Source organism: Melitaea cinxia, chromosome 24 (assembly GCF_905220565.1).
Source record: "Melitaea cinxia chromosome 24, ilMelCinx1.1, whole genome shotgun sequence".
NCBI lineage: Eukaryota > Metazoa > Arthropoda > Insecta > Lepidoptera > Nymphalidae > Melitaea > Melitaea cinxia.
In genome coordinates this window covers 9,971,615-10,115,793 of record NC_059417.1, presented here as the reverse complement: position 1 = coordinate 10,115,793, position 144,179 = coordinate 9,971,615, and the positions used below count along the sequence as shown (strand labels likewise).

The 144,179-nt window shown below is 35.5% G+C and overlaps 3 protein-coding genes across 3 annotated transcripts; 2 read left to right on the top strand and 1 right to left on the bottom strand.

The window, feature by feature from the left end:
• Positions 1–76,191: 76,191 nt before the first annotated feature.
• On the bottom strand, positions 76,192–101,575 carry LOC123665400 (phospholipase A1-like). Its single transcript, XM_045599713.1, has 5 exons — positions 101,240–101,575; positions 90,561–90,685; positions 88,113–88,265; positions 86,457–86,610; positions 76,192–76,861 (listed from the first exon to the last, which is right to left on the bottom strand). The coding sequence occupies exons 2-5, from the start codon at positions 90,679–90,681 to the stop codon at positions 76,192–76,194; spliced, it is 1,098 nt and encodes a 365-aa protein (XP_045455669.1). The 5' UTR covers positions 90,682–90,685; positions 101,240–101,575.
• Positions 101,576–116,819: 15,244 nt separating this feature from the next.
• Positions 116,820–117,774, top strand: LOC123665344 (carbonyl reductase [NADPH] 1-like). Its single transcript, XM_045599657.1, has one exon. The coding sequence runs from the start codon at positions 116,868–116,870 to the stop codon at positions 117,723–117,725; it is 858 nt and encodes a 285-aa protein (XP_045455613.1). The 5' UTR covers positions 116,820–116,867; the 3' UTR covers positions 117,726–117,774.
• Positions 117,775–118,193: 419 nt separating this feature from the next.
• On the top strand, positions 118,194–142,822 carry LOC123665345 (snake venom 5'-nucleotidase). Its single transcript, XM_045599658.1, has 15 exons — positions 118,194–118,932; positions 128,496–128,616; positions 131,547–131,654; positions 132,603–132,689; positions 133,758–133,924; positions 135,862–135,960; positions 136,586–136,708; positions 137,510–137,675; positions 138,232–138,410; positions 138,547–138,702; positions 138,995–139,174; positions 139,968–140,092; positions 140,725–140,832; positions 141,653–141,749; positions 142,649–142,822. The coding sequence occupies exons 1-15, from the start codon at positions 118,780–118,782 to the stop codon at positions 142,727–142,729; spliced, it is 1,950 nt and encodes a 649-aa protein (XP_045455614.1). The 5' UTR covers positions 118,194–118,779; the 3' UTR covers positions 142,730–142,822.
• Positions 142,823–144,179: the final 1,357 nt, after the last annotated feature.

The window sequence follows — 144,179 nt, the reverse complement described above, 5'->3', positions numbered from 1 at the left end:
CCAATGTTTATCATGTAGTCACATTAAAATTTCATCGGGATCTGATTACAACTTTTGAAGTAATCTTTGATAATGTGTATTTACTTGACTATTTTTTCGTCTACCTACGTTGTATTACTTGTCGATGTAATTGAAGTCGGTTGTTTTTCGTTCCCACCATGCCTCGAAGAGCACGTTGAGTTGTCTATCCCGGTTGTTATCATTAACACCTTAGCGATCTTTACTCTTAATAATATATCAAACAAGCAGACTTTCCTCCTATATGAAGAAAGAAGCCTTTACACAGCAGTGTTATATTACAGACTAACGCCGAGTTGCACGAAAAAAATTAAAATTTAAGTAGTGATTATCGCAAGAATTGTATGAAATTCTTGTGATTAAATTAGTTTAATCTCTACTTAATTTTTTTTGTTTCGTGCAACTCGGCGTAAGTCAACCAAAATAAATAAAATAATTGAGTGTGCTTTAGACCACACGACTGAAGTAAAACTTCTTTAGCAGTAGGCCTGCACTGTGTCTTAGATATACAAAACTTAACTGGCTATGAGAGAAAGAGAGAAAAAAAATTTGTGCTCGCACCTCTCTCTCCGCTCCCGTTCGCCTCGCCAGATCACACTTTTCGTAACGCTCACTCCCCAAGTCAAACGTGCGTGAAGAAGTTTTACTTTAAACAAAACGCTTAAATTGTTAATAAGACTTCATTATTTATTTATTATTCGATTCAAGCAAAACCATACTATTTGACTAATTTTGTATACCCCCATATAAATTGCAGAACATCTCGTTTTTCCAGATATATGACGAACACGCAGAAACTCTACGGCTTCGCAATTACATACACATATACGTTATGGTATATAACGTCCTTGGTAGATATATAACGTCCTAGCAATGAAGCCCGGTGTATAGGTAAAGAAAACTCTGTAATATATGGAAGGAAATACGATAATAACAGTAATGCCAGTTTGAATTAATTTGTAAGTTTTTTAATGTATTTATTTAAGATTAATTTTACTGTAAAATAGTGTGTTTGTTGATGATATCCTTATGTCAATATTAAATCAAATCAAAAGTTTACTTCACTTTTAATCATCTAATATTTACCTATATCGTCTGATATCTACAACCATAATTGTGGTTACTTATAAACGAAAAAAAAAGGCTTAAATTACATCGACAAGTACTACAATGTATGTACACAGAATAAAAAACTTTTTTGACATAACTAGCACCTTTCAGTCCGAATTCATTTTGGCCATTTTTCAACTTCGTAGAGCGTCATCTCTGACGCACGTTATCTGTGTGACGTATCGGTCAGTATTTCGTATGGCAGATCTTATAGTGTAAGATCCCGGGTACTCAAGACATTTTTTATTTTTTCAAAGACAAAATATAAACAATGAAGTAGTATCAGTGTAACAATAAACGTATTATACTCGCTGTTATATCTACGTAAACATGGTATTAACTAAGTATTTTACATTATTTATTACGTTCATCGAATATTGTATAAAAATACGAAATTCATACTGCCAGAAGGTGTCGGCAGTATTTATTGCTAAATTTTACTTAGATTTGTGTAAAATCCGTAGAAAATATTTAAGCAACTCTTTACATTACATAGAAATATATAATTAAAATAAGGAAGGGATCTTGGACTATAACGTGCTATGAAATCGAAATAAGCCGATTGTCTCTTTCCAAAGGTCGATGTGCATTATTTATGTCCGGGTATTGTAAATATCAGTCGAATTCAACGAAAACAAAAATTAAATTGACTCTTCCATAGGCATTTAAGGACTTAAATCGTCATTTCAAAGAATGTATTATACATACTAGTATGAAAGAAAAACTACCACTAGCTTTGATTATATATTTGTTTGAAAAGACCTAAAATTTTATCAAAAAACACTAGTTCTATTTCATCATTTTTCTAGAAAAATCTTATATGGGTCTCACTGTAATTAAACACTGAATTTGGACATTCGTAAAATAGCATCGTCTATAGATACTGTGTGCAGCGCTCGCTTACAAATGAAACGGCTTAAAAGGATTTCTAACAAAGCACAATATTACGAACGCTTTGCCTTATCGAGATTTTTACTATTTTTAAAAGAATATGGGAATTTCTTTGACGAAACATTTTCAAAATGAGCAACTGTTTGAAGCAAAACAATATTACGGATATAATGTCTTGCTTTTGATACGATGGACTTTAGAAAATAACGGAACCGTATACATTGGTTGGAATATTATTATTTTGTCCTAAGTCCTAAGTGTTTCTCAACGCTCGCAACATATGTATGCAAATTTTCTCCAGTCTATCATGAGAATTTTTTTAGTGTTCTGATTTTTACACCAGCAAGTTGGCAAATAAACCTATAGGCCTCTTCATAATAAATAGTTACCTCAGCCTATGGATGCTTGCAACATCAGAAGACAAATGCGCTACTGACCCCTATCTCCACTGACAACACAGTAACTTTTCAATAGATCTGGCTAACATATCACACTCGACACATAACTCGAGAACAGCAATATTTGGTTGTGACTTCCTTTAAGTTTGAGATGCTTGACCAGTCGGGTAATCGGGCTTATCGTGATTTCAAGTAAGATATTTTCTGTAGGCAAAACACACGAGCTCACGCCATTTTTGGCGCGAACTTGTGGAAGTCTACGTCCAGCAGTGGACTGCGATAGGCTGAAGTGAGTGATTTTCTGTTGCCTTCCGATGTTTCATATTTTATAACCGAATAATCCAGTAACAGTAGCTAGTGGAAAATGTTGTAAATTTTTTTTTGCCTAAACGCCCACACATATTTTGCAGAAAACCTTGTTTTTTTCATAGATATTTCACTATATATAGCCAAGTGACATCACAGCAGAACGTCAAAACTATAAAAATGTCATCGACAGATCACGATTCAACATTCGACTATTGTTGTTTTGATTGATTTTAAAACATTGCCTTCATTTTTCATATGAACACAACTTTGATGGAAGTTTCCTTTTCCTTTCCACCACATTGGCTTTTTTATGGAAAAAACCTCTTATTTATATTACTGCTATTATCTATACAGCTACAGAACTGTTAAAATATTCAATTGATTTAGCCTGTAACATCCCACTGCTGGACATAGGCCTCTTTCTCTATGTAGGAGAAGGGTTGGAGCTTAATCCATCACACTGCTCCACTGTGGGCTGGTGGCTAAAATATTAAAATATTATTTAAACCGCCAGCTCTTGTAGATTCTAAGAATAGTTGGTTGAAAATACTTGAAACCAACATCTTGTTTAATACATAAACAGATAATAAATAAATTTGGTCCGCAAACAATTATAATCTAGTAATAAATCTATTGTTAAATCTATAGTTTTTATTTTTTAAAATACCTATGTACTATAACTTTTATGCACAATAAAGTATATTTCTTCTTCTTCTTTTGTTTTCTGGTGTATACGCGAATTTCAATCATTACAATGATACAACTTTTTTGACGTTTGGAATACTCAAACAACTTTATGGATGTGGTCAACAACTTTAATTTAGTTACTAGCAATACAACGTAGGTTGTCTCGAAAAAATAATTATATATATAAACATTATCAACACCAAAAATACACTTCAAATCTCTTTCAAATTTAAATAGGACCAGGCGACGAACAACAGCTATTGGATACTCAAAAATCATCAAAATCCGTACACCCAGTAAAAAAACAATGTGGCGTCATGAGAAACCAGATAGGAACGAAGTTCGTTATTATAAAATATTAATTTCAAGTTCAATTGGAGGTATAAAGAAAATAATTATTCGGGTATACATTTTTTACTATGATTTTTATCGATAAAAAAAAAACTACTTTAAAATTAATCTAACACCTTTATTTTATTTATAAAAATATATAATAATTATTACCGAATGACATTTTATAATAATAATAGCAAACTGCAATAATAATAACAGTCATCATGTAGACTATACATTAGACACTGTATAACCATCAAGCATAGACTATACATAAAAATCTTACGGTTTTTATAACGTTACGGGAGTTTTTTGCCGGCTAAGATATCTCTCCGCAACGCCCCATAAGGAACTTCGTTTCAAAAAATACACTCTAAATGACAACCTGTTCCTTTTTGTTTGGAGAAGGTTTAAAATACACTCAACCTTTTCTGCAAAATTAAAAAAAAACACATTGCAACAATAACACTGCTCCTGCAATACCTTTAAATCACCTCCCTCGCAAAACTACCTTAATTTGAAATATTTAAGCAAAGGTTCACCCTCAATGGTGAATGTTAATTTACATGTCGGATGCCGTATCTCTCTGGACGACGATATTCGTTGAACGAGATTGTATTAGTCATGAGTTTGTTCAACTGTAACTTCGTTTTGCTTTGGTATTTTTTTTTTTCGTTTTGTTTTACTTGGTCCGTCGAATTCATTTGTGATATATTCTGTTATTTTTTTGTTCATTTCAGATTCTGATGTCTTATCAAGGCCGTATAGTTCTAAATGAATAAATTTAAGCTTAGTTCAAAAGTCTAGTCAATCGATATTATTTATCATTATACAAAACTTAACTGGCAAGAATCTCTTGAATTATGAGACGAACATACACACCGATTGTTAATTTAAAATAAATATAAAATTAATCAATATAAAATATACTGTGTAAAATTACAATTCAAAACTGCTTTTGAAGTAAATTTTTTAATAAATAAAATTTTGATTTATTAATTTAAGTTCAAGTTAAAGTTGTTTTGTTAAGTTGACGCCGCGTTGGCGCAACGGTTACAGTCATGGATTGTACCTGTTGCGCTGGCGGTTGAGGGTTCGATTCCCGCACATGACAAACATTTGTATTGGCCATACAGGTGTTTGCCGTGGTCTGGGTGTTTTAGCAGTCCTTGTGGGTCTCCCCACCGTGCCTCGGAGAGCACGTTAAGCCGTCGGTCCCGGTTGTTATCATGTACACCTGATAGCGATCGTTACTCATAGTAGGGAATATATCCGCCAACCCGCATTGGAGCAGCGTGGTGGATTTAGCTCTGATCCTTCTCCTACATGGGGAAAGAGGCCTATGCCCAGTAGTGGGATATTACAGGCTGAAGCGTAATTTAAGTTCAAAAAAATTACAATCGCTTTCAATTGTTCTAATTCACTTCTATATATTTTATACAAAAGGGACAGCGCTACAAGCGCCAAGTCATTTTATCTAAACCCCTGGCCACGAAGTGATTCCATTAGGTTACTTCGCTCTATTCTCGTGATTGATGGTCCGGTACTGAACTAATTTATTCGTGTCGCAAAATAAGATCATTGAAAGCCGTCTTAATATACTTCTTAAAGACTTATAATAGATTTGTGATATAATATAAGCCGTGACAGTTACTGAAGAAAAAATTATCTGATGTTTTAATATTGTAATTATCAGTGGTAGAACACACACACACACACACACACAAACTTCAGCCTAATACACTCCACTGCTGGACATAGGTCTTCACAAGTTCTTGTTTACACAAGTTATTGTTATTTCGCGCCATTTTTGGCAATAATAATAATAGAAGAAGAGAATGGAAAGCTTATTTTAAATTACTAGAATACCAATACTGTCAAAAGTAGACATTCAAGTTTGAATTTGGTAATAACATCTACACAATTATATCTACTCGTTTTGCAATGAAGCCTTTAATTATTTACGTAATTGTTTTTGACTAGGTATCTGGATTCCCAACACAGGGGTTAATCTTATTGATGGCTGAGGTTAGGTGTTTTTTTTTTTTTTTATAAATCAGAACAACTACATAAACACTTATCATAATGCAACAATTTTTTGTCGTGATTTATCAGGTCAGCAATCATGGTCACAGGAGAACAGTCCTTCAATGTAAATTATTTGAAAAGTCAGACATAAAAAACCTAATAAACCGCGATACAATCCGAAAAAATTGTTTCATTATAATGAGTGTAATTTGCGTCAACATTAGAAAATGATATAGATAAACAGTAGTAAAAACTATTCAAAAATATTCGAATAAAGCCAAGATGATTTATCGGGTATATGAATCTTAACCAAAGTAAAAAAAAAATCTTTGCTGAATTTCGAAATAGGTTTAAAGAATTTATTCTCAAAACGAAAATTCACTAACAACATAATAAATGTATAATACAAATATTCGCCTTATAAGTAGGTACTTAGTTAACGGAATATAGTATAAATACATCGTTTTATATTTGTGTGTGCTGTGTGGCTACGGCACTAAAGAATTTAGCCACCCCCTCTCTTCCCGTGGGTGTCGTAAGAGGCGACTAAGGGATAACAAGGTTCCACAATCACCTTGGAACTTAAGAAGCCGACCGATGGCGGGATAGCCATCCAACTGCTGGCTTTGAAATACACAGGCCGAAGACGGGCAGCAGCGTCTTCGGTGCGACAAAGCCAGTAGCCTGCGGTCACCAATCCGCCTGCCCAGCGTGGTGACTATTTATTTATTTATTTATTTATTCATAAGTCAACACCAACAAGTAGTACAACAACAAATACAAAATTAATAAAGTTAACATCAGTATCTAGATAATTGCCTACTTTTTTACAGGTGTTCCGAAATTACTAAGAATATCGTCAAAATCGAAACAAGTCAAATTAAAAATTGTCCATTTAGTATACAGTAATAAATATTCGAAATTAAATTCAATATAAATATACAAAATAAAATCAACATTAATGTCAGAGAGCAATATTAAAACAAAAAGTTAAAAACATTCAAAGTTTGTTCACATTTAGTGTGAGTGCATAAATATAAATCGCCCATGACTATTAAAAACGTCGGATGTGAAAAACAGCAACTTTACAGGAGAGCGATTCAAAGTGTAAATTGCGTGTATCTTTTTACTCATTTTAAGCAGGGTCATGAAATTTTAGAGTAATGCTGTACAGGCTATTTATATTTTGGATAATATTATTACTAGCCGGTATTTAATGTGTAAATATGAGAAAAGTCACTTGTTACATTTTTAACGGGTTAAGACTAATAATGATTTGTCAGAAGTACCACAACCGACATTGTTGCTTGTACGAAATTGATGATTGCTTGTCGGAAGTTCCATTTACGTCATTGTTCATTGTTAGTATTTATAACAAATGTATGTCGTATGTAAATATTACTAAAAAACAAACACCAAAAATTTAAAAAAGTGAATATATTTATTTAGAAATAACAAAGAAAAGTTTGTTGAATAAAGGAAATCGTCAAAATAAATACAAAATATTTCTTTTGACTTAAATAACTCAACCACCCTCTCACCCTAGCCCTCTTCCCGGGGGTGTCGTAAGAGGCGACTAAGGGATAACACAGTTCCACTACTACCTTGGAACTAACAAAGCTGACCGATGGCGGGATAACCATCCAACTGCTGGCTTTGAAATACACAGGCCGAAGACGGGCAGCAGCGTCTTCGGTGCGAAAAAGCCAGCCCTGCGGTCACCAACTCCCTGCCCAGCGTGGTGACTATGGGCAAAACACACGAGTTCACATTTTTGGCGTGAACTTATGGATGCCTATGTCCAGCAATGGACTGTGATCGGCTGAGATGATGAAATAACTCAACAAATACTTACAGCTTTTGTTTTTTTTAAAAGTAATATTCAGATTAACTAAATCAAATCAATCTTCTTATTAACAATCAACAATTGGTGGCATAACTAAAATCCACTAAACAAAACACAAAATCTTCTATAATAATTATTTAGATTTAATAAGACACTTGGGTAGTAATCAAAGATTTGGTTAAATCTAAGACTTATATTAATATGTTTTAGATTAATCAATGAAAATCAGTCGTCTTCATCCAAGAAGATTCCTTCCGATACATTATAGAATTCTAATAAAAATTGTGATATCTTTTGGGGATTAGTCACTTAAATGCGTCCTAAAAATTATATTTATATTAAATTCTGTCAAAACTGTGTCATAACTGTTACATATTTCATATGTGTCCAGTGTAATTAATATAATTCAAAGCAAGGATTTAAAATCCAATATTTCTGGAGTTGTTATCACTTTAACTTCATTAGGTTCACCTTCAGCTTTGGCCCAGCGAACGAGACAGCACCATTCCTCTGGTATATAATATAGCATCTTGCGTTCACTACGCGCTCGATGATTGAATGCACACTATCCCCTTCATTTTGAGTATGACCCTTCTCCATGAAACAGTGAGTAATCGTGACTCCAAATTCTTTTACTGCAAGCAAGTATAGAGAAAAAACCTTCCTTCCGTTCCTGTTCTGACCGGGGCTATAGTCGGACCAAAATTTCTGCCTAGACTATATGCGTTTTCTTATATATATATTGATAAAGTCAACCTGAAACTTCATTTGCACAACGTTTTGCAATAGCTTCGTGGCACATAAAACATGTAGCTATTTTGTTAGACAAATTATAGAACGTAAAGTTTAAGGTAGACAATTTCATTTTGTAGTAAAACACGCTTACATATATATGTAGTGTTATCAAAACTTTTTCAAAATCAAAAGTAGCTGCTAATACTTCTTCATTCGACTTAGCTTCATCTTTATCTACTGATTACTTTTCATTTGTAGGTTATTCTTTACTTTCGTATATGTGTGACAAGTATCATAGAGATCTTTTTTTAGGCTTATGATAGCCAATATTAAAATTTGCGTTAAGTATATTCCTATTTATTTGCTTTGTCACTATATTTTTTTAGAATCAAATCATTCCGTGTATATGCTATACATTCGAGAAGCACTTTCCACACCTTCTAAATATATAGTTTCTTTGAATTTTTGCTGACACAATATGATACAATCAATGAAAACGATTTGACATCATCACACACACTTCTCGTCATCTCTTTATCTATAATTCAATTCTTGTGCTAATATTTGCCACGTTGATCTACTAAAACTGAAATTCGTTCCTCAAATTTTTTCCATTATGTAGTGAGATGATGCGTTTAACTGCAGATACTGTAGTTAAGAACATTACATACTATACCTTTTTATGGTCTGGATGGAAATAATAAAATTTTATGACCATACTTAGTAGTTATTGAGGTGAGGCACAGCAAGAAATATCCTGCTCAAAATATGGAGCAGCCCGACTGGGGAAGTTCCTCGACCTTACAGAAGATCAAAGCTAAATAACGCTGCTTTCAAGCAGTTTTGTGTTCCTGTTAGTGAGTAGGTTGCAGACGTCTTTAAGCTACGGTAATCGCTTACTTAGAGGTTGCTACTCTGATTAGAGGTTGCTACTCTGATTGAGCAGAATAGGGGGTCCAAAGTTTTCCAAAGACCATTGGGGAGAAGCCTTCTTGCGAAGCTTAAAACAGCAGATGGCAGAACCGTCTGCTCTCGCCCTCAGGTCCGAGAAGAGGTTGAGAATTTTTATGGACAGCTGTACTCGTCGAGCGCACGCAAGCCTGCGACTTGGGACACCGAAGATCCACGGGCACCATTGTTGCGCCATTATTCGGAGTGTATCCCGGACTTCGAAGAGGATGAGATTGGTGCAGCGCTCGGGCAGCTTAAAAACGGAAGGGCCCCGGGGGATGACGGAGTTACCACTGAACTCCTTAAAGCCGCAGGGCGACCTGTCCTGAAAGCCTTGGCAAGACTATTTAACGCCGTCATCCACCGAGGTACCACGCCGGAGGCGTGGTCCAGGAGTGTGGTGGTGCTGTTCTTTAAGAGAGGCGATAAGTCTCTGTTAAAGAATTACAGACCGATCTCACTTCTGAGCCACGTCTATAAGCTGTTTTCGAGGATTGTTACGAATCGTCTCGCCAGAAGACTCGACGAATTCCAACCACCAGAGCAGGCTGGGTTTCGAAATGGCTACAGCACCGTGGACCACATCCATACTGTTCGGCAGATTATCCAAAAGACGGAAGAATATAATCAACCGCTGTGTATGGCATTTGTGGACTACGAGAAAGCCTTCGACTCCGTCGAGACCTGGGCTGTCCTGGACTCTCTGCAGAGATGTCATATCGACTGGCGATATATCGAGGTACTAAAATCTATGTACGACGCGGCGACGATGACCGTTCATGTCAATGACCAAAGAACAAGACCTATTTCCCTCCGGCGCGGGGTAAGACAGGGGGATGTAATATCACCGAAACTGTTTACCACTGCGCTAGAGGATGTTTTTAAGACCTTGGATTGGGGGGAACGGGGCATCAACGTCAACGGTGAATTCATCTCTCACCTTCGTTTCGCCGACGATATTGTCATCTTTGCGGAGACGCTGGATGAGTTAGGCCAAATGCTGGCCGGCCTAAACGAGTCCTCCCGACGTGTCGGTCTCTGTATGAACTTGGATAAGACGAAAGTTATGTTTAACAACCAAGTCATACCGATACCGGTATCGGTCGATGGTACCCTTCTCGAAGTTGTTCAGGATTATATTTACCTAGGCCATACTATCCAACTAGGCCGCAACAACTTCGAGAAGGAGGCCGATAGGAGGATTCGGTTGGGCTGGGCGGCGTTTGGCAGACTCCGTCGAGTCTTCACTTCGAAGATTCCGCAATGCTTGAAGACAAAAGTTTTCGAGCAATGCGTCCTGCCTGTGTTAACATACGGAGCCGAGACGTGGACACTGACCAAGGGACTGGTCCACAAGTTTAAAGTCGCTCAACGTGCAATGGAACGGGCTATGCTTGGGGTCTCTCTCAAAGACAGGATTAGAAATGAGACTATCCGCGAGAGAACGAAAGTAACCGACATAGCCCACAGAATTAGCAAGTTGAAGTGGCAGTGGGCTGGTCATCTGTGTCGCAGGACCGATGGCCGTTGGAGTAGACGGGTCCTAGAGTGGAGACCGCGTCTTGGCAAACGCAGTGTGGGACGTCCTCCGGCCCGTTGGACCGACGATCTACGTAAGATTGCCGGTGTAGGCTGGATGAGGATTGCGGAAGACCGGGATGTGTGGCGCGAACTTGGGGAGGCCTATGTCCAGCAGTGGACTGCGATAGGCTGAAGTGAATCGCTTACCACCAAGTGAGCCTTACGCTTGTTGGGTGATCTAGTTATATATAAAAAAAATTGAGTTCACTCATCTTGAAAAGTTCTCGGTATTAGAAACTCAATAGGAAATAATAAAAAAAACAGTTAACATTAACTATTTTATATGTTTGGGTGTTATATTTGGTGCTAAAGACATTTTAAGTCATCTGCATAACCTCAAAGAACTTTAAATGTAATATATGCGACATTTAATTAATTAAAAAAAAACATTGAAAACGTCGGATATGGTACTACTGACATTGAATCCATTTGATAAACCGATAAACAACGTCAGATGTGGTACTAATGACATTTAACTCATATTGAAAACCGATTAACAACGTCGGATATGGTACTAACGACATTTAACTCGTTTCAAAAACCGGTTAACAAAGTTGGATGAGGTACATCCTACAATTTTAAATTACTTACTGTAAATGTCTCGTGTAATTTCTATTATCTATTATTAAATTTGCAAAAGTATTAAACTATGAACTTTATTGTTAGAAATCGTATAATTAATATAATAAGTAAAAATTAATACCTGTTTCTCACTAGATTTTGCTTTGCTCAAAATGTTTTCATCGGCATTTTTACTTCTATTACTATGTTTTTGTTTACCACGTCCAGTAGCTAGTTTGATTAAACGTGCTTATCTACTAGACATTGTGAACGGTGTTATAAAGTAAAGGATTAACAATAAAATGTCCTAAAAAAACAAGTGTCATAGCAACATCAGTTAGTCCCGCTAACATAGTCTGAAGTGGGAGATCGTGCGCACTCACCCGCTCCTGCGCACCGCTAACAACGTTGGTAGTTATCATCTGACATTGTTAGCGAGCTAGCCAGGTAATATCCAACATTTTTAAATTAAGTAATTCAAAAACTATGCATAAAATAAAAAAATTCTCTTCAGCTGATGATAGACTTGGTCATTTGGGAACGTTTTATGAAATAAACAAAAAAATGCAATTTTGCAGTTCCGACTATGTTAATAGTCACTAGCGAAATTACGTCCTTACAAAATAAATTAATTCAAATTAAGCTAGTAAGCTATAAAATTGTCAAGTTATACTATTGAAAATATTCAGATTTTAATTATATGGATTATGATGATTAGATCTTAACAAGTCTGAGTACAAAAAAAAAAAAAAAGTAGTTTTATACAAATATTATTACATGTCAAAATGCTAAATGTAATGGTTATTAATAAAATACATTGTAGTTTTTTTCTTAAAGTAACTTAAATTATCACCAAAAATGTCTAGGCCAAAACCGTCTGCTGAGCTATCTTTACAGTTTTTTTTCTTACCATTTGAAGCATTCACATGTCTGTAGATGCTATTATAATTACTGATAATTCTATTTATTGGCGAGTGACGACCGTAACGTGAATGTGAAAGTCTCTCAACAAACGGTGTATAAGTTGCTTTTCTAACGGATCTCACTGGAGCCCGAAACATAAGTCTAGACAATAAATAAGGAGAGTCCATTAAACCATTAGCGAGCTTAAAGAGAAAAGTGTTGTCTAATATACGTCTGCGGTTATCAAGAGAAAGAAGCCTAAAATAAGATAACCTTTTGTCATAGCTTGGTAGTTCTTTGGCTAGGTTGAGACTATAAGGTAAGTGCCATAGAAACCTTTTTTGTACACTTTCTATTCTTTTTTTATAAATTTCGTAGTGAGGGTTCCAGACTATACTACCGTATTCCGGGATGCTGCGCACTAGTGATGTAAATAGCACAATTTTAGTCTGAGCATTTTTGAAGTGCTTACAGTTACGCAAAACAAATCCTAGAGTCTTAAACGCCTTATTTACCATGTTATCTACGTGAAGATGGAATCTCAACTTGGCGTCCAGTGTGACACCAAGGTCACGGATATATTCAACCTCTGCAAGCGTATACCCGTCTATTGAGTACGTTCTATTAACTGTAGTCTTTTTCCTACTGAACCTAATTACAAAGCACTTTGTAGTGTTAAGACTCATGCAATTTGTCTGACACCATAATGCCAGGCTGTTAAGGTCATTTTGAAGACAGATGCCATCCGAATCAGTGCAAACAGTTCTATAAAGCTTCAGATCGTCGGCGTATAACGGGCACTTGGAATTTTTGAAGCATTTGCTGATGTCGTTAATGAAAATATTAAAGAATAGAGGACCCAAGTGAGATCCTTGGGGTACCCCAGAATAGGAAAGAAAAGGACTAGAATAGTATCCGTTAACAACAACGACATATTTTCTGGAACGAAGATACGAATTGCACCACGTTAGTAAAATGCCAGTCACACCAACCATCCCAAGCTTCTGTAATAGTATAGTGTGATTAACTTTGTCGAAGGCCTTACTGAAATCAGTGTAGATAGCGTCAACTGAGCCGCCACCATCAACTTCCTCAGTAAGGTCTTCAACAAATGATGTGAGGTTGGTCGTAGTAGATCTAGCTTTGAAAAGAAGATCGGGTACAAAAGAAGTTCAAATACCTTCGCGAACACTGAAATTATTGATATAGGTCTGTAGTTATTAATAAGACTTCGATCACCGCTTTTATAAAGTGGAATCACTAGAGCTTCTTTCCACGCTGTGGGATAGACACCTGTGCTCAAGGAACGGTTGATAATGACTGTGAGCGGCTTTGCCAAACCTACCTTACACCTTGACACAAACAAAGCGGGAATACCATCTGTGCTGGCTCCTTTTGAGACATCAAGTCTTTTTAAAACCCGAAGTACTTGGCCGGTGGAAAAAGATAGTGAGCTCAAACAACTACATGGCTGTGATTCAGGAGGATTATAAGAACCCAAAGAAAAGAATGGTGTAGTGGAATAAGCTGTTGAAAAGTGATCAGCGAAGAGGTTAGATATATCCGCACCCCGGGCAACCGCTGAATGATTAAGCTGCATTTCAGCTGGATAAAAATTACATTTTTTTTGCTTCCTTAGGTAGGACCAGAACAACTTCGGATTCGATCGCAGCGATAGCTCTAAACGATCCATGTATTTAGCGTGGGATTCTTTTAATAATTTGGCACATCGCTTTCTCAATAGCTCAAACACCAAAACATCACGGGGGTTGTTATATTTGCGTATTTTTATTCTGTATTTATATTTCTCTTTTATACAATTTATTAGGCCTTGACTAAACCAAAATGGATATTTGTGGTTTCTGGGCTTAAATAATGGCACATGTTTTCGGATGAGAATCCGTAACTGATTATAAAATACCTCAACCATAGTATCAACAGAGTCATCTGCCCCTAATAAATAATCCCAACGATTTTTTTTTTAATTCTTGTTGAATTTTCTCGTAATCTGCTTTGCTAAAGCAGTACCTAGGAGCATTGTTATCGGGAAGCAAATCAGGTGCGGGTTCGACATTCAAGGAAAACGTTAAAGGTGGATGTAAAACGTCTACAGAAATAAGCGGATCCAAGCATTCACACAGATTGTTTACAGATTTGTTTGAAAGTACCAAGTCAAGAATTTTATTTTTGTCATTATTTACAAAATTGTGCTGAGTCAAGTCATTGAGGGATAAAAAGTCAGACAGCATGGTATGTAGTGTGCTGGTAGAAATAGTTGAATGGTTATCAGTGTTCATAGACCATGACATGCCACCCAAATTAAAATCACCCACTACTAACGAAGTGCTAACAAAGGACTGCAACACTCTGTTAGTATTGTCGATAAATTGCTTAAGTATATGTTTTTGAGCAGGGGGTGGGATGTATACACCACATATATAAATATTCTCCTTAACCCTACCTTTATTATCAATTTCCAATCCAATCCATATGTCCTCACAATTAGATTCGAAACTTTGCAGACGATAAGATCTTAAATGTTTAGAAACGGCAATTAGAACCCCACCACCATCCTTCCTATTATGAAATCCGCTAGTCATGCGGTCGCGTCTGCAGACAACGTACCTGCTGCTATCGAATAACTCTGAGTCAAAAATACTATTATTTAACCAAGTTTCCGTCAATATTATAATATCAAATGAATTACAAACTACACTATTAAATAACTCAACAGTTTTAGTTCTAAGACCCCTGACATTCTGGTAATAAATAGATAAACCATTTAAAAAGCCTTTTTTGTATATAAAAATAAGTCAACTTTAGCGTATATTTATGATAAATTTTTAATAGTGTCATGATCACGTATCTGAATGTACTTCGAGTTTTCAGATTTTCTCATATAAATTTTACCGTCACGCACCCACACAAATTTATAATTTACTTCCTTACTCTTGCGACGAGCGGCGGCGAACAACATTTTTGTATCAGGCGCTAGGTGCTCCGACACGTATATAGGCTCCTTTTTCGAACTTGCGATACCCAGATGACTGCTGTTCAATTTGTCAGCGTTGTTCCTGTTGAACCTGCTTGTTGCGGCTAGGAATTCATCACGAAGGCGTGGACTGTTGAATTTCACCAAAATTGATCTAGGTCAAGGACTGGTCTTATTCATCTTCGCAATCCTGGCGCAGAAATGTATTTTTTCTTCGTCGATCGGATGCTTAATGACTTTAGCAAGTTGTTGTACAGTGCTCATTATATTTTCATTTTTGTGTTCTGGCACGCAGTGTATCTCGATATTGCATGCCCGAGATTGTTGCTCCAACTGCATAACGCGGGTATTAAGTTGATCATTCTTAGAAAGAAGTGATTCTTTCTCTGCTCGCACTGCTTCTAACAAACTCGCCTGTTCAGAGCATTCCTTTTTTAAACAGGATATGGATGACTCAAGTGATGATACCAGGCTGTGAATTTCTTGCAGCCTCGAATTAAATTCCGTGGCCAGGATCTGACGAAGCTTCTCGCCCACAATGTCACGAATTACATCAGCAGATAGGCAAGCACATGATTTTTTATTCCGCTGAGTTACATAATCCTGTTGGACGGTAGGTGTTGAGGCACGCACAGGGGTATTTTGAATTGCTGCCTCTTTTCGGCTCATTACAACGGCATAGATCGCATATCCACATACTTTTTGTATCCGGGGTCATTTCACTGTACTCCAACATCGAGTGTCTGGAGCAGACAACATGATACTTGCTTTTGCATCGTACGCAATTCAAAGATGCAGTGTTTTTTATGTCACTTAAACATCCAGCACATTTAGAAGTATTCATTTTTTAGAAATATAGCGGTTGCGTTAGAATAAAAATGAAGCGAACGAAGTATCAACAGTAACACACGCAGGGGTCAGTGGCACAGTTGAACGGTCTTAGATAGTCAGCTGTACGGGTAGTTGTCGTAGGTCAAGGTGTACAATTATTTGAAAAATTTTCTTTGTTATTTCTCACTAGGCGCACTTCAAAACACCGTATAAGTTTGTTCAGTTAATCAGAACACAGAATACTAAAAAAGTTAATAATTCAAACTCCTAATCACTGATTTTAAACTAAGATAAACAATTAAAAATCGGGAGTGTCGTGAAACGATGTTAACTCTTTGAATGTGGGTAGATATGGGCAAAACACATGAGTTCACGTTATTTTTGGCGTAAACTTGTGGAGGCCTATGTCCAGCAGTGGACTGTATAGGCTGTAATGATATTATTTTGTTCTTAATCACTATAAAAGTAGGTATTCTTTAAAATATATTTTGATAGTTGAGACTTAGAATTTCGAAATATGAATGTGGATTCGTATCAAAATTTATATTGTGATCAGCGGTGAAGAAAGAAGTCGTTAAAAGACTGCATTTACAGACATGCATACGTATTCAAAGGCAGAATAACGTATTGTACGTTGCTTTGCAAGGAAGGAAACAGTATCCAATATAAAATAAAATAATATATATACACAACTTGGGAGGCAAGTGAGCGTACGGCCTACTTGATGGTTACCTAGCCCAAAGACGCTGACCCTACCCCTGACCTTCTTCAGGAGCTCTGGCCACCTTACTCACACAGGAAATCTCTGAGTCTAGTCTCTGAGTAACGCTAGCTATTAGGTGTATATGATGATAATCGGGACCGATAGATTAACAGGTTCTCCGAAGTACGGTGGGGAGACCCACAAGGACAGATATCTAAATTGGAAAAAAATATTTGAACAAATATAAATTTCCATCCTGAGCGAAAATCGAACCCGCAAACCGCTGTTGTTTAATGTACGTGCATGTCACATATACTATTACACGAGAGTGGTTGTGAAGCAACACTATTTGAGAAATTTTATTTATCATCTGTAAGATTGAGGAACTTCCCCAGACGGATTGCTCTTGATCTTAAGCAGCATATAGCCTGATGCTCCCAGCCTCAATAAAATTATTTTACATAAAAAATATATATGAATGAATCATCATCATCATCATCATTTCAGCCTATTGCAGTCTACTGCTGGACATAGGCCTCTACAAAATGCGCCAAAAAAATGGCGTGAACTCATGTGTTTTGGCCATAGCCACCACGCTGGGCAGGCGGGTTGGTGACCGCAGGGCTGGCCCTGTCGTACCGAAAACGTTACTGCCCATCTTCGGTCTGAGTATTTCAAAGCCAGCAGTTGGATGGTTATCCCGCCATCGGTCGGCTTTTTAAGTTGCAAGGTGGTAGTGGAACTGTGTTATCCCTCTCACGACACCCACGGGAAGAGAGGGGGTGGCTATATTCTTTAATCCCGTACCACACGCCAACATATGAATGAATAACATGAATTAATCAAAGCTTTTAATGATTTCATTGTTAAATGATTTAATTTAATTAATATTCTATCGTTATTTTTCATAAACCAACAAGAATAAGGTATGACTATGAGTAATGGCGTTTCTTCCTTCAAATGGGCCAATAAAAAATAATTTAGCCCAACAATGCCGTATTTTAAGTCATTTCTGCACCATCTAATGGGACGTAATGGATGGACCTCATTATTTAAAATTTACTCGTAATAAACAGGGCTGCCATGTTTTGATATTTTATAATATTAAACAAGCAATCGACTTCGGTTTTGCTTAAGAGAAATTGTCCAAATATCCTTAAAAAAAATAACCCAAAAATAAAGCCATTTGGGTGTGTTTATTTGATAGTCAATGAACTATATGAGTTCGATGTCCCACAGATTTTATTGACAAAGTAATATCCATTTTATTGACTCTATGAAAGAATCATTGTTTGCAAAAGCGACAAAACCTTACTGTGTAGCGGACACAGGAAAATAGAATTAGATGGTTGTACTTATGCCTACAATCGGGACGGGCTGCTTAACGTTTAGTCACGAGGCACGGTGAGCAAAGCCTCAAGAATAACCGGTTCTTATCATAGACACCAGAACTTTACTAAGAGTATGGAAAAATTAGCCAACCCGTAGTGGCGTAGCGCCGTAAACGTTTCTTCTCCCACGCGTGTGTGTGATATGTGTAGATCAGAACAAATGAGATGTTATATTATATTTTAGCAGCAAAATAGAAAACATTTCTTCGCCAAATTCTTCTGCTCATTCTGGTTCCGAAAGTAGTGACTTAAGAGCGGATGTCCTGAAAATGCTTTCTGAATGGAAAGAGGATCAAGAACGAAACCTACGTGAATGGAAGTCCACTCTAAATGACATCCTAAACAAATTATTTTCTGAAATATCTAATCTAAAAATAGAATTCCAGGAAATAAAGAAGTCAAACTCGGAGATAGAAAAGGGAATAGAATTTATTAATAAAATCCAGGAGGAGACCAATTGCAGAGTAAAGGAAATTGAAAGTAACCAAAAGAATAATAAAAATGCTATAAAAAACTTAGAATCGCACATCCAGGATATACAGTTTCGTACAAGAGACGCAAGTCTGGAGATTCGCAATATCCCGATTTCTGAAAACGAGGGGTTTGACAATTTGCTCTCCACTCTTTCTGTCATCGGCAAAGTTGTGGATATTGATATAAATAGGAGTGATGTCCGCGACTTGTATCGGCTGCCGGGTAGACCAGGAGTATCAAGACCTGTTGTTGTTGAATTTACGCGTGTTCACGCTAGAAATGATTTGTTGACTAAACTGCGAAACTTCAACAAAGAAAGGCCAGTTCCTGAGAAGCTCAATACTCAAACTATCGGTTTGCAAGGAATAAAGACTCCACTTTATATCGACGAACATTTAGGCCCATTTCAAAGAAAACTTATGTTTGAAACTCGCCAATTTGCTAAGAAACATAGCTACTCTTGTTGGCCCTCCAATGGAAGAATATTGTTGCGTAAGGATTCGACTGGTAAACCGATTTTAATCCAATCAGAAAAATGTTTGTCTGAGCTGGCAAAGAAATCATGACTCTTTTGCCTTTTCATCAACCTATATTGCCAATTAATTGTATATTATTATTTATATCTATTTGTTTGGGCCATTTTCGCTGTTTCCTTCCGGTTGGCGGAAATGCTTATGACGTACGAGGAAGCACGATCCTTGTTGTTGTCTATGCTCGTGCGCGCATCGGCCGTGCCCTTTAATCGACCGATATTGTGCGACGTGGGTGGACGTAATCTGTTTTTATAATAACCGCTAAGGTGTGACCATAAGTTCGCGTGTGACCTTAGTACGGCCGCTGAATTATTTTTACCGCTGCAGCAGAGCTTAGCACTGGTGCACCCGATCCTTGTGAATTCCCAGGCGCCTGGAACGCGCGGAGAAGAAGACACACAGGTGAGTGCTTTCTCTTTTGCGTTAGGGCATTGATGCCGACGGTGGGATCGGGGAAAGTGGCCTTTATTTGAACTGCGTACCGAGGGCGCGTGAACCACCCTTATCTTCCTTAAAACTGCTAACGAGGGCGGTGAATGCGATTGGCGCGTACACTGCCCCCGCGTGGTCCTTTCTTCGAGCCTAGATTATCATTCTTTTTTTTGCAATTATATTTTTTCTCACCGCTTACAGACCTTAATAAGGCTGTAATTTACGCTTTATATTATTCCCGCTATTTTAATAATTAGTATATATTATATATATTTATTTTCGCTTTTACTTACACTGTAATAGTATATTATTTTGTAAATTTACATACTTATACTCACTACAATAATTCGTTTAGTGTACCATTTATTTGTTACTCATTATATTAACTGCATAAATATAAAATTGACCTTAAAACGTCTCGCTGTAACTATTGCACGCATTTCTCGATTTGTTGACTCGCATCATTAGTACTCGAACGAATTTTTATTATTCTACCTTAAACTTTACGCATAATTAATTGTTATTCAAAATGCAAAGTCGAGCGCAAAAGATAGATACCGGTGTTCCTATAACAATTAAATTAATAGAATCTCGTATGCAAGCATATTTTAGTAGGTTACAATCTATTTATGACGCTTCTAATAATATAAGTACTTCTCAGCTGCAAGATACATTTTTACGTTCTGCATATAATATCGATCAGTTAAGGACAGACTATCTTAAGTCAATAGAAGAATTAAATTTGCTTAAAATGCAGAATGATCCTGAATTTTCTCCAGATCATAATATGTTTCTCGCGTTCGAGGAAATTTATTGTATCATAAAGTCTATAGTTCAGCAGCTAAAAAGCCATACTACACCGCTATCTACAGAGAAATCTAGATTAAATTTACCTCCTATTAATTTAAAAACGTTTGATGGAGAATTAAAAAATTGGCCATCATTTTTTGAATGTTTTAATAACGCAGTACATAATAACACAAATTTAAATAAATCCGATAAGGTATTTTATCTGTCGGGTATTCTTTCAAAGTCCGCGTTAACCGCTATTTCTGGTATACCGCCTACCGCAGATAATTACGATTTAATATATTCTACGCTGGTTGACAAATACCAGGACATCCGCACGCTTGCAAGTACATATTTACAACAAATTATAAATTTAAAGCCGTTGACCACAGCCTCCGCTGATGGTTTAAATGTTTTCTTAGATAAATTTGCAGCATCCGTATGTGCATTCGACAGATTAAATATTTCAAACAAAAAAGATTTTATTTTCCTATTTTTAGCATTACAAAAGTTAGATAAAGAAACTATTCGTAACTTTGAACTTTATGTTAGAAGTGAAAAATTACCCACTTATGAATCTTTAGTTAAGTTTATAAAGGAACAAGTAAAAATTATAGAACGTTCTTCGTCGAATACTTTTAATACTCCACCCACTAGTAAAAACTCATATAGTAAAAGTTCTTCGCACTTCGCACCTAAACCGGTTAATAATGTTAAGCACACTAAATCCTTTATTACTTCCGAATCAAATAATAATTGTTGTCCATTATGCTTAAAAATAGGTCACGAACAATTTTATCGCTGCCCTAAATTTCTTAAATTAACACCTAAAGAACGCTATAATATTGTTAAAGAAAACAATAGTTGTTGCAACTGCTTAAGTTTTAATCATAAAACATTTTTATGTAAATCAAATAAATCTTGTAGTATCTGTGAATCTAAAACGCATCACACTCTTTTACATTTTCATAAAAATCTAACATCGAGTCCCGCCTCAGGAATCGAACCCCGACTCACCGCGGAACAAAACCCCGCTACGCACGCACCGCACACCGCTGAGTCATCGGGCGCAACAAATTACTCGCCTGCCATATCTAGCTCGTACGACGCGTCTCATACAATGCAACCGCTATCAATGTGTTCGAATACGTTGTTGACTTTACGCGACGCGCACACCGTGTTACTTGCTACGGCGCGCATTGTCTTGCGCACCAGTGACGGTTACGAATATATCGCTCGCGCTCTGATTGATAACGGATCTATGAATGACTTTGTTACTATTAATTTTTGTAAGAAATTATCATTAAAAATTAATTCACTTCCTGAAAAAGTTACTGTAAACGGGTTTGGTGGTTCTTCTAAGGAGGTTAAGGGACAAACAAATATTAAATTTTACTCGCGTTTTGATCGCAATATTTCTTTTAATTTACAACCACTTGTTGTGGAAAATATTACGGACCGCATTCCGACGTTACCTATTGATAGGTCGATGTTAGCATATCTTTCCCGCACGCCGCTTGCTGATGATACATTCTCTGATCCCGGTGAGGTCGAGATGTTGATTGGCGCTAAGTTATTTACCCGCTTACTGCTGCCTGGCCGCGTCCATGGACCTCCAGGTACCCCTACGGGGATTCAAACTCCGCTTGGATTTATTTTAATGGGCGATGCTCCTGTTAAGTGTCGCTCCCACCGCACCGCCGCTCCGCCCTCTCATACGTTGTGTGCATTTACCGGCCAGCCGTTAGATGTACTGATGAGAAGTTTTTGGGAAACTGAAGAAGTTTCCACTCCTCGCTCCGCCTTGCTTAGTCATGAGGAGAAAGTATGTGAAGATCTATACAAGTCTTCAACTACCCGCGAAGCAACAGGTACTTATGTTGTTTCTCTGCCATTTAAAACTAACCCCTCAGCTTTAGGTGACTCAATGCAGAGTTCTAAAAGTAGATTTTTTGCTTTGGAGAAGCGTTTTTTGCGCGATCCAAATTACCGCTCCGCTTACAATAATATTATTACTGATTATTGTGATAAGGATTACATTTCTCCGATATCCGCAGACAGTAAGCTTCCTTCATTAACTTACGTCATTCCGCATCACGGTGTAATACGTGAAGATAAAATTACTACAAAAATCCGCATGGTCTTGGACGCTAGTGCACGTACTGATACAGGGGTGTCACTAAATGATATTTTATTTTCCGGACCAAATTTGCAAGCAGACTTGTTTATAATTTTGCTTAATTTCCGCTTACTTCCAATCGCACTGTGCGCTGATGTCGAGCAAATGTATTTGCGTATAAAGGTACATCCACAGTTTTATAAATTTCAACAAATACTTTATCCCTTCAACACTTCTGATCCTATTCAGTTGTTTGAATTTAAACGTGTTTGCTTCGGACTGACTTCCAGTCCATTCCTAGCACTCCGCACGCTGCGACAACTCGCAGACGACGAGAAAAATAATTTTCCACTCGCCTCTGAAGTGATTAATGGTGGTTTTTTCTTCATGGATGACATTTGTTGTTCCATAAATGATGTGCACTCGGCGCAGAAGGTAGCCTCGCAACTTATTGATATGTTCGCTGCTGGAGGTTTCAAACTCCATAAGTGGTTAAGTAACTCGCCCGAAGTGCTCTCTTCTCTTCCGCAAAACCATTTGCATCCACAATCACTCAATTTTGCTTCAACCGCAACACAAAAGGTTTTAGGTGTAACATGGGAGCCTCATGAAGATAATTTTAATTTTTTCATTCGCCCCGCTGAGGTACCATGTACTAAGCGAAATATGCTGTCTGTTATAGCCCGTTTATGGGATATAATGGGTTTCGCTGCTCCTTTAATTATGTTCGCTAAGCTCCTAATTAAAGAGCTTTGGTTAATAAAGCTGGATTGGGACGACGAGCCTCCATCGCATATCCAAACCCAATGGACAAGGTTCCAAAGTGAACTTCCACTTTTGTCAAACTTATCCCTCCCGCGTCACATTGGTGTGACTCATGGTTGCAACGCTGCACTCTTAGGGTTCTCAGATGCTTCTGAGATGGGTTATGGAGCTGCACTTTATGTTCGCGTACAATCTGAAGACGGAGTTTCTGTACGCCTATTGTGCGCAAAGTCAAAGGTTGCACCTGTTCAAACGATAAGTCTGGCTAGGTTAGAACTTATGGGAGTACATTTAATGTCTAAATTGATTCACGTCGTTTTTAAAGCCTATGACAATCGCTTTATATTTAATAATTTTTTTGCCTTTTGTGACTCAACTATTGTTCTTAACTGGATTAATTCCAGTCCGCACCGCTTAAAAACCTTTGTAGCTAACCGCGTTACTAAAATTCAAGAATGTTTAGATGTTCAAAACATTTATCACATTTCGGGAAAGGAAAATCCCAGTGATTGTTTGTCGCGTGGTTTAAATCCAGCACAACTTATTTCGCATACTCTATGGTTTAACGCACCGCCTTGGGTCCACCAAGACATTTCTCAGTGGCCTATTAAGCCCTTTATATGTGTTGAATCCGCCCAGGAGTTACCTGAATATAAGGCAGTCGTTCTATCAAATGTTTTACCGCCTTCCAATAAAGAAAACTCTACATTAACTACGTTGACTGAACGGATTTCTAGTTGGTCAAAATTACTTCGTGTGTTTACTTATGTATTGCGATTTTCGAAACGCTTAAAAACGCGAGGTAGTATTACCGCGGAAGATTTAAATAAATCGGAAAACTTTATAGTTCGCTCCGTTCAGACTGCTCATTTTTCGGATTTATTGAAACTATTACAAGCTGGCAAGCAACCACCTCTCTCGATGCGTAAACTGAGACCATTTTTGTTCGGGGGTGTTATACGAGTCGGTGGTCGATTAGAGAATAGCGATTTAACCTTTGATCACAAACATCCTATTCTTTTGCCTTCTAAACATAAAATAACCGATCTTATCATCGATTATGTTCACCGCACCGCTTGTCATGCTGGACCACAACATGTGATTTCTTTGCTTCGGCAAAGGTATTGGGTATTATCCGCTCGTCGCACTGTACGTGCGAGAATTCACTCTTGCATCGCATGTTTCAGAGCACGCCCTAAGCCTGCTCAGCCGCCGGTTATGGTTGACTTACCCACCTGCCGCTTAAAAATATCCAAACCTTTTGCGCACACCGGTGTTGATTACGGTGGACCGCTTATGATCACTTTGACTAGGAGACGTGGTATAAAAAGCCAAAAGGCTTATTTATGCGCTTTCGTGTGCCTGACTACTCGTGCAGTGCATATCGAGGTTGCTACCGATTTAAGTACCGACGCTTTTTTGAATGCTTTCAAACGGTTTATTTCTCGTCGCGGTCCTGTCGAAAGGATTTATTCGGATCATGGTACAAATTTCGTTGGTGCAAAATCATATTTAACAGAAATTCAGCAATTTTTAAGGTCTAACGCTTTCAGTGAAGATTTTAAAACAGAATTAGCTAAAAATCGCATTTCTTGGGAAATGATTCCACCTAACGCTCCCCAATTCGGTGGTGGATGGGAAGCGACCATTAAATCTTTTAAAACGCATCTTTTTCGAGTGATTGGTTCGCAGATCCTTACTTACGAAGAGCTCTTAACCGTACTCTGCCAGATCGAAGCAATTCTTAATTCAAGGCCGTTAGGAATACTCAGTGAAGATCCTGCGGAACCTTTACCTCTTACCCCTGCACATTTTTTAAACACGACGCCTTTGGCTTATCTTCCATCACCTAACGTGGAAAAGGATAAACCAAATTTACTATCGCGCTTTATGCTGCTTGACGGACTGGTCCGTTCCTATTGGCGAAGGTGGAGTGATGAATATTTACACACGCTCCAGATTCGGCAAAAATGGAATACGGATGTACCGAAGGTGTATAAGGGAATGATAGTGCTGATTATGCGAGATAATAGCCCTCCACTGCATTGGCCATTAGGCATTATAAGTGAGACGATTGAAGGTAAAGACGGTCACGTTAGGATAGCTTTAGTTAAAACTAAAACTGGTACATTGAAGCGTCCTATTGTTCGCCTCTGTCCTTTACCCAATATTTACTAACTTCATTTTCTTTCCTCGCATTAGCTTAAAAAAAAAATTAACCGCCATTTATTTTACTTTTACTGCATTAAAAAATATAAATATTCAATTCAATGTTAATTATAATTAATTGTTTATTATTTATTTATATCCGCACTTTATTCTTGTAACCGCATTTTTAGTATAGCCGCATAATTTTACTTTATTGTTACTGCATTTATAGTATAACCGCGTATGTATATTTTTTTTTCTGTAACTGCATCTTAAATTTTTAATAGCTCCACCTCGCGACCCTCTCTTTTGTTAGTTAGCCTATTTAGGCTGATTATTCCTGCGTGTTGAAAGGCATTGCCTTTCAAGGCGGGGGATGCTGTTTGGGCCATTTTCGCTGTTTCCTTCCGGTTGGCGGAAATGCTTATGACGTACGAGGAAGCACGATCCTTGTTGTTGTCTATGCTCGTGCGCGCATCGGCCGTGCCCTTTAATCGACCGATATTGTGCGACGTGGGTGGACGTAATCTGTTTTTATAATAACCGCTAAGGTGTGACCATAAGTTCGCGTGTGACCTTAGTACGGCCGCTGAATTATTTTTACCGCTGCAGCAGAGCTTAGCACTGGTGCACCCGATCCTTGTGAATTCCCAGACGCCTGGAACGCGCGGAGAAGAAGACACACAGGTGAGTGCTTTCTCTTTTGCGTTAGGGCATTGATGCCGACGGTGGGATCAGGGAAAGTGGCCTTTATTTGAACTGCGTACCGAGGGCGCGTGAACCACCCTTATCTTCCTTAAAACTGCTAACGAGGGCGGTGAATGCGATTGGCGCTTACACTATTGTTTTGCTTTTGTCTTGCTAGTGATAAAATTACTTTGATCAGTTTTTTCATGTTAACTTTTTGTTTAGTTTATAATGTGTTTACGTTTGAATTTGTATTCGCTCTTACACTTATTTTAACTTGTATACTCACATTCACTGAAATTATACACCACTTGTACTCAATTTATACAAAGTGTACTCATGGAAATAATGAAACTACTAACAATTATCTCAGTCTGTTTTCGTGCCCTGTGTATGTGCTTTGTGTCGGTTGCGTTTGTGTAGCTTTGATTTTGAAATTGGGAAATTCTCGGTGTGCTGCATCGCATGCCTTATTGTGTTACTACAGTTTCGGACTCAGTAAATAAAATTCGATAAAACTAATGCAATTATAAATGATATTGATAAACTTGAAGTTGCACAATCTTCTCTTTGTAAAATTGAGGACTGTCAAAGAATTATGAACTACCCGAATAAGTGTCTAAAAATTATTCATCAAAACATTCGTAGTATAAATCGTAATTTTTCCGATTTTCAAACCTTATTGTTTAGATCCATGACTGATTGGGACTTAATAATACTAACGGAATGTTGGCTGCATAATAATCGTAACTTACCATCTCTTGAGGGATACAATAGTGCTCTAACTGAGAAAAACTTCACACAGAACGAAGGAGTTGTGGTATTTTTCAAAAAACATTTGAAATTAGTTGTATCTGAGCCTGACCTTTGTGATGCCAACTGTTTAATGATTAACCTTGAGGATAATATAACAATAATTGCAGTATACAGACCACCTGGTTACAAAGATGTTCCACGGTTTTTGGTATCTCTTGACAAACTTCTTTCTGAGATTAGTAGTACTCATAAAGTTCTGATAGGTGACATCAATATTGATATATTAGATAACAATAAGGATGTTAATTCTTCAACGTATTTGAATATGCTGGCTTCTCACAGTTTATTGCCGGCCCACACATTTCCAACTCATGGCAGGACTTGTCTTGACCATGTAATATTAAAATGCTCATATCGCGCCTTTTGTTATGTTGCTGAAACCTCAGTTACGGATCACGACACTTTAATCCTAAAACTTGAATTTAGCACAATGACTGACAAATGCTTTTCACTGAAAAAGATTGATTACCCGTCTTTGGATGATGCTATGAAGAACTTGAATCTAAACATTCTATATGGAATGACTGATCCTAATGAGGCAACAGCATTTCTTCTGACTGTGTTTGACACTGTAATTAAAGCAAATACAAAAACTATCACCATCCCAAATCGTAAGAGGATCAAGAGGCCTTGGATGACTCCAGGTCTACTTAGATGTGTAAAGCATCGTGACAAACTACATCAAAAATCAAGAAAAAATCCTAGTAATGAAATATTAATGATAACTTACAAGAGGTATAGAAATTTTTGCAATTCACTTTTAAAAAATATTAAAAATACTTATGAGAGCAACCGCCTACTTAAAGCTGCTAAAACTAATACAAAAGTTCTCTGGGACACTATCAAACAACTAACCTACTCTAATAATACAACTAGTTCTGCACATGAATTGGTCTCTCCAGTGGACCCGTTACTCTCAGTCAATAACATTAATAAATTTTTCGTTTCTATCGGGAAGGATATTGCCGAAAAAGCCTATTCCAATAGCTCTTATAAAAAAGCACCAATCAATTCTACACTGTCCTCATTCGTCTTGCTACCTACTGATGTATTTGAAGTTCAATCTCTTATCTTACAACTGAAGAAGAGCGGTGCTGCGGGCAGAGATGGCATTTCTGGAGCCTCCAGTTACAAAATGGTAAAATTATTACATTTGCAGATGATACTGCGCTTGTGTTTCATGGTGATAAATGGAAAAATACTCTCGATATTGCGCAAAAAGGATTCGACGTTGTTAACGCCTGGCTCAGAATGAATGCCCTAACTATCAATGTCAATAAAACTAAATGTATACCATTCTTCATAAAAACTCCTGCCCCTAGTATTAGCCCTGGCTTAACTGCTCATGTATGCTCTGACAATGAATCTTGTAGCTGTCAAAGGATCTCTGTTGCCAACAGCACTAAGTATCTAGGTGTAGTTGTTGATAGTTCGCTAAATTTTAACTACCATTTAGACCTGCTACAATCGCGAACTCGGAAACTTATCTTCACCTTTAAGAATCTCCGTAATATTGCTGAAAAATCGACCATTAAAATGGTGTATCAGTCCCTCTGCCAATCCGTTTTAAGCTATTGTATTACAGTCTGGGGAGGTGCTTGTAAAACTAATCTTATAAAACTGGAGAGGGCTCAGCGTGCGTTATTGAAAGTTAGTTATTCTAAGCCATTTTTTTACCCTACCAAAGATATTTATCTTTTATCTGACGTACTCAGTGTTCTCCAACTATATATACTAAACACAGTGCTCAAACAACATTCTATGACTCGCTATGATCCTTTTTTAAATAACAACAAACGATGCAAATATAAAGTCTGCACCTCAGATACCCGTTGGTCCACCGCTTTCTCAAGGAGGTTTTTTGGTTTTATGGGCTGTCATCTATATAACAAGATAAACAGGTTGATCAACATATATCCGCTTACTAAATATGAATGTAAAAAAGCTATAGTAAAATGGCTTAAAGATCTAGACTACAATGGGACTGAGAAGTTGTTACTGGTCCTCAGCTAATACTAAGCACTCTAACACGCGTATACACATATTATGTTCATTACCACACATACATGTACATATACTAAGACCTACATACACTAACACATTTACTACATACACTGACACATTCATGCATTAAAAATACATACACTAACCCATACATACACCATGACACTAAAGTGTGAGTATATTTAATAATTTTATTGATCAAATTCGGTCCGGATGTGGAGGGACTGGCAATCTGTAATACAGGTCTCCCAGTACAGTCGCCAGTCTCTCACACAGATTGTGTTTCGTTATGTTGAAATTTGTATTTTGTTTTGTGTGAGAGAAAGTAAAATAAGTATTTATTATTATATTTATTATTATTATTCCAAATGTTTATTGTTTATTGATGTGATAGTTCGATCAATTCTACTCTTGTTTATATATTTTTGATGGATTGTTATGTCAATTGTATTATTCTGTCAAAATTTGTTATTAATATTATTATATTGAAGGAAGCGATGATCATCCTAAAAATTTATATAAAAGTCTAATATTTATTTAGAAATTATAATAAATGATGTAAAAATATTATTTAATATTTCGCTTGCATGATTAGAGACTTCATTAGAGGAAAATGTAAATAAATTATGAATAACATAAATTAAGTGTTTAATTTAACAAATAATTTTTTAACTTTGTCTAAATCCTGTGGTATATTCCTATTTTTACTACTAAGAGTCAATGCAAAAAGGCGTTATTTTTCCACTTAAAACTTGGAGAAAATTCTATCATTGATTACTCAAAACCATTCAAACGAAAATCAACTATTGTAAACGTTACATATAAACATACACAATACACATACACACATAGGTACTCGTAACAAACCATTTTACAAAGACAAAAACTTAGAAGACCTCCGCAACGTGTTAACAATCTCTTTACAACTATTATACATAAAAACCACCACGTCAATTTACCGTCCCAACAAATCCTTGACTATGGTAACCATGATCATCCAATTAACTCAGACCGTCCTAATTTCCAAAGTCATTAACGCATTATTTTGCTGTATCAATGCTTTCTGCAAATCATTTTTAGAAATTAGTGACTAAAGTTAATGTGCCAACAATTAACTTAAATGTGATTTATGAGAAAATCTTGGAATACATAAAATATTTTTTCATCGTGGATGGTCCCGGATAAAAAAAAATATTTTTCAAAGCATCGAGTAACCGAAGTTTTTAAATGAATAATTTTATTGATGCACGTAGGCTATGAAATGGAATTGACATAAATCTTCATAATGGTAAACCATCAAAAGGATAGGAAGCTGGGAAAGTTTTAAACAAGTAACACAGTAAAAATCATTCAAGAAGTAATGAATTTATTTTATTAAATCTTGTAACATATAATAAGGAAAAATAATTGTGTTTGCTCGCAAACGAAAATCGACTTCAATTACATCGAAAAGTAACACAACGTAAGTAGACGAAAATATAGTCAAGTAAATACGTGTTATCAAAGATTACTCAAAATTAGTCATCAGATCTCAATTGAATTCCAATTTGACTACAAAAGAAGCATCAGCTTTTGATTAAAATAAGAATCATCAAAATCAGTACACCCAGTATAATATAACATAGGTTGACGAAAACAGTCATTGTTAGATATAAATCGTAAGTACTTATCAGATATCAATTAGATTTAAATGGAACCACATGAAACGCACCACCTTTCGATTTAAAAAAAATCATTGAAATCGGTCCATCCAGTCAAAAGTTCTGAGGTAACTAACATACATAAAGACATGCAATTGAATTGAGAACCTCCTCCTTTTCTGTAAGTCGGTTAAGAAACTCTCACATAATAAGAAATCTACTTTCCTTATGACAGTAATCGGCTTAAGATCATAAAGAATAGCTTAATTACGTCTTGTATGCTTGTCATTGACCTGTAATGTAACTTAATTACATAACAAGGGATATGAGATTTCTTTTAACATAAAACATGTTTTAAATGTATCCTCATTTCCTGTAGTACGTAGTTATTACGTCGACCTTGTAATTTATATGAGAAAATAAAGTCTACGACGTTTTTATAAGTTTTTTGAAATCGATTGAATGAATGTTTATTTAATTATAAAGTTTAAGTGCAAATATATATTTTTGTTTTTTTTAAACACTATTATTTTTATGGTTTAAAAAACAAAATGACAAATGACAAAGTGTTTGCGGGTTAATCGCAGAAACTAGATTTTGCACTAGCGGTCGCAGGTTCAATCCCCACACATGGACAAACATATTTATATAGGCATACATATATATATATATATATATATATATATATAAAGGTTGCACATGGAATTTATTCCAATAGTAAAAGAATAATTACAGGGACGAGAATAGAATACTCTCATCATTTTAAAGTCTTTGTTGTCTGTTGAACTGTCTGTTCATTCGTCTGTCAGTACTCGTTTGTCTCAAGGCCTTTTGAACCGTAATCAGTAGACACTAGTAATATTTCACGCTATAAGTATAAATGTATATGTATGTATTGTTATTGATTGTCATCTTCCGAGCGCCATCTCTGAAATCTATAAATAAATGTCTAGTTCTTCCACGGCGCTCTTTCCTTTTTCGATCCCAGTTTCTTGAGCCTCGTCAATCTATAATCTATAATATATATAAAAGCGAAAGGTCACTCACTCATCACGAAATCTCCGAAACTATAACACCTACAAACTTGAAATTTGGCAGGTGGCTCCTTATAAGACGTAGACATTCGCTAAGAACGGATGTTACGAAATTCGACCCCTAAAGGGGTAAAACGGGTGTTGGAAGTTTGTATGAAAGTCCTATGTTTTTTAATTAAGAGACTTGAAATTTAAAATGTATGCTCTATACATGGTGGGGAGGTGTCCAAATAATGTACCTTTAGAAATCAACTCCCTTTTGGGGTTAATACGGGGGATGGTAGGTTGACTCACTCATCACGAAATCTCCGAAACTATAACAGCTACAAACTTGAATTTTGGCAGGCAGGTTCCTTATAAAGTGTCGACATTTATTAAAAAGAGATTTTATGAAACTCGACCTCTAAGGGGGTTAAACGGGAGTTGGAAGTTTGTATGAAAGTCCTATGTTTTTGAATTAAGAGACTTGAAATTTAAAATATATGCTCTATAGATGGTGAGGAGGTGTCCAAATAATGTATCTTAAGAAATCAACTCCCTTTTGGGGTTAAAACGGGGGATGGTAGGTTGACTCACTCATCACGAAATATCTGAAACTATAACAGCTTCAAAACTTGAAATTTGGCAAGTAGGTTCCATATAGGGCGTGGACATCTACAAAGAACTGATTTTACGAAACTCGACCCTCAAAGGGGTAAATCGGGGGTTGGAAGTTTGTATGAAAGTCCTATGTTTTTGAATTAAGAGACTTGAAATTTAAAATATATGCTCTATAGATGGTGAAGAGGTGTCCAAATAATGTATCTTTAGAAATCAACTCCCTTTTGGGGTTAAAACGGGGATGGTAGGTTGACTCATTCATTGCGAAATCTCCGAAACTAGACCAGCTACAAATTCGAAATTTGGCAGGTAGGTTGCTTATAGAACGTAAACATCCGCTAAGAACGGATTTTACGAAATTCGATCCTTAAGGGGATAAAATGGGGGTTGGAAGTTTGTATGAAAGTCCTATATTTTTGAAGTGAGAGACTTGAAATTTAAAATATATGCTCTATATATGGTGAGGAGGTGTCCAAATAATGTATCTTTAGAAATCAATTCCCTTTTGGGGTAAAACGGGGGATGGTAGGTTGACTCATTCATTACGAAATCTCCGAAACTATAACAGCTACAAACTTGAAATTTGGCAGGTAGGTTGCTTATAGGACATAAACATCCGCTAAGAACGGATTTTACGAAACTTGATCCCTAAGGGGATAAAATGGGGGTTGGAAGTTTGTATGAAAGTCCTATATTTTTGAAGTGAGAGACTTGAAATTTAAAATGTATGCTCTATATATGGTGAGGAGGTGTCCAAATAATGTATCTTTAGAAATCAATTCCCTATTGGGGTAAAAACGGGGGATGGTAGGTTCCTCACTCATCACGAAATCTCCGAAACTATAACAGCTACAAACCTGAAATTTGGCAGGTAAATTCCTTATAGGGCGTAGACATCCGCTAAGAACAGATTTTATGAAACTTGACCCCTAAGGGAATACAAGTTTATATGTTTATATTTTTTAAGTAAGAGACTTGAAATTTAAAATGTATACTCTATAGATGGTGGGGAGGTGTCCAAATAATGCATCGTAATCTATAATATATATTAAAGCGAAAGGTTACTGACTCACTTATCACGAGAACCCAAAAACTGTTGGAGGGTCCATCCATCCAAGATGGATAAAGATGAAATTTGGCAGAGAGGTAGATTATAGTTAGTATAGACGTCCGCTAAGAACGGATTTTGCGATATTCCACCGCTAAGGGGGTTTAATTGGGGTTGATAGTTTGTATGAAACATATACAGCAGCTATAAGTTTGTCGATAGGTTATTTATACTGCAGCCTGAAAATAAAACTAAGAATGTGGTGTATAGAGAGATTTTATAAAAACAACTATTAAATTATACTAAATTTAAAAAGTTATTAAAAAGTTACTCAGTGTAATAAGCATTTCAAGTGACTGAAATAAAAAAAGTGCGTTAAACATCTTAATAGTAATGCATAATTATCTTCATAACCACGCGGATTTAGTCGCGGGCAACAGTTAGTGTATTATAAAACAATGCCCCCAAAAGTGTATGTGATTGATTTCCTCAAAATCTACCGAACGGATTTTCATGCGGTTCAAGAGGAAGGTTTACGGAACGGCTAAGACGATTTTGATGAGAGTTTCACTGGAAGTTTGTCGGGAAAACTTTGTGACACACTGATTTCAACGCGGGTGAAGCCGCGCGCAGCTAGTATAATATATACTTAAGGTATATGTTTACCAGACCTAACATCTTATTTACTAATAGACATTGATTCAGCCCTAATGATATGATTCATCATATTACATAAAAACAATAACAGGTTGAGTATTTCCTGAAACCTAATCCATCGCTATCATACGAAGGAAAATACACATGAATGTAATAGGGAGGAATTTAATTAATATATTTCCTATAGTTGTCGTCAAGTACCCAAATACAAATGTTGTTTTTTTTTTTTTTTTAAAGATACAATGACTTTATTTATACAAAATATTATACATATTTACAATTCACAACACTTAAGAACTAAATATTTACAGATGGTTTTGGTATAAATCATGTCCGCGTGGAATTGTGCCAAGAATGCTGGCAGCATTCCCCCGTTGAATCGCTATGCCGATTCTCTGGGCAAAAAATGCACCAGCCCTCTTGTCACCAGTGGAGGCAATAAGGCGAGTTGTTATCTCATTTTAAAATTTTTTAGCACTGCTACTCCAAGGCCCAAGTGTTTCGACTGCAAACGGCACAAAGATGTAATTTAGAATTAGTGACGAATATTTGTGCCGTTTAGTCGTTTCAGCTTTTTCCGCAGCGGCTTTTAAGGCTGTTTCCCTGACATGAGATGGAGCAAGTGTGTCAACGCAGGTTGCGTCCCACAAAAGCGCCCGTCCCCTTTCCCAGGGAACCAACGTCAATCCATCAGGTCTCTTGCCATCACTGCGACTAATTCCAGTTGGCTCGATAAGAGCAGGAACGTCGATGGTGGCAAGAGCTCTTTTTATGGTATCGTTTAGGGAACCGTGGCGGGAAAACCTATCTGAACTCTTGTTACAGGAAAGGCCGTGTAGTCCGAAAGAATCGACCTCTTTTCCGCATGGACATCTGTGTTCAAAGCACAGTGGTGCTCCCAACCGGAGACCGAGAGCAATTCTAAAACTTTCATTGTCTAAAAGTGTTCCAAGATTTTTTGACGGCATTGCGTGTAACCAGTGACCTGACTTTATTTGACACAGCTAGAAGCCTGGCACGGTTTTTCAAACTTATATGAGTATTGTGAACTATTGGTATATCCCAAAGTTTTTGTTTTGTAACGTCCTCCGGGATATCGCCATTAGGACACATCAACTTCCAGTTTTCTATTGCGTCTGTAGCATCTGTAATTTGGACTGAATTAGATTTTAAGATGTCAGAACATAAACCCTTGATACTATGCACAGAAGCAAGAAACGCAGGAAGAGCGACACTCGAAATTTTTCTTACGCCGATGCCACCATCTCTAATTGGTAAAGTAGCTTGGGTCCATGAATTTTCATCAAAAGATAAATTTACAATTTTTTCTAATGAATTTTTTAAAGTGGCATCAAGTTTTTCGGTCATTGCAGGAAATTTCCAAATTGGGCTTGCGCGTAAAATATACATTAATTTTGGGACAAATAGACAATATTTTAATATAGTGTAGGCAATATGAGAATTTAGAGTGCCCAATTTGTCAATGTTTTCAACAAATATTTTAATTTTATTATCCAAAATTGGCTGTATGCCTTCATCAAAAAGTGGTGCACCTAGAAGACAAAGTGTACTTCTTTGAAGTATTTTTAAATTAGGAGCAATTTTATTAAATAATTCCGTTGCCAAATTAATTTTGGAAAGTGATAGAAGATCTGTGAAAAAAATTTCACATTTTGAAAAATTTAATTTGAGACCAATTTTATCAAACTCGTTTTTAATTTTGATTAAGTCTTCAACGACATCGTCCACTTTACCTCCTATGGTTCCATCATCTAGGTACCATATGTTCAATTTTGATTTTAAATTTGAGATACATTTGTGGATACCTAGACTAAAAAGAGCCGCTGAACGCCGACATTAGAAAAAATTGTATTCTCGCCAAAAAGTAGCTTAGATGGTGAACTGTAACATTGCCAAACATAAGGATAAATTTCAGGAAGATGTAATGAAACTTCGTTAAGCAAGGTTGCTCTGTCTAAAGAATTAAAAGCATTCTTTACATCAACTTTCAGCAGAACTTCAGCCTCATTACTTTTTAAAAAAGTACGAGCCGCGTGAACTGCTGCTTCACAGCCTCCTTTGCTTCCAAAGCCCAATTGTATTGGTTGAAATTTTGTATTAAGGCTGGAGACTATGTGTCTACATGCCAATTTAGACGCCAGACGGCGAAATGTGGTCCCAATAGCAATCGGACGTATACTACCGTCTTTTTTGTTAAAGGCACATAGTCTTGCACCGTAAATATGAGACAAAAAAGATGAAGATACCTTGCCAGATAACATGAAATTACAAAGATTGGTTATGTCATTCAAGAGAGCCCTGCCAGCGTCACCGGCTGAGACACTGACAAGATCTTTAAGATGTTGTGGTGTGATGCCGTCTATGCCGCTAGCAGAGCCACTTGTGAACGACATAATTGCAGCATAGGTGTCTTCATCTTTAACCTGTAAAACGTTATTGAAAATAGGTGGACTTGGGAGCAAGGACGCCGGATTCGGTAAGGGATGCTTTTAGCGTAAGGCTTCTAGCGTTTTATTATCAAAAGGTGCGAGGGTATCACTAGAGAAAAAAATGCGAGCTGCATTCTTAAGATCCCCATCCATTGCTTTATTTTCAATAATTTTACTAGAATCAGAATATAAACGTCGTGGGTTTTTAGGAATGATAATCGGAATGTCTAACAAGCTATTCTGTTTTAATTTAGTTGATAAAAAACCATTTTTGGTTTTATCAACATGTAAAAACCAAACCAATAATAGTACCAAAAATAAATAAATAATAATAAATAGTTAATATAACTTCCCAATAAGTTATTTGGAAGTCAACGAAAGTTTTTACTAATTGAATAATATTATCTATAAGTGTTCGCTAGCTCGCTTCAGCCTGTAATATCCCAATGTAGGGAATAGGCCTCTTTTCCCATATAGGAGAAGGATTAGAGCTTAACCCACAACGCTGCTCCAAAGCGGGTGGGCGGATACATTCCCTACTCTGATTAACGATCGCTATTAGGTTTACATGATAACAACAAAGACCGAGAGCTTAACGTGCTCCCCGAAGCATGGTCGGGAAACCAACAAGAACTAACAAATAGATCGGAAATAAACATTTGTATAGCCACAAATATCCACTCCGAGGGAAAATCGAACCCGCGACATGACACACGCAACATTTCACCAGAGCGATCGTCATTTTTTCATAAGTCATTCGTCATAAGTGTTCAGCTACTACAGAATCGTTCAAGACAGTAAAATTACCTGTGAATTTTGTTTCCTGGTTATTTTGGTTTAATGTACCTACTCGTATCACACTACCTCGAAAAACATAAAAAAAAAGTTTCAGCGGAAAAAGCTGAAACAACTAATTGGCACAAATATTCGTCACTAATTCCAAATTACATCTTTGTGCCGTTTGCAATCGAAGCACTTGGACCTTGGAGTAGCAGTGCTAAAAAAAATGTAAATGAAATAACACCTCGCCTTATTGCCTCCACTGGTGACAAGAGGGCTGGTGCATTTTTTGCCCAGAGAATCGGCATAGCGATTCAACGGGGAAATGCTACCAGCATTCTTGGCACAATTCCACGCGGACATGATTTATACCAAAACTATCTGTAAATATTTAGTTCTTAAGTTGTGAATTGTAAATATGTATAATATTTTTTTAAAAAACATAAAATATATTAAATTTCAAGTAAAAGTCTTCAACGCTCTAAACACAGGTCAACCAACAGGTCACTGTAACAACAGTTAGATTAAAATTTGATATTTGAATGAAAAATGAAATAAGTTTTTGCAACAAACATTTACCTATAATGTTGAAATGATATTAATTAGATACATTAATATAATTAGACATCTTTTCATCGCCTAGGAGCATGTTGGGGTTTCATTAGCCGAACACTTATTACTGTTTTCAATTCCGTAGCCACTAATTATTTCAGCTGTTATGCCATTTTAATTTTGTATCAATCGAATAACACAATATCAAAACAATTGCATCAAATGAGTTATGTAGTTATTGTGTATATATTAATTATTAAATAGCAAATTATAAGTGGGAGTTCTATGATTAATTTCCTTTCGTATATAAAGCATTATGTTGGGTTAGTATCCTTGGTTAGGATGTAAAGTTGTGAAGAAGACTAAGTTTCCAACATTTTTATTATAGCCCATACGTACAATAAAAATTCTTTAATGATCCTAAAAACCATCATCACCATCATCATCACAGCAGCCTTTCGCAGTCCACTACTGGACATAGGCCTCCACAAGTGCACGCCAAAAATGGCGTGAACTCACGTGCTTTGACCATAGTCGCCACGCTGGGCAGGCGGGTTGGTGACCGCAGGGCTGGCTTTGTCACACCGAAGACGCTGCTGCCCGTCTTCGGCCTGTGTATTTCAAAGCCAGCAGTTGGATGGTTATCACGGCATCGGTCGGCTTTTTAAGTTCCAAGGTACTACTACCTGGAATTGTGCTATCCCTTAGTCGCCTCTTACGACACCCACGGGAAGAGAGGGGTTGGCTATATTCTTTGATGCCGTAACTTAAAAACCAATAGATACCGAATTCGGCTAATTCAGGTAAAAGAAAAAGTTACAAAATTTTAACAATATTTTTAAGCTTAGCTAAAACAACGACATTATAATATATCATAAAATATCTGCAAGTGAATTTATTTACAAGGGTAACCTTTTAAATTCATCCCTTAAAGTTCACACACCCCAAGACTTACTTGCAGTTTTATTATGAACCCCTTTTCGCTCCATTACATGACCGAATCATTAGAGATGCAAAGATGTACACAGTATTCTCTGAACACACACTGAAATGATGCGGTGAAAATACTCATTTAGAGATAGCAAGTACAGAGATGTGGAGATTTGAGAGCTTGTGATGAGGTTTTTGATCCTTGACGGTAAATATTTCATAAGTCTCTACTCTCTACATAGTCACAGAAAATTATCAAACGCAATTGCGTTATAAGCTTCCTAGATGTGTGAATTTTCTCATAAACATTTTTAGTTTGTATCTCCTCCATCTACAAGCTAAAGTAGCAAAATTGTAACCACCATTTTTATTTGTTTTAAGATAATTTGATATATTTTTTAATCATTTTTGAATATCATATCAAAAATTGACCGCTCCAGCGGGATTCGAACCCGCGTCTTCGACATACCGTGTCGACGCTCTAGCCAATTAAGCTATGGAACGATATACCCGCTAGAGCGAAACTTTTGATATGATGATTTTTACTTTCGGTTTAAGCGAACCGTGGCGTGGCGAATATTTTTTAATGTTAAATTAAATTGTAATAATAATTTGTGAGCGTGTAGCCACTAATTATTTCAGCTGTTATGCCATTTTAATTTTGTATCAATCGAATAACACAATATCAAAACAATTGCATCAAATGAGTTATGTAGTTATTGTGTATATATTAATTATTAAATAGCAAATTATAAGTGGGAGTTCTATGATTAATTTCCTTTCGTATATAAAGCATTATGTTGGGTTAGTATCCTTGGTTAGGATGTAAAGTTGTGAAGAAGACTAAGTTTCCAACATTTTTATTATAGCCCATACGTACAATAAAAATTCTTTAATGATCCTAAAAACCATCATCACCATCATCATCACAGCAGCCTTTCGCAGTCCACTACTGGACATAGGCCTCCACAAGTGCACGCCAAAAATGGCGTGAACTCACGTGCTTTGACCATAGTCGCCACGCTGGGCAGGCGGGTTGGTGACCGCAGGGCTGGCTTTGTCACACCGAAGACGCTGCTGCCCGTCTTCGGCCTGTGTATTTCAAAGCCAGCAGTTGGATGGTTATCACGGCATCGGTCGGCTTTTTAAGTTCCAAGGTACTACTACCTGGAATTGTGCTATCCCTTAGTCGCCTCTTACGACACCCACGGGAAGAGAGGGGTTGGCTATATTCTTTGATGCCGTAACTTAAAAACCAATAGATACCGAATTCGGCTAATTCAGGTAAAAGAAAAAGTTACAAAATGAAAGAATTTAATAGTCGCCGTTCTAGCTTTTTCTGTATTTCTAGACCTCAAAAACCAGATTTTCATCCTACAGACCTTTGAGTGTGAGATTTATGATTATATATATAACAATGTAACACAACAAATTCCCGGTTGTGGTTTTAGTAAAATTTGAAAAGATTTAAAAGCATCAAGCAAAGAAATATTTACCAAAATTAAAACAAATTACACCCAATTCGGACTCGCAATAAAAAATTCGTGATTACTATGAAAGCAGCTAAAAGATCACTTACATTACTCTCATTGTATAAAATTCATTCTTTTTATTGTCTCGTCTCACAAAGGATCTTTTGCAAAATGCTGCCTGAAAATGCTTACCTTCCATGAATTTTAAGGTTCTGATTTAAGAAGCACTCCCAACGAATGCCCTTCGAAACTAATAAACTAATTTAGCTGAGAAGAGTTTTAGACCAATTTGGAGGACGCAACTTCCTTTGCTTTGATTTTGGAACGTTTTTTTCCCTTGGTATTATTTTTTTTTTTGGTATAAAGTTTTCGTGTTTATTGACCTCATCAAAGGTATTTTGATTAACATCAAATAAGGATTTAACTTTTTTACATTGAATTATTAATTTTTGTTGATTTTGTGTGATATTGGTTTGTGTACTAATGAAACTTAACACAAAAATAAGCGTAATAATTTTTACTGATCTACTGCAGATGATTGAATAAAATTAAGTCCTTGAACCTCTAGATAAGCTTGAACATAACACAGCAGAGTTTATATTTAAATAACTAAATACAAACACTCGTAAAATTTAATAGGTACACACATACGCAAATCCGTCAACCAACGCACTATATACGTTCAAGTAAGACGTTCATATATGTAGCTCATTATTGGGGTTTTGAAGTTCACCCTCACACACGAAACACGTAACTCATTATTGAAGTTAAGAAGTTATAACACAACAACACACTGCAAACATTTCCTACAAGAAATTCCTCAGTAAATATTATCAACATTTATTCTCAATTTTATCTCTTTAAAGAATACAAAGCGTGGCTCTGTGTAGCAAAATTTTAAATTGCATTTTAAATCCAGACGAAAGTACATAAATAAATTAGTTTTATATAATGTTCAAGTGCGCGAAAGTTAGATGGGTCTTTTTAAAAAGCGGTTATAACATACATTAGCCGCACGATATTCTTATGCATCGCAATTAAGGTTTTAAATTGCAATTCTTGCGTATTTTTATACACAGCTAGCTGACTCGGCAAACGTGGTCTTGCCGCTAAACGCTATTTAAAAATGGGGGTTGGTGGTAGAAGGGTGAAAATTTAGGATTGTATGTATTTTTCAACGCCAAATCATAATAAAATAAAAAATAAATAATTTATCTAAAAATTAAAAAAAAAATTAGGGGTGGACTACCCTTAACATTTGGGCGGATGAAAAATAGATGTTGTTCAATTCTCAGACCTAACCGATATGCACACAAAATTTCATGTTTCGGAGGAGTTTAACTAAATACAAACACCGCGACACGAGAATTTTATATATTAGATTTATTCATTATAAAATTATTGTATAAAGTTGGAAGCGTTTGGAAATTGAGAGTCGAAGACTGAACTTAGTGGAGTGCATTTTTTATTTATTTATTTATTTGTTGCGCCAACAAGAAATACACTAATAAAATGTTAAGAGTCAGTTATTCGGCCAAGTGTATCCTCAATTACAGGCGCAAACCGCATGCACTTGAGCGAACAATTCATTATTATACTAAGTAGTAATAAATTAATAAAACAAAAATTTCATAAGAGATAATTGCCAAACGAGACACAATTTTCAAAAAAAAAAAAAACAATTACTAACAACAATTATAATAATGCATCATCTGGTCTCAAATTAATAATAAATAATATTTTTTCTTCATTTGGACATACCTATGTTAAGTGTTGTGATCAAAAGTAGGTTGATGTATTTTAAGAGACTTTAGACATTTTATAAGACTTAATTTAGAATATAAAGAGTGTAAATCGTATTAAAACTTTTATACCAGAATTTTTTAACAATATTTTTAAGCTTAGCTAAAACAACGACATTATAATATATCATAAAATATCTGCAAGTGAATTTATTTACAAGGGTAACCTTTTAAATTCATCCCTTAAAGTTCACACACCCCAAGACTTACTTGCAGTTTTATTATGAACCCCTTTTCGCTCCATTACATGACCGAATCATTAGAGATGCAAAGATGTACACAGTATTCTCTGAACACACACTGAAATGATGCGGTGAAAATACTCATTTAGAGATAGCAAGTACAGAGATGTGGAGATTTGAGAGCTTGTGATGAGGTTTTTGATCCTTGACGGTAAATATTTCATAAGTCTCTACTCTCTACATAGTCACAGAAAATTATCAAACGCAATTGCGTTATAAGCTTCCTAGATGTGTGAATTTTCTCATAAACATTTTTAGTTTGTATCTCCTCCATCTACAAGCTAAAGTAGCAAAATTGTAACCACCATTTTTATTTGTTTTAAGATAATTTGATATATTTTTTAATCATTTTTGAATATCATATCAAAAATTGACCGCTCCAGCGGGATTCGAACCCGCGTCTTCGACATACCGTGTCGACGCTCTAGCCAATTAAGCTATGGAACGATATACCCGCTAGAGCGAAACTTTTGATATGATGATTTTTACTTTCGGTTTAAGCGAACCGTGGCGTGGCGAATATTTTTTAATGTTAAATTAAATTGTAATAATAATTTGTGAGCGTGTAATGAAGTGAGATTCCTGGATCAAAAGCATTTAGAAGTCGTTTGCCGTCTTCCCTTTTAAATTCATTAACATCTAAATATATTATTATTTATCTTGTACCTGGTTTCAGTAAATATTTCAGTACTTAACGTTAAGAGGCAACCGAGGGATCAATGGCTCAAAATCATCAGGGTCCCGGAGAAGGAAAACTTCATTTGGAACCCGGAATGGGGTCTCCGTCAAGCATTCGTGGCATAGCTCTAAAATGCGAAAGACTCCTGCAGCCGAACTGGCTCCACGCGTATTGACTCGTCGTTCCTGTGGGCCTAGCCAGTGAGGTCGAGAGGGTGGCGCAGAGCTAAGGCAACTCTGCGTTTTCCTGAAGAGTGTCCTAGGCGACACAGTCTTTTTCTGACACTGTCTAAATCGTCTGCAATAGCCGGACTGCCAATTATTAACATAACAAGCTGTTTTACTGTTCTAAAAACATCACGTCGAAACGCTTTGTCCAACTTTTGTTTGATATTTAATTTATTATTTTGATTCTCGAATATTTAAGATTATAAAGAAAATAACAAGGAATGTATGTAAATATTTTAAATTTAAGCAGTTTGTATAATCAGTGTCTAAGATACTGATGCTCATTTGATCGTTTACATCGTTACAACAAGCACTTTTGGTGTTTTCATATATTGCAAATTAAATTATTTATTATATTTAAAAGTGGAGTTAGTATCGGTTCTGGAAGTTAATTTCTGCAGAGAAGCAACTCTTCAGTTACTCTTTAAAAAATATTTTATTGTGTATCATCACTTCAGCCTATCGCAGACCACTGCTGGACATAGGCCTACAAGAACGGGCCAAAAATGGCGCGAACTCATGTATGTTGTCCATAGTCACCACGTTTGGCAGGCGGGTTGGTGACCGATTTTGTATATTATATAGAAATTAATTAGTAAGCGCTACAATATCAACAATACTGTGTAAAATGAGGCTTTAAAATTTTGTGTTTGTCGTGTTCTGGATATTTGTTTTTGTGTTTCTCCAGACAACACATGATCTTGTAATGGGTGACTGAGATTGAAGAGTTTCTCTTAACACAATTTGTATAAACTCATACAATATGAATATTACAAACACAAAACCGCAACATATACTTAGTATCCGTAAATGAGGAATGTCTCAGCAGATTTTTGTATGACATACAAAATTTTTACGGTCATTTGTAACTCGCAGCCCACAATAGACATGAGTTTAGATGGTCATTTATCACTATTAGGGTATAAGTAATTTGTTGGCTTTCAGTAGACTGGTAACGCTTTAATGAAATAAAATGATTTTTGTCAGTCACAGTGACTATTGGCATAAATTTTCCATCATTTACTTTGCATTTTTTTTGTATTATAATGTGTATATGTGTGTTGTGTGTGTGTTTGTGTGTGTGAGTGAGTGGCCTATCTTTATATCGCATTTGCTTGTATCACATATATTATTGCATAACACGTGGTTCAATAAGTCCCGAGACTAAGTACTAAAAAAAGGTCTTTTTTATAAAATTAATTTTTATTCATCAACATAGTCTCCTCCAAGAGCGATACAGTCTCTCCAACGCTTTTCTAACTTTTCTATCCCATGTGTGTAGAACGATTTGTCTTTGGCTTCAAAATAAGCCTCCGTTGCTGCGATAACTTCACTATTTGAGTCAAATTTCTTACCCTGAAGCATTTTTTTGAGGTCTGCAAACAGCCAGTAATCGCTGGGGGCCAAGTCTGGCGAATAAGGGGGATGAGGAAGCAATTCGAAGCCCAATTCGTTAATTTTGGCCATCGTTCTCACGGACTTGTGACAAGGCGCGTTGTCCTGGTGAAACACCACTTTCTTTTTGTTCATGTGAGGCCGTTTATCCGCAATTTCGTACTTCAATCGCTCCAATAAGCACATGTAATAGTCACTATTTATATTTTGCCCCTTTTCAAGGTAGTCGATGAAAAGTATTCCATGCGCATTCCAAAATATAGACGCCATAACCTTACCGGCCGATTTCTGAGTCTTTGGACGCTTCGGGCGGCTTTCACCAGCCGCTCTCCACTCCGCTGCCTGCCGATTGGATTCCGGAGTGAAATTGTATATCCAGGTTTCATCCATTGTTACATACCGACGTAAAAAATCCTTTTTATTATGATTCATCAGCGCCAAACATCGCTCTGAATCATTGATACGTTGTTCCTTTTGATTAGTTGTAAGCAAACGCGGCACCCACTTAGAAAAAAGCTTTTTCATGGCCAAATTTTTATGTAAAATAGTGAAAACACTACCAGCTGAAATCTTCACTATCTCGGCTATCTCTCGCACTTTTACCTTCCGATCTTCCAATACGATTTTGAGGACTTGGTTAATATTTTGTTGAGTCACTGCTTCATTTGGACGACCTGAGCGTTCCCCATCATTGGTGTCCATGCGACCGCGTTTGAAGTCGGCATACCACCGACAAATGGTTGCTTTAGAGGGAGCTGATCCTGCATAACATTTTATAAGCCATTGCTGTGCTTCAACGGTATTTTTTCCCAATAAAAACAATGTTTTATCAACACGCGCAACTCGTTTTTTTCCATTGTATCGAAATTACAACCGTAGCGTCACTTAAATGTTTCAAAATCAATAATTTTATTGTTCCATTTTTAAAAATTTGACACATATTCTTGTATTGATAGCCAGTACTTTTTAAAAATCAAAAGAGTTTTTAATATATGCGCCATTTCCAGGTTAGTCTCGGGACTTATTGAACGATCTAGTATATATTTGTTTATGAATTCCATCTCAAAGTAGTATTGTAGACGAACCCTTTAGCCTGTCACTGCTGGGCATAGGCCTACCCATATATTCTCTACTATGAGTAAGCTTAAAGTGCACTCCAAGGGACGGTGGGGAGACCCACAAGGATAGACATCCAAACCAGAAAAGAAAATTTGTATAAATACAAATATCCATTCCGAGCGGGAATCGAACCCGCAAACTGTTGGTGTTTAAGGTGACTACTCGCATCACTATAACAGAGCGGTTGTTGTTGATCCCATTGGAACGAAGTTCCTTACGGCAGGCTTGACATTTGTCTGGGCGACCGAACTGAAAAAAAAAATGTGAATTAACGGTGGTAACGGTTTTTACTCCTTTCTGCTTATTTCGTCAGATTCTTCAAATTTATACAGTTATAAATTTTACATTTTCCTTTAGTACATAATGATAGCAAAAAATATATAATTCCCTGAAATAACTTGATTTTTATTGCCTCGATAAATCTATAATCCTATTTGTGGAGCTCTCTGCTTCTTTCTAAGATTGCAGAGTTATTCCCGGTAACTTCATAGCATTAGATGCAAGAATTACGTTCTAGTAATTTCGTCTCATCATTTATATTGTTTGATACGGCTATAAATTTCATATTTTCCTCTAACAATGACTGTGAAAAAATAAAATTTCCAGAAGTAACTAGGTTTTTTTGGCTAGAGAAATCTGTGTAATCCTAATTAAATTTGATGTAATCCTATTTGTTGGATTATGGACTCTGTTTCTTTCTAAGGAACATCAGCTATTTCCGTTAATTTCATAATATTAGATACAAGAAGTCACTGAAATAATGACGTCGAAACTATTTTTCATGCAACTAGAATAGAACAAAGAATGGTACGGCTACTGCACAATTACATTATAATTATTAATATACCGTTCCGTATGCTATGTTTTTGCACTTTGGATTAATACAATTATACCCACTGGGAATCAAAAATATCTGTACACCAAAAAACTGTACTGTTTGGACTAATTCACCAAAAACGTATACATCTTCATCATTACATAATATATAACAAAATCGATTCCCGCTGTCCGTATGCTTAGATCTTTAAAACTACGAAACGGATTTTGATGCGGTTTTCTTTTGGTAAATAGAGTGATTCCAGAGAAAAGTTATATGTATAATAGATGCATGATATAGTAGAGGAACACTGATGTTTTTTGCAACCGTGCAAAGGGTAGGTCGCTAGTATAAAATAAAACAATAATATTTACAACTAAACTAGCTATTAGGTATTTCTCATCAAAAATGTAAAACGTATTTTTTTCAGCATCTCTGAAATAATTATTAAAAATTTTACGATAGCGTTAAATGTTTTGACATTAACGGGATTAAGCGCGAGATTATGAAGTTAACTAGTAACGGCTTTTACGGAGATTTTTCTTTAATTTTCTTCTTCAGTTCAACTGAAAGGTGAAACAGAGGTGAAGTTTCTCCGACCTTTGACACTCGATAAAAATGTTACTTTTTTTCAAGCCTTGCAGTGAAAGTTATCTCAATAGCATCCATAGAAAAATATATATCAAAAATGTACACGAAGACACTTGTCTACATTTGAACTGAGGTAGGGCACAGTAGGAAATTTCCTGCTCAAAATATGGAGCAGCCCGACAGGGGAAGTACCTCGGACCTTACAGAAGATCACAGCTGAATAACACTGTTTTCAAGCAGTGTTGTGTTCCTGTTGGTAAGTAAGGTGACCAGTGCTCCTGGGGGGAATTGGAGATAGGGTTGGCAACGCACTTGCGATGCTTCTGGTATAGCAAACGTCTAAAAGCTACGGTAATCGTTCACCTGATGGTGAGCCATGCGCTTGTTTGCCGATCTAGTTATATAAAAAAAAAATCTTAAACAAAAATCTGACTTTAATATACGTCGACAAGTAATAAAATGAACATTCTCATCATAATCTTAACTTAACATTATAAAGTCTTCGTATCAGATATCGCTGAAATTTAAGTAGAACCACACAACAAGCACCAGCTTCCGTAGTTAATCATCTAAATCGGTAGTCCATATGCTGAAATATTATCTAATTCATATGCCGTATGCCGCCAGCCCGCATTGGAGCAGCGTGGTGGATTAAGCTCTGATCCTTTCCCTACACGAGGAAAGAGGCCTATGCCCAGTAGTGGGATATTACAGGCTGAAGGGGGGGTAAAGTTATTCGCGTCCGTAGGTACTACCTAACCACTTGCCCCTACACGTGCCCCCTGGGTGGTGCTAAATGAATAACAAATCGAGGGTGCCTGCGCAAGCAACCGTGGGCAGTGCTGGCGCGGGCACTCCCGTAACACACACACGCACATAGCATACTCACCTAGAACACCACATTCATACTACACAGATACACTCCCTCAGGCCCCCACACGCGCAAGAGCGTACATACTAAACATGCACCTACACACTTTCTACACACAATAGACACCCACAACAAGGTTCAAACATAACACTTCTGCAGGGATGGTGTGGTCAAGTTCCTGCGGACCTTCCCTCGCAACAGTAAGCGAAGGTTGGCCTTAATTGACCACCTGCGTGTTTGTGCCGTGCGCGGGGACCCGTAAGGGGGGATGAAGGAATCCTGGTGGCTGAGCCGAAAGAGCGTCGGCTGTTGTACGTCTCCTAGGCAACACTCCACTTTGGTCTGGAATTCTCCTGACACGGGAGGCTGGGGACTAGCCACCTCCGGTCAATCGGCTGCGACGTCCCGTCAGAGGGCCGTCAGGCGAGAGCTCTGTCCCGTTGGGGGTGGACGACGGGTGGGACGGTGGAGATCATCTCGCCCAGCTCGGCCTGCTTCCTAGCGGGGTGGGGTTCTATATCCTGAGGTGATTTCTGGCGCTAACAGCGTCCCCACTTGAGGGCTCGAAGGAGGGTGGAAGCACTCTCAGGATGAACTTTATACCACGCTTCATGGCAAATAAAAACAAAAATAAAAAACTCAACACCAAGGCCGCACCGGGGGCGAACAACCCTGCTGGAGCGCCTACCACCAACCAACCGGCTGCACCTCAGGCTCATAACCTGAGTGTTGCGCCAACAATCGAACCGGCTGCACCTCGGGCTCACAACCTGAGTGCTGCGCCAACCCAGCTACTGGCTGCACCTCAGGTGCAGCACCTGAGTGAGGCAAGTACAAGCACTATTGACCTCACTTCTCTGAAGGCAGCAATGCCGACAGCCACCCAACCCTGGCAGGACGAGTCTTGCTGGAACCTAGTGACTGTTGAGAGAAGAGAGGTCAAAAAACGTGACCAGGTGTCGGCTCGCAAGGGGAAGCGGGCTGTAGTCCGTGCGGAGGCGCGGCGAACGCGACGCCCGACTGATGACGGGAGTAGGCCGCTTGAAGCTGCCGAAGGGAACGAAAGGACCCACGCTGCCCCTGTCAGTGTTGCGCAGGTCCCTGGCGAAGCCGGGCCAGCTGCACCTGTGGGGGCACCCTCGGAGGTTGTGGCAACTGCTGCTGCCTGCGCCTCCAGAACCAAACGAGCCAGACGCCGAAACAAGAACGCGACGAAGGTGAGCCACGGGGAGCATCCAAGTCGGTCGAAACCCGCGAAGCGGGACCGACCGGATGACTCCTTCACCCCCCAGGGTAGTGGCAAGCGTCGCAAGCCTACCCATACCATCGGCTCCATCAAATACGCTGACGCGTTAAAGTCTAGCGACTACTGCGTCGCGATTATGATGGAACCCTACCACGACCTCTCCAAAGAGCAGGCTGAGGCAATTGAGAGGCAGTTGCAGGGGGTGATGGACGAGGAAATATTCTCGCCCACCACTTCCGCAACACCCGTCGCTGCACCGCAGTTTAGGGGGAAAGCCTTCCTTAGTGAGGGCACCCTTAAGATGTGGTGCAGGGACGATTTTGCCCTACAATGGCTTCGCCGCTCTATAGGGAGGATCTCGTCACCACGCGCGGGAACCAGACTGGTTGTAAGAAAGCAGTCTGAGATCCCGCGGCGCGTCAAAGTAGGGCTGTTGATCCCGCAGGTGGAACCGGAGGATACTCTGGATAAGATCCGCCTGCGGATCATGTGCCAGAACCCGCAGTTCCGCGTCTCCAACTGGGCGCTTTACAATGCGGTGCCAACGGAGGAGAAGGCGACGATGTATCTCCTCCTTGGCATCCCGGAGGATGACGCGGAAAAGCCGAGAGAAGGCGAGCGTAGAATTTACTACAAGTTTGGTAATATCTATGCTCGCTTCCACGATGACCGCACTACTGCACTGCCGAATCTCGGCGCGGACGAGAAGGTCCCTAGTGACTTAGACAGTGCGAATAACAATATGGTGGAGGGACAGCCGCGCTCCAGTAAGGAGCCTGTCGTCGACACCGGCTCGTCTGAGGTGGGTCCCCAATTTGATCTGGGTGATCTCTCCAAGGATGAGTCAGGTGATCTTGACGACGCCATCCTATCCAGCGATGATGGCGCTGCCAGCTCCACCTAGAAACCAACTAAAAATCACCCAAATTAACCTCCAGCATAGCCAGACTGCGACGGCTAACTTACGCAGATTGCTGGAGGGAAAAACGAAGACCGTGGCCCTGATCCAGGAGCCGTGGATCAGGAACGGGAGAATCTGCGGTCTAAACAACATTGGAGGTAAGTTACTTCTAAATAACAACGTATACCACCCACGCACTTGTATCTATGCACACAGGGACGTGAACATCACCTTAATAACCGAGTCCTGCAGCAGAGATCTTACAACCGTTAGGCTCCAAAAGGAACCCTCTTCAAGCCTGCCTGATGTGGTGATGGCATCCGCCTACTTGCCGGGCGATGCTGACATCCCCACTCCGGAGCTGGCCGCGCTTGCTGAGTACTGCGAGCGCCAGGGTCTGGAGCTCATCATATCCGCTGACTCCAATGCGCACCATGCGCTATGGGGCAGCAAGGACAACAACCAGCGAGGTGAGGATTTTGTTTCTTTTTTACTCGCAACTAAGCTTAATGTTATTAATAGAGGATCGGAACCAACTTTTGTAACTTCGAGATCCCAAACCATCATTGATCTAACTCTGGCGACAGAGCATGTGTCCGAATATATTTCAGATTGGCATGTGTCTGACGACGTGTCGTGCTCTGATCACCGGTGGATCAAATACAACCTAGAAGTCACGCTGACGTCACCTACACCCCGCCGTAACCCTCGGAAGATGGACCGCGGCAGGTATGAGCTTCTGACAGCGGAGAAACTCAAAGGTGTCGAACTACCCGATAACCATGAAGGCACGGAGGACATTGATAATCATATCAACCAGATAACTGACTGCCTAATCACCAGCTTCGAACAAACATGCCCACTTTCATCACCTAGAGCGCGGCAGTTTTGCAAAGGGCACTGGTGGGGACCGGAGCTCGAAAAGCTACGACGCAGGGTGAGGAAGTTGTTCAACAGAGCAAAGAATACTCGTCTAGAACACCACTGGGATGCCTACAAGCAGGCCCAATATCACTACAAAAGGCGCATCAGAATAAGGAAGAAGGAGTGCTGGAGGCGCTTTTGTACCAACATAGAAACGAACAATCAGGCGAACAGAGTTAAGAATATATTGTGCAGCGAACCGGTGCACAACCTGGGTAACCTGAAAAAACCGGATGGAACATACACCAAAACGGATCTGGAAACCTCAGAACTGTTAATAACTACACACTTCCCAGGATGCCAAATCGAAAGAATTGCGGCATGGGAGGAAGAACCAAAGAAGACACCTGTAATGGTGGACTGGATCACCACCAAGAAAATTGTCACACATGACAAAGTAATATGGGCCATCAACAGTTTCTTACCATACAAGTCGGCAGGACTGGATAAGGTGTTTCCAGGTCTGCTAAGATGGAGTGATAGGAAACTTATCGACCACCTTGTCTCCATATATAGGAGTTGCTTAGCTTACTGCTACACTCCAAAGTTATGGAGGGAAGTTAAGGTAGTCTTCATACCTAAACCCGGCAAAGGAGACTACTCACAACCAAAATCATTCAGACCTATTAGCCTTACCTCCTTTCTATTGAAAGTTTTGGAAAGGCTAATAGATCGGGAGCTGAGGAGCACAACTCTGGTTGAGCAACCCCTAAATCCCAACCAACATGCCTACTCAATAGGCAAATCAACGGACTCTGCCCTACATAAGGTTATATCCTATATAGAGGGCAATCTCCATCACAAAATATCAACCTTAGGCGCCTTTATTGATATTGAAGGGGCCTTTGATAAAACTAAGTTCACCAGCATAAGCCGTGCCCTGACCAAGCATGGAGTCAATAACACGATTGCCGGGTGGATTGACAGCATGCTGAAGTACAGGGCCATCCAATTCACTGTGAATGAAATAACTAGAGGCGTTGTAGCGAGGGGGTGTCCGCAGGGGGGGGTCCTTTCCCCACTTCTGTGGAACATAGTGATCGACGAACTGATCACCTTGCTCAACGACCGCAGATTTCTCACAGTGGGCTATGCAGACGACTTAACTGTACTCATCAGTGGGTCATCTGAGAGGACAGTCTGCGACCAAATGAGGGCCGCATTAAAAGTCGTTGAACAGTGGTGTACGGACCACGAACTAACAGTGAACCCCGCAAAGACGGAACTTGTGATGTTCACAAATAAACGGAATTTAGGGAATCTTAAACTCCCTAAATTATTTGGCACCAGTCTTGCCCTAACCAAGGAGGTCAAATATCTTGGAGTAATCCTAGATAGTAAGCTTCTTTGGAACAGGCATTTAGACTCAAAAATCAACAAAGCCAGCATAATCCTCTGCCAATGCAAAAGGCTCCTCGGCAAAAGCTGGGGCATATCACCTAAAATTACTCTATGGCTTTACAAAACTATTGTCAGGCCTATAATCACCTACGGTGCGGTAATCTGGTGGCAGAGAACAGAACTTACAACCGTTAAAAACAAACTCCAGCGGTTTCAGAGAATAGCAATCACTGGCTGTATGCGTACCGCCCCCACAGCAGCTCTTGAGGTTATGCTTGACCTGGCACCGCTTGACTTGTTCATACAACAGGAGGCGGCTATGTCAGCTATCAGGCTGAAACACTTGGGCTTGTGGTGCAACCAGGAGGGTCCACACAATAGACTTTGGAGCAACCTTGTGAGCTATGAGCCACTACTTGCTGCTCCTTGTGATAGGATTCCCAAACAATATATTTTCGAAAGAAAGTACCATATACAACCGTTTGAGGCTGAAAGAGACCAATCCGGCATACGCGAGGTCCGCATCTACACGGATGGCTCCAAAATGGGGTCTGGCACCGGTGCCGGAGTGTACTCACAAGACCTCAATATCAACTTATCACTAACGCTGGGCCAACACAGCTCCATCTTTCAATGTGAGTGTGTTGCGATAACCCATGCAGCCACCGCCGTCCTGTCAAAAGGCATTACGGATTGCAATATCCGTATTCTGTCGGACAGCATGGCCGTACTTAAAGCACTAGAGAGCAATTCGACTAACTCTAGTCTTATATACGAATGTCATCAAACCCTGGAAGTATTAGCCTCACATAATGAGGTAATCCTCCAGTGGATAAAAGGACATAGTGGATCGCGCGGAAACGATGCTGCCGACGAGCTTGCAAGACAGGGGTCCAATACAACGGTTGCCGGCCCAACCATCTTATTGCCGCTACCATTTGGACAACTGCGCTCGTGGGTAAGGCAACGTACACGTGCAAATCACAATGCCCTTTGGGCAAACCAGACCGGCTGTAGACAGTCCAAATTGGTACTCACGGAAGTATCACCGCACCTAGCGTGCCGACTGCTCAGTCTCAACCGCCTGGACATCAGAATAGTTGTTGGCACGATTACCGGCCACATGGCACTCAATCACCAACTATTCATCATGAATGCAACAGACAGCCCTCTTTGCAGGGGCTGTCTGGCTGCTGAAGAAACAGCCGCCCACGTAATCCTGGAATGCGAGGGAGTGGCCGCACACCGGGCTACCATCCTTAAGGAAATAAGGACGCTCCGAGAAGCCTGTGAACGCCCCAGGAGGCTTCTGAGCTTCTGGAAGGAGCTGGGCTGGCTGAACTAGTCGGCCCACTTTTCACCCATAATGGACCACTTTTGCGTCTAAATGCGGAAAACCGAGCCCACTACAATACAATACAATACAATACAGGCTGAAGCGTATTATATGCCGTGTTTTTTCATAAATAATTGGGACGCATAGTTATAAGTTTTATTGTACATACATTTGTTAGTTGCTCCCATCCAGAACCACCATCGGAATTCACTTAATTTACTCTCCTAAATATCTGACGCTATCACAAATCATCAAATACACTGATAAATGCTAATGTGATACAAAAAAATCCATAAAATTACTAGATTGATTGGAATGAATAAAGAAACAAAAATCAATTTTATGTTACTGCGTATCACGACTTCCATTAATCCACAACAAATTAATTGAAAAGCCAATTTAAAGAATGACCGAAATCACGCAAATGTTTAAATGAAAACGAAAGCTTTACACGTTTGTTACTGACGTTTATCTTGGAAACGAAACAGCTTATGTTCATTTAAATTATATTTATTAAACGTAATATTATTTTAAACTGAATAATCTAAACTAATGTAGGTTTTTCCAGTAAAATACTCATAGGACATGTTCAACTTTAATGAAAAATGTACACTACGCATCAGCCTGTAATATACCACTGCTGGGAATAGGCCTCTTTCCCATGTAGGAGGAGCTTAATCCACCACGCTGCTCCTGCAGGTTGGCGGATATATTTCCTACTATGAGTAACGATCGCTATCAGTTGTACATGATAACAACTGGGACCAACGGCCTAACGTGCTCTCCGAAGGCACGGTGGGGAGACCCACAAGGACTGCACAAACATCCAGACCACGGCAAACATTTGTACAGCCAACAAAAATGTTTGATAATGACAAATGTAAGCAAGAAATATTTAGGAATTGGAATATTGGGGTAGGACACACGGACAACACAGGACACATAGGAAACACGATATATCACACACAAAATCTGAAGCAGCCCGACTGGGGAAGTACCTCGACCTTACAGAAGATTACAGCTCTAAAATAGTGTTCAGTTCATGTGGTGAATAAGGTAGCCAGAGCTCCTGAGGAGTGCTAGGGAAAGAGCAAAATGCATCGCTTCTGGTACTTCAGGCATCCATAGCTACGTTGTCCAATTACCATCAAGGGGATGCGCATATGCAAACATGCATTCTACTTAGAGTATGTCTATATGATGACATCACAATATACATTTTTAATTACAAATGTTCCAGTAATCTCTTTTAGAACGTTTCTAAATCTGATCCCTCGTTCGGAAGTGTTTGAACGAGATAATTAAAATATCAACGTCTGCGTCGGTAGGGAAATTCATTCACGTATCATTTATTCACTCTATAAAATTAATTTAAATTTTGAACTTTATTACTTTAATATAAGTTTCATTTTTATTCGTTTTCGTTCTTTTCTTGGTTTTAAATTCACGACAAGGACGAATTGCTCAAAGGAACACGCTATGTCCATTTACACAAGTAAATATCTGTTAAGGGAACAGGGCAGTACACATAACGCAGGGCATACAGACACATGGGCCATGTTTTCGGGCTTTTCGACTTTTTTTTGGTCAATCCAAAAAAAAATTTTTTTTTATACACCTAGGTCGTCGAACAGACGTACGGCTCACCTAATGGTAAGCGAGTACCGTAGCTTATAGAAGCTTGTAACATCACAAGCTTCGCATCGTATTGCCGACCCTACCCCCACTCCCCCCAGGAGTTCTGGTCACCTTACTCATCACAGGAGCACAACACAGCTTGAAAGCATTATTATATAGTTGTTATCTTCTGCAAGGTCCGAGGTCTTTATAACAAAGAATCGCTATTTTCAGTATAAATTATTTTGAATATAATTGTGTTTGCTCGCAAACGAAAAAAAAACCGACTTCAATTACATCGAAGAGTAATACAACGTAGATCGACGAAAAAATAGTAATACTTTGTTCGTATTCCATATAACGCGACATTATAAAATTGTAGAATTATATAATGTTCTACTGTTATTTCTAACATTTTGTTAGCGATTGTAGGCAGAAATTTCATAAAAGGCCCGTCGTCGATTCGCGCGAAGCGCTGACATCGCTTATTACGGCGGGTTTTTTAGTTGAAGCGGATTTATATTGAATTACGGTTTATGTCTTTTTTATTAAAAATATGTAATGTTCATGTTTTCACACAGCTCCGATGCACGACTGGAGTTTACCCCTTCAGATCAACTGTCTAAATAGGCACAAAAAGGCTTACTAGTCTAAGAAATATCTTATTACTATATCAAATTGTAAATAAATGAATGCAATAACGCCATCTATCGGAACCTAATTGCGTTATTAGAAAACGTCTGAACGCCATCTCTAACAAGGTCATTCGTTCAGTAGATTTTACTGTTCAATTTTTTCATTCCGGGGCCTTAAATGAAAATCGATTCTTAAGGAGAAAACTCCAAAAACAGTCAAGTAAATACGCCATATCAGATATAGCTCAAAAAGTTCGAGTCAAATCTCAATTATAATTAAATGGGACCACATGACAAGCACCACCTATCGATTAAAAAAAGAATCATCGATATCGGTCCACCCAGTAAAATAGTAATGAGGTTAATATAACGTTGGTCGACGTAAAATAGCCAAGTAAATACCCAGTATTAGCGATAACTCAAAAATTAAAAGCTCAAATATATTTATAACGAATAAACTGCTACTCTCTACTCTAGTGGAATATTGTAATTTGATCGATAGTGAACGAAGTAATTTCATAACATTTTGATAGATGGCGTTGTGGCAAAGTATTGAACATGACCACAGTCTTCTTAACATCGTCATGTAAATACGTGTCATTAAAGATTACTCAAAAATTGCTCATTATATCTCAATCATATTTAAAACGGACGACATGACAAGTATTAGCTTTTGATTTATACAAAAAAGATCAAAATCAGTGCACCCAGTAAAAAGATATAACGTATAATACAACGTAGGGTGACGAAAAAACCGTCAAGTAAATACGCAATATTAGATATAACTCACAAATTACGAATCAAATCTCAATTAAATTTGAATGGGACCACGTGACGAATAGTAGCTTTTAATTTATATAAGAAACGTCAAAATCGGTGCACCCAGTAAAAAGTTATGAGGTATAATACAACGTAAGGTGACGAAAATAATGTCAAGTAAATACGCGTTATCAAAGATTAATCAAAAAGTAGTTATCAGATCTCGATAAAATTTATATGTGACCACATGATAAACATCAGCTTTCGATTAAAGTAAAAATTATCAAAATCGATACACCCAGTAAAAAGTTATTGCGGATTTTCAAGAGTTTCTCTCGATTTCTCTGGGATCCCATCATCAGATCCTGGTTTCCTTATCATGGTACCAAACTAGGGATATCCCCTTTCCAACAAAAAAAGAATTATCAAAATCGGTACACCCAGTAGAAAGTTATGTGGTATAATACAACGTAGGTCGACGAAAAAAGCGTCAAGTAAAAACGCATTATTAGATATAATTCGAAAAGTAGTTGTTAGATCTCAAATAAATTTAAATGGGACCAATCGGCACACACCACCTTTCGATTAAAACAAAATTTGTCGAAATCGGTCTACCTGGTCAAAAGTTCTGATGTAACATACATAAAAAAAAAAAAAAAAAAAAAAAATACAGTCGAATTGAGAACCTCCTCCTTTTTTGGAAGTCGGTTAAAAAAATGTTTTTTGCTAAAATTATCTTATAAATATTACTAGCTGACCCCGCAAACGTTGTTTTGCTATATATGTAACTAACCCCCTTATCCCCTTCCATAACTTAGGGGTATGAAAAATATTCTCAGACCTACCCGATAAGCACATAAAATTTCATAAAAATCGGTCCAGTCGTTTCGGAGGAGTATGTTAACTAACATTGTGACAAGAGAATTTTTATATATAAATAAGAATTTTCTTTATAATTTTTCGATCCTTAACGAAGATTTTACTAATATTCCATTTAAGATGTTGACTATACTCAAAAAAAAAAAAAATTTGACTCAAATTTTTGTTAGGCTCTTTGTCGTCACTTTTAAAACTATTCTGTAAAGTCATCATTACAGCCTATACAGTCCACTGCTGGACATAGGCCTCCACAAGTTTACGCCAAAAATAACGTGAACTCATGTGTTTTGCCCATAGTCACCACGCTGGGCAGGCGAGTTGGTGACCGCAGGGCTGGTTTTGTCGCACTGAAGACGCTGCTGCCCGTCTTCGGCCTGTGTATATCAAAGCCAGCATTTGGATGGTTAACCCGCCATCGGTCGGCTTTTTATGTTCCAAGGTGGTAGCTGTGGAACTGTGTTATCCCTTAGTCACCTCTTACAACACCCACGGGAAGAGAGGGGGTGGCTATATTCTTTAGTACCGTAGCCACACAGTACTCTTTACATTCTGTAAAGTAAATTATGATTATTTTATTTACTAACTATAAAAAAAAGTTAATGTAACTATTTTTTACCGACTTCCAAAAAAGGAGAAAGTTTATATTCCTTACTATTAACTTAAGGTGAATTATCAACTTAAGTGAATTAGTTCGTTATATTTGCAATTTAATTCTGCATGTTGATGCTGAAGGATTGAGATTTTTTATTTACTTACAAGAATTTCTAATTCATTTACAGAGTAACTAATACTAAGACATCCCGAAAAAAACCGACTTCAATTACATAGACAAGTCATAGATTCCTCAAAAGTTAGGTAATAGGTCTGGATCAAATCGGAATGCGAGCAATAGCTTTTAAGGAATCATCGAAATCGGTCCACCTAGTACAACATACTAATACATAAAAAAAAATACACTCGATTTAAGAACCTCCTTTTTTGGATTAGGTAAAAATGTTGAAAACCTAAATCGATATTTGTAACACATACATTATTTTAAACATACTTTTCCTTCTGACTTAAAAATAATTCCGTCGCACGAATAAAACGCAACTAAATTTAGAATCCCCTGGAATATTTATATATTTATAATTATTAGTATTTTCGGGGTTCCGTGTTATAATAGGAAAGGACGAATTGTTTGATTTTTGCTTGTTAATGTATTATTTACTTGAAGGTTTTTTTCCTCTAAAAATTACTATTAGCCGTAACTATATTCAGCGCCTATTCAATTTATGAGAGCAAATTTTTTCGTTGTAATAAAATGAACACTTCCTCCTTAATCTCATCAAATACTGGTAGCACATAGAAACTGTTTATAGAAGAAACAGGACTTTCAAAAGCTGGGGATTATATTATAATAATTAACTGAGCCAAATTTACCCTTTGGTAAATTATGTGTATGTCTAATTGATATTAAAAAATAATGAGTATCATTTTCATATAAAAATATGAATATGGTCGTTTGTTCCATGGTAGAAGGTGTTAGGTGGTAGATAAGAAGAAATTAATACCTACATTTTAGGTATAACCGATTATCATACATTTATTTTTAAGTAAATCTACAACTCAAAAACTACACCCAAACTCAGGGCAACAATCGAACCCACAACCCCAAAACGAAAAGTAATGTCACCAATTAGGCGAATGGGTGAGCTATTAAATTTTGTTACTGCATTTAAAAATAATATCAACATAATTTGAAAACGAATTTTGTTAAAACAAAATTTTATTAATTTTGAAATATTTTTTGGTAATTCTGGGTATTTGTTTCCGTAGAGTCCCATTATGGCCCGAAAATCACGTAAAGCTCAAGCTCGATTGTAATCATAAGCGCGTGATAGCGTTCGTTATTCAGAACAGAATAATTGTTACCTTCTTTCTAAAAATCATTAAACTTTTCGGACTAGAATAAATAGGTGTTGAAAAATAGACATATAGTACTGGATGGAAAGAAATGACATAATTACGAGTTTTTTTTTTGTTATGATTATTTCACTAAGTTGTCAACTTTGAAGACGTTTTGAATAAATCCAGCAAAAGGTCTGTATTATTAACTAATTTTAAAGCGGTTCTAAATTCGTCTCTATTTAACTAAACTTAACTTTAAATTGTGTGTAATTATTTTTAAAACTCTTTTTTTTTTAATCGAAAGGTGGTACTTGTTTTTGGTTGTTGTATTTTTTGTTCGAGATATTTAATAAAAAGTTCGATTGATTTCGTTACAATATGTAATATTTACATACCTATATGTTTTCTATTGTTTCAGCTTTTAATATCCTATAACTGGACAATAATCCCTTTTTTATATAGAACGAGATGTGCGCCACGGTTTCACCCACATTGATTTTAGTAAAAAGAGGTACTAAAATATAATAAAGCCTATAGCCTTAATCAATTATTAATTAAATAGTCTGTCTAATTAAGTAGTCTGGGTGTTTGTGCAGTCCTTGTGGGTCTCCCCACGGTGCCTCGGAGAACACGTTAAGCCGTCGGTCCCGGTTGTTATCATGTACACTTGATAGCGATCGTTACTCATAGTAGGGAATATATCCGCCAACCCGCATTGGAGCAGCGTGGTAGATTAAGCTCTAATCCTTGCCCTACATGGGAAAGAGGCCTATGCCCAGTAGTGGGATATTACAGGCTGAAGCGTAAGGGCTAAAGTAAGCTAAGCGTCAGTAAGTTAGATGCACCCATTAAAATTTGAGGATAATGCTATCCCAAGCAGATTAGTTGCATTTTTTATTAAATGTTAAAATCTTGCATAAGTAGGTTCAAGTCCAATTACGTGGTTTCACAATTTTCCTGATTACATATAGGTAAATAATTGAATTTCGTTTAGTTAAGACAAACTTGATGTCAGTTCATAAATGTATGACTACGTGTATATATACTTACATCTATATATTAATACGTGAAGCAAAAACTTTGTACACACTTATACGAAAATTACGCAAGCACTTTTTCAAATAAAATAAAAATGACGCAAACCGAGAAATCTCAAAAAATCCCTCCCAATTCAAAAACCAAACCCACATTTTCCAAAACCGGTAAAATAATCACCAAAAAACACTAATCACCAAAAAACCTAACCTGCGCTTCAGAAAAATCACAAACTCCGCTTAATGAAAATATAAATTATGTATCGCACTGGGAGCTCGCTTTACGGCCGGCGCCTAAGTTAATTTGAGAATAATGCCGATTTTATTTACGACTAAATGTCCGCTGGTCCTTTTAATATTGCAGAAATGAAGAATTAATATGCAAGAACGCTAGCCTCTAGTATTTCAGTCATAAAAAACGTGAAGTCTATGAAGAGCAAGATTTTGATAGTTTTTGGTTCATTAATTTGTCAAAGATTCTGATCAGAGCTGAATCAGCCTGTAAAAATTCTATTGCTGAACTAAGATCTAAGGTCTAGCAAAGAATTGGGGCATAACATGGGCTGGTGCATATTTTCCCTACCGTTACGGCGGAAACACTTTTACCGAGCGACTCGCCTTGGGAACTCCAGGCGCAGGTGCTCGCGGAAGTGTATCGATACCGGTCGGGCCACCGAGCTTGAGGACTAAGGTCAAGTGTGGACCAAATACATAGAATAAGGGCTCAGGCTCAGAGGGTTCTTATCGATTGTTGGGTGGAAAATCTGGGGTCCCCAGTGGCGGGCTCTGTGACGGTTGATGCTATACGGGTCAAAAGGCGGCACGGGGTGCTGACCTTGAGGCTGACACAGGTACTTACTGGACATGGCTGCTTCGGTAAGTACTTACATCACATCGCTAGAAGGGAAGTTATCCTTGCTTGTCATAAGTGCGACACTCCGATAGATACGGCGCGACACACTCTAGAGGAATGCGCCGCTTGGAGACCCCAACGCCGGGCCTGGTGGCCATCGTAGGTGACCATCGGAGCGTCGTCCGTTCTATGCTCGGCAGCGAGAGGTGCTGGTCGGCCGTGGGCTCCTTCTGCGAGGAGGTCATGACTCTAAAAGAGGCCTATGCGGACCTACTCCGCAGGAGACGACCAGGGAGAAGGAGAAACCGATATGCACTCCTTTACCCTCCGCAATAGTGTGAAGGCAGGGCAACATCCCTCTCACTTGACACCGAGGTAATAGAGCACTCGCGGTGTCCATGAGTGCTCTTTAGGTGAAGGCGGCCCGCACAGCTGGTTTCAAAAAGGCCATACGCGTTCTGTCCATTCCTGTCGCCCCCATTCCCGGAGCCCTACATTCCCGTCGCCTTTTGGCGGCGGGCAAGAGTGCAAATGCATTTCCCAGTCTTAAAAAAAATGTTTTCCCAGCCGTTAATAACGATAACGTCTTAGAAAGGGTAGTGAGACAGACTGAAAACAAATGTTTTTACAATTATAATTACGTATATGCAACGATCTACCACCATGCTTTTACCATTATCGCTTGTGTGGTCGTAAAGTTCACGCATTATTTTTTAAATACTTTGCTATACCTTAGCGCTTTTCCACAGTGCATTGAAAACTTCGTAGATGTCATCAAGCCTATAATGTGTGAGATCGATCCGTACTGATTAGGTATAAAATAAAGAAACTTTAAAATGTATAAATTGAAAACCTTAATATATTGCTCAAGTTATTTTTCTTTTCGTTATTGAATCAATAAATCGTTTTCTTTTATTATACAGAGCGTCATAGAACTTAGCTTTCATTAAATAAAATATTATTTATTAAAAAACATTTTCAGTAAGAAACTCTGATCATTAAGGACAGGCCATAAAATATCCTATTAGGTCTTGTACAACAGAGCAGTAACTTTGAACGACGATAAATACTTCAGAATCATTACAGGTACTTTCGAGCCGTTTAAAAATTAATTTTTAAATTTTCATTGAATTTAATTGAGTTAAAAGGCGTATAATTTTATAGTATTGTCTTGAATGAAGTCTTTCAGTATTCTACTGCCGAGCCTTACCTTTAATTAATACCTTTTGTCTTATTAAGTCGTGCTCGTATTGGAATTTATTGCACCTCGCAACTCTAATGCACTATTTTATTTTATAAACATGGTTTCCTTTGCCGACTAGTAAGCGATCAATAAAAAAAGGAATTGCTATTAAAAATTAAAGAATTAATCCAATATTGTTTTCTAATGTTTACGCGAATTTTACTCATTTAATGAAACAACTTTTTTCGGATTTTATCGCAACCATGGTCACGGGAGGACTCCCGACGAAAAAAGTTGTTTCATTAAATTAATCCAATATGCAATTCAACATGAAGCAGGTTATCTACTCGCCTGCATTTTTTACGTATGTATGTGTTTGTGTGTTTGTTGACGTTTTTGATAAGTCTTATTTGTATTCTATATATATATGGTGCTTATTTACTGGTTACAAATTGATCGCGACCTGATGGATATTTTTTAGTATCATTCCTTATAACTTTTAGTGTAATTCCTAGCAATGCGTATTTGATTTCTCGTTTTATTACATTTCATCTCGTTCATTATTTATTCATTTCATTTCATTTCGTTTTTATTTTCTTAGTTTTCTGTTTGTTTTTCTTTATTAACACCATTTTTAATTTTTCATTTCATTCTAATTAATTTTTAATTTATTGAGTTTTTTCATTATGTTTTGTCTATTTTACTAACCAAATATATGGACCGTGGTCTGAAATAAAGAGTTATTGTTATTACTTGTCGATGTAAATTGGCGTTGGTTTTTTTTATTTGCAAACTAACATAATTATCCAAGCTTAGATAAAAGTCTGAGTCAAATTCATAACATTTTTGTAAACAAAACCATGAACAAACAAAATTTATAGTAAACATAATATGTATTTTAAATGTATCCATAACTCAGAAATATATCCTATTTCAGAGATTGAAGAAATAGGATTCGCTTAGCATTCAGGCCGCGTATGGAAATTTTTTATTACTTTGACATATTCTGCGAACTCCTAATATATTTTAGGATCAGTTCAAAGAAAAAAAGTGGAAACGAACGTAACAATAAAACCTCAATATTCATAATTACGTTTCTAAGTGTTCAGTATAGAAATTTGTGTAAACATTTGGTAACAATTTGTGTGACAAATTTGATCAATATGACAAATATTTGTACTGGCCATACAAATGTATGTCGTGGTATGAGCGTTTGTGCTTGTATATTATGTGTTTCTGGACCCCCGACCCCGACAAAAGAATAAATCCTTCCTATCCTTTTTGACACAAGAGCTTTTGTCTTTCTGTATTCTGTACATTACATATATAGCGTTTATTTGTTTCTATTTATTTTGGTAACACCTAAAATTGGTTAAACTGTAGCATTACAAAACTTAACAGTATTACCAATTACAGGAAATAAAGATCAGACCAATATCATAAAACATAGAACTGTAAATCGAGAATAAATGTAAACATTAATAAATCGGTCCATCGGAAAATATGAGACAAATGGGTAAAGTTTCAAGCATCCATAGAATTTATCACTTTAAACTTCTCATAAAACTTTTAACTATAACATAGACTTAAGGAATTTATGTTCCTAATGCTGTGTGCATGTAATGCTGGTCTAAAACATGTTTTATTTCACGGCTTTACTTAAGTTTAAGTCTGTCGGCTTTAGTCATATCAAGATTATCATCAGCTTACGATATTTCAATATGGACTCACGTCTCGTTGGCGGACTTCAGCATCTTCAGTAACCATTAAAACTATCTTTGAGAGTTAGGAAATTAATCTGTTTGCGAATATTCGTCGAAGACGCACACAATGGTTATATATTTTAATATGTAGGTACCTGAGTAATGACTGTTAGTCATTCTATTATAATTATAATAAATACTTTTTTTAGTACACCAGAAACAAACTACAAAAATTGATGACAAGGGATAGAGATGTGGACAAAGGGTTGAAAAGGAAGTCGCATCGAATTTAAACATACAAAAAAAAGGGAAATATACTAAATTCATTACTGAACATCTCTGTGAGTCAAAAATGAATCTACTATTAATAGGTCACAATAAAATATGTGTGTATTTATTTTGTCATATTTAGATTTTTGTGTTGTTACGAGTTATAGTAAACATTTTGTAAACTGTGATAGGTGACTGTTAGCATCATATAGTGTATTTCATCACTCATCACTTCAGCCTATCGCAGTCCACTGCTGGACATAGGCCTCCTCAAGTTCGCGCCACACGTCCCGGTCTTTCGCAATCCTCATCCAGCCTACACCGGCAATCTTACGTAGATCGTCGGTCCAACGGGCCGGAGGACGTCCCACACTGCGATTGCCAAGACGCGGTCTCCACTCTAGGACCCGTCTACTCCAACGGCCATCGGTCCTGCGACACAGATGACCAGCCCACTGCTACTTCAACTTGCTAATTCATAATAGTGTATTTAACAGTGATTAAATATTTAACTTAAATTGTTACAACTGTACTATTGCTTCATAAATTAATCAATTAAATAAATAAATAAATAAAGTTTCTCTGATACTACCCCTCTGAAATCTGAATCTGAATACGGTAGTGAATACGGTACATATAAATATGGTTTATGCATTATATTCAAACAAAGCGTATTGTTTATATTTATTGGAAAAATGAAAGTAACAAAAGACAGATCATGATCAATGGTGACAGTTATTCTCTCGTGGCATGAATGCTTTCAATATTTGTAACAGAATCATTATATAAAGTCAAATAATGACATCAAAATAAGGATATAGGAGACATGTATTATATAAATTTGGAAAACCACGCACACTCAACGGCCCCAAGTATTTTCATACTTATGGATTTCATAGCACACACACATGTCTATCAGAGAACATATACCAAAATAACATTTTTCACAATTTTTGTCTGTCTGTCTGTCTGATTGTTCCGGCTTATCTTTGAAACGACTGGACCGATTTTGACGGAACTTTAACTGGCAGATAGCTGATGTAATAAGGAGTAACTTAGACTATTTTTGAAATTTATTTATTTTATAACTCTGCGAACTGAACAATAACTTTTTTTTTGATAAATTCCACGCGGACGAAGTACCGCTAGTAAAAAGACTAATTATCAAACAGCACTCTACATTTAGCAGTCGGTCCTGGTTATTATAATAGGTACTTGACAGGGATCCTCACTCATTGTAGGGAATATATCCACAAACTCGAAGTGAAGCAGCATGGTGGATTAGCTTGAACCCTTCACCTGTATTGAGAAAGAGGGGGTGTTACAGGCTGAATCGTAAGACTCTCTTTAAAAGGTTACAGTTATAGTATTATTCAAAAACACACAAACACAAACGCCCAGAACACTACAAAAAATTTGTACCTATAGCCTAATAACACACTATAAATATTTATTTTTACGACAATTTCGTTAAAATTAATTAATATACAGACAGATTTCTTCTTTAATTTTATATAGTTAGTTGGTTTTACATGTGTATTTTGAATATAAGATATGGGTGCATACAATTTGTTGCCTGTAGTTTTGGTCGTAGATTTCGGTAGCTCTAATCTCGGCTTGTAAACTTTGTGGTCAAACTTCCTTTTCCGTTTAAGGCTTTCATTGAAAACCTCTTTATTTATATAATATTGAGAGCTCTTATTTAACTTGCAATGTATGTAAGTATGTACGTTGCTGATGACAATGCATTTGATTATCAAAGACAGAATGAGCTACTTGTTCAGATACAAGCTGAAGATACTTTGGCAATACCCACCACTAATACTGCCACGGCATAACTCGTGATTCAGTTGGAGGATGTCAACAATGTACCACCTACACTCTGTCTTTCTCGAGGTAGTCGCAATTGTACGTAAGCATGTATATATGTTTGTTAAAGTGGAATCTTTCAACTCAATTTTGAAGCGTATATATATATATATACGCTTATACGTATACGTATATATATTTATATATATACATATCCTAAATCGATTTAGCTGAAATTTTGTATACACGTATAGTTTGGATGACAATGCGTGGTTAGCATTATGACGTCACTCTAAATTCAATATGGCAGACTTAAAGAGATGGACTTGTTGTTATAAGCCAAATGAAAGAGCTTGCTGAGACAAATCATAACAGCAATTGACGAACTAGTAAAGATGGTGAAATAAGTTTTTATGTATTTCTATATTATGTTTATATACGATAAAACGACGCCGCGTTGGCGCAACGGTCACAGCTATGCATTGCACCGGTTGCGCTGGCGGTTGCGGGGTCGATCCCCGCACATGACAAACACACAGATGTTTGTCGTGGTCTGGGTGTTTGTTGTTTTGTTGTAGTCCTTGTGGGTTTACCCACCGTGCCTCGGAGAGCACGTTAAGCCGTCGGTCCCGGTTGTTATCATGTACACCTGATAGCAATAATATATCCGCCAACCCGCATTGGAGCAGCGTGGTGGATGAAGCTCTGATCCTTCTCCTACATGGGGAAAGAGGCCTATGCCCAGTAGTGGGATATTACAGGCTGAAGCGTATATTATGTTTATCAAATGAAAAGATTGCTGAATACCAGACTGGGAAACTTGTGCAGCGATAAATAAAAAGTTTAAAAAAAGTTAAAAAAAAACAAGCTTATATTTTATATGCGCTAAAAATAATATAATAAACTTTTCCCCCAAACTTTTCATTATCAACACATGACGTCAATGACAAGCAAATTAAAACGCTTGATCTAGTTGATTTTAATTATTATAATTTTCAAAATTAAGTTAATACGAGTACTTAAATCTGTTGTAGCAAACCTATACAGGTGACTTTAAATCATTCAAAAACACCTAGTTCAATCCAGAATCTTATTTGTACATTTCGTTACTGCCTTCAGCTAAGATTCGATTCTTTACCTGAGTCTTGTGCCATATTATATAATAATTTATATGTAAACTTGTTAAAAAAAAAGATTACATTAAGAACAAGGGACCGACCCTTTTGGATGTTAGACATATCGACATATGTACCTATACTCGTATGTCTATTTTCTGTTTATAAATTTATTAATCTTATATAAATTAAAAAATGAATGTTGCTAAGCGCATAACTCGGAAATGGTTCGACCAATTCGGTTTATTTATTTTTTTGTGTGCTCCTTAAGGCCCACAAAATTTTCTAATACTAAAAAAAAGAATACTATTAACTTTTGATAGAACGAAGTCTGCCCGTGCAGCTTGTAATATATATACTCATATGTACATCAATCGACTGTTACCTAAAATACAGGTAATAGATTGCTTGCCTTACATCTTAGTTGAAAATATTCCATAGTTCTATTATATATATTTTCTGCTATACTATTTGATGCTCTTTAACATATCTGAAATATATCAGCCTGCCATTAACACGTACATTGTAGAGCGTTCACTGTGATAATTATCACAATTACTCCGAAAACGGAACACAAATGCTTCCTATCAGCGCTGAGTATAGTCTCTTAACGATCAGTTTCAGTTGAATTGACGTATAGGAACTAGTGAGTGTAGATAGAAACAATATTGATTATTAACTTGTCTAAACTTGCTTAATTTTTTTTTTTTTTGCAAATTACAACATCAGAATTTTTGGTTGTCCTAGATTGCGACTTTTACTTTATAATTATTATTATTCATGGGTGTTGTTGCTGGTCACATTTTTATTGATTTAAATTTATTTTGAAGTAACTGTATACTTACCTATTGCATGGTAGTTTCTGGTTGAGTGAGGGATGACATGTGAGGGAAGGTCATGAGGGAAACCAAACTCAGTGAAAGTCGATTTAACACTAAGTTTATAAATAATGTTTTGACTATGTATATGTAGAAGGCCAGACGTCATCCGCATCAGGCAAACAGCAATTTCGTAAGAAATAACCTAATTTAAAGGAGGTTATTGGTTTGCAAGACAATCAATCACATTGCTGAATGTGTGATACACCACCTAACCCGTACACCTATACTTAAGGATATCCTGAATAGATTGTCTAGTTCTCACATTTGAAACTTAAACAATGCAAAGTGCATTTTAAATTATTTCATTATGATTTTGTATCTAGTGAACTGTGAAATATAATGGGTTTTTAATCGACTTCAAAAAAGGAGGAGGTTACTCAATTCGACCGTATATAATAATAATAATAATAATAATATATTCTTTATTGTACACCAAATTATAAACAAACAGTAGTAATTACAAAATAAAAGATGTACAAAGGCGATCTTATCGCTGAAGAGCGATTTCTTCCAGATAACCTTTGGGCACAGGACATGATATAGTAGTGACGGATAGGAAGTGTACAATTTTCTTAAGGATGAATAAAAATAGTGTATGATAGATTATATATATATTTTTACGGGGATAACTTCGTCGTTTATGAACCGAGTTTGATAATTCTTTTTTTGTTGAAAAGGAGATATCCCAGGGGTGGTACCAAGATAAGGAAACCAGGATCAGATGAAGGAATCTCAGAAAAATCCAGGGAAACTCTTGAAAATCGTAGTAACGACAAGTAATTTTGTTAATTTTTTTCGTCTACTTACGTTGTACTACTTACTTATCGATGTAATTGAAGTCGGTTTTTTTCGTTTGCGAGCAAACAAAATTATTTTTTACTTTAAATAAAAATATGATATACACAATTTTCAAAACAAAAAGTTAGAAATTAATAAATTCCATGATCTTTTTCTAGTAATCATGAGGTAAGAATGGTGGTAGCTGTCAGTACAAAAATGAGGAGACGCTTTTCTGGGACGTAATTCGTGTCAACAAACTGACTCCACTCTTTTCAGCTAGACAGCTTCAAGAGGCAGAACCGCAGCAAAAAGTCCGAATTGGCTAAACGGCGTAAAATTCGTCAAGATTGCTGCTTTAGAAATGAGGCTGCCTCTTGAGAGATTTACATCTTTCATAAACATTTTTACCCTGTACTTTATTTTGCTTGAAAAAATTTTTAGAATGAAATAGCGAATACTTGGTTTCCTTACTTATCTTAAATTATATCTTGTTAACTTTTGCAGACAAAACAATTAAAACACTTGGAGTAGCAGTTTTAAAAAAGTGTAAAGTATGTGATTCGACCATTCAGCATTTTCTTCATTCTGGTGAAATGACTGCGAATATCTACAGTTATTCCCGCAGGACAACAACCGCTCTGGTATTGCGGGCGAGTAGTTGCCTAAACACTGACGGTTTGCTGGTTTGATTTCCGCTCGGGATGGATATTTGTATTAGTACATATATTTCTTTACCTCCTCTCTTCCCGTAAGAGGCGACTAAGGGATAACAAGGTTCCACTACCACCTTGGGACTTAAGAAGCTGACCGATGGCGGCATAACCATCTAACCGCTGGCTTTGAAACACACAGGCCGAAGACGGGCAGCAGCGTCTTAGGTGCGACAAAGCTAGCCCTGCGGTCACCAACCCGCCTGCCCAGCGTGGTGAATATGGGCAACATACATGAGTTCGCGTATTTTTGGCGCGAACTTGTGGAGGCCTATGTCCAGCAGTGGACTGCAATAGGCTGGAATGATGATGATGATTCTTTCCGGTTTGGTTGTTTGTCCTTGAAGGTCTCCCCACCGTGCCTCGGAGAGCTAAAGAGAAGGATTTAACGCGTCGGTACCTGTTTTTATCATATATACCTGATAGCAATCGTCATAGTAGTAAACATATCCGCCAACATGCAGTGTAACCGCGTGGTGGTTTAAGCTCCGATCCTTCTACTACATGGAGAAAAAGCCCTATGCCCAAAAGTGAGATGTTACAGACTGAATGCGATGCGAAAAATTTCCACACGAATAGTAGTATTGCTATTGCTTACAAATAATGCAACTGATGAAAGTATACTTAGAAAGCAAACAACTTAAAATAATATAACATTTAAATAAATATCTTATAACATACACCCACGGTCGTCTGTTCCTAAAGTAAGCAACTTAATACTTGTGTTATAGGTAACAGCCGACTGTTAAAACAATTTTTTATTTCGATAAATTTACATAGAAATAATACGTAATTATATAAATATATAAATACACATATCACACCCAGACTCAGGCGGGAATCGAACCCGCAACCCGCGGAACAGAAAGCAGGGCCAAAAAAAAGACTGAAAGTATGTAGTAAATAAAGAATATGTACGGTACATTCATATTAGAAAAGGTGTTTTTTTTTTTTAATTTTATAAAACTCTGTCGGTAAACAAGCGTAACTTGATAGACAACGATTATCGTAGCTTATGCCCTTACCGACCTTCCCTTCAATTAGGGTTGCCAACCATACTTTATAATAAAGTATTCTACTTTATTTTTGGTAAATATACTTTATACTTTTGCATACAAATAAAGTATATGAAAATACTTTATTTTCAATCTTTACTGTGATGCGTGAAACAAAATACTCATTATGGGTACTTAACTATTTAACTGTACACATAAGGTAAAACGGATGATGGAAAGGATTCAAAATTACTGAACGAAATGTTAGATTTCAGATGTGGTGTTTTGAATGTGACAGGACAGGTGACAATCTGACATTTATCACAGATGTCACTACTCACTATCAATGATATTGTAGAAAAATTGACCGTTGGCTTTGTTTATATGTAGTTAAGGAATCAATGGTTGGAAAAATGATTTGACCTTAGCGAAGATAACTGGCTTTTAATACTTCCTAACGTGTCCTTAAAAAATGCGGTTTAATTTGAACATTTTGAAATGATAATTATAAAAACTAATTACAAGACGGATTAAATATTAAGATGCAGGATATATATTCCGAATGTATAAGACTTAAAGAGATCCAAAAAAAATCACTAATGATGATAAAGAATTTTCAGTGAAAAGTACAGTTGAAAAATGGCAATATATACTAAAAATGCACCTGATAGCTTACCAAATATAAAAAAAAAATTCTTACTTACTCTCTGTTTCCACTACTTAAGCTTTCACTGAAAGGGTTTTTTTAGTAATGAATCTAAAGTAGCGAGAAGAGAGAAATATAGCGTCAATAAATTTAATTAGAAACGAATTTTTATTTATATAAATTTAAATATTGATTGTTAAACGAGTTTGAAACATTTAAACATAACAAAAAATTGTTAGCATGTGCAAAAGGCACACAAAAATATACTACTACTATATAAATATGCTTTTTTCTTCCAAATACTTAATTTTTTCCTATCCAAACCATTTTATACGTTTTTTTTTGTCAAAAAAAGTAGGCAACCCTACCTCCAATCCCCCAGGAGATCTAGTCACCTTTCTCACTACAGGAACAACACTGCTTGAAAGCAGTATTATTTAACTGTGACCTTTAGGATTTTAAGCAGCATATTTCCTGGTGTACTCTACGTAAGTTAAACTCGTTTACGTTTTGTCCTATCGAAAGTGCATTGCTTTAATAAATTAATTAATAAATCAGCCAGTAAACATACCAATATTGTAGTATCTACCATCTGAGTAGATAGTAAATAGTAATTTCCTGATGGTTACAGGATACTTACCGAACAAAGTTATATGTCAAAAGGGGCTGATGGTTGTGTCCTCAGAGGTACGGTGAAAAGACCGACAAGGACATATATTCTTAAGACCCGATATATAGATAAGATAGATAATCTTTAAACACTAGCCCCGAAAAGGAATCGAAGCCTAGACCATTCGCGTTAAGTCTAAAGCTACGCGAAGCTACACAAATTAGTATACCAAAATTATTGCAATAATTTAATTTCTCATAATTTTAAGTCATTTTAAAAATTGAAAAATTAGCTGTTTTCTACTAAATTTGATCTCAAGATTTATGGAATATTTTTATTCTAACTTCGAAGTTTCAGTGAATATTTTCTTCCCATGCTGCTGTTTAATATGCCTGGACCGTATACTAGTAAACTATCACGAACGTAAGCAATAGCTCATTGTCAGAGTCGGAACGAAATAGCGTCCATTCCAGATGTACTGGAATGGAGCAGGTTTCAATCACATTTAACTTTTTAAGTGACAGAGATTCGAACATAAGTTTCCGTACGATTTCGTAAATCAACTGAAGATAGCGTGTACTGTAAAAACTATAGGAAAACTAGGATATATCCTCTCTCCCTCTTTTCAGCTTATCGAAGTCCAGTGTTGGAAATAGACTTCCCCAAGTTCGCACCAAGTATTCCGGTTTTCCGCAATCCTCATCCAGCCTCCATCAACAATATAACGTAGATTGTCGATCCAGTGGTTTGGAGGACGTCCCATGCTGCATTTTCAAATACGCGGTATCCATTCCAAAACACATCTGCTCCAGTGGCCATTGGTTTTTTTCCTGTGATATAGGACCAGCCCAGTCACTTCAACTAGCTAATTTTATACGCTATGTCGATTACTTTATTTATTTTACTTTATATTCTTGAGGTTATACCTATGAGAAGAAATCTACTAAAAACAAAAATAAATAAATCGTGCAGAAAAATGAAATAAAATATACAACTGGATTGGAAATGAAGTTTCAATCTATAAGCCAAAGCATGAAAAACCAGTTCAAAGAGGTTCTCTCAAACTTATCAAACGCACCGTATGCCATCAATCACATGTGTCATAAGTAAAGTATTTCTCACGAAAATCGTCTTCGAGTTGAACCGAATTCAACAGCGTTAAGTTATCATAACTTCCTAAAAACTCTCGCAACTACAAGGGATTTCTTAATTTAAGTTGAACAAACGTGTAAGAAAATAATAATAATAATAATAGGAAAAAACCATACAATAAACATTACGATAAAAAAGAAAATAAAAAAAAAACTTATTTTTATGTTAAACTAATTAATAACCTTGGGAAGCTTAAAATACAAACAACTTACTTATATATATATTTAGAAAGTATTAATTATTTTAGAATAATTTTATTAAAATATATATTAATTATTTATAAATTAGAATTAGAGGAATTAATATATTTTAGAAACTGTTATTCTATCTCAGCTAAATTATCAAGAACAAGGTTTTTTAAATATACAGCCATCTTTTTACTTAACCTTGCGTTATAGGTAACAGCCAATAGATAGAGGATGTTTTTTTTTTTCAAATACACACATAAATAACATACTAATGGATACATATATAACAGCCAGACTTAGAGTTGGAATGGAACTTACCTTGGAAAGCAGGTTCTCTACAACTGCGCTAAATTCTGCTTCAATAGAAGTCATTTCAATAAATTTCGACACAACCATCACATTTTATCACATTTGTTCAGATGTGTGCCAAATGTACCAAACTCCTCAAAGGAGGTATAATTACACGAGTGTCTTACAACAATTACTCCTAAACAAAGACAAACACAATGACTTACTGTTACCGTACTTTATGCTAACTCAAACTTTGTCTTGGCACAGAACAAATGAGAATTATAACATGAATATGTATTTGCGAGGTTTGAGGATTGCTGTCCAATGAATGCGATGTTTCCTAATGTCAAAATATACCTATGGTAACTGAGTATACTTATTAATATTATTTTTTTCCATAAAACTAAATCAGCAATTTGTGGTGAGTAAGGTAACCAGAGCTCCTTGGGTGGATTAGGAGTAGGGTCGGCAACATGCTTGCGATGCTTCTGGTATTGCAGGCGTCTATAAGCTACGGTAATCGCTTACCATTAGGTAGCTCGGAATTTTTATATGCCTTGATAAAAACATACATTTAATATTAAAAAATCAAGGTAAAATCGGATAAATGATAATAAAAAATACAATAAAAATACAAAGCATATAGTGCTGTGCATCCAAAGCATGATCAGCATTATAATCATGTATTATGCAATACAACTGAGAAATTATACGCCAAAAAGCTGTCTCAAGCTGTTAAAATTACTACGGCTATTGTGCCATTTAAGAACCTCGTAAAGCAAAGTAATGGTCGAGTCATTGTTCAAATACTAAGTGATAGTTGTTAATTTAGGAAGCTGTTTCATTACTAAATGTTTTTGAAGTTTTTTTTTTTTTGTACCAACTTAATCTCTAAAAGTTTTTGAAAATTAACCAAAAACTTGAAGATGTTTACGATTATAAAATATTAGCTGTACACTGCGCGCGTTGCTACGCGTTTTTTTTTTGGGTTTACCAACTCAAAAACCTTTGTTGTCTCATGCACAATAACACTTTTCTGAAGATCGTGATATGATTAAATGCATAGTTTAGGATTTTATAAAGGACATACAGACAAACATTCATTTATATATAGAGATCAACATTAATAAATAAATATAGTTTTGTCCACGTATAAATTTTAATTTATATTTTTACTTGCACATAAACACATATAAAATGATTCGTGATTTCTTGTATTTTAGAGCTGAACTTAGAACAAAAGGCGTGTGGGTAAAATAAACAGAAGGCAGGAAAAAGGCAAAGGCGACTAATTTTTATTATGGCGTATTGAAATCAAGTTTTCAAGTACTTTGACTTTTAGAATAGAATAGAGACATAAGTTTATAGCCATAGTAAAATCTTAAATAAATATATTTGTAAAAAGTCAAAAATGTACGTTTAAACAGCTTCTTTAGCATGTAACGGTAATCAAAATAAACTTTTTCTTACTTTTCTTTAAAGATATATCCCAACTAATTAATAAAATATTATTTTATGCCAACAATTATACGTGTACAACTTAGTCAAATCAATTTTTACTTTATCAATACTATCACAGATAAGTCTTATTACTAAGGATACATTTATTGTAAACACAAACATTTCAAATTGCTACGTTAAAATTATATCCTAATTCTTATATTTATTTTATATATAAATAAACTGCTGTGTGGTTACGGCATCAAAGAATATAGCCACCCCCTCTCTTCCCCTGGGTTTCGTAAGAGGCAACTAAGGGATAAAACGGTTCCACTACGACCTTGGAACTTAAAAAGCCGACCGATGGCTGGGATAATCATCCAACTGCTGGCTTTGAAATACACAGGCCGAAGACGGGCAACAGCGTTTTGGGTGCGACAAAGCCAGCCCTGCGGTCACCAACCCGCCTGCCCAGCGTGGTGACTATGGGCAAAACACATGAGTTGAAGCCATTTTTGGCGTGAATTTGTGGAGGCCTATGTTCAGTAGTGGATTGCGAAAGGCTGCTGTGATGATGTATGATGATAAATAAACTGACATTAACCATGTCCTTGTGATTAATTTAGTATATTTAGACAACACTTCTTCCTCTTCTATATATTCCAAACCGTTTCTTATATTTTCTAAATAAAGCTATTTGTACAAAAATGTGTGTGTGTCAACTCCGACGCACGACTGGAGTTTACTCCTTCAGATCGACTCTCTAAATAGGCACAAAAAGGCTGATTAATCTAAGAAAAAGATTAATAGCATATCAAATAGTAAATAAACGAATGAATTAATCTATCTATCTATGTGGCGTTATTAGAAAACGTTACCATATGACAACGATAGATGGGGTTACGAAAAACGTAACAAGGTCATTAATCCTCCCCATATTTTTTCATACCGTAGGCCTTATTAGATCCAATAAACTTCAAAAAGTTATGCATGACAAACATGTCTTTACATACACTTCTTAACTAAAAAATAGTTAAAATCTATATAGATAGTATTTTTAAATTACTTCACTACAAATTCATCATCAGAATTTATTCTATTTAATATAGATTTAAAGATGTCTGAATCTTTTAATCCATCCTTACCTCTGTAATACGGAAATTCATTATGGGTTGGTAGGAAGTATATTCCCGGCTTGGAAAAATTAGCTGCAGCACCAAGATAATTGACGGTTGTATTATTGCACCTACCCAGCCTTGCATTCTGGATAGAATCGCATTGAATACCGATAAATTTCTTTGGATGTTCGATTGCTTGCCACCAGTAAAATATAGCTCTAACGTGACTACATATTACTAGGCATGGTATGTATGGTATATCGCTTGGTTGGAACTCTCCACCATTGGCGTAAAAATCTATATGACCCAACCTTTCGGCTATACCAAAACCATCTATATTTGTATGAATAATATCAACTTTCTCCGCATCAGATGCGTCGAGTCTCTCCTCTTTAGGTAACGCTCTGTAACATGGACCGGCTGGATCTAAGCCGGTTATCCTGGCTGGTTTTTTTCCTGTGGCAGCGTAGAAGTATTTGGCGGCATGAGAAGCGACGTGAGCACCGAGACTTGCGCCAACAAGTTCAAGATTTTCAGCAGTCAGACCGTGATCCATAAGTTTCACGAGGAATTCTCCAATTTTTTTTCCAATAAATCTTGTTAACCGGACGGATCTGAAACAAGATTTATTTTTATTACTTGCACTGTTTAATATTAATGGTTTATTACATTATAAAATAAAAAATTTTAAAATATATATCTACTAGCTGACTCGGCAAACGTTGTCTTGCCGCTAAACGCTATTTAAAAATAGGGGTTGGTGGTAGAAGGGTAAAAATTTAGGATTGTATGTATTTTCCAACGCCAAATCATAATAAAATAAAAAATTTATCTAAAAATTAAAAAAAATTAGGGGTGGACTACCCTTCACATTTAGAGGGGTGAAAAATAGATAGTGTTCGATTCTCAGACCTACCCAATATGCACACAAAATTTAATGAGAATCGGTCACACCTTTTCGGAGGAGTTTAACTACAAACACTGCGACACGAGAATTTTATATATTAGATAGAAAATAATAGTAATAATTAATTCAGCCAGTAACATCCACCTGTTGGGCATAGGTCTCTTTCTCCATAAAGAAGAAGGGTTGGAGCTTAATCATTCACGTAGCTCGATTGCGCATTGGCAGTTATAGCTTTTATTTTAAAAATATTTTTAATAAACTGGAATAGTCTAGTAAAAGCCTGCAATGCTTAAAATTAAAAAATACGATCTCTAAAGCTCGTGGATGTAACCAAAAATCGTTGTGAATATAATACAGACAGGCACTGCCGAGTTTTGAAATGCAAATCTTATTTAAATTTCATCTCGTGGTCTGTGTTGATAGTAAACATAAGGTCACATGGAAATACGTGCTTTAAATTTTACGAAAAATTTCTAAATTGATATAACGGGTTAAACACGTGGCGTCCACCCTGTGGTAAGCGGTTACCATATCGTATACACGCCTTTTTTATGTATCTAGGTCAGCAAACAAGCGTACGAGTCACCTCTAGCCTGATGGTAAGCGATTGCCGTAGTTTATAGACGTCTGCAACACCAGAAGCATTGCAAGCGCATACCCTACAACCTACTCCCCAATTCCCTCCAGGAGCTCTGGTCACCTTACTCACCAACAGGAACACAACACTGCTCGAATACAGTGTTTATTTAGCTGTGATCTTCTGTAAGGTCAAGGAACTACTCTAGTCGGGCTGCTCTATATTTTGAGCAGAAAATTTCCTCCTGTGCCCTATCTCAATTACGCATGTGAAATCAGGAGCTTCACAAATCCTATGCCAACTCAAATAATCTCCGGTGACCTTACTTAAGAACTCAAGCAAGAGAAGATACAAGACTACTTCATTGATTTAACTAGCCCGTTAGCGCAGTTTGCAGTGGCCCTACTTTTTGCTCCGCGGATCGTGGGTTCGATAGCCACCTAAGCCAATTCACTTCAGCCTATCACAGTCCACTGCTGGAAATAGTTCACAAGCTCGAGCCAAAAATGGTCTGTAGGTACTCATGTGTTTTGCCCATAGTCACCACGATGGGCAAGCGGGTTGGTGACCGCATGGGTAGCTTTGTCGCGCCGAAGACGCTGCTGCCCGTTTTCGGCTTGCATATTTCAAAGCCAGCAGTTGGATGGCTATCCCGCTATCGGTCGGCTACCCCGCTATCGGTCGGCTTTTCAAGTTCCTAGGTGGTAGTGGAACTGTGTTATTCCTTAGTCGCCTCTTACGACACCCACGAGAAGAGAGGGGGTGGTTATATTCTTTAATGCCGTAACCACATAGCAAGTCTGGATAATATTTGTATTTATTTATTTGTGTACTATATCTACGTATATTTATCAAAAAAAAATAGCTATAACTGTCGGCTGTTACCTATAACATGAAACACTGAATGGCTTACCTAGGGAGCAGGCAACCGTGTGTGTATGTTAGAACTGTCCTAAAATATTTATTTACTTGAGAGAAGTACTTTTTGGCTGTACCTTCGCAAAATTGAAATGTTCCCTAATTGAGTTGCTCCAAATTTTGATCAAGACATTTCATTCTTTGTCATACTTCAATAATTTAGCTCAGTATACTCGTAATAATCAAGATTCAATCAGAACTTTTTGCATTTGTAGAGCATCAGGTTTATTAATTACGTGAGTTTTGCCAAGCTTTTTTTTTTTAATTTTTTTTTCGGTCGACGACCATCAATGCTAAAAGTTTATTATTTGACAGAGTCTTCATTTGACAATTTGTAGAGTTTGGAAATAGTATTTATACCGTGTAATTTCAATAAAAATATTTTAATAATATAGTATCATTAGTGTGGTAATTATTCCACATATATTTTAATCATCCATCGTAATAGTTCTGAGACAAAGTATATAATTAAAATCGTAGTTGAGTGACTCTTTGTAGTCATGGGATAAGCTATTTATCTGTATTCTACTAAACTAGAATAGAGATGCCTATTTCCTTTTTCCATTTCTTCTATTTTCTTTTTAATTGTAGATATTTGTGTGTATATGTATGTTGTATATGCGCTAACTTTTGTATTGCAGATAATATAATGACTTCAAAAGAGGAGGTCCTCAATTCGACTGAATTTTTTATGTGTCATAAATTTTCAATGGGAATACAGATTTTGTTAATTATTTTATGAATCCAAAGCTGGTGCGTGTTATGTGGTCCCGTTAAGTTTGATCGAAATCTGACAAGAAGATACTTTGAGCTATCCCTAACAATGCGTAGTTAATTGAATATGATTTCGACTACCCACGTTGTTAGTTCCAAGCAAACTCAATTATATTAGGTTATGTTATTTATTTTAAGTGTATATACTATAATTTCTTCAGAAAGGAATTACGTAAGAATGTAACGAATAAATTGTGTCGCTGTATGAATATAAGATAAGCAATTCGTTTTGGAGTAGGTTAAAATAATTGTTTTTTTTTTTTTAATTGATTGATTTTTTTCTATCTTGACAATTTTTTATTTTTGTTAGGTTTTTTGGTTGTGGATTTATTTTTTAACGTTTGTTCAATGTATGTTATCACCGTAGGGTAAAATAAATATTTTCATTTCGTTTGAATTTCTAGTGCGATAATAATTTAAGATTTTAATGTTTAAATAATTTAAAACAGTTGTTGAAAGTAAATAAAATGCTTAGTCTTAAAAGTCTCTTACTTATTTTTCTTGCCTGAGACGAGATTTCGTGTTAATTTTGAGACAAAAAAAGTAAATTAAAAATAGTTTATTTTTAAATTGGGTTCATAAAGTTGTTAGCAAAAAAAAATGTTTCAACGTTAGTAGTCGGCAATCTTATCTATATACTAAATGAACTAGCTGTACTCTACGGTTTCACACGTATTAATTTGAGAAAAAATAGCCTATAGTCTTCCTCGGTTAATAGGCTATCAAACAGATTTTTTCAATCTGAACCTTCAAAAGTTTCTGACATGAGCGCGTTTAATCGAACAAACAAACTTTTTAGCTTTATAATATGTTCTGTGTGTGGTGTCTGGAAGAGATCGTTATCTAGTGATAAGACCGCCAGTTGCATGCGATGTAATTTTTTTCCCCTTTAAACTTTATTCTTATGTAATTGTTATATGTTACTGTGTGCAATAATAGTAGTTTATGCAACTGTCATATAATGAAGGGTATTAAAACACGAGTGTAAGTTTATGAAACGAGCGCAGCGAGTTTCATAATAGTAACGAGTGTTTTAATACCCGTGTTATATGCAGTTGCATACACTACTTTATCTTCACTAATGCAATTAATCAAACAACAAGAGTAAAAGCTGACAATAGTTTATTTATAATAATTGTTCAAATTTTGGATGGTACAATTTTGAAAGTTAATGTTAATTATTGATCCAGCAGCGGTAGCGGTCGCGGGGCAAGCAGTAGAGCTCGTAGACGGAGTCGGAATAAGTTATTATATTCTTTTTCATATAATTTTCTAGATTTTTCTGGCAAAAGATTGTGAGTTAATTTTGTTGCCAATTCTAGAATATCCGGAGGCGTACAAATATCATCGTCGCTATCCATTTTTAACTTTTAATTTATTAAATTAAATTCACGCGTACGTGTATTGTCACAGTGATTTTGCCGCCATTAAAATCTAACCAATGAGAGCGCAGCTGCGCGCATGCGCGCGATGTTATAATGAGATTTTACGATATCGATGTGGATATTATACCATCATGTGAAATTGCTTAAATTGAGTGTTTTATTGTCTGCGCTATAACAGTAGTAATTATAAGTCAAGTATTGGAAACATAAGTAGAATGTTACAACATTAGTGTAGATAAAATTATTTATTATTATATTTATTATTATTATTAGTATAAATTGTCGAAATGTATCTACGCGCATTACTTCTGAACGATTTCAGCATATTAGATAATTCTTTTTTTTTTTCGTTATTGTCAAGAGAAAGTTTTTAAGAAAAAAAAGTTAAAGGAATCTATATATTAATGAAAACAAATATGGTTATACGAAGTACGCCGGGTCAGCTGGTTTATTACTACACAAGCCATAATCCTCGCTTTCATAAAATTATGCTGTGTCAATTCTGATCTCCAACAATACCATACTAAATTCAGTTACGAATACATTAATAATTTTAACAAAAAAGAAACACACATTTATTCTGTCACACTCCCATTTATAATATTTATAGAGACATATTTTTACATTTTTTTTTTCAATTTATTCAACAAAGCTTCGATTTTGATTGATTGTGGAACGAGCGAAACAGACTTCAGTTGACAAATTCTACATTGATAAACGATTCAACTTATATTTTAGTATTTCAAATGAAAAATATTTTATTTTATTGCCGTTTTAACAGATGATCAATCAATTAAAGTCTAGTTCAATATATTATTGCTTTTGACGTTGTTAGGTTGTAGGTTCTATATATATATTCTTTATTGCACTAAATTTTACAATAGTCATAATAATATAGAAAGTTGGCAAGGGCGAACTTATCTCTAAAAGAGATCTCTTCCAGTGAACCCATGGCAGTGAGTGATAATGTGAAACGCGGGGCAAAGTAGTGCAGGAATAGAATAATAATAATAATAATAAAACATATAAAATGCATACACCACACATAAATAAACATATATAAACATACATCTAAATACATACATACATACATACATACATACATACATCTACATACACATATACATAAAACATAAATATAATACATATATACATCTCATACATCTGTACTGATTTTGGAAAGCAGATAGTTCTTAAGATTGTTTTTAAAAGTGGACAGCGATGAGCTTTCTTGGATGAATTTTGGGAGATTATTCCAAAGGTTAGCTACCTATTTCGAAGATTATTTTTGACAAATAATTATATCCACTGATGACTTTATTCACTCACTGAAACAGCAATTTTGAAAGTCATTGCTGGGCAAGGGCTTTTTTAACGGATTTAAAAAAAGAAAGATACTCAATTAGACCGTATATTACATATTCGACCGTATATATATATATATATATATATATATATATATATATATATATATATATATATATTCGAAACATCACTTCATAGAGGCTTGACGGATTGACACAACTATCTCAGCAATCAACTGTTCACATATTCTATCACATATATCAAATGTTGGATAGGCCATAATGATGCTTACCATAGTCTGGGTGCTCGTATTTCTGTTGCATGTTTTTGGAATTAATCGATACTGGATTATCATCCAACTGAATTTTAAGGGGTAGGTACTCCTTTCTTTATTTTATTTGCATACTATCTTTCATACGTTATATGTATTAATTTTAACTTAGTCTTTGTGAATACCTAATAAAAATAAATAAGCAAATTAAAAGAGGGTTTCTTTGTTGCATCGAAATTTATATAGGCGTTGTAGACGTAAGAAAGTGACATATAATTTTTTTTTCGTTTTTTCTCTTTAATATTTAAAGAGGATTTGTTCAAGTGTTGAAAATGACACCCTCATAGAACCATTTTTTCGACATCGACATTTAATTTTAATAATATCCTATATTCCGATTTGTTTTGGTTATAACTAGTTAAACGACTGACGGACGTTGTCCTATTTTGTAAACCGTCAAACCCATAAAGTTGAAATAATCATCACAGTACCCGGTCATCATTAATCAAATAATCATTACAGTACCCGGTCATATCGACCTTTGGAAAAGGACGATCGACGATACAACAACAAATACCCAAACTTTAACGAGTATTATAATCAATAGAAACATTGAACGGGGGTCGAAACTTACACCGCTAGCCTGTTACTATTGCAGCAACATCATCCTCTAAAACAATACTAAATTATTAGTAAAATTCAAAGCAAATATATCTTCGAAAATTCTACTCCACTTCACAATTCAGTTTATAACATTCTAATGCTGGGCATAAGCCTCTTTTTCCGTGTATGAGTAGTATCGGAATTCGGAGCTTAATTCACCATGCTGCTATTTTGCGGTTTGGCGGAAACATAACTATGAGTAACGATCGCTATCAGTTATATATGATAACCAGGACCGACAGCATACCGTGCCCTCCAAGGCACGGTGGGAAGACCCACCAAGACAACATTTAAACCGGAAAAAATATTTGCATAATAATATTAATAATAATACACTTTATTGTACACCAAAAAAAGAAATGATACATAGCAAAGAAAGAAAAATAGTAACAATATATTCATTAGGTACAAAGGGCGGCCTTATCGCTAAAGCGATCTCTTCCAGGCAACCTTAGGGCAAACGAAATGGTCTAGCGTCAGCGTAGGTGTACAATTTACAACAAATTTATTATAAATATTCAAATAATTAAACATATACATTCATACATACATACATACTTAAATACAAATATCCAATCCGAGCGGGAATCGAACCCGAAAAAACTGCGGGTGCTTAGTCGCCTACGCGGCACGCAAAACTACAGCAGAGTGGTTGACAGACTCCACTTACTACTACTACTAACAAATAATCTGATAAGGATTTTGATAAAAAATTGTTTTAAATAAATATAAAAGTAGATAGCTTGTATATTTATTTAATGTCAATGTCAGCGAATGAGGTCCAAGAACTGTTACACAACACAAGTAAAAAATAGCATACATTTATGATGCCTAATATGTCGACTAAAATCTTAAAAAATATATCACGGTGGAATAACAAGTAAACTTTGGATTTCCACAAATATAATATGTACGTGAGAATTGAAAATATCATAATGATTACTTCCTTATTCTACATAATAAAAATGATCTGAATGAACAATTCCTCTAAATGTTCACTTTTATTGCCTTTTGTTGTAATTTTATATTCCACGTGTATCATTATTAAATTTCAAATGAGAAAAACATGCATTAAAATGTAAATAAACAAGTTAAGTACAAACTGTTTTAAAGTATGTTTTGTGCTAATGATTGTATCGATGTCGTAGTTTGCTATCTGCTCCGTTGGTTGTGGGATCTATTCCCGGCTACTACGTGAGTTTTTTTTACCAGCGTAGCTTATAGACGTCTGTAATACCAAAAGCATCGCAAGCGCGTTGCCGTACCTATCCCCTATTCCCCCCAGGAGCTTTGGTCACCTTACTCACCCAAAGGAACACAACACTGCTTGAAAATAGTATTATACAGCTGTGATCTTCTGTAAGGTCGAGGTACTACCCAAGAGGAACTTTCCTGCTGTGCTCGACCTCAGTGTAATCATTATCTACTCATGTCAGCCTGCTGTTACCTAAAAGACATATATTAAGTTGGCTACCTTAGGAGCAGATGTTCCTATTTACATTTTTGGATCTCCGAACTTTAGCATTTTATTTCTACTTTTTTAACGTTGGCGATTGGGTTGTTCGATTCCCGCTCGCGACAAATATTTGTACTAATTTCTTATTTAGATGTTTTTCGTTGTCTAGATGTTTGTATTCATACAATGTGTATTTCCAGATCCCCGACAAGAGTAAATCCCATTGGGGGCCGTTGAGTGTATTTAATTATATATTTATTTACTGTCCACGAAGTGCGAGTTATTTAAAAATAATTAATCTTCGTAAATATATTCATTGAAATAATAAGCAGAATATCGTAAACATTAACTTAAGTGTACAATACTTTATAACTTGGTAATAAAGTAAGAAATTTAATTTACTCTAGAAACGTATTACGTAGATGAGATCCTCCGCAGCATCTATATGAGATATAATCTCTGCACAGAGATGCTTAGCATAAAATTAAAGGAAAGTAAACATATCCTTAGAATTCCAATTAGTGTTCCTAAAGATAACAATTGTGATTAGATTTTGTAAGATGACATTTAAGTTTTGACTGTGAAGTTAAAGTTTTTTTTTTGTTTTTTTTTGTTTTTTTGTTTTAATGTTACTTACCTTGCTATTCAAAGAAAGGTTAGCTTTGTTTGAATAATAATATGTCTTATCGACATGACGATCTCAATTACGTTTTTAATACTTGTTTTTAGAATAAAAAAGTTGATACAGCAAACTCCATACCGTAATTTTTTTTGTGGTTATATCCTCCTTTTTAATTATCTTTCAAACAAACCTTGTCACTCGTTCGTAATTTATTCGTGTACATACATTCCAGTCCATTTCCATCTCCATTCATTTTCGTTGTATTATTTTTTATTTATTATAAAATACATTATTAAACTAACTACTACTCTCCAAAAAACATAATCAAGGTTATTTTAAGAGTGTCGCACTCGCCAGGCTCAAAATGGCTGTATATGTAGGTACAGAGTGATTTGAATCAAATGACTGATACTTTTTTATTTATTTAATCATTACGAAAAAAAATATATATATTATACAATTATATAATGAAAATATGTCTAATAACATACTAAGCATAGACGTAATAAGCAAAATTAAATTAATTATTAAAGATTAAATATTAAAGACGGAAAAATTCATAAATAAATTAATTAGACACAAAAAGCGCAGAGCTTAACGAATCGAAATAAAACAATAGAAAGAAATCTATGAAAGACTTGAATGCAAGGAATATATTAAGGAATGCGTTCATTACAATGCGAGCATTGTTTGCGGATAGATCGCATCGTATGCTGCTTGATTATTGATTAAACAAAACATCTTCATGCACATTTAATTAACGCCTGCATCCGGAATAATTTTAATGAAGATATTGAATATTTTATTCAACTCTACCTTTTTTTGTTAATTCTGATTATGGTTATTGTTTTAAGAGATATCTTAATGATATTATGCACATACCTATGTCACAAACGATAAAGTTAAATTTGTATGGAATTTTTGGGATATCCCAAATAAATACATTCTTTTTTCTTTTTCAAAACTTAATTTAAATCAGTAATAAAACAATATTTTCTTTGGAATTCATTTTTATTCCGTTTTAGGATTGGCATTTATAATTAGAACTCTTTTTAGTTATCTTTGCCAAAAAATAGAATAAATAAATTACAAAAAAAAAAAAATTGTCCATAAAGGTTTACGGACGATAGTATATCGCGACAACGTCATAACAAAACATCTCCTCGGACGTATAAGCCAATCGAGTGAAAGAGAGATAGATGCGGCGCAAGCATACAATAAGCGTAACGGGACAATGAGTCATCTTTTTCGAGCATGCAGCCGGCGTTCATCGATTTATTAGACGTTTTTACGTCAATAAATAGTAAAAAGATAAGTTACATAATACTTACTTAGGGTAGATGTAAGTAAGAAACGAAAATGTCTCTGTAATGAGCACGTTGTACCCTCGCTTGGAATATGCGGTAGCAACCGCCTGGCTCTGAGGAAATATGGAGCTGTCCAGGAAACCAACAGCGTACAGAACAGTCTTCTTATTCCTTAAATCTGTAAAGAATAATATAGGAAAAAATAAAGTGAATGAAGACAAGGTGTCGTTGTTTTTATTGTCTCGTCATTAGTATGTATACTTTTAATAAACATATAAATATTTGTATCCGACCTCGCCTCACGAAACTCACGTGGACAAATTAAAATTGTTTACGAATGTCTATTGTATTATGAGCATTTATTTACACAAACAAACAAAAAATAACATAAATTTTACATTTTACATTTACTTCTTGTGATATACCCCAGTGGCGAGTTGGGTGGCTAAGTTAGCCGAACGAAAACATTTCACAAACACAGAGTTCGGTGGGGCCGAAAGTTTCAGCTCATTTTGGCCTAAACCAAAACTAATAACGAAACTAGATTTTTTGCTGAAACTAGCTGAAGACGGAACTGAAACCGAATTTTTTTCTGTTTTTTTCGTCATGACTTGAGACCGACTACAAAATTCATTTATCTTTTTTTAAAGTTTTCTAATACTTCGTTGAAGGATTCCAACGAAATAAGACAGTTTAAATATTGCACAAAAAATTTAAATGTTTACAATAACGCTTATATAGACTTTGGCAGTTATCCAAAACTATCGAACCAACGAAACGAAACCAACATGACAAAATCTATCGATTTAATTAGTACATAATATTTAAAAAATAATTAAAAACCAGATAAAGTCGTAGTAGCCGGAGAACAGTTCGAAACAAAGAATATAGTACTCTCCACTGAGAGGTTCGAAACTAACTGAAAACTTAAACTACCCACTTAAATAAGTTGAACGCATTATGTCAACAACATTAACACGAATGCTACTATTAAAGTTTGAAGCACCATTGGGGACCACGAGGGGATTTTTCGACCCAAAAATTATGGAATATATCAAGTTCGCCCTGCATGCTAATTTACCTGACTTAAATTATTTTATATGGGAAGAATTTATGTGTAAATTAATGTTTGTTCTTCGGGGACCTAAAATATTTCAGTAGTTTCATGTGCCTGTAGAGAGTAAGAGAATCTCAGCTCTCTAGACTAGACTCGAGTCTAGGGTCAGAAATACTCTGCTACTTCCGAGACCCGTTAATGCGTGAGGTAGCACAGGCTACGACAACCAATTAGCTTTATGTGGAGCGTAATTTTAATAGCCATTTAAAACAAAAATATTTCTCTTAAAATGATATAGATGTATAATGTACTAACTAAACAGATTCTAAACAAAAACACGACATACTAAAATTTACTACTAATAATAAAAATTTGCCTATTTCATATTCATAAAGGCTAAGGATCAAGAACGTTCGGTTTAATTTATTCCATAAAGCCCACAATAGTTATTTTTTTTTTTTAATAATTGCTTGTTCTTAAAACAAAAAAATAAACCGACATAAATTTAGTTTACCGACAAAATAAGTATAGTACAATACTCATCATTCAATAAAAAAAATCATTAAGATACAAATACATAAAAAATACAATCAAATTAATATAGTTAGAAAAAAAGTTCTTACCTATATTTTTCTCTTTGGGTATGCTTCTGTGTGCTGATAGAATAGAAAAAGCCTTCCTGTAAATTTGGCCATTTTCGGCCACTCTATGAACTATGATCTGCAAAAGGCTCATCATTGCGGGAGTGATTGTCGCGTTCTTTGTTACCCCGGGACCTGCAGGAATCAAAAAGATTATTCATACTTAGGTATATATTATTGTTATTGACAGCTGTTTTGGTCTAGTAGAACTAGGCACCTTCATCACCAGCGGTAGGTTTCGATTCTTCCTCGGAGTCTATATTAAGTATGTGTAGATTTTTTTTTTCGTTTAGATGCTAGTTCTTGTTTGTCTCCCCACCGTGCTTCAGAAAACACGTAAAGTTGTCGTATCCGGTTATTATCATAAACACCTGATAGCAATCGTCACTTGTCTGCTGTGTAGTTACAGAAGTAAAGAATATAGCCACCCCCTCTCTTTCCGTGGGTATCGTAAGAGGCGACTAAGGGATAACACAGTTCCACTACCACCTTGGAACTTAACAAGCCGACCGATGGCAGGATAACACTGGCAACAATAACGATGGCAATCGTGCCACGTTTATTTTACGTTTATCAATTACTAGCTGTGCCCGCGGCTTCGCCCGCGTTGAAATTAGTGTGTCACAAAGTTTTCCCGGCAAACTTCCAGTGAAGCTCTCATCAAAATCGGCTTAGCCGTTCCGTAAACCTGCCTCTTGCCATTGGTGAAACCGCATGAAAATCCGTTCAGTAGATTTTGAGCGAATCGATCACATACACTTTTGGGGACTTTGTTTTATGATACACTGACTGTTGCCCGCGACTACGTCCGCGTGGTTATGAAGATATGCATTACTTTTAAGATGTTTAACGCAAATTATTTTTTTATTTCAGTCACTTGAAATGCTTATCAAATTGAGTAACTTTTTAAAATGCACAATTTAGTATAATTTAATAGTTATTTTTATAAAACCTCTCTATACACCACATTTTTAGTTTTATTTTCAGGCTGTGTATGTTTCATACAAACTATCAACCCCCAATTAAACCCCCTTAGCGGTGGAATATCGTAAAATCCGTTCTTAGCGGACGTCTGCTAACTATAATCTACCTCCCTGCCAAATTTTATCTCTGTCAAACCTGGATGGATTTTGAGTTCTCGTGATGAGTGAGTTAGTGACCTTTCTCTTTTATATATATAGATTACGATGCATTATTTGGATACCTTCTCACCACCTATAGAGCATATATTTTAAATTTCAAGTCTCTTACTTCAAAAACTTAAGACTTTCATACAAACTTCCGTCCCCCGTTTTATCCCCTTAGGGGTTGATTTTCGTAAAATCAGTTCTTAGCGGATGTCTACGCCCTATAAGGAACCTACCTGCCAAATTTTAACTTTGTAGCTGTTATAGTTTCGGAGGTTTCGTGATGAGTGAGTCAAGCTACCATCCCCCGTTTTAACCCCAAAAAGGGAGTTGCTTTCTAAATATGCATTATTTGGACACCTTCTCACCATCAAAAGAGCGAACATTCTAAATTTCAAGTCTCTTACTTCATAAAACATAGGACTTTCATACAAACTTTTAACCCCCGTTGTACTCCTTTAGGGGTCGAATTTCGTAAAACTCGTTCTTAACAAATGTCTACGCCCTATAAGGAGCCTATCTGCCAACTTTCAAGTTTGTAGGTGTTATAGTTCCGGAGATTTCGTGATGAGGGAGTCAACCTATCATCCCCCGTTTTAACCCCAAAAGGGAGTTGTTGTCTAAAGATACATTATTTGGACACCTTCTTACCATCTAAAGAGCGTAAATTTTAAATTTCAAGTCTCTTACTTCAAAAACAAAGGACTTTCATACAAACTTTCAACCCCCGTTTTACCCCCTTAGGGGTCGATTTTCGTAAAATCCGTTCTTAGCGGATGCCTACGTCCTATAAGGAGCCTACTTGCCAAATTTCAAGTTTGTAGGTGTTATAGTTTCGGAGATTTTGTGATGAGTGAGTGACCTTTCGCTTTTATATATATTATAGATTACGCTATATGCTAACGTAATATTTTGAAGTCTCATTAAAATACTACATTTTACGGGTAGATATTCCTATCTAGTTCCTGTGTTTAGATAATCACTCAGATATAGGCGCTTAATCGTAAGTATTTACCGTAGCCTATACACACCTCCAACGCTTTGATAACCCCAAGAAACTCTGCCCACTGAACTCACCATAAGAACTCAGTACTCTTTGAGAGCAGTATTAAGTGTGGTCTTCTATAAGGTTGAGGTAAATCCCCAGTCGAGAATATTAAAAAAAATATTTTGAGAAAATTTTGATAATGCTCCTACCTCAAATATGATACTAGTATTTATGTCACTTTGGATGGCATATCTTCGCTTACTTTAATCACATCTGTCAATCAAAACTTTAAAAAAAAATTAAAACGAAACTCACATTCTGGTATAAGTCCTGCTGGATATCCAATTTCTGGTCGCGGTTCAAAAGTGCTGATAGATGAAGGATTTAACGCCATGAGAAGTAGAAATATGCATGCTATCTTTCTCACTCTCATCATTTTACTGTAAGAAAGAAAAGGACTGAATGTATAGCAATTAGGCCCAATCCACATTACAGTGTCGATTTCAGTTCGTTCTCGGTCCGATCTCGATCCAGTAAAACAAGAAACAACATACGGATCGTTGCTGGGGAGTGATTTGATCGGAACTTGACTGTTAGGGATAATGTGAATACATCATCATTTCAGCCGATTACAGTCCACTGCTGGACATAGGCCTCCATAGGTTCACGCGAAAAATGACGTGAACTTGTGTGCTTTGCCCATAGTCACGCTGGACAGGCGGGTTGGTGACCATAGGGCTTGTTTTGTCGCACCGAAAACCCAGCTGCCCGTCTTCGGCCTATGTATTTCAAAACCAGCAGTTGGATGGTTATCCCGCCATCGGTCAGCTTTGTAAGTTCTAAGGTGGTAGTGGAACTGTATTATCCCTTAGCCTCTTACGACACCCACGGGAAGAGAGGGGGTGGCTATATTCTTTACTACCGTAGCCATACAGTAGGATTTGTGATATGTGATATGTGATGATAGGATAGGAATGTTAATACACTCATTGTTTATTGTTTTATCAATATTTTACCGGACCGAGAACCAGTGACGTAGCAAGCTTAACTCGCACCCAGGGCAGAATACCTTTTTACCCAGCTAAAAACTGAATCATTCAATAAAACAAAGTAAATAAAGAAATAAACGCTTCACGCCCAACGGCTACTAGGATCTACACCTGTGTCGGGGGTACGAACCACACATTACACATTTGTCAATACATGCCCAGACCACAGCAAACATCTGTATGGCCAATACAAATGTATGCCATGTGTGAAGATCGACCGCGTGACTGCCAGTACAACAGCCATAAGCTAGTGCTGTGACCGTTGCACTAACTCGTCGACAACTGGTAATAACTAAGTGATATTAGAACATTCCTAAATTTCCCCTTCAAATGTAATAACTTAATCGTAACAAACCGAGTAATAAGAGCTTCATTTTATATTCATGGATAATCAGACTAAACTCAATGCAGTAATAATTCTATTCCATTATTACCGTAAATTATAGACCTACAACTGATTACTAGCGAGTAAATAATTAATATATTCCACGTATGTAAGAAAGATTTACGTATATCGATACGAGGCTTGCAATTTGATTTGAAATGAAGAATTTAGTACCAAATCAAAATCCCTTAATAGAGAAAGAAAAGAAATCGAAATTAAAATCAATTTTTTTTTCAAATAGGCTTAAAATTCATTTTTGCATCATCATTTTACAAATTAAAATTGTTAGCCTGTAATTTTGAAGCCACTATTGGTTCTGTATTCTATGTAGATTGTGCGGAAAAGAATCGGTAAGAAACTCGCTAGATGGATTTATTATCCTATCGTAATCCATTTATATACTATACTATACTATAGTTTGCTGTATGTGTGTTTAGATTAAAATTTATTGGAACCAAATAGATTTTATGTCATAATTTAATAAACATAGTTTACAGATAAGTTAGACTTACAGAACAACTTTTTTTTACTTCTCTGACGTAGAATATACTTATATGTAATTATACTTATATTTACACATTACAATTGGCAAAGAAACTCGGAGATGATAAGACTGTCGGCCTAATTCTCAAGTCGAGGGTCATGGCCCGGGGCGGTATTCTGTGAGAGGCGGCGCGCCGGCACAAGCGGAGCGTATGTACTAGGGATGTGAAAAAATAATCGAATTTTACAAGAATCGATACATATTTGCTATAATCGATTTATACGTAAAAAAATCAGTCGAAATATATATCGAATATATTCCCGTTACTCGATTATTTTGTGGAATAGACGGCCAAAATAATTGGGTATTATTAATTATACGAAATGTGCTAAAAACAGATCAGCTGAAAAACTCCAAAATAAACCAACAATTTTATTAATCATTTATATTTATATGGAGCGACAAACTTTATTAACCTTGGCGCTGAATCTTAAATACGCCCCTGCATTATATAACTAACCAAGCGTGAAATACGTAAGAATCATACAATAAGATCTTTATCTTAATCAAGTGTATTTTCAAATAAATGTTAATCGTTATAAATCGTTATGACAAGAGGTAACCATAAAAATTAAAATATTGACACCTGGATGGCGTTCTAGAATTAAATTAAACCAGTTTTGATAAAGACCTAGACACAACACAGGGATCCTTATTTGGATTTAAATCCACGGTTAAGATTCTTGGCATAAATTCACTAGGTCATTTAAGTAAGTATTAAGTGACGTTAAATAAATGAATACATTGCGATGTTTGGTGATGATTAAGAACCCGTTTTACCACTTGTGGATAACATTATTTGACGCATGACAGGATCCGACAGTAAAAAGTTATGGATTTTTTTTTTTTTACAGTCTTGAATTAGTCTATAAGCTATTTAAGCAATTGCTTAGGGCGTGCCGTCTAGGGTCACCAGGGACGCCCGAGAAAAAAAAAACAAGAACACGAAATTTAAACCAATTTTGAAATTCCTATGTCTAGCAGTGGATTGCGATAGGCTGATGTGTGTGTGTGTGTGTGTGTGTTAAGCTTGCAGTTTATAAATTGAGGAGAAATTGGTCCTACTCACACTACTCTCTACTACTATTCTTCTTCCCACTGTCAAAGTCTTTTTGTAGCGTCATCCGATAAGTAGCGTTAACCACAACTGCTTAAAAAGCCCCTAATCAGTATATTAAATCTATTTGTATAACCATCGAAACATAAAGTTAAAAATTTGAAAAATTGGCTAATTAGCCATAAGTCCGCCCATTGTACTTCATAATATGTAACTAAGAATAATCTTTAAGATCTGTTTGTAATGTATTTGTAATGTTTTTATAATGCGTTTGTTGTGAGAAGTTTTCTTTAATATTTCGGCAACATGCTCGTGTCCTCCATAAAATTATTAGTAGTATGAGTAATTTTGAAGTTTAAATTATTACCTCTAAATATTATAATCTGTGTGGCTACGGCATTAAAGAATAAAGCCAACCCCTCTCATCCTGTGGGTGTCGTAAGAGGCGACTAAGGGATAATACAGTTTCACTACCACCTTGAAACTTATACAGCCGACCCAGTGCAGGATAACCGTCCAACTACTGGCTTTGAAATTCACAGGCCGAAGACGGGCAGCAGCGTCTTCGGTGCGACAAAGCCAGCCCTGCGGTCACCAACCCGCTTGCCCAGCGTGGTGACTATGGCCAACACACATGAGTTCACGCAATTTTTGGCACGAACGTGTGACTATATCCAACAGTGGACTGCAATAGGCTGAAATGATGATTAATGATGAAATATTATTGTAATCTACTCATGTACATATCACGTGATCTATATAACTTTATATTCATTATATTTATATATTTATGTATAATATAAAAATATAGATAAATAAGATAACCCGAGAGTTAAATTGAAGTTACAAATAATGAAACAACTGAAACAAACTGATTTTTTATTTCATTTTCATTTTTGACTTTATAATAATACATAGGAATTCGTTCGTCGCTTCTGCCGTGTTAGTACGTAAAAGAGAAGCTCCGTAATTAAATTGTTTTTTCTCGTGGTTGAAAGCGCATAAAATTATACAAGTAGTTTCGAAATCATTATACCTAGTGAGCGCTAAGGAATAGTGGTGTGTTCGGCTAATCTCAGTAGTGGACTAGAATAATATACACAAATAAATAAATAAATTATTAAGGAAGATATGTAATTGTGTTTCTCAAGATATTAACATTTAGTGAGTTGTGATACAAAGAAATAAACAAACTTTGTTGTCTAAGAATCGTACGCAGTGTGAATAATATCATTATTACTGAATTTAACATAAATTAATAATTATAATCAACAAACTTGAAACAAAGAAAGACAATTTGTTAAACTGTGGGTGATCTGATATTTTTCTATAGGTACCGGTTATCGATCTATTCACAAAAGGTTTGATCTTATACGATACACAGAATTCACTCACTACGTCAAATCAACGCTTGGCCTAGTGGTCTGAGGTGTGAATTTAGTAAGAAGCGTAAGACGACACTGGTTCAAACCACACCCGCCGCGCTCATATTTATTTACATTTAAATTTTTGTGAATAAGATTTCTTCGCTAAAATGATGAGCGTGTCATCCAGCAACGTGTGTGCGGGATGCAAGACTACCTTGCCTAAGAAGCAATTTCTAACTTGTGCCAGCTGCAAAGCTAGATACGATATCGAATGTGGCAATGTAGCTCTTAGACAGTTTCAACAAATGGAAGTACATCAGAAAAACAACTGGAAGTGTCCGGAATGTTTAAATAAGCAACCAAAACATGGCAGCATACATACACCTATAAGATCTGTTACAACCTTGGACGACTGTAACAATTCTTCCACAGACACCGATGAAGTATCCTATGTTACGAAACGTAAAAAACTAAGTCAATCGCCACAATGCTCACCTACTCAATATAAAGTCGACAGCATACTCGGAGATCTGACGGAATGTAAACTTCGTAACATTATACAGCAGGAGTTGACTTCAGCAATTCAAAACTTAGTCACAGCTCAATTGAACACCATTAATAATCAAATAAAAGAATTTCAAGAATCAATAAACTTTATTAACGCGCAGTATGAACAAATGAAAATAAGACTTGAGGAAAGATGTAACACGGTTGACCTACTACAACGCGAAAACGAGGTTCTCAAATCAACTGTAAAAGATTTGACGTCTCGATTGAATATTGTTGAAGTGCACATGAGGGAGAGCAATATTGAAATAAATGGTATTCCTGAGAATCGAAATGAGAATTTGGTGAATGTTGTTGTTCAGTTGAGTAAAATTATTAAGAATCCTCTGACTGAAGAAGACATACAACATGTTACTAGAGTTGCACAATTTAACAGAACTCCCGAAAAACCGCGGAGTGTCATCGTCAAGTTGCGAAGTGCAAGACATCGTGACGCAGTTCTCGCATCGGTTGCTCAATACAACAAAAAGAATCCCAAGGAAAAGTTAAACTCAAGTCACCTCGGAATCGGTGGAACTTCCAAGCCAGTGTATGTTTCGGAACACTTGTCACCAGCTAATAAAGCTCTTCACGCAGCCACACGTATTAAGGCCAAAGAGATGAATTACCGTTTTACTTGGATCAGGAATGGGAGAATTTTTGTACGTAAGGACGAATTTAGTCAGGCTAAGCTGGTTAAGAGCATGGATTGCCTTAATGCTATCAACTAGCGTCATTAGGTCCGTCAATGTTGCCGTTGTTGGGTTGATATAATGTTTGATATATATTATCAAAATGTGAGGGGGTTGAGAACAAAAACGAATAATGTCATGGAAAATATATTAAATTCCGATTATAAAGTTGTAGCTTTCACTGAAACTTGGTTAAATTCATCAATTTCTAGTAATGAACTGTTCGATTCGCGTTATATAGTATACAGGAAGGATCGTTTTTGTTCTCCCTCTAACTCTAAAAAAGACGGAGGAGGCATATTGATTGCTGTATCTAAAGATATCTCTTCGTGTCGAATGTCACGCTGGGAGACTGATGGTGAAAATATGTGGGTAGTATTAGACATTGTCTGTGATCAGTTTGTAAAAACAATTGGTGTCTGTGTTGTTTATCTGCCGCCTCCAGTAAAGATTGAAACTGCCAAAGGTTTATTTGAAGGTATAGATACTGTTATGAATCAAATTGATGACGTAATAATAATGGGTGATTTTAATATGAGTTTTATTGATTGGAGTGCTGGAGACAATTTTTCATGTATGACTCCATCTAATTACAATAACGTGCTCGGTTACTCATTAATTGATTTTCTATCTACTAATGATTTGCATCAATACAATAATATTAAGAACTGTGATGACAGACTTTTGGATTTGGTAATTAGTAATATGGCTAATGTGACAGTAGTTGAGCCTCTTGACTTGTTGAGTAAGCTGGATTTGTATCACCCTAGTCTGTTGATAAGATTCTCGTGTTCCAGCATATCGTACCTCCGTCCCAAAGTCTGTATGCATTTCAATTTTTATAAGGCTGATTATACGGGGATTGTTGCAGAATTAAATAATATAGATTGGTATCACAGATTTGCTGATTGTGAGGATGTCAATGCCATGGTCACGAATTTTTATAGTGTACTGTACGATATAATAGAGCGATTGGTACCCAAACGGAAAAATCGAAACTCCAAATACCCTAACTGGTTTAAACACAGTCTTATTAAGTTGCTAAAGGAGAAGGAGAGGCTTCGTATCAGGTATCGTAAGTATGGTAACCCTAGGGATAAGCTTGAGTATGAAATACTACGTAGTCGTTGTCGTGACTTGTTTAATAATTGTTATAATGATTACAAGAATAATGTCGAACAAAATGTTTCCAGGAACCCATCGTCATTTTGGAATTATTTCAAGAGTAAGCTTAATACGAAATTTCTGCCAACAGCGATGTCGCTGGATGGCGAAAGCACTGGTTGTGGTAGGGAAGTAGCGAATTTTTTTGCCACTCACTTTTCGTCCGCCTACCGAAACAAAACTATGCTTACGAATACAATTAATCCAAATAATTTGCATAACACTCCACTCGCATATAGCTCTTACTGTATGACTACTTTTAATAAAATGGTATTCTATGAGGTGGAGGTTATAAAAAAAATTAAATCATTAGATCCAAGAAAGGGACCGGGTCCAGACGGAATTCCTCCTATATTTGTTAAAAGGTGCGTAAATGCTCTTGCGTTACCTTTGACTGTCATTTTTAACAGTTCATTGAAAAATGGAATTTTTCCTGACGAATGGAAAAGAGCTCGAATAGTACCAGTTTACAAAAAAGGTGATCGAGCGGACGTTAAAAACTACCGTCCGATTTCTATCCTCTCATGCTTTTCCAAGCTGTTTGAGAGCCTTGTGTATCCCTCACTCAGTAAATATTTCAGCAACATCATAACACACTCGCAACACGGGTTTAGGCATGGCTTATCAACGCAAACTAATTTAACGGTTTTCACTTCGGACTTGGCACTGGCGATAGATGGGGGGACCAGGTAGACGCCATATATACTGATTTTAGCTGCGCTTTCGACAAAGTAAACCATCAAATACTTATTAATAAACTACAACAGTATGGCATTGGGAATACACTTATTGGATGGTTTCAATCGTATTTAACAAAAAGACCTCTTAAAGTTGTTGTTAATGGCTTTGAGTCCGATACGTACTTTGCTGACAGTGGGGTTCCACAGGGCTCTCATTTAGGCCCCCTTCTGTTTCTTTTTTTCATAAATGACATAACCCAGTTTATCAAACATTGTCGATGTTCACTATTTGCAGACGATTTGAAAATATACAAAATAGTTAAAACCAATTCAGACATAGATTCGGTGCAAAGCGATCTCAATAATATAATAGAATGGTGTCATCACAATAAAATGACTCTTAACGTAGGCAAATGTTTCCATATAAAATTTACCCGGAAGAAAAAGCCGCTTGTCTCTAGTTACTCTATTGGAAATGTTATCTTGCAAGAGAAATCACAAATTAAAGACTTAGGAGTTATTATAGATGGCCGTTTAACTTTTGTGGCACATGTTGATAATATAGTTGTTAAAGCTGCACGAAATCTTGGTTTTATCAAGCGGAACACACGGGGTTTCTCAAGGCGAACAAAAACGATACTATATAATTCTCTAGTGCGCAGCTGTCTTGAGTACGCCAGTGTTATCTGGAATCCTCAGTACAGTATACACTCTCAACGTATTGAGAGCATTCAGCGTGTTTTCACGAGGCATCTTGCTTTTTACGAAAGCAATTTTTCGCACAGACAAGTGTACGGGGAGCGTTTGGCAGGGTTCCACATGATTTCTCTTCGGAGTAGGCGTGAGGTTTCAGATCTGACTTTCCTGCACAATATATTACATAATAGGGTTACCAATTCTGAAATAACAGAGAGGATAATCATATCGGTTCCCTCTAGGACACACAGAAGTACCCACGCGCACAAGATATTTTACATTCCATGCGTAAAGTCTCACATTGGGAAACAAGCTCCCCTAGTGCGTTTGTGTTACAAATATAATAGTATCAGTAAATCGATTCCAGGCATTGACATTTTTCACGACTCTCTCTCTGTCTTTAGATGTAAGTTACTTAATTATTATAAAATGCATGATTAGTTTAAAAAATATATTTAATTTATTTTAATTTATTTTACAGTAATTTTAATTTTGATTTTAATTTTGATTTTGATTTTGATTTTGATTTTAATTTTAATTTTGATTTTGATTTGTCTTTGATTTTGATTTAATTTTGATTTTGATTTTAATTTTTCTATTTGGAATTTTTTGATAATTTGATTTGACTTTTGTTATATCCCTATTCTTAATTACTTAATTAATGAATTTGTTCTAATTGAATTAATTAATAATTTGTTTCTAATCGTTATTTTGATTAAATTGTCCAATTGTTTAATTTTATAAATGTATATGATAATAATATGTTTTTTATCTTTATTTTTGATTTTGATTATTTTGGTTGTGATGATGATGATGGGGTGTCACTCTTTTTTTGAATATTGTAAGTGTTGAACTATATTAATGTAGGTATATTTAAAGTTCAAATATTATAATTATTTGTGATTTTTTGTGCTTTTAAACATTGTATTCCAAAATGTTATGTACACTTGTAAGTGACATGCATATCAGATACTTTGTTATTATATATTTGTAATTTTAAAATTTTTATATGTATGTTGTAAGTGTGCTTTTGAAAATAAATAAAATAAAATAAATAAATAAAAAATAAAATAATAAGCGTATAGTGTGTCTCACGTGGCTCGCCATTTTGTCTACTTTGTACCTTCGGCAACGTACTTCATTTATTAATCCTGGTTTTTATTTAATACTATTTTCATATACTTTGTATATTAGTATATGTTACTATATTTAGTTTTTGTAAATCTAACGACCTGTGCTATCAGCATTTGTAAAGGTGTGGACTGAAAAGCAGCTATAAGCTGAGTCTAAGACCTTTTCACCAGCATTTTTTCTAAAATATCTGTAAATTAGACTTAAGGAAATCTAAAGTTTCTAAGGTTTTTTTATGCTTGGTGAATAACCATCTTTATTTATATTTTTATTATTGTTATTAAATAATATATTAAGCAAAATGCAAAGACGGTCTTATCTTTAATTGGGTTTTTTACAAACAACGTGTTTATATAGGAAATATTAATTACATAAAGGCAAATAGTGCCAAATATTTATTTTATTTGCAAGGAAGGCTAAAAGAAAGTGTTTATTAAAACAACTTATGTATCCGCTTATATAAATATAAGATTTTTCAATGTCAAAATCGTCTGACCTAGTTTTAAATAAATGTCTTATAACATACACAGACGGTCATCTGTTCCTATGGTTAGCAACTTAATGCTAGTGTTACAAGTAACAACCGACTGTTATAGTAGAAAAAGTACATATAAATATTACATCCAGATTCAGCCGAGAATCGAACCCACAACCCGCGGAGCGTACCAGTAGGGTATAAACTGCGCCAACGGGCTAGTCAAGTTTAGGCTATTATATACATCACAGGTAGACTAATTTATGTGAGGTTAAATTTTTGTTATTTCTGACTGTGCCTTCATAACATATATAGATATAATATATTTTTTAACTAAAGAATAATTGGTACAAGGACAAAACGACCTAGAAAAAAAAAACAAAAATTTAAAATTTAAAACTACCTTTTTATGCATATATAATGATAATACACGAATATTAAATGCATCTTTCTCAATAAAATATTACTAATCTTATAAATAGTTTTAAAATGTAACCTCGCAGTTTTTGTTAGTAAAATAATCATTATTATTGGAACGAAGTTCCTTGCGGCAGGCTTGACATTTGACTGGGCGACCGAACTGAAAAAAATGTGATACTAAAACCGTCAGAAAAATATATAACGGAAGTGACGTAATATCAGTCACACGGCTGTATAATATGACGTTTCTAAAACTAAAATATTACTAGTAAACTGTTTTCTTAATTATTTATGTAATTTTATACTGTCGATAAAAATAAATAAAGACACATGTTTTTTTATTTCACTTAATAGTTTGAATTATTTATATTATTTTGTTTGATTTATTTTATTTAACGGTATTTGTTATTTTCTCAAATACTAAATTTCCTAAATACTTTTATGTACTTAATTAAAAACCAATCAACAAAATTAAAAAAAAATCAAGAACTAGAAAATATAATCAAATCAACATTTTTTTTTTCAAATTGTGTTGCTTCTTACTTACCGAAGGAACTTCGTTCCTACCTGGTGTCCCATGTTTTATATATTTATTTTATTATATTTTATAATTCACTAATTTACTTAAATCTAAAAAAGAACGATATTATTAAATTTATGTTTAACTATTAATAAATTATTATTATCCTTATGAGGAATTATAAATTACTATTTATGACATTTTTAACATTAATAAAAAATAACACACGAAAATATAATAAATAAAAATAGCATGAAAAATTACTTACACTATTTTGATATTTTCGTAAAAAAAAAATCTAATTGCACATCAACCTCTATTGAAGATCCAAATATGATAAACAGATAATTTTAAACACAGTCACATTTTATTAACAGACATATTTTTTGTACACAAAATGAAGTCACCAATTAAAAAAACATACACAAACTTTTTCGTGCTACCTCTTTACAAGGATTATATATAAAAAACTATTTCGCTTTGAACCTTTTCACTACATAATTTAAAATTAAAAAAAAAATAGGACAACAGCAATCAGCTGCTGACTCGATCGACGTTAGTGGTCTACTGCATACAAGTTTAAGGACAAGGATTTATTACCATTGAATACAGGTCGGAAACCAGTTTATTTACTTATTTATTTTTTATTTACAACTTGGGATTATAAAAATTATTAAAATGTAGTATTGATATGATCATTCGGAAATAACAAGTAAATGAAAAATTGTTTTCAGAGGTGTCTCGTGATTTTTTTTAATTGTTGGTAGTAAAGGCACTAAAAATCGTTAACCTATTACAATCTACCTATTAATGTTCGATTAAAATAACGTTTATTGGTATATTTATTTTACGTTCACCATTGGTTCAAATCCAAATATCTTTACATGACTGTGTACTCGTATTCGATTAGATCTTCATCAATCAAAAATCTATTTATATAAAATGTCTGTTTAATCGTGTTTGTCATTAAAACTTGATTAGTTTGACCAATTAAGGGCATATTTTGCTTGTTATTCATCAAAATATCTGATACATAACAGTATCAGATAAAAAAGAATTATTTGGATGTAGTGTAGTGACAGCTGTTTTGAATTTAGAAATTTTGAAACACGGTTTCAATTTCAAAGATTTATGAATAATTACAAAAGCTTGAAGCTTGATATTTATTTCAGAAAATTAATCGGTACATTTTTAGGGCACAAAAGGACCTGTCCAAAATCTGGAGCAACCAGAATGGAGAAGTTCTTCATTCTTACAGAACATTATAGCTAAATACGGATTTCAAGTAGTGTTGTGTTCTTGTGGTGACAAAGGTAATCAGAGCTTTTGGGAATGATCAGGGGATAGGGTCGGCAACGCACTAGCATGATATGATATGATACATGATAACCGTTTGCCATAAGGTGAGTCGTATGTTTGTTTGCTATCTACGTAGTGATATAGAAAAAGAAACAAAATTTCTCCCCACTTGACTTTAAATTGATAGCTTGATTAACGCCTGTCTTTAATAGCTTTTGTATACATTTGTAGGTATCAGCCCGACTGGGGTAGTACCTCGACCTTACAGAAGATCACAGCAAAATAATACTGTTTTCAAGCAGTATTGTGTTCCTGTTGGTGAGTATGGTGACCAGAGCTCCTGGGGGGATTGGGGATTGGGTCGGCAACGCGCTTGCGATGCTTCTGGTGTTGCAGGTGTCTATAAGCTACGGTAATTGCTTACCATCAGGTGAGCCGTACGCTTGTTTGCCGACCTAGTGACATAAAAAATAATAATAATAATATGGCGACTTTTTAATTTAAATTACTCTCCAAAATGTCACGTAAAATGATTCTTATGAAAAATTTTGTAGATATTTTGTAGATCTGAGAATCGAACGTAAACTATTTTGTTTTTAAAATATTTTCTAGAAATAATATTTATGGCATAACAACGTTTGCGAGGTCAGATAGTTATATAAAAGATTTTTAAATCTATAATATATAAAGTGACATCAGATTATCATAAAAACACAGTAGGACGTTCATCAGTGCATCAGTATTCATAAAAGGTCGTAGGTTTGATAGCCGGTTGTGCGAAGGCCGTGGTGTAATAATACAGTTTTTGTCGGTATTTTTGTGCCGTGTATACGTGCGTTTGTGTAGTATTTTTAAATGTTAAGTCAATTATAATTGTTGTAAAGTATGCGTGGAAAATGAGATTTCTCATATATCGACATTTTTTGTATATAATATTATGTTGACGAGTTTGTTCGGTAATGGGATGTTTACTTATTTTTAACTGACTTCAAAAAAGGAGGAGGTTCCTCAATGCGACTGTTTATTTTTTAATGTGTGTCTCGTCTTCTTTGTTGCTTATAAACCGATTTTACTGATACTTTTTTTGTTTGAAAGTAGATATCTCAAGTGTGGTAACATGGTACCATATATAGGGAAACCAGGATCTGATGATGGTATCCCAGAGAAATCGAGGGGAATCTTGGCGAATAGTGCGATTGGTAATGTTTTTTTCGTCTACTCATGTTGTATTACTTGTCGAAGTCATTGAAGTCGGTTTTTTTTAACGTTTGCTAGCAAACACAATTGTTAAAGTTCCCGAGATCGGGACTTACTAATATATTATATTATTAAATTTAGTTAATACTAATGAAGTAAATTCACAATATTATTTAGTCTGTGAAAAACGTGGATCAATAAAATAATTATGAGAATCGACTCAAATCAGCGCTAGAATCAATATACCTTCATCTGTTAATTAGTCTTTCAAATTAATAAAACTACACGTGTACGTTATGTAACAAAATAAAATGAAATGAAAATATTTATTTTGACAAAGGTTATACACATTTAACGAATGTCATAAGATTATCGACATTCTAAAAAAAACTCACAAAAACATTTAAATAAAAACAAAAAGTCAAGTAGCAAACAAGAATCGATATAAAAATTTGTTAAATCTTAAAATTAGGCAATTACAAACCTAGGTTAATGTACCCTAGGGGTGGCAACTGTGCCTCGTGGTGCACCTTGGACAAAGGGATGGACAGCAGTTCCACAGTTATGGAATTGATCGCGGGGAACGATCGACTGGGAAGGGTGCATTCCGGCCGCCCTTCTGGTTCATCAGAGTGGACTCTTGAGAGCATACGTGGTGGGCACGGGTGTGCACAAGCCCTTGGGCCAGCTTTGGACTATCACACGTCTCGGATGGGTCGGTTCGAGGGTGGGTGTGGGCCAAAAGGCGCGGAGTTGAAGGAGGTTGGGCTGTGGCCACAAGGCCGTATTCGCCTTCATTAAATCTTCCTTATCTATATCCTTTGTCACCTTTGTCACCCTGGACCACCGGGTGCGGATCTCATGAACTCGTTCTCGGCTTGGTTAGGGATTCGAAGGTGGATGTGGCACTATGAAGGGGTGATGTTGTGTTACCTTACCCACCAACAGGAACACGACACTGACACAATATGACCTATTCTGGCCTTATATTAATAGATTCATTAAAACATGTATAGCATAAAAAAATCCAGTCCAACAAAACTGACACTTGGCCTGTTTCAGTATATCTTGAGCTATTGAAATTTGAAGGTTAACTTTGTATATTATAATATCGAGGTTAACACTGAGGTTAACTCATTTTAGCAATCAAAGAATAATTTAGATATCAATGAATGAATTTAATAATCTATATATTAATACGTGAAAACTTTGTACCCCCTCCCCCCCCCCCCGCCAAAACTTTGTACCCCTTTTTACGAAAATTACGCGGACGGAGTAGTATGAAATTTCGCACACTTATCTTAACATATTATATAAATTACGCGTCACGTTGTTTGTCCGCGCAAATTTGCACGCCGTGTGCAGTTTTATCCAACTTGAAAGATAGACTGTAATTTAGTTCGATATAAATAATTATTATATTTACAAAAAAAAATAAGGAAAGAAGGAGGAGGAACAAAAAGAAGGAAGGAGTGTAGAATTCTATTTTTTTTTTAATTATAATACATTAACTCAATAAAAAAAAACATTACACACACTTCAACATATTTGACATACACACGTATATATTACTCTTTTGTTTAATGTTCAAACTAACAACTTAAATTAATTATGGTTGAATTTCGACCAATGGGCGACAACTAGTTTTATTTATTTCTTGTACAGTCACGCGCAAGAAATATCTTAGCTTTATTCTTAATAACACAAGAGTATATTATCTGGTTAAGGTCATGGCCTTAACTATTGTATTACAATATTGTATTGTATGTTATTTTTATATATCGTATATATATGTTAAACATTATACATATCTGCAATTCCCAACTTAATAACTATATATAAATATTAGCTGACCCCGCAAACGTTGTTTTGCCATATATGTTGTTAACCCCCTTAATCCCCTCCTTATAACTTCGGGGTATGAAAAATAGATGTTGTTCGATTCTCAGACCTACCCAATATACACACAAAATTTCATGAGAATCGATCAAGCCGTTTCGAAGGAGTTTAACTACAAACACCGCGGCACGAGAATTTTATATATTAGATTTACAGGTAGTTTTGGTACAAATCATGTTCGCGTGGAATTGTGCCAAGAATGCTGGTAACATTTTCCCGTTGAATCGCTCTGCATTTTTGGATTCTCTGGGCAAAAAATGCACTAGCTCTCTTGTCACCAGTGGAAGCGTCACGATTCTCAAATACATGGTAATATGTAATCCACGCGACCAAATACGTTTTTTATATTAACATAATATATATATAAGAATATAAGTCAATGTGGTAAATTCACGCTTGAGTTACATTTATAAATCCAATGAGCCAATACTACAGGCTGTCATTCATGCGGGATTTTCTAGATTTGTCGGGGATAATCGGGAACAGATTTTGAAATGTTCTCGCTCGTATTTTTTTTTAGGTCAGAGGAAATGAAAATGAAGGTTTCGTATTACCACAAACTTTTTGTTTTTTCAAAAAAAAATTAATTTATTTTCGAAAAATTTATACAAATTAAAAATGAATCGTAGAATTTTACCTTCGTGTATAAATTCCAAACGACTGCACCAAACTGGTTATTATTATTTTTTTGGGTTTGGGTTGTCATTGTCAGGACATTGTGTGGAAAAAACCAGCCAAGTGCGAGTCGGATTCGCACACCGAGAGTTCCGTACAAACAAAATTGTTAAAAATATTTTGATTATATGATGTAACTAATAATTTATGCTTTCGCAATTTTTCCTTTATCTGTGCTATAAGACGTTGATTCACACCAAATTTCAAGGTTATGATTTCACGGGAAGTACCTAACCTGTAGGTTTTGATTCTCTTGCGAGTCGAAAATTTGCAGCTTAAGCGACTGTATCTTTTGATTGCGTTGGCTTATAAGTTTGGTTTTTTCACAGCTCTGAGGGGCGGTAGATTTGAGTATTTGATATAAATTTCAGCTTGATTTTCCTTGACTTGACCTTCACGCGTGCCTGAGAAAAAGGGTCTTGAGAAACAGACGGATAACAAAATAATCCTATAAGGGTTCCGTTTTTTCCTTTTGCGGGACGGTACCCTAAACATTAAATTGTAAAAATTAAATAAAAAAGCGTTGAACGTGTACAGTGTTTCATTTCTTTTTATATTTGTTCAAAATAACCAAATATTTATTTAATTATTGTCATTGATTTAGTATTTAAGGTCGACGCTTGTCCACTTCGAGTAAACAATAAGAAATGTTATAAATGACAACAAGATAACAAACTTCCATTAATTAATTACACAAATAAGAAGTAGACGATAAAAATTTTGATAAAAATAATTAGTACCTTTTTTTTTTTTTTTTTGATATCGCAGGGTAACCCATTTACGGGTGATATCCAGGATGCCCGGGTAGGCATTCCTAGACCGTATGTCGGCTTAGCACTTGGGGGTGCACTACCGACCAAAACCCCTGCGGGAGCCTTCAGCCGCTTTAATTGGAGGGTCCCGGAACTGCAGGCAACAGGATCCCTCCAGCGACAGGCTGGCCTCGGCGAAAAGACCAGACTTCTCCTCCATGGGGACTGTCCGGCTCACCTCTGAACAATCCCGACGACGCCATGTCTAGCAGGACCGGGTTCCCATCCCGGCCCGACATGGGCACAGGGGCGTTACTGGAGACGCATTAAGTAGCGCCTCCTACGCACCCCCGTTCGTCACCTGCGGACGGAGGCCTCGTCGGCGGCCCCCTCTCTCATCCGCTCGTCGTTCTCCTTCTGGGACATTACTGTCTCGCAGAAGGAGACCATCGCCTTCCAGGACTCGTCGTCACCGAGCATCGCGGTGATAACGCTCGGCAGTGACAAGTCCCCTCCGAAAAATAATTAGTACCTACTATAACTTTAAGCGATTAAGTACAAGAAAACCAATGGATACGCTTCAGTCTGTAATATCCCACTGCTGGGTAGAGGCCTCTCCCCCATACAGGAGAAAGATCAGAGCTTAATCCACGCTGCTCCAATGCGGGTAGGCGGATACATTCCCTACTATGAGTAACGAATTATCAGGTGTACATGATAACAACCGGACCTACAGCTTAACGTGCTTTATTATATATATATAATGTTACACATACACATGCACACACATAAAATATATATTTATGTTACCTCAGAACTTTTTACTGGGTGGGCCGATTTCATTTTTTTTTGTAATCAAGATGTGGTGCTTGTCATATGGTCCCATTTTAATCTATTCAAGATCAGACAAGTAATTTTCGAGTTGTATGTATGAGTAATAATGCGTATTTACTCGATTTCTGTTTCGTAGACGTTGTATTATACCTTATAACTTTTTACAGTTGTACCGATTTCGATGATTCTTATTTTAATCAAAAACTTAAACTTGTCCAGTGGTCTCGGTTAAATTTTATTGAGATTTGATGAATACTTTTTGAGCAATCTTTGATAACGCTTATTTGCTTGACTATTTTTCGTATACCTACTTTGTATTACTTGTCTGAAGGCTTGTGTTGAAGCCGGTTTTTTTTTCGTTTGCGAACTAAAACAATTGGGAAACTTAAAAATATTTATATTTAAAGAACAAATAACCAAAATTTCAAAGTTCCTTCAAAACATTTTGGAATGCGAAATCTCTAACTTAGTCTATAATTTGAATAACATCATCATAAATCATTAATGCCTTTTGATTTTAATCATTTAATTAATTCGGACGCTAAAAACTTTATGCAAAAACCTCTTTGTACTTAATTAGAAAAAAAAACTGAAACTATTAAAAATATATTCAAGATTTCCTGTTTTTTTTTTTTTTGTTTGCACGTGTAGACATTTATGGTTTTTTGTAGATAAATTATATTTGATACGCTGTAGATTGATTGCTTTTTTTTTGTATATGTTAAAATTGATTTTTTTAATGTGACGTTTACTATGAACAGCCTTAAAATGATATGAATTAAATACGGCGTATAATTGACACACAGAACACTTAAATCAAAAACTAATAAATATATAATATTAACCTTGAGTAAAAAACTGTTGTTCAGTAATTCTTTATATAAATGCTAACTATTAACGTTGTATGAGTATTATATTGTAATTTACTAGCTTTCCACCTCGACTTCGCCCACGCGATCTACGCTTTTTTTACTGTTTCACGTTAAAATATAGCCTTTGTCACTCAGAGATAACGCAGCATTCTCCCGGCTAAAGAATTTTTAAAATCATTTCAGCGTTTATTGAATTTATCCAATAAAACAAACAAAAATAAAATCTATCATATTTATAATATTGTTTTACATAAACTGTTTTATTATAAAGAATGACATAACATATTGAGACTTCTTCCGTTGTTTTTTCATATTTTAATTATATTTCTTTACGGTACATAAATAATATACGTACACCATTAATAATACATTACAATTATTAATGATGCAGTCTTAAGGATGTTCAAAACAATTTTTTTATCATAATAGCTATGAATACATCAAAATATCTCGATAGTTGCTACTTAGATAACGTATAATAGGTATTTTATTTGGGAAACTTACAGCTAACATTAACAATAATATAAATTATAACAACAGAAGGCCATTGACAAGTTTCCACGTGTAGCAATAACTTAGTATTCATAAAATTGTATTAGTGATGTAACGAATATTCGCACATTCGCATTCGTGAATATTTACAATTTTCAAATATTCGCATTCTCATTCACGCTAACCTGGGAATAGGGTCGGCAGCATGCTTGAGATGCTTCTGCAGGAGCTTATGCTTGCAGGCGCTATAAGCTACGGTTATTGCTTACTTTCAGGTAAGACGAACGCTTGCTTGCCGACCTAGATGTATAAAAAAAAAACCCTAATTATAACAGAAATGGGTCATACAATCCGTCTTGGCTCGAATATTCTTGGTTCAAACATGACCAATACAAAATTTTATACCTTTTTAGCGGACTTTATAAGAGAAAGACAGCATTCGCATTCGCGAATTTTGTGGACAATTATTCGCATTCACATTCGCGCATATGATTAATCCCACATTCGTTACATGACTAGTAGGTATGTATTTTTTATTTAGCACTTGATTGTTACTTCACATTTTTAATATTAGCTATTTATATTAAGATAATTATAAACCTAGTACCTACCACTGTCGACTATGTTAACTGATTAAAAACTATCTCTTCTAAACAACAAATAAAACAATAAATAACCTACAAAACATTATAATAGAATGAGTAGATTGTAAGACATATACAATATTATATAAAAAAAATTAAATATAAAATTTTGGCATCTATCAAAAAATATTTTAAAAAAAACATAAAATGAGGTTTGATTATTATTCATCATTCATCATTATCATTTCAGCCGATTGCAGTCCACTGCTAGACATAGGCCTCCACAAGTTCACGCCAAAAATGGCGTGACCTCATGTGTGTTGCCCATAGTCACCACGCTGGGCAGGCGGGTTGGTGACCGCAGGACTCGCTTTGTCGCACCGAAGACGCTTCTGCCCGTCTTCGACCTGTGTATTTCAAAGCCAGCAGTTGGATGATTATCCCGCCATCAGTCGGCTTTATAAGTTCCAAGGTGGTAATGGAACTGTGTTATTATTTTGATATAAAAAGTTTGTATATAAATATACCCCATAGTAGCATTAATGACTGTTTAGATTTTATTTATATAAATTGTCTCAGAACTGTAACGGTGGATGATTAAAAGATATGTGGAATAATTACTATGCTGATGATACTATATTATTAAATTATTCATGTTGCAGTTGCACTGTATTTATAGTTGAATAAATGACTTAACTATATAATATTATAGCATAAATTGTAACTGATAAATTAACAAACATAAGCGACTCTAGTTAGATATTTGTTAAGGGCCTAGCATCTGTTGTAAATCTTGCATGAAACACAGTGGCGACCGCTCTGATGTAAATGATACATGTGTCGGCGGCGCCTAAACACCGACGGTCGTGGGTTCGGTTCCCGCTCCGAGTGGATATTTGTGTTTATACAAACATGTATTGCCGGTCTGGTTGTTAGTCCTTGTGGGTCTCCCCACCGTGCCTCAGAGAACACGTTAAGCATATATTTTTTATATTATTTACTGCTAGCATCCATCATTCAAATAAGACAGGTATTCAAATATCAAAACATTTTTTTCTCACTTTTATCTATTTTTTTATACAAAGCTAATATATTATATATATTTATATTCTTATTTTTAATCTATTAAATGTTTAACGTATTTTATATTGTGGCGATAATATACATAATATAAAACTACTATATTCTTTGACAAAAACAGAAGTATAGACTATTCCAGTAAACAACAAACTCTGCAGCAATTCGAAATAAAACTTGTTCATATCCTTAACCTCACTCGAATGTTAACACGTCTGAAACATAACAATATAATTAAAACAACGCACGCATCCCTAATTAGCTCATTTGAACCAAGGATGAGAATCAACGTAATTAAAACGAATGCATTACTTAAAAATTAACAAACAGGCTCGACACGTGTGTGTGGCATCGCTAAATATTACATTGTCAGAAACCAGGCTAACTGAGATATGTACATGTGTGCGTGAAATCCGTAAGCCTCACCGCATATTGTCAGAAACTAGGCTAGGTACGTGTGCGTGAAATCGTTTAGTGCCAGCGCATATTATCCGAATTCGGTTAACTGAAGTTTGTGTATGATGCATGAAACCAGGTCCCCACAACACATTTGATAATTTAAATAATGACATGCGTTGGCTGAAGCGTAATAATATGTACGTCGCCTTCAGTCTCTTGTAACTTAAAACGATTGATTTTTAAAGCAATCCTTACTCATGATAAGGGAATTATTTTTTCTTATACGGAAATGGGAAATTTGTTTTACAAGGCGATTCCATCCAGATTCAAAACTTTTATTAATGGTTAAAACCTTTGCTTAGAGAATAATAATTACTTCTGCAGTTGTTAAAAAAAAAACTTTAAATATCTCAAAAATTAAAATTTGACCTCATTGTCAATTAGTAAAGCTTTATTACTTCCTATAATAACTTTAATATTCATTTGTAAAACAATAGATATTAAAATGACCTTAAACCGATTCAATTCGAACCGAACATACGTTTTGAAGGTTGCTCATTACAGAGATTAGGATAAAACGTAGGTATGAATGAATGGTTATTTAAAGACAATGTTAACATTATATATGAAAAAATATATTATATCATACATTGCTTCTAGTGGTGTGTTTTCAGATTCAATGCCCCGGGCCATTTTAATTTACCGCCCCATAAATTTATGAAAAAAAGGCAAGAATGGCGTATGTATTGAGGAAATTATCAATTTATTTTTAAATATTTCGGTTGGTCATTTGTTTAGATACCTTTTGTTTTCACAGATGAGAGTTTATTATTCAAAATTAATAATTTTTTCAGATTCCTTGTACGTAAGCTAGTCTTGCACCGCCCCTGGCGGAATACGGCCCCGGGCTGTGGCCCTTTTAGCCCCAAAGAAAAATAATGTATAAACCTTTATTTAATTTTTATGTTAAAAAATTATTTAAAACTATAAAAAATGTGTTATCTGAGAATCTCGTGACTTACCCTTTTTAAACAAAGGAGGAAATTTTCAATTCGATTGTACCTTTTTATGTGTGCTATAGCACTTTTTCTTTTTCTGTCCCTTATAACTTTTTACTGGATGTACCGATTTTTATGATTCTTTTTAACCGACTTCCAAAAAAGGAGGAGGTTCTCAATTCGACTGTATTTTTTTTTTTTTTTTTTTTTTTTTTTTTTTTTTTTTTTTTTTTTTTTTTATGTATGTTACATCAGAACTTTTGCCCGTGTGGACCGATTTCGACAAATTTTGTTTTAATCGAAAGGTGGTGTGTGCCAATTGGTCCCATTTAAATTTATTTGAGATCTAACAACTACTTTTCGAGTTATATCTAATAATGTGTTTTTACTTGACGCTTTTTTCGTCGACCTACGTTGTATTATACCGCATAACTTTCTACTGGATGTACCGATTTTGATAATTCTTTTTTTGTTGGAAAGGGGATATCTCTAGTTTAGTACTGTGATAAGGAAACTAGGATCTGATGATGGGATCCCAGAGGAATCGAGGGAAACTCTCGAAAATCCGTAATAACTTTTTACTGGGTGTACCGATTTTGATAATTTTTAATTTAATCGAAAGCTGATGTTTATCATGTGGTCACATATAAATATCATCGAGATCTGATAAGAACTTTTTGAGTAATCTTTAATAACGCGTAGTTGCTTGACAATTTTTCGTCGATCTACGTTGTATTACTTGTCGACGTAATTGAAGTCGGTTTTTTTTTCGTTTGCGAGCAAACACAATTATTTCAGTCGAAAGCTGACGCATATCGCGTGGTTCCATTTAATTTGGTCGAGATCTTAGTTTATTTTTACTAATTGACTATTTTTTCAACTACCTACGTTGTATTACTCGTCGAAATAAATTGAAGTGCTTCTTTTTTCATAATAACGATTGACCCTTTTGACTTAATTTGCTATGAACAGTAGAGGTAAGGTACTCCTTATTCTACGTAAATTTCTGTCGAGAAACTACTATAACGATGGGGCTGCGGCGGCCTAGAAAATTTAAACTAAGTTAATAAAGAAAATTAATATCTTTTTTTTCTATACTTTAAGTTATTGTAAAAACAGAACATATAACATATTAACATTTTATAGTAGGTGATAGATTGTTTTGATACATTTATACTATTATATACTAGTATAATTAAACTTTTCATACAACTCTACCAATTTAAACTAACTAGCGGTGTCCTTGTGGTCGGCATGTTGCCATAAACTATCTGAACTAGGCATTGGTAATATAATAATAATAATAATAATAATAATAAATATCTACACAATAGACACACGGTCGTCTGTTCCTAAAGTAAGCAACACAATGCTTGTGTACATAGCTACATTTTTTTTCAATAAACATACTTATAAATAATACATATTTATATAAATATATAAATAAATATTTATATTACACCCAGACTCGGGGTGGGAATCGAACCCACAACCCTCGGAACAGAAAGCAGGGTCATTACAAACTGCGCCAACGGGTTAATATAAACAGGTATATAAAATAAGTACATTTAATTTTATTTAACACTAGCTTTTGCCTGTCATTTCGTCCGGGTGGAACAGGAACAATTCTGTCATACATGATTTTTGCAAAACTTTTACTTTCTACGCAGGGTATGAAGGGAAAGCTCTCAAAAGGAAAAACAAACCAGATTTTGAAACATTCTTCATTAGTGCTCCGCTCCTATTGGTCATATCGTTATGATATATAGCCATCAACGATAAATGGATATCTGACACTGAAAGAATTTTTCAAATCGGACTAGTAGTTAGACATTTCCTGCTCGAAATATGGAACAACCCGACATGGGAAGTTAGGGACTACCTTTACCTTACAGAACATCACTGCTAAATAATACTGCTTTCAAGCAGTGTTGTGTTCCTGTGGGTAGTAAGATGACCAGAGCTGACCAGAGCTGGGAATGCTTCAAATGCTGCATGCGTCTATAGGCTGATGGATGGACCGTAAGCTTGTTTGCCGACCTAGTTGTATAAAAAAACGTTTTAAATAATACAAGGATTGTGGTTTGCCTTGATAATTCCCGTTAGGGTCAGTAGGCCTATAGTAATCAACATATCATACTTAACTTGGAATGCCACAACGTAGCAAACATGTAATGTGTCTTAGAATACTCATTATTCTAAGACAAGCTTGTATGTGAGTAACCGCTCTGGTGTAGTGGTTTGATTCCCGCTCGGGAAGAATTTTTATATTTTTACAATTTTTTTTTCAAATCTCCATCAAATTTAAATGGGACTACATAACAAGCATCAGGGAGCTTTAGATTAAAATAAGAATCATCAAAATCTGTATACCCAGTGAAAAGTTATGAGGTCAACGTAGGTCGACGAAAAAATATTTAAGTAAATATGCTTTATTAGACTCTTTAGACTTATCGTAACACGAAAAGTACTAGCAAAATAGCAATTGAATTTAAATGGGATCGCATGACACGCACTAACTTTTGATTAAAAAAATCATTGAAATCGATCCACTCAGTCAAAAGTTCTGAGCTAACATATAAAAAACACACTCGAATTGAGAACCTCCTCCTTTTTTGAAGTCGGTTAAAAAGTAGCCTAGAATTATGAATAAAATAATAAACAAAATTTTATCTTAGTGTTCGATAATCCATTTACCGAGCAAGGCTATAAGTAGGAATAACATTTTAGTGTCTTTTTTTACTAATTTACTTGTATAAAACTGCGGGATAAAGCTTGTATATTATAAATATATATTTTTACATTACTAATAGATAAACTATAAATCATAGTATAATTGTTTACATAATTATGAATTGTACACATATAAATAAAAATATAAAATTATCAAACACTGATATTGAAGGTCATTCAACTATAACGTCTTTGTTACATTTTATTATTTATTTATTTTATACTTTATTGTACACCACAAATATATTACAAAAAAAGCATAAAGATAGTTAAAGACAGTGAAGTACAATGGGCGGACTTATGGCTAATTAGCCATTTCTTCCAGACAACCCATTTTCAATGAAGATTACATTTTTTTAATTATAACGTTCGCATCTATCGTACAAATACAAATAATATCTTATCCTGAACGCATTTCAAAGAAATACATATATATCTAATAGCATATAATCTACTGCTCATTTATATCTTGCGTTTTATCATAAACATAATCTTGCTGTGCTGTGTGGCTACGGCACCAAAGAAGAATATAGCCACCCCCTTTCTTCCCGTGGGTGTCGTAAGAGGCGACTAAGGGATAACAAGGTTCCACTACCACCTTGGAACTTAAGAAGCCGACCGATGGCGGGATAACCATCTATCCGCTGGCTTTGAAACACACAGGCCGAAGATGGGCAGCAGCGTCTTAGGTGCGAAAAAGCCAGCCCTGCGGTCACCAACCCGCCTGCCCAGCGTGGTGACTATGGGCAACGCACATAAGTTCACACATTTTTGGCGCGAACTTGTGGAGGCCTAAGTTCAGCAGTGGACTGCAATAGGCTGGAATGATGAATCTTGCTGTAGGCCATAAAAAACTCACGCGGAATTTTACCATTTTTGACCTCCCCCAACCCTCTTTTTCACACTAACAAGGAGAGTCTTCCTACTCGTTATCAAGATAGGTTTTGGCTATAACTATAAGTTTGCTAGATTCTCAGAAGTGAATTTTTACCTTTTTATATTTTGCCGCGTATTCATCTACCATTTTTTTTTTAAATTATGGGCACAAAAAGCCGGTATTCTCTTGTAAACAAACTTATACTTCTGATAAATTTTTCGTTAGTATTTAAAATATTCACACACTATTCCTAAAAATTTTACGTAACCTGGCCAAGAAGTAACAAACTTATGAGCTCTCCAGCTAACGTTATCCTTATATAACCTAGATGTACCAGGACACAACCTTTTTCTACATATATATCCCTGTTTGAACAAGTCTGAACAATTCGAAAAATAAAATTATCTCGATTATGTGCTTTTTATAAAATTAATTTCTATTAGCGACCCGCCCCGGCTTCGTACGGGTGCAATGCTGATACTATAAGCTAGTTTAGAGCATGGTTATTTACATAATAACAACATTCAAATATGCGTAATAACAACAATCAAATATGCGTCGTTAGATTACGCGTTGTTACAGAATGCGTTGAAGAAATAAAGGTTCACTGCTCGTTCCCCGTAGGTGATAATTTGTAGCCTATATATTGACCCGACTTCTTAATTCGTGCCAAATTTGAAGTAAATCCATGCATTACTTTTTGAGTTTATCCCGGACATACATACAGACAAACAGACAAAAATTCTAAAGACTATATTTTTGCTTCGGTATCGATTGTAAATCACACCCCAAGTATTATTTTAAAAAAATATTCAATGTACAGTTTTGACTTTCCTACCATTAATTTATTATATGTATAGATATATAGATATATCTTACCTTTTTTGTAAAAGTAAATAAATAAAGGATTTTTAAATTCGTAGATAAAAAAAATATTTATTAATGCCTAATGTAACATTAATGTTGTAACAATTAACAAAAAAAAGTACGCCGGGAAACGAATCCGTAACCATAGCTGAACTTACTTGAGCTCTTACCACTAGGCTTCTTGACTACTGCGTTCGAATAGATGTATTCGTATGTGTCATTTATGTAAATAGTATATACAGCATTATCAACGATGATAAATTAACGATGACTAATGTCGTAATAATAGTGGTATTTACTCAGTATTACATCGTTCAAGGTTCACATCAGACGTGTCAAGCATGACAGAAAAAGTCGCAGTTGTTACTGGCGCTAATAAAGGCTTAGGATTTTCTGTTGTCAAACTGTTGTGTCAAAGATTCAATGGTGTTGTATATTTAACTTCCAGAAGTGAAAAAAGGGGAATAGAAGCCGTGAAGAAGCTGAACGCGTTAGGATTAAAACCACTTTTCCATCAATTAGATGTCACTGACAGAAATAGTATTAAAGTATTTGCAAATCATATCCAAACAAAGCACGGATATTTGGATGTTCTCGTTAACAACGCGGGTATATTAGAATGGGAACAGGTATACCCTACATACGAAGTCGCTAAAAGAAATATCGATACAAATTATCGTAGTCTACTAGATATTGAGGAGTATTTATATCCGTTACTACGAGATGGTGCTAGAGTTGTCAACGTTTCAAGCGCATGTGGCCATCTTTCGAACTTAAAAAATAAAAAATGGCTCAGCATTTTGACAAAAGAAGATTTAAAAACTGAAGATATAAATAACTTTGTCGGTAGCTATTTAGAAAGTGTGAAAAACGGAACGTTTAACAAAGAAGATTTTGCCGATAGCGGGAAACACGCAGAGCATAGGGTTTCGAAAATTGCATTGACCGCGTTGACTATGGTACAGCAACGAAAATATAATGATAGAAACATTTCTATTAACGCTGTTCATCCTGGCTATGTAAATACAGATATGGCCCTGGGAAAAGGGAAAGTAGACCCAGATAAAGCGGCCGAGCTAATTCTATATCTTATCTTAGAGGCATCGCCAAATTTGAGAGGCGTATTTTTATGGCATAATAAAAAAATAGTGGATTGGTATGACGTTGAAGGTGATTATTACTATAAACATGAAGATTAAATTAAAGTATATTGTTATGACTTGAGCAATAAACAATTTAACGCATTTACACAACTTTATTATACATTTTTTTAATAAATACAAACCTATTAACCTTAAAGCTCTCTAATCATCAATTAATATTGTCACTAAAATTAAACATATGCATTTCATTCTCTATGAAACCGTTGCAAAAAGTTTTCTTTATGAAACAAAGTTATAATAAACATTTGTTATATTTTTAATGAAACAAATTATATCATGAAAAGGAACGCAAAATTGACAGTCGATCGAATTTCGCTTTGACAAATTACTGACAGTAGTAATTTAGATGTTCCGTTTGTGGGTGTGCTTGTCCTTTCAAATTTAAAAGATCGACAAATTATATTTAATTTAACGTGTTTTATTTTATATCTTAAATGAGATACGTTTTATATAAATATATATTCATATCATACTAAGTACGAACCACCAGTCTGTGGGGTAAGTTACAGATTTTTAATATTTTGAAATAGTTTTAGCGAAAAATTTACATCGACTAAAGGACTATCGTAAATGAAGTGAAAACGTATGTAAACATGTATATAGTTGCAAATAATCTGTGAAAAGAGTGCAATATAAATAGTATAAATTGTAGCATTGAAGATGTTGCCAAAATTCGTGTTTGCGTATTTTGACCTCTTGTATTGCATTAAAATTCTCAGTGCGACACTGCGCAGACCTTATTTTGACGTTTCTAGACTATCGTAAAAGTATTAAACGTTAATAATTTTAGAAGCGTTTTTGTGATAAGTTTGCCAATAGGTTTCATTTATGAAGCAATTCATAATAGTTTTGCCATTGACCTTGAGTGTTGGTGAAATCTATAAATATTTTGTACATTTCTTTTAACGAAAATAAAACATTCACATTCTCATGTATCTAAGAGACTGGTGATCGACGAAAATAAACAGAATGTGACTTGTAACAAATAAAAAAATATTTTCATTTAAATAAATTACAAAAAATATAAAAAAAAAATAATAATTCGTTGCATAGAAAAAAAATTACTTAGGACCTACTTCAAAGATACAGTATGATTTTAGTGAAAAATATACATACAATGGCCTCATTTGCGGCTCAAGCCGCTCTCCGGTCCAGATGGAGTTCGTTAATAGAATCAACGAGTGTCGATGTGCCAGGAGAAGTCACAGACGGCGTTCGTTCCGTCGTCGGATGGCTGAAACAGGCATGAAATATACAATATCACATTGAAAACAAACAAAAGAGCAAGGTTCAGAATAGTAATATAAAACCTGTTTGCACCAAAAAAAAAAAAAAAAAATACATAAAACCTTAATGTTCAAATAAAACATTTTTGTTTGTTTTTTATTGTGACTTAAATGTTGTATACTGCTTGTAGATTTCATAGATATAAAGAGCATGTTTTGTTAAACTGATCACATAATTAGTCTTTTGAATAAGTGTAGTATTAAAACGTATAGTAAAAGACTCAAAAGGGCTCAATTAATATGCATTACAGCACATTGGCAACATAGAATGTGTCACACGCCAATGTCAATGACAGTTGGCAGTAACGGTCAAGTACCATTGTTGTCTCGATGTGTGAATAAAAAACAGGAATAAAAATCTAAATGAAATTCCAGGAGTTAATTTTCAAAACTAATTATCTCTAATTTTCCACAATTCCACCTATGACAATTTTCAAAAGGAAATTTGTTTGTAATGGGCTATTTAAAAAAAAAAGATAGTAGAGGAGTTTACATTATGTTACACTTAAAAGAAATTAAATTTGTTCTCATACTGAGTAGAAGAAGTATCTCAAAATAGGGTTGCTATTGTTATTCATCATGACTATATCTATACAGCAGTCCTTGTTTTATCAACATCTAAGTCTTAAATTCTCCATAATATAAGTATATTATTGGAAATAGTACTTTTGGCATGAGAAAGTCACAGAATCATTTAGTTGACTATTTATCCATCTTCGCAAATGTTGTCATTTTGATGTTATTTCAGACATTCAAACATTATGTAATATTTATATTTATGTAGAGCTATAATCTATACTAATAAATGCTCTACATTTATTATGCCATAAGATGCAGCGTGTTTCGGAGAAGGTTTTAAGTATATGATAATTATGTTAGTGACTACTTATCGTGTTAAAAAATTTGGACAGATAGAGATTGCTATTCTCTCATATATGAATAAGATCTTAAATACCTTGGAAATGATATTAATACTAAATATTAAAAAAAAGGCCTGTGCAGTTGTATATTTCCTTAAAAGAAAAAGGCTTTGAAGATTATTTTTATTGATTATTTTAAATATTGAAGTATGAGAATAGAAAAACATAGCATAAACAACTTTCGGTCAATTTTGATAATTTTAACTAAGTTATGGGAATACAAGTATAAAAAAGATGGGTTTATACATGACCACCAAGTATTGGCTTGTCTGGAAGAAATGGTTAATTGGCCATAAGTCCGCCTATTGTACTTAATAATATGTAATCTTTAAGTCTGGTTGTAGTGTATTTGTAGTGTGCAATAAAATAAAAAATAATTATAATTGCTACCCAGCTTTTGATGTATTTTATTTTCATAGAAATAATAAATGAAGAGCTGGTTTTTTTTTTCGGTTATACTGCGAAAACTACTGAACCAATCGGAATAATACTTATACCATAAGATACAGCGTGTTCCATACACTTTCTCTATCACTTTTTAAAGTACTTATTTATTTGTTTGTTTCATACTTATTCTACTGCACTATCATTTTATTTAACAACTGCGGTGTAGCTGTTGTTTCCCACGGTGCCCAATTAACGGTATTCGTCGAAAATAGTCGAACAAATTATTTTGTTATTTAAGTAAAGAATTTCTTACATAAAACCCAACCAATTATACCCAAACCCAACCTAATTATGATCATTTCTCTTAAAAATATATTCGAGTTTATAGACCTCTATATATTGGCGAAAAAAAAACATTTTTTTTTCTTTTAAATCATTATATTGCTTATTAATAAATTTGCTTATTATTAATAATAATCATTATTTTGCTTATTAATATAAAAAGTATAGTCTTTGACAACAGACCCTTCGCTTCAGCCTGTAATATCCCACTCCTGGGCATAGGCCTCTTTCCCCATGTAGGAGAACGATCAGAGCTTAATCCACCACGCTGCTCCAATGCGGGTTGGCGGATATAGTCTCATTTATTATCAAATACTATAGACTTGATATCTTCGCTTTCTACGTCCAGCGCATTTTTTTAAACCTGGTTAAATGGAAAATATATTTATATACTTTTCACTGTGAGAAAACTGTTCAAATATTTTTGTACGTCTACCCTCGCCTAGTGGTCTAAACCGCGTATCATGTGATCCTGTGAGTTCTTGTATAATTCCTCAAATAATCCCTTTTTATTTGAATGAAATGTGGACTACACGTCATACTAAAGCACCAGTTATGTGCATATAATATGTTTGTCACAATCAACCTTTTATTTTTTGCGTGCAATATCAACAAACATAAACCCATACACACATTTTAACAAACTTTCAAATATGTATTCTAAGTGCGCCTTGCGGTTTCATCCACATAATTTCTGATCCTCTGGGAACATCGGGATAATGTAGCTAATGTGTTATTATGTATCACCAACTACCTGCTTACCAACTTTCATTCCAATAAGTTCAGTAGAAATGCGTAAAAGTCAAATATCCATCCTCACAAATATTCTTGTTAATAATATTAGTACCTAGAATCTATATAGGAATTCCTTTATTATAGTTTCCAAGAAAACTTAATTAAATCTTTTATCGGCCGACGGCTATATCCCTTCGATCATTGTTAATAATACTCAATGTCTTTTAAAGAATGTGCAAAATTTCACATAAAAAAAGACAATTTTGTATTATATATAAGTAAATGCTAATAAAAATATTTATCAAGGTCAAATTCAAACGGTGGACTTCTTTAAGAAAGATTCTGTACTATAATATTATCGAATATCTAAACAACTTTTCGTTTGTGTGACTCTTTTATTTTTATAATAATTTTTATTATTCTTTTGTCTTTATAAAGATTATAGTTATACTTAATATGTGAAAGTTCGAAGTCTCCGTTTTACAAAATTTCATGAAAATCGTTGTAGTCGTTTCCGATATTCAAATACTATTCTATCGTCTAATATCTTTAAACGTGCAATCCTTGTATGTATATTATACATATACAAGAATTCTCGTATATAAATCAAGAATCGCATCGTATTAGATGATAGATGGTAATTTGTTATATATGAAGTGTACAAAGTTGTCTGGAAATAAAGTATTGACGGTTCTAAAGAGTTAATACTCGTAGATAGTTCCAAAATGTCTTTTGGAAACTTTGGATATGATAGACTTATTATAATACAGAATTTAATCAGATTTTCTACTCTCAGTCGGATCGGTAAAAATGTTTTTTTTTTTTTTTTTTTTTAATAGCAAGTTATTCTGTGTTTTATAGTATTAGAACAGTAAACACAAATGCCAGCTTATCCGACACGAGGCCTTACTATTTACGTTTAAATCTCGTTTTCTAACACGCTAAAAACTCACGCTATTAATATAATAATATAAGCGTAGTTATGTTTGAATACTTTCACGATCTCTATAAACACCTGATTCTACGGGACGTTTTTGAACCACCCGTGACCATACCGTCCGCAACGTTGTCGAAATATCGGTAATATAAGTTCATTTTTTTTTATAAAATAAGGTGGACAAACAAACGTACAGCTCACCTGATGGTAAGCAATTACCGTAGCTTATAGACGCCTGCAACACTAGAAGTATCGCAAGCGCGTTGTCGACCCTAAACCCCCATTCCTAAAGAGCTCAGCCTTGCTCATTACAGGATCACAACACTGCTTGAAAGCTGTGTTATTTAACTGTGATCGCCTTTAAGATCGAGGTTCTTCCCCTATCGAGGTTCTTCCCCAATCGAGGTTCCTATCTCAGTTAATGGCAATCGCAATTTTAAACATTATTTTTTATGAATACTTTGTTATTGCCTTATTCTATTAATCTTAGTTATACGAGTATACATATAATAATTTACTTGGCGCGAACTTGTGGAGGCCTATGTCCAGCCGTGGACTGCAATAGGCTGAAATGATGATGATGAAATGATGAAATAATAATGAATCGCCAAAATGTGTATGTACGAACATATGTAAATTCCGAACGATAGCATTATATTGGTTTATTACTTTCTTATGTTAGTTATTGTCAAAACGAGGTTTTTATAACAGACAATTTTAAAAAGTATATAGGTATTTACGAAAAAATAAACATGGTAGTACGAAGCTAATCAACTGATTACATTTGCTGCGTGGTTACGGCATTAAGAATAAAGCCACCTCCTCTCTTCCCGTGGGTGTCGTAAGAGGCGACTAAGGGATAACACGGTTCCACTACTATCTTGGAACTTAAAAAGCCGACCGATGGCGGGATAATCATCCAACTGCTGGCTTTGAAATACACAAGCTGAAGACGGGCAGCAGCGTCTTCGGTGCGACAAAGCCAGCCCTGCGGTCACCAACCCGCCTGCCCTGCGTGGTGACTATAGGCAAAACACATGAGTTCACTCCATTTTTGGCGCGAACTTGTGGAGGCCTATGTCCAGCAGTGGACTGTAATAGGCTGAAACGATGAATACGATCACATTTTGAAATTTTAATACAGATCTAATAATTCAATTAAATTTCAGTCGTGCAATGTTTATCCTCAATAAAAAAAATTGATTTTATGATCACGCGACGTAAGTGTGATATCAATTTCCGTTTGACAAGTTGACAAATATGCGTGTGCTCGTACATTCAAAGTAAACAATTCCATAATTAATAGCTCTGTTTTTGTTTGTTTTATTGTAATTAGTTTTTATATAATGGAATTTTACGATAAATTGTTATTTTATGTGCGATGTTTACTTATTATGTAAATTTTTTATTCATTTCATAATTAATATTAATAAAGTAAAGATTAAGGGTAGGTATTTATGTTCTTATCAAGTTTCAGTGTACACAAATTTTGTTACTAGAGGTATTTAATTTATGCAGTTCGCTTATAAACAGATGAACTCAATTTGTATTCGGCTGCTACATTCAGAAAACGATTCGTTTTCTAACGGTCCGCTTAATTTAGAATATCTTATTATATTTTATTCGAAATTTAACGATAAGTTAGTATAGTGATTGTTTTCTTTTTTTTGCAAACAAAAACGAATCGACTTCAATTTGCATCGAGAAATATTAAGGATAACTGAACTCCTAAGATCTCGATCAAATTTAAATGGAAAAGGACGAGCAACCCGCTTTCTAATGCACCGCAAACGTTGTATTACCATATATGTTATAAACCTCCTTAACCCCCCCCCATAACTTAGGGGTATGAAAAATAGATGTTGGCCGATTCTCAGACCTACCCGATATGCACACAAAATTTCATAAAAATCGGTCCAGCCGTTTGGGACGAGTATGGTAACTAACACTGTGACACGAGAATTTTATGTATAAGAAATACACTCAGTAAAAAGTAATGAGGATAAACCTGAAAAAACTACTTATTTAAATTTGTACTTTTCGTTTTCCAAATATAAAAAAAAATAATAAATAATATATAAACGATAAAAAATACCTCAAAGAACTTATCATAGTTTATACAATGGTAATCGTGTAATGTCGTTACAAAAAAGAGACAAATTGCTTTGACATTGCCTCTAACATGGCGACAATCAAATATTGTCGGCCTTGAATAGGGTTGCTAACTAATACGTATATTATCAACGCCTCACACAACGATTCCTAATATGACATCCTGGGTAGGGATGCACTATGCCACAAATATGCCACGACAAGTTTTATATATTGCTATGGTGTATGAAAATCAGATATACACTATTACACAAAGTAGAAAAAAAAAACCACACAATCAGGATGCACATGAAGTTTTATTGCTTTAACCATTCTCTTAAAGGAAACCTTCAGGTGAGAGAAATTTATTAATCAAATATCAATAAATACTAGTTTCGCCTGCGCTAATTTTGGTAGAAGAATGTTCTAAAATATTATACAGCGATAGCCTTTCTCAGTAACTACTATATATTCGGTATTACTATAAAACGTGTTACTAAACTGGCGTCCTTCCGTTTAGGGTCATATAGAGATTGAGGCATATCATACTCGAAATTATACGTGAAAAAATGAAGCAGTAGTAAGTACTGCTACGCTTCAGCCTATAATATCCCACTGCTGGGCATATACCTCTTTCCCCGTGTAGGAGAAGGAGCTTAATCCACCACGCTGCTCCAATGCGGTTTGACGGATTCTGCGCATTACAACGTAATGTTAAAACCGACAAATTTGAATTAAAAAAAAAATAGTGTTGAAAACACACGGAAATATTGGCTACAAGTAACCGACATAACTGTTAAAATCGTGTGACTCGACCATTGATACGACACTGACGTACACATGACGGTAATTTTATAAATAGTTATATATATTTATTTTTTTTTATTATTAAATCGTCAAGGCAATTAAGTTGTATATTTGGGTTATATAATCCATTCATATATTATCGCAGTTAAATGGAAGGACGCCAGTTTAATAATACGTTGTATATACTTCATAGGCTAATACTATGTATACTCTAACTTTTCAGCATAAAAATAATTTTTCAATTCGTAGTAGTTTCTGAGATTAGCGACAAAAACAAAAAAAAGCAAAATCTTCATCTTTAAAATATTAGTATTACAACCTAAAGATAGTTTAGATATACACATAATACAACCTCCAAGGAATACTATTTTATCGTAATAATAATCTATCGTAAAAAATATACTGGTAAATTTCTAAGGAAAAGTGTTGGTAGCAATTACATATGTTACTGCTTTTGAACCTACCTTAAAGTTATGCACATTTAATCTGCGTATATAATACAAGTATTAAGCTTAGCTTAATTTACAAGAAAGCATGAGTTTTGTATTTATCGTCCTTACCACTAAATAGCTACCATTTATTTTTATTTTTATTTTTATTTGTATTTTACCGAAGTGTTTAGTCGGCAACCCTGACTTTTGATTGTTGTAATCTTTGATCGAAGAGTTTGGACCCTTTTCGATGATAACGCTTAGCCTCAAGGCTTGCTCTGGGACTAGACATAATAGCGTTACGTTATATTGAACTGAGTAAGAACTTTTATTAGTAAAAAAAGCGAAAGAATCGACAATATATATGTATTAATATTGTTTTTATAAGTATATTTAATTATATTTTTGACGACCATATTTTGTGTTTTGAATGACGCCACAGAGACATTACTGCGATAAGGTTCCAGTGCAATATTAGCTTGCGTGCGTTTTAATATAACTGCGCTCCTGTAACTCGTAATAACACTTATATTTTGTTAACTTTCGCAATAAAATATTTGAGTGATAAAATTCATGAGATGAGAAGTTTAAAACCAACATCCTTCAATTTTATAACAAGAGAAGTTGGTACTCGTGACTTCGTCTGCGTTGTGTATTAAGTACCTACACATAATTTTAAAAAGACTTCGTTAGGATTTTACTACAGTTGTTTATATAATAATGATTCCATTTCCAAATAGTAGAATATTTGTATCAAAATGACAATTACCCAAGATCGTAGTCTTAAGAATCATAACTGTGAAAAATCGATGTTTCATTTTTGTGGAACGTGCCTATCTTATGTAACAAATACAAAGAGAGATAGATAATAACTGTGTTTGCCTTTCGGTGCGACAAAGACAGCCCTGCGGTCACCAACCCGCCTGCCCAGCGTGGTGACTATGGGCAAAACACATGAGTTCACGCCATTTTTGGCGTGAAATTGCGGAGCTATGGGCCTCCACAAGCTCGCGCCAAAAATGGCGTGAATTCGTGTATTTGCCCATAGTCACCACGCTGTGCAGATGCGTTATTGACGGCAGGGCTTTGTCGCACCGAAGACGCTGCCGCCCGTTTTCGCCCTGTGCATGTTATCCCGCTATCGGTCGGCTTTTTAAGTTCCAAGTTGGTAGTGGAACTGTGTTATCCCTTAGTTGCCTCTTACAACACCCACAGGAAGACAGGATGTGGCTATATTCTATACTGCCGTAACCGCACAGCAGATTGTTACCATTATGTAAATAATGATCTAAATTGTTACCATTATGTAAATCGTATTGACACAAATTCATCTAAAAAGTTTCTGTCTTTTGTAATTCGAAAAATAAATAATCTATGCCTGCCTTTTTTAATTATTTTGACGTGGAGTTTAGTGACTGTGTCGTTACATTAAGTACTGAATATTTGGCAATAAATTAATTTTATTATTGTAATTATTATTTTGTCTGCCAATTTATTTTTATTTTGCTGTAAATTAAGGTTTGTATGCTAACCGAAACTGTGTTTACCTCTGTGTACATTGTAAAATATGACTTGGAATGATATTGTTGTTGTAATTAACTTCAATAGAGAAGACTTAATTTAAATATATATTTTTCGTATCATATTATGTGTTTCAATTGCACCGCCACACACTGATAAACTAATTTCTATTATTTTTTTATTAGTTTACACTTTTAGTACATACCACTCAAACATTCTCATAACACAAAAATTCACTTACTATTTATTTCAGCATAATTCAAAAACATTACCACATTAGTGGCTATATATTCCAATACTTGGAATGCTATCTACAGAGCTATCTACAAAATAATATCGAAAAAACTATTTTAAAAATTTAAGTACCCAATGTATGTGGCACTCAAAATAAACTGAATTCACCAAAACTATAGTCACGTAATATTCTGTACGCATCACACTCTCAAGCTAACTGACTGGTTCTACAATAAGGAAGATGTGTCGGAACTTTATTCGCCAGTGGAACACGGGTTGGCTGAAAATATCTCTTAGAAATATATAGAAATAGGTTTAAACGTTATATATATATATTAAACGTTATATATATAGGCATTAAAACATTAGATAATGTTTTAAATGCCGCTCTAAACCGCCGCTTTTAAAGATCGCTCTTCCAGCGATAAGACTGCCTTCGTACACTGATCTTTATTCGTAATATGTTAGTTTTTTTTTATTTTACATTCATTAATTACATGAGCTCAGAATGGGAAGGGGGGAGGGGCCCAATTAAATCTCATCAAATCTCATCAAATCTCATCAAATCTCATTTAAACCGAGGGGAGCATAATCGAAAATCTCACATCAACTTCAAAAAATATAAAATATAAAAAATAATTGGGTGTTCATTATTGCCCGCTAAAATAAATCTCATGGGTATTATTATGGGTACTCGAAGACTTTTGTCTTCAAGCATTGCGGAATTTTCGAAGCGAATTTGTTTTATTACTGTCAAACTATTTAGGTACCATATTATAGTTTAAAGCATGCTTTATCTTAGGCTTTTTCTTCGTTTTGCTCGAACAGTTCTATTTCGAAAAGTGAACGGTTCGTACGTTCGATTTGTTTTTGTAATATAGGAACCAAACTTTAAAGTATTCTGATTAGTTATCGGCAGAAAGTTCAGCACATCCTCTGGGACAAAATCGCATGTCTACACTCAGAGAAATATCAACACTCAACCTTATTTAAATGGCAACTAGTTTGAAATTTCAAAACCGCTTAATTTGCACTGTTTAAAACTTTATTTTTCTATCTTTTTTTAGATGTATTATACTGAATCAGTGGGTAATATGGTTTTGTTAATTTTACAGGCGTCGCTCGAAGTGAGGCAGGTGGGGCGAAGGGCTGTCAGTCAGCTCGCTGGTAAAGGGATGGACGATGACGTATTAATCGTACACTTCAATGATGTTTATAACATTGAACAAACTACAAGTGAGTATTGATTAAACACATCATTACTTACCATCCACTTAACTTTAGGAAACGTGAGCTTCAGAATTCAGACCAATGCGTGCGACACTTACTTGCGTTGGTTTTGTGGCCAATTTTTAACAATTTTAGGCAGTCTTAGGACTACTTTAAAGTGACACCATAAATAAAAACACGCGGATAAGCTAAACATTGTATAATGTATAAAATGGGTATGGCAACTAAGAGGTCATGGATATTGTATCAGTAAACAATAAAAAAAAAAACCTAAGGAAACGTGTATCTACTACGTGATCCTTCCAATTGAGTTACTTTAAAACGATTACGTTCAGGACAGGAGTGTTTGGATGCAATAATGACATTGTATTATAAGCTGTATATACTATGCGGACAAAAAAAGCCGACCGGTGCGGTGGCGGGATAACCATCCAACTGCTGGCTTTGAAATACACAGGCCGAAGACGGGCAGCAGCGTCTTCGGTGCGATAAAGCCAGTACTGCGGTCACCAACCCGCCTGCCCAGTGACTATGGGCAAAACACATGAGTTCACGTTCTTTTTGGCGTAAACTTGTGGAGGCCTATGTCCAGCAGTGGACTGTATAGCCTGTAATGATGATACTATAAAATATTTTAAAACTTTTTTTATAAAGTACTACTTGAACGTGAGGAAAGTCACAGAGCGTTACTGAAAAAATTGTTAAAAATGGGTCACGTATTATAAGTATGTTCGCCTACCTACTGGCTCTACTGTGAACTGTGAATATGATGAATTGTAATTAGACAACTTTTATAAATTATATACCATTTTATTATACTATTTTTGAACACTAATTTTACACAGTTTTTTTTTCGGTTTTAGTAACATCATTATCATACGTACCTAATTATATATATATACTTATATGCAATTTGCGCTCAGAACTTGAAGAAAAATTACAGTTACTTTCGCTGGATAAAAAAATTAAATATTAATGAAAAAAAGCCATCAATTTGTAAAAAAAACAACTTTTGTCTATTTACTACATATACTTAAGTAATCACTAAATAGGAAGATATGATATACTTTTTATTTGGACTCGATATGTTACCTTTATACCTTTATGTTATTTTTTTTTATACAACTAGGCCAGCAAAGAAGCGTATGGCTAACCTGATGGTACGCGATTACTGTAGCTTATAGACGTCTGGAACACCAGAAGCATTGCAAGGGCGTTGCCGAACTTACGCCCAGTCCTCATCACGAGTTCTGTACTTTACTCACCACAGGAACACAACACTGTCTGAAAGCAGTATTATTTAGCTGTGATCTTCTGTAAGGTCGAGGTACGTCCTCAGTCGGACTGCTCCAGATTTTGAGCAGGATTTGTCCTACCTCAGTTAAACCTCAGTTATCATTTAAAACAGCCTTTCCCAAAGTGGGCGATAACGCCCCCTTGTGGGCGCTACGGGCCACCAGTAAGAGACCCAGGAAAACAATGGTGGCGTTGTGTAGAGGCCTGGGGGGCGATTTAAATCATCCTACACATTGGTTTTTATATTAGAATCGATTATGTTTATTTATTTTGTATAAAAGATACTCTGTCTAAATACTATAAAGTTGCATTTCAATAATCATTCTCATTTGCAGGAGTAGCCCGTAAGAGTTAACTTGAGATCTGAGGCCCTACTGCGCTCAGGTCTCAAGTTAACTCTTGCGGGTTATAGTAAAAGTCTCGCTTAGAATGTTTAATCTCCGCTAATCTAGCTCGCAATCATTAATTTAATTTGAAGCTATAGCGGTTTTAAGTTGGTGAAAAAATGAGGGCACTATAAAATAATTTATTCTCAAAGTGGGCAGTAGACAAAATAAGTTTGAAAACCCATGATTTAAAATAATAATAATACTGTAAAATACTTATAATATTTATTTTTCTGCTTTTATAAATAAGCGCTTCATAAAACGACACTCAGTAGGATGTAAATGCTATTTGAAGTTTTTTGAAACTCACATAACACACAAATTCACATGCCAAGACCTCGATAAACATCTGTATAGTCTGAGGGGTCGAAGTCGCGACCGCATCTGCCATTACTTTTCGCCACTATTTCATCCATTCTTTTTTCATTCCTGAATCACTTTAATAAATATTTATTTAAATTACAAAGAGATAGTTAAAGCAAAACATATCTTATTCTTATGTAATATAATATTAACCGCATTTGTATTAATATATCGTTTTCAAGGTTATTTTAATCAATAACTTGATTATCAGAGTCCCGTGACGATTATCTTTGCGTGAACAATTGTCTTACTCCTCACACTCAACGATTATTATGTCATATAAATAGACTACAGTACCAGGGGTTCAGACATAAGACGTCATTTTGACGATAAGAGTGTATAAAATACATTATCTTAAATAAATATAGTCTTTATTTTGGACTAAACACTTATAATTTTTTTATTACCTAGCTTTTTATATTATTTAACAATGAAATACTAATATAGGCCTGTTTTATGGGTCACTGATAGAACTATCTCGCATATAGCAGTATATGTATGTTTTATAATTTTGTGTGTGTGTGCGCGCACGCGTTCGTTCGTGAGCGCTTGCGTGCGTACGTGCGTGTGTTTCTGGACCGTGACACCCGTGTCCTGAAACACATAATTTTATTCAATTGGCAGCTATTGTATTTCGGAATTGCAAGCTAATAATACCTGTTTAAAATAATCGTTCTGGTAAATTATTTGCATCAAGTTTCAAACTTTAGTCTGTAATATCCCACTGTTGGGCATAGGCCTCTTTCCCCATATAGGAGAAGGATCGGAGCTTAATCCACCACGCTCCTCCAATGCGGGTTGACGTATAATTATTTGCATAAGATTTGATAATTGTATTGTTTACAAAAAAAATTAACTCGATATATTAATTTTTATCTGTCCGTTTTATAGACACAGAGCCAGTGGGAGGTGCGCTAAGGTTCAGCACAGCGGTGAAAGCGCTGCAACATCTCAATCCATTAGTTTTATTTAGTGGAGATGCGTTTTCACCAAGCATGTGTAAGTGCCATACTTTATTACTATTCTATTCAACCATTGTTATGAATATGTAACAGAATAAAGATTTCAATACAATCTTCTATTGATGACTTACTTGCAATGTTCATACAGGACATTTTCCGTAGATAAGCAAAATATGAAGATACGCTTAGCCTGTAAATCGCTTGTAATACGCTTCAGCCTGTAATAACCCACTGCTTTGCATATTCCTCTTTCCCCACGTAGGAGAAAAATCAGAGCTTATTCCACCACGCTGCTCCAATGTGGATTGGCGGATATACTCGCTACTATGAGTAACGATCGCTATCAGGCGTACATGATAACAACCGGGACCGACGGCTTAACGTGCTCTCGGAGACACGGAGGGGAGACCCACAAGAACTGCACAAACACGTAAACACGGCAAACATCTGTATGGCCAATACAAATGTTTGTCATGTGTGGGGATCGAACCCGCTACTGTCAGCGCAACAGTCACAAACCAGTGCTGTGACAGTTGCACCAATAATAACTAATCCCAGGTACTCCTTTAGGAAGCTTTGTCACTAGAATGTCTGACAATCCTACCAGTGTTACTATATTAATAGTTCAGGCGTTTCTACCATGAGTATTTTTACTTATTATTTGAGAATCGGTTGAAGACCCCCCAGATCATACAATCCGATAAAAAACAAATATTTGTGCTCATACAAATATGCATCCCGAGTAGAAATCGAATTCGCAACACAGAACACATTGGTGTCCTGTGTTGCGAACACAACAGCGGTTGCAAGTTTATGCTTACTAAAATCTAGCTAAAAAACGTTGAATTAAGAAGTGTCTTGTACAAGCAACCAGTTTCTTTTTTCTGTAAAAATGCCATTTTTTTTTTTGGAGGAGTATAAAGCTACAGTCAATTAAAGTCAACATAGAACTCTTACATAATATTCGTTAAAAAAATGATTTCAGTGAGCACGTTCACAAAAGGCGAACAAATGGTTCCTGTTTTGAACGAAATCGGTACACATTGTGCAGTTTTCGGGAATCATGACTTTGGTATGTATGTAAGGACTTACCCGGTTCTGATATTTTTTTTATTATTTGAAAGTGATTTTTTTAATACATATATAACTAGGTCGGCAAACAAACTCACCTGATGATAACCAATTACCATAGCTTATAGACGTCTGCAAAACTAAAAACATCGTAAGCGCATCGCCGAACCCATCCCTAATTCCCCACCAGGAGCTCTAGTCACCTTACTCACCACAGAAATACAACACTATTTGAAAACAGTATTATTTAGCTGTGATCTGTAAGGTCGAGGTACTACCCCAGTCGGGCTGCTCCATATTTCGAGCAGGAAATGTCCTACTGTGCCCTTCCTTGGTTAAATATTAGGAGGTAAAATTTAGGAGGAAATTTATCGCATTTTTAATATACTTAAAAAAAGCAGGGTTCTTTCACTGGATGTACCGGTTGATGATTTTTTGAAAGGAAAGCTGTTGTTTGTCGTGTGGTACCATTTAAATCTAAACGAGATCTAATATTTGCATTTCGAGTTATCTCTAAGACTGCATATTTCATTAACTGTTGAAAGTCTTGATTTGTTTCATTTTCGAGCAAACATTAGAGTAGGTTGAACACGCCACCAAGATAGACAGTAATCTACTCCAAAAATATTCTAGTGTCTTTAAGTTGTTATATACTTAGATTATTTTGTATAGTTAATTCAAAAAATTTCTTTTATTTCAGAAAACTCGATTAAACCTTATTTTACCTGTATTGGAAATCGTATTAAAAATAAGCTTAAACAGATTTATAAATTGATAATTTAAATTTGTTTATTATTGTTGTTTTGACGCGTCAATCCAAAGATATACGTGTCCAATTATATTAAAATATAATATTTGCGAAAATAGAGTATAATCATGCTGCAACTGTTAATAACGAAAATGTAAACTGTGTTATCACTTTGATTGACCTCAGGAGTCAATATAATGGGTGTCGAAATAAATGTTCCTAGGCAATTGTATCCTGAAAATAGTTTATTTAAATAAGCAAACTGTCTATTACTGAAATATTACTACAGTTTTCTGATAACATGCCTGTAATCTTCTATAGATTTCGGCCTAGACGTCCTGTCAAACTTGGTGGCTCAGTGCAACTTTCCATGGCTTATGTCGAACGTGATAGACAACGAAACTGGGAGACCTCTGGGCGACGGTAAAATAACGCACGCGTTGCTTTGCAACGGACACAAGATTGGATTGATTGGTTTAGTCGAACAGGTAAATATCTCGTTATTCGATATAACTTTGATTTAATAACCACTCATCATCATCACTTCAGCCTATCGCAGTCCACTGTTGGACATAGGTCTCCACAAGTTCGCGCCAAAAATGTCGTGAACTCGTGTATGTTGCCCATAGTCACCACGCTGGGCAGGCGGATTGGGGACCGCAGGGATGGTATATACATAAAAAAAATGTTTATTTTTACGCTACGCTTTACAAGTTCAAATTTTTAAGTTATTATTATTTTTAAAAGTGTAGCTTCCACCGATTCGGAATGTAGATTCTGCAGAGAAGAATCGGCAAGAAACTCCGCAGTTACTCATTTGAAAATAATATATAAACTATGTTTTAGTACAAAATTAGTAATATCTTTCATGAAATACAGCATCACTAAGTCCACACATCTTTAGCAAATATGTAATCCTGCCCCGAATAATACGCTTTATCTATTAATTTCTTTTTAATAAAAATTTTAAATTGATGTTTAGACAATTACAAAATTGTTTGTGACGTTTTACTATATATTCCGTTTTTTTGGAAGAGTCCTATTTGGTAAACAAACCGCTGTCAATCGTAATTCACGTTTTTTACGCATTTATCACTCACTTTTACAACACATTCGCTTAAGGACATTTGTAAAACTCCATTTACTATTTATTTCACTAAAAACAAATATCAATTTATCATTTTAAACACATAAAAACTACTAAAATACGAATTCCGAGAGTACAGATAACTAATATTTTCGAATATGACATTTCAATATCTTTTTTTAATAGGCAAATAGGGATGTAGTCAGAATATTTTTAGAGGTGAATGAGTATAAGTGAATGAACAGCCATGAAATAGGCCATGTTCTTTAACTATATTTTAAATTTTCACGAATTATAACTTGTTAAATAATATTACCGTAAAGCGATTTGTTATTAATTTGTATTTTGTTATTAATTGTTTTTTTTTTTTTTATGTTGAGCACAAAAAATGCTTATAAAATATTGCAAATGTCAATCATTTATGGTAAAGTGTTCATTGTAAAGGTTTTATTTTATATTATGAATATTTCTGAATTACAATTTCATCCTGAACATTTTTAACGTTATCCCATATAATATAATATATAAAGTGGTATGTGGTATACTTTATATAATATATAAAGTATACCACATAGCAACGGCATAAACGTTTACTGTAGTTCACAGGAAAAAAATTTGAGACTTTAGGATGAGACTTAGGATTACCCAGTGAGAGCTTCGTGGAGTACAATGTTATTAGTCCTTTTTTGTAGATGTTAGAGAGTGTGCCGCCGGCGCCAGGTTTTTTATTCATAGTAAATACAAATAATGTGACAATCATATTAATAGGGTCGACTTTTTTTTTAGACACAGGCGGCCCTATTTTGTTGTAAATTTTATGTTTGGCGTCTTTTTTACCGACCATTTCAAATAAACGAAATATAAATTTGTTGCCTTTTATGCTCGACGCTCGATTAATACATTTTTTTTTTCATAATTCTGTAACCTCTACTAATTCTTAGCAAAAATATTCAATATATTATTAGGTTTTGATATAATTTTAGCATATGTTAGCGTTAAATATTTGAACATAAAATGAATTTTATATTCGTCTATGACTTATTAATATTGTTCATTCATTTGCTCTTTGTGTCACTTTACTATACTTAGAATATTACTCTATTGTCTGTGGTCGGAAGTACGCCATATTTGTTTACTTTTTAGGACTATTCCAAAAAAATAGAATTTACATGCGAATACCATAACCCAGAAAGGAGACGTTTACTTTGCGCAGTCGGAATCTTGGAGTTAAAATTTTGTTATTCCTTCTCGTGTTTACACAGCAATAATTACTATTTATGTCACTATGTAATCAAATAAGTAACTTTATAGTAAATATATCTATGAAAAATTTTACAGGAATGGTTGGATACTTTAGCAACTATTAATCCCGAAGAGGTCACATTCATAGATTTCCTTCAAGCGGGAACGAAACTAGCGTCGCAGTTGAAACAGGAGGTAATTTATTCGCAAAATTACCTTGAAATTTCGTAAAAGCTCAATTTAATTGCTCATTGAAAGAACTTATTCCACAGCAATGTTAATATCAAGTTAAAGGCATACTTTTTTGTTTCATTCCAATGTTAAATCGGATAATAAAACTTGTGTTTTAGTTCAACAAATGAATGGTAAACAATCAGCGTAACATAACTCTAATTACATGACTACGGTTACATTATTTTAAACTATTGCAATTAAATATGCATGGACGACTATTTTTGATTCCCATTCCCATCACTTCTCAATTTTGTGTTAAACTATCTCGTAACTCTTGATTTGAAAATAACTATAATCAAATGAGTGTGTATGTATGACTGTCCATATCTGCCTGTATGTATGTGTATATAGGTCATACACGAATTAGTACATAATAATGTTTTATTCACGACTTTGAGGACGCGTTGGTGCAGCGGTCACAGCACTGACTGTTGCGCTGGCGGTTGCGGGTTCGATCCCCGCTCACGGCAGACATTTGTATTGGCCATATAGATGTTTGTCGGACCCCCGACACAGGAGAAAATCCTACTGGGCGCCATTGAGTGTAAAACATTTATTTATTTATTTATTTATTAATCTCTTCCAGGGTTGTGAATACGTAATAGCACTGACACACATGCGTACTCCGAATGATATAAAATTAGCTGAAGGTGACACAGACATTGACCTTATTTTGGGTGGCCACGATCACGTGTATGAGGTTTTGGAGGTGAGTTTATAATTTTTACTATCAAACTTTGTACTAAAATATTGTTTGAAGAGTGTTTCCTATATTCAGAAAACACACATACATTTTTTTCTCGCCGTATGTGTTTCTCATAGGACTGTGCAATTTAACCGGTCAAGCCTTTAACCGTTAAATTAGCTAAGCTTATATGTTAGCTAGCTAATTAACTTAGCTAACTTTTTTTGCCAGCTTGATCGGTTAAATTGTGCAGCCTTACTCATTAAATTTGAGCCTTATATATTCTGCTAATGTGGTGATTATATGATGGTCGATAAAAGTCAGTTTGGAATATAATGAAGTGTTTGTATTTTCGTATCAATAAATTCGAAATTTACAATAATGTTAGTTCGTGCCTTAAGCCCCTATGAATATTAACTCGAAATTTCGGCATTAACTTATATTATTATTATTATTATAATTTTTTTTTCTTACACATAAATCGAACTATTATATAACAGCGTACGAAATACGTACGAATACAGCGTACGGAGAGCACGTTAAGGCGTCGGTCCCGGTTGTTATCATGTACACCTGATAGCGATCGTTACTCATAGTAGGGAATATAACCGCCAACCCTCATTGGAGCAGCGCGGTGGATAAAGCTCTGATCCTTCTCCTACATGAGGAAAGAGGCCTGTACCCAGTTGTGGAATATTATGGATACAGGCTGAAGCGTACGAAATATTTTGATAACTCTTCTAGCCATAACGTCGTTATGTAAAGAACACTCAGTAATACAATCAAAAACCTTTTAATATATGATAAGATATACTTTGTTTACAGATAAACAACAAATATATAGTGAAAAGCGGTACGGACTTCCGTCAGTTCAGTAAAATTTGTATCAACTTCGGTGCGGAGGGTCCTCGGGTCGATATTACCGATGTTAATGTGACAAGTTCGGTTGCCGAAGATCCGGTTTTGAAGGCGAAGGTTGAGAAATATTCTTGTGAGTTGATGTTGTATTTTTTTATGCCACTGAGGTGGCATACAGTTAGCCTGATTGTAAGCGGTTACCGTAGCCTATAGACGTCTGCAACACCAGAAGCATTGCAAGCCCGTTGCCGACCCTTCCCCTTAATCCCCCGCAGGAGCTTTGGTCACCTTACTCACCAATAGCAACACAACACTGCTTGAAAACAGTATTATTTTGCTGTGATCTTCTGTAAGGTCAAGGTACCTTTCCAGTCGACTTGCTCCATATTTTGAGCAGAATATTTCCTGCCATTTATTTCAATAAAATTGACTTTTGATTCTAAGGTCGACGATTTGCAAAAAAAAAAACTATAGCAATACTTTTTTTATTCGTCCGAATAACATTTAAAATATTCCCAATCTACAGAAAACTCTTGATTATATATTGAAGCCATTAAACATAAAACTGATCTCAAAATAATGTTGTGTGATATATATCGACGAAGTATGGTTTTAATTTGTAAAATGACAATTCCACATAGCCTATTTAAAGTTGATAAAATTTAATATATAAAATATATATCTTTCAGCTATGATAGAAGGTAAAATGGACGAAGTCCTTGGCAAGTTCTGCGTGCCTCTAGAAGGAAGGTTCTCTGTAGTACGGCGTCAAGAATGTAACCTCGGTAACTGGGTCTGTGATGTGCTCCTGGCTGCGACTGGAGCTGATCTTCTGATCCTCAATTCTGGCACTTTTCGATCTGATCAGGTGAGATAGTCTTGAAGAATTTTATTAAAATTAAATAATTTAAACTAAAAAATAACTTCCATGAATAACTGAATTGTGTTACAAGGTAAAATATGTATGAAACTACTACTACAAGGCCTTATTATGTAAAACCCAGGTGCACCCAGCAGGCGATTTCACCCTCCGTGACCTGTCCACCATCATTCCCATGAGGGACCCCCTTGTAGTGGTTGAGGCTTCGGGGGAAACGGTACTAAAGGTGCTGGAGAACTCAGTCTCCAAATACCCTAGCTTGGAGGGACGGTTTCCTCAGGTAAATGCACCCATATTTCCTTTTTTGAATTAAACTTCCTTATTCACGCTTGACTTGGCGAGTAACAGAGCAAGAGACAAAGAGATGCGATCACACATTTTCCATCTCTCTTTCTCCCACAGCCAGTTACGTTTCGTATATCTAAGACACAGTGCAGGCCTATTGTGCAGAAGTTTTACTTCAGTCGTGTGGTCTAAAGCACACTCGGTTTTGTTTTTTGTATTATTTTGTACCGTTTGATACCTAAATTATAAATAAGTAAAATAATATTAATTTATACAATAAAATCCAGGTGGCAGGTATATCATTCGCCTTCGATCCAACAAAACCGCCAGGCGAAAGAGTCGCAGAACAGGTAGTGAAGATAGGTGACGAGTACCTGCAACGGGAACAGAAATACCGGCTAGGTATCAAACAATACCTGCACTCCGGTAACGATGGGTTTACTATGCTGCGTGACTGCCCTGTATTGGTAAGTTTGTTTATTAAAGGTGCATTAATTGTGTACACAAAATGCACTTAAAGTAATAATAATTAATTTCTTCTGCTTATAAGGATTAGTTTTCAATCGTTGTACTTTGTCAAGTCAGAATGGTGCTATTTTTAACCGGCTTCCAAAAAAGGGGGAGGTTCTCAATTCGACTGTATTTTTTATGTGTGTTAATTTATGTACTTATGTGATTTCGGTGATTTTTTTTTTTAATCGAAAGGTGGTACATGTCATGTGGTACCATTTAAATTTTATCGAGTTCTGATAACTACTTTTTGAGTAATCTTTAATAACGCATATATATTTTAATAAATTTTCGTGTTACTACGTTGTATTACTTGTCGATGTTACTGAAGTCGGTTTTTTTAAACACAGTTATCTGTAAATTAGTATTACAAAAATAAATAGATAAAGTTTTGCACAACATTGTTACATAGCCACTGTAATCAGGTAGTAATATAAAAACAGAATTATCTGTAAAAGAGTACTAATAACCAAATAAACTTGGCACAACGTAGCCATAGGCATTATAACCGGTCATATAAAATGAATCCCCGAAAAAAATTGTACGCTCGTAACTTCCAAACGACTTCACCCATTTTTTTTTTTTTGTTTGATTTTATCCAAACATGTTTTCTGTAAAGGAAAATTAATAAAATATATAATTTTCCAAAAAAAAAAAAAAAAACATATAAAGGACATTAACTTAAGACTATTAACACTTATACTAACTTCTATTAAATTTTAAATACCCCCAAAATCTCATATTTTATAGGTATCAGAAGACATGTGTCCCGAAATAGGGATGGCCATACAGAACCATTTCGCAGCGATTAATGTCAGAACAGGAAAGTCTAGACCGTCTAAACATAGGCAGTCTTTGGTCACGTTGAGTCGGAGGTTAGTATATGATGGCGTCGTCAATATTTGGGAATAACGGGTACAGCGGACACGACGTCATCAAGATGAGGCTAAAGTGTGCAGGCGACAATGTATATTGGCGGGCAACCGTATAAGTTTTACAGACTAATCAATTAAAATGTAAAATTTAAAAAGAATTCTAATTGAAAAATAATTTTTTATTATTATCATTCTTTATACAAATCACAATACATAAAATAACAAAAATAGTAACAAAAAACCCACTAAGGTGTGTAACCTGTGCTATCGTAGTCTACTTATACATATCACAGCAGCCTTTCGCAGTCCACTACTGGACATAGGCCTCCACAAGTTCACTTTTGCCCATAGTCACCACGCTGGGCAGGCGGGTTGGTGACCGCAGGGCTGGCTTTGTCGCACCGAAGACGCTGCTGCCCGTCTTCGGCCTGTGTGTTTCGAAACCAACAGTTGGATGGTTATCCCGCCATCGGTCGGCTTTATAAGTTCCAAGGTGGTAGCGGAACTGTGTTATCCCTTAGTCGCCTCTTACGACACCCACAGGAAGGAGGGGGTGGCTATATTCTTTACTGCCGTAACCACACAGCAGACTTATACATATGCAAAAATATAATTAAAATGTTATATTTCAGACACAGTCTGGTTAAAATGTTGGATGGAAGCGAGTTAGACGGTCCGCCGCCTTTACGCAGAGCTTCATCAACCGTAGTCGAACCCACTTCACATTCTACACATCACAGGTAAGACAGTGGTATAACAAGATTTCGCGGAGATAACTTTGTAGGGAATATATCCTGCTTAAAATCTGGATCTGCCCATCTGTGCAAGTACCTCAAACTTACAGACTAAATAACACTGCTTTCAAGCAGTGTTGTGTTCCTGTTGGTGAGTGAGGTAAAGAGCTCATGGTGAGGACTGCGATGCTTCTGGTGTTGCAGGCGTCTATAAGCTACGGTAATCGCTTACCATCAGGTGAGCCGTACGCTTGTTTGCCGAAATTGTTACATATAAAAGAAAAAGACACAGTAAATATTGTTCGGTGCGGTTGAGAATCCAACCTCAATTAAAAAATTGGACACATTTTAAAAAATGATAATTTAGTTATTACTTCTTAACCAACAACAAAACAAATATAAAATTTTCTTATTATATTTATACTAACAACCGCTCTGGTATAGTGGTGCGTGTAGGCGGGCACCTAATCACCGGCGGTTTGCGTGTTCGATTCATTTCCAGTTTGGATGTCTGTCCTTTTTCCTTGACGTGTGTCCTGTTTGCCGTGCTTCGGAGAGTACGTTAAGCTGCCGACCCCGGTTTTTATCATAAATACCTGATAGCGACAGTTGCTCATAGTAGGGGAACATATCCGCCGACCCGCAGTGGAGCAGCGTGGTGAATTTAGCTTCAATCCTTCTCCTACATGAAGAAAGAAGCCTACGCCCAGCAGTGGGATGTTACAGGCTGAATCGTGAAATCGTGATATTTATATATCTATGGATAAATATATGATTAGCGGATTTTTTATTATTATATTTCAAAATTATTTTAATTACGTTGCAGATTAACAAGACGCGCGTCACTCGATGATTTAGAACAAAACGCGTGTGAACTCGCACCTAAGATCGAAAACCGGATAGTTATACTCGATAAACCAGAGGTAAGCTAATCTATACTAATAATAGTATAAAAAGAACGGGTTTGTATTATTTAATATTTGTAATAAATCAAATCAAAAACTACTGGACGGATTTTAAAACATATCTTACCAGAAGAATACTACGTTATTGCTACGTAACATAGCCATATGTTATGCGGAGAAAACAGAATGGGGGTTAAAGCAAGCTGTATTAAATATAATTTAAACAATTTCATAATATTGAGGTTGATAGGTAGTTTGAAATTGGGCCCATGTTGGGTGCCAATTTTCGGAATTTTTGTATGGTTAAAATTTTTACAATGTAGTTATTTATTTAAAAGTACTATTTACATGCATTTATCGAAAAATAATGTAACTATGTCCGTCGGCCGTTACCTATAATACAAGCATTAAGTTGCTTACCTTAAGAATAGACGACCGCTTATGTATATTATAGATAATTAATTATTATTTGACGACGCGTTGGCGCAACGGTCACATCACTGGTTGTTGCGCTGGCGGTTGCGGGTTCGATCTCCGCTCACGGCAGATATTTGTATTAGCCATATAGATATTTGTCGTGGTCTGGGCGTTTGTGCTTGTGTATTGTGTGTTTCCGGACCCCCGACACGGGAGTAAATCCTAATGAAGGCCGTTGAGTGTGAAGCGTTTTTTTTTTAACTTATTTTTTTATTATTATTATGAAAACTTTAGTTTGCAATGGTTAAATTGTAAAGGCGATAGCAAAACCATTACAAATAATATACATTTTCCTTAAAATATTAACATTTAGTTTTACGGAAATACAAAAATATCCACATTTACTTACCGCTTCTCAAACTAAACTTTATAACTTAGCTACGATTTTGAAAATTATTTAGAAACATATTTATGTATAATACTTATTACGAATTCAACAGAAACTTCAAGAATTATTAGCGGAAAGGGCGCGATGGGAATCTGACTCCGTGATAAAGGAGGTGGATGAAAATTCACCATAATGAGTTTTCCATAAAATTGTATTATTATTGAAATATAATTTGACACTCAAAAATTGAACCTATGGCAGCAAAAAATTAAAAATGTTATAGTGATATCCCTTTTTACTGAACCTGGTACTAACTGATCATTAAAAAAAATATACCTTTCAATAAAATATTTACAAAGCTGAGTATAAGTTCAAGTTTAAAGTCGGCAACGCGCTTGCGATGCTTTTAGTATTGCAGACGTCTATAAGCTACGGTAATCGCTTACCATCAGGTGGGCCCGTACGCTTGTTCGCCGACCTAATTGTATAAAAAAAAGTTATTGGTTTTAAAGTCCGGTAAAAGTTAATATAAAACACATACTAATTTAATAATTGAATATAAATCAAATATCTTGAAGGTTAAGTGTCAAAATTTCCTGATTTCCACGAAGTATAGATACAAGGAGTCCGAACGTAATGTTGAACGGATGGTCTCAATTTAGGGGACAGAATTTTAGTTCTAATTTTGCCACTAGAGCGCGCCATTTTTCAAGAAGTACTCGCTTAAATCCTTACACGGGAAATTTTATTAAATTAAATAAATTAATATTTTATATTTAAATTAATTAAATTCAACATTTAATAATAGCGTCGGCACGTCCTAAATTTCAGCGTAGCCAGTGGCGGAAAAGAGAACTAAGATCTGGGTCTATTATTGTGTACAGTGAATACTATACCGTTTGGACTCCTTGTATCTAGTATACTTTGTGGGATTACGTGATAACCTTTATGACATTGTTCTAATGTTGACATATAAAAATTTTCATTGTATTCTTAGGAAGTTTTCATTATAATCTTAAGTTCTGTTTTCAGTTTTTGTGTGTCAATTTATTAATAATGCTAAATATTATTCCATAGCGTAGTGCACCTATTCACGATACGCAATGTTTTATTTCACATAAGTCTACAAAAGAAAAATATATTATTTCGAAAAAAAAAAACGTCAATTGATGTTTGAAATTTTTTTAATTATGGCATCATTTTTTTTTTTTGTAATTAAACGAAACGAAAATTATTTTGCTAATACAGTATCTAAGTACACAAATTTGAACAGAATATACTCGAAATGTTACCAAAATTAGAATATTATTTAAAGATTACGAACAAGCGTAAATACCATATATATAGTATATAATATTAATTTTAATAATTAACAAAGTTACCTCTTTTAAAAAAATAGCGTCAAACGTGTTTTTTTTTTTTTTATTATATTGATAGTTTGAAAACGCGTATGATAAAGTCATTGGCGAAATTATCTTTGTTATTTTGGAACCATTGAAAACCATTGAACTAAATTAATGAATGAATAAATCATGGCTTTTTCTACTATTATTATTATTATTATTTTTTTAAATTACATAAGAACCATCAACAAAGTTTTAGAGAACTAAACACAGGTAGAATTTATCCAGCAGTTTATTAAG

Excerpts from the sequence above, each read along its gene's own strand:
- LOC123665400 (XM_045599713.1), bottom strand. The coding sequence starts at position 90,681 with ATGATGAGAGTGAGAAAGATAGCATGCATATTTCTACTTCTCATGGCG. Across the intron at positions 88,266-90,560 it reads AGCAGGACTTATACCAGAAT|GTCCCGGGGTAACAAAGAAC; the intron begins GTGAGTTTCGTT and ends TGATTCCTGCAG. Across the intron at positions 86,611-88,112 it reads ACCCAAAGAGAAAAATATAG|ATTTAAGGAATAAGAAGACT; the intron begins GTAAGAACTTTT and ends TATTCTTTACAG.
- LOC123665344 (XM_045599657.1), top strand. The coding sequence starts at position 116,868 with ATGACAGAAAAAGTCGCAGTTGTTACTGGCGCTAATAAAGGCTTAGGA.
- LOC123665345 (XM_045599658.1), top strand. The coding sequence starts at position 118,780 with ATGATTTTAGTGAAAAATATACATACAATGGCCTCATTTGCGGCTCAA. Across the intron at positions 131,655-132,602 it reads TGCGTTTTCACCAAGCATGT|TGAGCACGTTCACAAAAGGC; the intron begins GTAAGTGCCATA and ends AAATGATTTCAG. Across the intron at positions 139,175-139,967 it reads TGCGTGACTGCCCTGTATTG|GTATCAGAAGACATGTGTCC; the intron begins GTAAGTTTGTTT and ends CATATTTTATAG.